The sequence below is a fragment of the Cyclospora cayetanensis genome, unplaced genomic scaffold (genome assembly GCF_002999335.1).
Source record: "Cyclospora cayetanensis isolate NF1_C8 unplaced genomic scaffold, CcayRef3 CcayRef3_contig_23, whole genome shotgun sequence".
Lineage (NCBI taxonomy): Eukaryota > Apicomplexa > Conoidasida > Eucoccidiorida > Eimeriidae > Cyclospora > Cyclospora cayetanensis.
In genome coordinates this window covers 181,533-309,011 of record NW_020312181.1, presented here as the reverse complement: position 1 = coordinate 309,011, position 127,479 = coordinate 181,533, and the positions used below count along the sequence as shown (strand labels likewise).

Here is a 127,479-nt window from a genome sequence, read left to right as displayed (position 1 = left end):
GTTGGTGATCGTTGATATAGGCATTTGTGCAGTAGCAGCTAGTGGAAGGACGGATTGTGGTGGGGCTGCTGCTGTTGCTGCCAGTGCTGCTGCGGTTGTTTGTGTTGTTGCTGCTGCTGTTGTTGTTGGTGCTGTTGTTGTTGCTGCTGTTGCTGCCGCTGCTGTTGCTGTTGTTGCTGCTGCTGCTGTTGCTGCTGGTGCTGCTGCTGTTGGTGCTGCTGTTGCTGTTGGTGCTGCTGTTGGTGCTGCTGTTGCTGTTGCTGTTGGTGCTGCTGTTGCTGTTGCTGTTGGTGCTACTGCTGTTGCTGTTGGTGCTGCTGTTGCTGTTGGTGATGCTGCTGCTGTTGGTGTTGGTGCTGCTGCTGTTGGTGCTGCTGTCGCTGCTGCTGTTGGTGCTGCTGTTGGTGCTGCTGCTGTTGCTGTTGGTGCTGCTGCTGTTGGTGCTGTTGGTGCTGCTGCCGTTGGTGTTGCTGTCGCTGTTGCTGTTGCTGCTGTTACTGTTGGTGCTGTTGCTGTTGCTGTTGGTGCTGCTGCTGTTGCTGTTGGTGCTGTTGCTGTTGGTGCTGCTGTTGCTGTTGCTGTTGGTGCCGCTGCTGTTGCTGTTGGTGCTGCTGCTGTTGCTGTTGGTGCTGCTTCTGACGAAGATCGGTGTAAGGCGTGCGGTGGCCTACGGCTTTGCAGGGTTGGTGTTCGTCTTCTACTGAGACGCACGATGCAGAGGCAGCCACAGCAGCAGCCATTGCTACTGCGGAAACAGCAGATAAGAGTCTATCGTGCTTGGCGCTGCAACTGAGGGACGCTTACCCCAGCCACTTGGTGTGCAGCACCTGCTGCTCCTCAGCAAGGTGCTGCAGCTGCACTTCTGCGTCTTCTGGTTCTCTTGAAGGACGCGCTTCTTCAGCCGCATCTACTCCAGGGGACGCGCTTTCTGCTACTGCAGCAGCCGTAGCCAGTGAGGCACCTGCTGCTGCAGTCCCTGCTTGTGCAACAATTTGTGCCCCCCCCCTTGCGGGCAGCGAAGCACCTGAGCCAGCGACTGCGCAGGAAGATGCGCAGTCCGCTCACGCTGCTGTTTCCTCGGTGATTGACACTGTAAGAGACTCTGCAGCCGGCGTTGCATCGGCGTCAGCTGCAGAGGGCCCCCCTTCAGGTTGGGGGCCCTTCTCCCCTGCCTTGCCGGCCCCTCGCAACTTCACGGATGGCCTCCTCGGGGCGCCTGAGAATGTTGGAGCTCGCATGGGTGCAGCGCACGCAGACGAGCAGCAGCAGCAAAAGTCAGAGGGACTCCTTCAGAAGCTGTGGAAGAAGATGCAGCACCATGAGGGCGCCGTCTTAGCGGCGGAAAGATCAGCCGCCTCGCCGTCTGTGAGTGCTGAGCATCAAGTGGAGGCATCGCCAGCAAACGCAGCGTCATTCGAGGCTCCAGCGGCGGCAGCTCATGCAGAGGCACGGGTGGCACCCTCGGGGCCATGGGCTTCAGAAGCATCCGACGCAGGAGCAGCACCGGCGGAAACTGTAGCTGTAGCGACACCGAGTGAGGCTGCTGCTGGTGCTGCTGCAGATTCGTTGGCGCAGCGGTATTCTAAGGATGATACGATGGCTCCCGTGTCTGCTTGCGTGGAAAGCCCCCTGGGGAAGCCGCTGGCGAACTCTTTGGTGCAAGCGCAGGCCCTTACGGTCCAAGACTTAGTCTGCCGCTTCGTGCACGCTGCGTTCGCCGCCTTGCCACCCCCCCATTTGCTGCTGTGGCACTCCACTTGGGTGGCGCAGCGGACTCAGGCGGAGGTTCTGCTGCAGGCGCACTTGCAGCAGCAGGGACGGCAGCAGCAGATACAGCGCACGGCGGCAAGAGAGGAGCTCGCGGGGGGGGCCCCCCACGTTCCCGCTGCCCTGGCGGCACAAATAGCCTACGAGGAGTCCAGACGCAAGAAGCACGTGGCAACAGGGGCAGCGGCATCGTCGGCGGGAGTTCAGGTGGCAGCGAGTGAACTGCAGCAGCAGGGGGCCCCCGCAGGACAGAGCCCGCGAAGAGGGGCAAATCCGCCGGGGCCCCCTGAGTCTCCCGGGGGCCCATCCGCTGTGCGGAGTGCGCTGCCGAGGGCGTGGACTGTTGTAGCGGCAGCATCTCGCAGCGCCATCTTTGGGGCCCCCCAAGCTCCCAATAGGGGGCCCTTCGTGAGACAAACAGCCAGCCGTCAAGGGGAGGCGGCACAGCGGCAGCCCCCGGCAGAGCAGCAAGCCGCAGATGCACCAGGGCTTCTCGGGCTGCAGCGCAGAGACTCGCTGGCGTCTGCCAAACAGGCTGCGCAACAGCAGCAGCTCGCGTCTTCCCCGACTTGCAGTACGGGAACTGCGGAAAGATCCACGGACGCTGCCTTCGATTCTGGGTGAGGGCCCTCCAGGGCACGAGTTGCTGCTTATTCCCCGCTTTTTCTGGAGGAAAAATCCTGTCTTGTGTCTCTCTGGGTTCGCAGTGGCGCTCTCTCTCTCTGCTGATTTTAACCGTATCCTTGTTCTTCTTCTGGTTCGTGGGGAAGGAGGGGGGGGCAAGGGGGTAACCTGTTGCTGGGTGGTCCAAACAGTGTATCCGCGAGAAATCGCCGGCGTTGTACCCTCTCCCTCCCTCGCGCGCCTGCTTCTGCCTGCTCTCGTCTGCCACCCTCGGGCCAGGGCTGTTTGACGAGAGTCTTTGGGTTGTGCATCAGCCTTTGCGCTGGGGAACGATCCTGCCGTAGGCAGACGTTGGGGGTGCTGCTCCATGAGCCTGTGCTGCAGCAGAAGCGCCGAGGGACATACGCACCGGAATCTCCGAGTATTAGATTCCGGATGGCTTCAGCGCGTACCTCTCCAGGAAATGTTTTCCCCAGCCTCTGTGTCACCGGGGCGAGCAGCTGCAGGTCCAGCGAATTGCGCTGCCTTCGGAAATGTGGCCGAATCAGGGGAGCGCGTGAAGCGCCTGCGGGCATCCGAAGGCATCCATGTCATCCAAGGCCGACCGTAGGAGCTCCCCACTCGAATCTCTGAACCCTATTTGCAGTCTCTGTCGGCGAATCTGAGTACTCTCTAGTTATTCGAGAACGGCACAATGAGGCTGTATACAATAGGTAGCGCCAAGAGGACCGTGCTGCTTCAAGCACGACCAGCACCACAAGCGAGCTTTTGGCCAGCAGAGAGGAAGTTGCCTCTCGCCGTCGTGCACCCCTGCAGCTTTTGTGCTGGGTCGCTTAATGCGAGGCTTTGCTATTTGAAATTCCGCGTATGATGTGATTCAGAAGCCGGAGTCGCTGGTCGTCTGAGGAGACAGCGGCGTTCGTCGAGGCGGTCAATCTGATGGGTGCAGGCAACTGGAGGGCGATTGAGAAGGCCTTTGGGCAAAAGCTAGGGGGTCGTACAAATGCACAGCTTAAGGATAAGTGGCAAAATCTGGTGCTGCACGGTCATGTGACTCGGGGCGCCTTTGACGGTCCTTGGGCCCTTACGTAGTCCTAGCGAGTATGTGGTTACTGACAGGTTAGAAGCGGCCTAATTGAGAGGTACTCGGCATGGAGGGTGCTGTTCTCAAGGGATTCAAAGCCATAGAAGTAGAGGTTGCGCTGCCGAGTCATGCGATTCACACAGATAAGCAGAGTGTGAAGGTTTTGTTGTATAATTTTTGGGAGACTGCTGGTGCTGCGCGAGGCGCTTGGCCAAGAGCCCCCATGCCCAAACCTCCTCAAGGGCACTCAACCCTAGCGAGTGGCCCTCCCCTTCTCCTACCCTTCCATTCCCCTGCCCTCCCCGCTGCTGGCAGGCTGTTAGCTTCAGGACGCAAGGCGCTTGGGGGTTGCTCATGAATTGCCATGCGCCCGCTGGTTCACACCTTCCTGTGCGCGCTCCGAAGGATCTGATCCGTCAAAGGGCTGCCAGTCTTTCACTGCAGGTACCAGCCCCCCGTGTATATCTTAACAGAGGTAGTGGGTTGCGCGCGCCCGCGACAATTGAAAGCGAAGCAGTATACGCAACTATATGGGGAAGCTTGTGGGTTGCGGAGCCTTTGTCGTAAATTTCTTGAGCTATCTAAATGGCCCATGCGCACTGTGCGTGCCAACGGACTTCCAGTTTGTCAGGCTATTCAACAGTTGGGGTTACTAGGCGCCATCCAAAGAATTTGGCAGTTTGGCAGAGTATTTAGTGCTGCACACGTGACGTCAAGCTCTAGAGTGGCCGGGTGGTTTAGTTGCTGACGGCATGGAGTAGAGGGAAGATGCTTTGCAAAGCGAAGACTATGATTACACGCTCCCTTTATGGTCGCTGCAGGCAGACATCTAAGTCCACACTTCTAATAGAAACCTACCAGAAAGCCAAGTGACTCAGAAGGCACCCCTACCCTTTTCCCTGGCCGACCCTCAAGGTTCCGCAATCATGAAAGAGGGAGACGTTGGGTGTGCCGTTACTACACTCTCGAAGACATGCAGTCATTCCCAGCCAGCATCACATAACACCCACCTAGCGCACACGTACACAATATTGAATCATTATGCATTGAGCACATTATTCACTCCATTACTAGTTTTCAGAGCAAGATACCTAGTGCAATAGAAAGTGAAGAAGCGCAACTTCGCCAGTACGTATTCTCTCACTTCAGAGCACAGGGCCATGGGTTCCGTACCAGTGGATGAACCGATTGCTTGCTGGACAGCGGAAGAGCTACAGCCTCTTTGCCATTCCACAGGCAAGAATCAACTCAAAACACTAAAAATGTAAAGGTGAATTGTTTGCACAAAGCGTTAAAGCGAAATAAACAGGAAGAATAATAGCCATAGCAGCCAGCAACTAACGAGGGACTAAGCAGACTCGACCGCGGCGGCGCGATGGCTCGCAGTCGACTGAACGCTGAAGTGTATGAGCGTCATCCATGTGTGGAAACGGAAAGCAATTAAAATTTGTGAAGGGGTTCAACATATGCAATACTTCAGCATTGTCCCTGTGCCTCAGAGGGCAATGGTTGCGTGCAAATGCAGACAGTGCATGCAGCATAGTCAACTTCAAATTCCCAAAAGAGGCAGGGAAAAGAATGTGAAGGCAACATACTAGAGTGTACCGCCACATAACGAGTAGAGTACACATGAGCAATAATAAACGGGAGCGTTCCACCAATACTCATTCATGAAGATTTGGATTTCAGCCAGAGAACGCTCCGTGGAGACAGTTACCATGAAACACGAGAAGTTTCGTCCATAGCAACTACCATAGTGAACTCAACGAAGCCGCAGATCTCCTCGCAGGTGAAACCCGCTGGGAACTGATTCTATGTCAACTACTGACGTTGCTGTTCTCCACACTAATTCACTAGGAAATCCCGTTTGGGGTTGTTGATGCGCACGAATCTGAGATTCCAACACCTGTACAGCTCCCTGTGAATCGTCCGCCTGCATATAGGTAATTTGCCTGAGCCAGAAAATTTGCGAAAAATTCAGGTGCTTTGATTATTATGTATGATGCCTAGAACTATTTGCCACCTTCAACGTTTAAGGGAATACATGTAGAAAGCAAGAGTGGTAAAATGGTTAGAGGATGGCAGATGAACTTAGCCGCCCCGCAACTCTGTACGTTGGTCACCTTTAATATACCTCGCAGAGCATTCTGATATACCAGGACTCACTGTGCTCCCTCGAAATACACAGAGCCAACCGCCGGTTACCATGGTTCCATGCTTGTCTATTTGAGCTGTGCACACGCATTCGCGTGCACTGGTCAACTGTCCTCTAGATACCCTGCTGCGAAGGGTGGCCAAATGCAAACTTTGAAACAGCATGTCGAGGCTCCGATAGAAGAGGAGCTCCTCGGTGCTGACCAAAGGTGCGGAAGAGCACCGCATGGATGAGTGTGCTGGTCAACCGTAGCCCCACTCAGCACCAGCAAGACAACGAAGCCAAACAACTAAATTTCTGTGAGCACTGAGTTGGGCATACTGCAGAATAGTGCGGTTGGTTGGTTTTGTGTGTTCATCCGCTCTTGGTGCTTCAGAAGGCTTGTTTTGTGGCAAATTTGTAGCCGTGCCACGAATACACGCCAGAATGCAACGAAAAGTTTCGGATTCCTAGCCTTAATGATACTTTTGGTACCTCTATAATGCTTCTGGGCATGAGCAACGGAAGTTCCTAAGCCGTAACAAAGCTGGAGCAAGGATCGGAAAGGGCATTTTCGCTGTGTCTGTAGGAGATTTCTTCACCCTGGGCCTCCGGCAGTTCGACAACAAAGCCCATAGTCAGCCCTGTACAGAGCCTCTCAAGAAGCTTAAGGTTTTGCAGGTACTAGAAATAAGGAGAGCTGTGGCTTTGGTTGCTGAATATCTGGACGTGCCAGTGCAATCCTCGGCCTTATGAAGCATATCAGACCACCAAAACGATTATGAAAGTTCTTCAGCTGTAGTTTGGCTCACCACGGCCCAAGACAACATATTCATTTGCTTTGCAGAAAGCAGACCTGCAGGATAGAGTCAGGGTGTACAACGACGTATTCCTGCTTTGTTTTGAACCTTAGTATATCATTCTCAGCGTGGTAGCGCTCCACCCTTTCACCATTACGGTTTTTGGCAATTGCAGCTTAGGAAGAGGTGGTTAAAGAGCTAGGACCCTCACAATATCCGTATAGACCTTTGATCACCACCGATCATATCGGTCGTGTTCCCAATGTTGAATCGCTTGGACGTCCCTAGAGCACGTTGGTCACCACTTGAATGATGCCTAGCATGCTCCAATGGAAAGTCGTACTGAGGGAAGTGCCGAAGTCAGTGAACAACTCCAGGATTATCAAAGTCCTGAAAATTCTCTGCGAGACATGTTTAAAATATCGGTCGATCTTAACGGTCAGTTGGCCCCCCAATAAATTATTCAGGCACTTTTGTTGCCCTACCAAACCGCATAGCTTTCCGTTTCCCGTACACCACACCACTAAATGCCGATACTCGTTTTCGGTAAGAATACGATAACAACAAGCAATGCTTTGCTTTTTCGAAGTCACGTTGTCTGTTTGAAGAGCGTAGCAGCCACCACTGCGTCACTAGCATTAGTAGTTAGGATGAAATGACGCTTGAAATCGATGCAAGTACCGGAGCTGTTGTGAGGAGGCTGGTAGCGTCCTTGCTGCAGCATCCTGTTCCTCTGTGCTGCTTGTTCAAAAGTAGGTCGATGGAAGGACTAGCAATCCAAGCAAGGCTTGGAATGGAAAGCCCAGAGACCATTGCTGGTACTGAGGGGTAAAGGCTGCAACTGGATTGCTTCAATGTTATGCCTGATTTGGCTCAATTCTTGCACTCAGAAAACGGACTCCATAAAAAATGGTTGTTCACACTAAAACAAAATCGCCGCTTGCCTTTACACAGCACTGAGTGTTTTCAGTAAAACGGAGGTGCACGCTAAAGGCGCACTTGTTCTTTTTGGAATAGCTGGATACGAAGACTTCCTCCGTGCAGGCAGCCGTTCGCCCATCCTTGATTGGCTCATCGAATTTGCGATTACCTTGCCGGTTCAGTTTAACTGGAGCAAAAGCACGTTTAAACAGCCAGCAGTTTTAATCAAGTTTGCCAGACTGAGTGTAGGACGCCATTTTGTTCTTAGCAAAACAGTAAATGGTGCTTTTCAAGCGGGCGTAAATATGAAGTGATATGCCCGTTAGACTCTTGCTCCTGGAACACTGACCTCCACAACGCGCAACTGTGGCAGCATGCGCGTTTTTCCTTGGGTCACTCATGGCAAGCCCAGGATTGCATTACGTGCAGGAGTCCAACAAAGACGTATTTGACAGAGCTGACAATGCCCAATCCCGACTTGAACCAACATTTAAAGGTCGTAGTCCTGCCAATCTTCGAGGGCTTTTGTCCTCAACCAAGCCTGGGCCTTGGGAACTCCGTTACCTAGAAGCCTATCTCCTATGTCAACGCACGCCAGCAACTCTTGAACACTATTATGAGCCGATGTCAGGACAAAAGTAGCCCGTAGTGGATCCCCAGCTGCGGCTCAGTCCACCAGGACCCTCTGTATTCCGCCACAATCTATATGTCGAATTTTCTATCTCCTCGACGCATCTTCTTTGTTCAGCAAGCAGCCTGCTCGCGCCAGGCCCAGTCCCACTGTTCAAGCATTTTTTCCGTGCATGCGATTGGACTTCCAAAATATAAGTACCTTTTAATTACGACAGGACCAGGTCGGTTGTTGGGGGGCTGTCTGGACTTGATGAAGAGCCGGGCCGGTTTTCCTCCATCGTTTATCATGGATTGCAGGCTAGGGCCGATGGACACAGCCCGGACGTCCCCCGGCCCTAAAGTCAATTTGCCTCTTTCCCTTTGGCCAGAGTTGCATGACACGCACTCAGTTGTCACTGGAACCTTGAGTAGTCCATAATTTGTGGAAGCTTTAATGGTTGGGTTTGTTACGGTGAGCCACTGCCCATCCTGTGACCTCCTGACGTGACACTTCGGGTAGACCCTAAATAAACCGCCACTTATGCAGCTGATCGTCTAAGTTGCGCCTTTTGCAGAGCAAAGCTTCATGCTTCTCGATATATCGATGTATGGCTAGATCCCTTTGCTCGAGAGTTCCCATTTGCCCCAACGCTGGATGTCGGGCTGATCCTGGCATATGCCGATGAGTCAGGGCTTACTTGTAAAGCCGCCCACGGTACATATTCTTTTATGCATTATTCGGCACGATAACAGCCACCATTAATTTTGTTCTCTACAAAACTCTCATTCCGCATGGAGCACTTGTCTCTCTTCATCATGGAGGTACAGAGCGAAGGACACCTCCAAACTGCCTATACGATCGTTGCGCTCTTGCCTATCCCCACAGATGCTATACTCTTGTGGTCGGCATATCCTCATTGACACATTCATTGACATTTCATGAGCTGGCAGATCATGCCCATCTTTCGCGTTACTGCAGTCAGGTCAGCTTACAAGCCGGCCTCTTGCCCCCATACAGGCGCTGTGCCACTGTCAAATCTTGCATCGCCGGCGGGCTTTCTCCAGTCTGTCGCCAAAAATGCAAAATTTCGAGCTATCGAATAGCTTGCTCAAAACAAAAAAATGTAGTCAAGCGGAACATCCCTCCGTATCCACAGCCAGTAGATTAGCAAGGAACAAGTGCTTCGAAGTGTGCAATGCTACCAACTGGAGAGCTCCATCGATGGTGTCCGTAAAAGAGATTCTAATCCATACAGAAAACCAGCTTTGCAGGAAGCTACGAAGTGTATGGAAGGACTCTATTCTTCCCCTTTTTTGCTTTCCTTGAAGTTTCCAGCATTAGGGGAGAAGGGTAGCTAGGGTGCGCATAGCTGCCTCAAAATATTCCGGGCACCCGCCTGGTGCACACAGTAGCTAGTGCGCATGAATAGTGCATTGTGCCTTCTTCAACCGCTTTAACAGTACTCTGGATACACTTCGACATGCGAACAGAAAACCAACTAGTGATTGCTTATTGTTTCTATGCAGAACAAAACTAGTGCACTACAGTGTGTTTGAGGAGTCTAGGGTAGTCCCCGTCAGTGTGCATGCCTCACGTCACCGCAGGCTGCTGCTAATCTCAGTCCTGATGCGCTTTCTTCCTGTGTGCAAAAACCCTCTAAGATGAGAACACGGAAGAAGACCTTGAAGGAACAATTAGGAACTTTTTCTTGTGCTTGCATGGGTTTCCAGGCAGAGAAGCCCGTAGTGGGTATTCCATTAACCACATTTAAATCGCAGCTGCACGGCGTTTGTTGGGTTGCGTAAGTAAGACTGAACTGAGCATCGGCTAATTACAAAACGCAAATAGCATGTATACCAATTATATGTATCACACCTATTTTGGTGTTTTGATTGAAGTGGTGTTACTTTCTGTCAAGGAGGCCTTTTACTTCGGTTGTCTGGCAGAAAGGACATGGAATAGACCGGCGTCTCACGGAGGTATTCAGGCGTGTAATGGAACTGAAGAGAATAAGCAAGCAGCGCCTTCTCTTATCATTTTTGTGAGGCAGCGCGCCGATGGAAAAGATAGCGGAGCACACAGCGGCAGCCCCTGCAGTAATGCGGAGATATCCGCTTCCAGACTCAGCCGAAATGCTCGTATCTCCATTCCTGCTAGAGTCTCCAAAAAGTACTATACCGTTTGAGGGAGTAAGATACGCCTGAGCCACTGCCGGTGTTAGCCCGGTTCTTGGCTATTCTCAATGCACCAATCTAGATCGGCGGAAAATTGCAGGGTCTCCATGCGCTTGCTAAACGAATTAAACTAGAAGTAACTGCAAATAAAGAAATAAGTACGCCAGACTAAAAACAATTAGCTTTACTTCTCTTTTACTTTGCAGGCATACTTTGACGGTGCACTACTATTATTGGCAGAAATTAGTGCATCTTTACGCCTGAATAATTTTTCCTTTCAACTGTTATGCAGCCCCTGTACTGCTGAATAATGAATTTGGCACTTCAGGGCAAGTCTCCTCCTGAATTTCCAGAGTTTTTAAGTGCCGCGTCAACAGCTTCGAAGCCTGAAGTGTCAGTCTGGTGGTTCTCCTATCTCTCCTTTTTACAGAGTTGGCCACAAAAGCCGTCAAGTGAGAATGGCGACGTCGGAGAGTACCTATCTAACGAAATGGCGCACGCAGTGAGCGGAGAAAATTCAAAGTGAATGATAGAAAGAACAGCACAATAGGAACAAAGAAGGGAGAAGAACACGGAAACATCAAAGCAAACAAAATACACAATTTGAGCTACTAGGCTAGCTCCCAGAAAAACAAGGCATGAAGAAAAGTGTTAAAAGTTGCAATTATGCGGTTTGAATTCAAAGCCTGCAAGAATATGAAGCACTTTTAGATACTGAGAACGATTTAGGCTTTGTTGCTCACAGGGTTCCAGTCCAATAAAAAGGCAGCAAAATTCAAAGCCATATGAACATAACACTGCACGTCGGTTGCAGCTGGGCCGCGTTTGGGTGCAAGTCGAAATCAAGAAATCTGCCTTTACCTTTGCATCTGTTTCCCTAAGTTTTTCCTGTGTAGCTTCCCAGTCTGCCGAGAGGAGTTCAGAGTTGATGACATCCGTTTGGCACTTAATGCGGTCATTCTGCATCCTGTACTCGGCTCTTTCCCTCTTAAGCTGTGCAGACAGTTCTCGTTGTTTCGCAAGCTGAGTGTCCAACTCTGCAAGCTCGGCAGCAGCGGCCGCATTTCGCTTCTCCTGAAACGCTAACTTTTCTCGCCAGTGTGTCAGGAGCTGCAGAGAGTATAAAAAGGAGACATGCAGGACTTTCTTTAGATTCATACATACAACTGCTTCCCTTGTGCAGCTGAAGTTAGTCTGAAAACCCTGGCAATGCTCGAATACCAGGAACCTAGTGTCCTCGTTGCAATTTCTCTGGTTCGACCTGCCGCCGTGTTTCCGCGTCTATTAAGCTGTGTCACAGCTATAAAGCTGTACTTCCAAAGCTGCAATCTCTATTGGTTTCCTCTTCTGTGCAATACTACTCCCCCTCGATGTTGATTCTTTCTCCTTGCCGTTCCACCCCCACCGCTTCGTAGGTGCCTACTTGTGTGAATGCGTGAGTATGTGTGCATCCTATTTCCTGTGGTGTCTAAGTTTCTAACTTGCGAGGCGGTTTTAGCTGCGGTCATTAGCTTCTTTGCTTCCTCCTGTTTTTCCACTAGTCTCTCATTGAGGGTTTGGTTTTCCACTTTTAGTTGTTCAAAGTCCATCATGTGAAAAGATTTGCCGTCCTCTTCTTGCCAGCTGCAGTTGTGGGAGCGCTGAGCAGCCTGCATCCATTGCTTGCTTTCGATCTCCAGCAACTGCTGCCGCAAAGAGGTAACCCGCTGCATCCCTTCCTGCTCCTCCTGTAACAACTTCGCAACCTGATTGACAGAGACACTCTTTCCGCCCTTTGGCATGAAAGAGTTTTTTGCTACTTGCTGCACAAACTCCCTACACACATTAATGCCGCAAAGACAAATGGCAACAAACCCCAAACCATAAAGCACAATTTACAGACGGTATGCCTTGCGAAGGCAGGGGCAGCCGTTCTACGGCCCTTCGATGTTGAAGCCGCTATCGTATGAGGAAGCAGCGTTCATTCAGCTTTCGACAACGTGAAGAACCACAAACTGTTCGTTGGATGACTCGGACCACTAAGAATTTTAATGCTGGCTGAGGCTACTCTGCATGTACACGTGGGAAGTACCCGAATGCGCGCTTGCACTCGATCACTTTGTGCTGACAGGCGTTTTCTTGTTCAGCCTTTCTTTGCATTATCTGCTGCAGATCTTTTTGTAGGATATCAAGCTGTTCCTCAAGCTTGGCTGCTTGCAATAGCGCCGCCTCGTATCCTTCCTGGGTGATCTGTGTTTCAATGTCACAGTCTTGTTGCAGATACATTGGGACCTGGAACTGGCCGTACTCCCTCCCACTGATTGGCTTTACTGATGCCGTTAGTAGGCTTGCTACTCTAGTCAACACCTTGGAATTTGCAGCTTCCGCCTCCTCCAGGGCTGTAGACGCCTCATCAGCTGCGTGCTCTAGCTCAACAGCTAACTGCTCTTCTTGTCTTAACTCGTTAAGCAGCAAGCGAGCAGTGCTTAGCTCCTCTCGCTGTGAACAACTTCACCCGCATCAACTCATTGCATTTCCTCAAGCTTTTCTACCAAGCATAATGCTGACTCAATACTAAGAAAAGGCAATATGAGGGGGCCCGACATTGAAGCTGTTCTTCTGTGTAATGAGCAAATGACCACGAGAGGAAGCCCGATGGCTATCTGGCTCAAGGTTAGACGGCCTTTTATTGCCTTATTTACTGTATAGCAGATAAGGCAGCATGGGTAGTGCCTGAGGGCTGCTGGCTACGCTGTACGACAAACTTAAGCAACCATGACGCCCAGTGTCACGCTTTGTGGCTAGAATTTCAAGTCTTTAGACTGCTTCTGCCATCTTACTGATGAATTGCTTGCCGAGCTGTTCACATTGTCTCGTTGCGTATTAATAGCCGAACCTATCTCTCCCATGTTAGGTGGGGAAGTGGTCTCTAGAAGATCTGTGTCGTCCCCTGTTGCCTCTTGCAGGCCCCGAGATTGCTCCATCCCATGTCCTTCCATCAGGAAGCCTTCTCCTGACTTGCATGAGCTATTGTGGACTAGGGAGGGAGGGGTAACGAAGTCGAGCCCCGCCTCAGAGCATCGCGGTTCACTATAGAGAGATGTGCTGAGGTATGCCTTGTTCTCATCCTGCGTATGCGCACTAGTTGGTTCCACTTCGCTGCAGGCCACTGCGTCGTCGGCTTCTCCATTTGATGGGCATACATCTGCCTTTGCCTGTTCCTCTTCCCCCTCTGCCGTAATTGCTTTCCCAGCCTCCTGCTCCTCTTCTGCAGCAGCTGCGGGCAGCTGTTCCTCCATCAAGCGGCTGTCCTCTGCAGACATGCTTTCTTTTCTTTCTTCCATTTCCTCATAGCCCTGCAAATTCCCCGAGACATCCTGGATCGGGAAATCACTTCCTTCTTCTGGCACTGTCTCGGCCTCATGTGGGCCTATTTCCATCGTTGCCCCTTCCATGTCATCCATTTGAACTGCTTGACTCTGTCTCTTCGTACCTTCGTCCTTTATCCAAAAAGCCTTTTGGTTGGACTGCTGCACCCAATGTGTGGCTCGATTCTTGCAGCAGGAGTCAGCTCATTTATAACCTAAAACTCACGGCGCATCAGACTTGAACCCCCGCCTGACCCCTTTGGAAGACCGTAAGCATGCATATGTTCTGGAGGTTTACCCTATCCGTTTTCTTCCGCGCTCTGCGTTTTTCCTGACAGTATATCACATAGCTATTCCTATTCGGCACCAAATCCCCCAATCTCTCCTTCCTCTCCCTCCTCAACTATTGCTTGCTCCAGTAGTTACGCCTACTCGTTCTGCCCAGTAGCCTTTTGCAATTTTTGTGCACTTTGATCATCCCCTGAATATTCGGGTTTTGGATAACCTCTTTATATGCCACTTGATATGATGGGCAGAGGATCTCCGAAAACGCCGCAGATGGAATGATGCCACTATTGCCCTTTCTTTTTTCCAGAGCGTTAGACAAGAGCGTACAGCTCTGCTCCCTTACGTCGAAAAGTATCCGAGGCTCAACGGCGCCAAGCAGCACCCCGTCAGCTGAGTAAAGGTGTACACAGAACAGCAAAGATGCTACTCAGAGGGACAAGCCAGCAGCCCAATCGACAAAAGGAGGGAGTTTAAGGAAGTTAGATGTGTTACAGGGCACGGAAGATGATTTTTCTTTATGTAGCAAGTCAGGGACCTGAATGAAGCTTAAAACCCTCAGTTCTAACCCCTTTTTCGTACTTCGGCAAGCGCCGAGGTGCAGCCCAGACGCCGTAGAACTGACTTGCTCAATCCTTTTGTTCCAAAGTGTGACAGTGAGAGCCAACTTTCCTTTCTCATCAAGAGCGGTCAGATCAGCTCCGCTATTAAGCAGTAGCGCCAGCAAGTTTCATGTGATAGAGGACAGCAGCTCCCGCTCCCTGCGTGCTGCAAGAGCGCACCTGCAGATCCAGGAGAGATGATTGCGCGACGCCTTCGCTTGTAAGGATAGATCCAGCATATAAACATTATTCTGGGCGAGCCCGCTACACAACGGCTTAAAGACAGGGCAAGTTGGCCGTTTCATGAATTATGTACTCTGTTCGAGTCAGTGGTTCATGCTTCTGAAAAACTGAGAAGGATCGGAGATTTGGGTCAGAACCGAGTCCCTCCAGAAGCACGCAAATAACTAAAACGGCAATGACAAGCTATGTAGCTTGCAAATGACATGTAATCGTCAAGGTCCACCTCTACGCCTCCGGTCTCATGAGCCAGTCACCACAACAGCTGTAGACAACCATGAAATTGCATGTAGCAGAAAGGCAGAAATGCAGGATGACGCAAAGAAAGAACAGAAAGGACAGAAGATAAAACCAATTGAAGGTGGTCAATCATCCAAACTGTACTTTTGCTGTACGAGTACCCTTTGTGCGAGATACCATTCCACTACGAGAACCCGCAGCCACAGCAGGCCGGAATATTTTTATTAACAGCTTCCTTCCAATGAGCAAGTCTATTCTGTCTTGATGATAAGTGGGTTTGTTGCATCGTACGGCAAAGGAAAGAAAAGACAACAGGCGAGCGGTATTGCTGTCTTTACCTCTTCTTCCTGCTGTTCTGGTGGGTAGGCAATATCTCGCCAGTACAAGCACAGCGGTTGGGCGGATCGAAGCACAGTTACAGACCGAGGGTATTCGTAAGTCCCTCCAGCCTCAGTCCTCTCATTTGTAGCTATGTATACGCTCGTTCTCCAGCGCTGGCTGGGTGCACCCTAACAGGACAAACCCAAGCGTCGTCGCTGGAAAGGAAGACTTTGCCCAGCGGTGTACGGGGAAGGGAAGCAAAGGGAATAATTTGAGGGCAGATTGCACCGTGCAGAACTGCAGTTCGCCTCAACAATGTCAGGAAAAGAGTGCAGCCTTGAGAGCATATGGCCTGGTGTTTGGCGTTAGCTCTTCGTCAGTCGTTCGCTTCGTGTAGCCGCTCCTTGCCTCCCTTTGTGGTGAAAGCGAAATGGGTTTTCGAAGTCTAGGGCTTAGTTTTTAGTAGAAGCCCAGACGAAGGGCTCCTTATCTGCGCATGAAGTGCGACATGTGAAACTGTTCAGTTTCTTAAGATTGCTTTAAGATATACGTATTGTAATCACAATTCGTGGGCATGCATGTACGCCGTTTTGTTTGCTGTTGTTTGCATGCATGAACTGGCACAGCATTAGGCTGAATCCAGCGCTCTACTGGAAAGTATTCTGGGGATGGTGCAAGCAGGTGTGTCTTTCTCGAGTTTACCTTAGTATCCTAATGCATATACGCAGTTAGTGCGTAAAACTCATAGCTGGTTTGAGACACGAGCTGCTAGTCCTGATTGCACGGAGGTAGGTCTGCTGCACCGCTGCCGACAGCTGCTCTAGAGCGCATGCAGGTGAGGGAGAGAGATGACGATCTCTTGTGTTTTCGCAGCCGTCTTCCATCTTTCTATAATTTTTGTGACTCTAATTCATACAAAGTCCTCATGATTTTACCCTTGTCTTCCTGGAGCTTCTTTATAGTGAGAGTCTTGACCCATGACCTGCCAAAAATGCAACGCCGTTACTGCGAATAGCCATGGCTGTTTACTCACTTCCTTTTATGGCAGAAAGCAGAAATCACAAGTTCAGCTTGATTTGAGTCGCCCGGACGCTTTTTTTCCTGTCTATTGAGCTGTGACTTCCCGGCAGATCCCTCTACCGCGCACGAGCTGTTCCTCCTTCCCGTGCAAACTCCGAAGCAAAAAACTTCCTGACCAGATAATAGGACGACACTACCAGAGAATTCAAGAGGGCAGCCTCCCTCAAAAGGCACAAAGAAGATGACACATATCCTCAGAGCCACCAAACTGTCGGCGCCCGGTTTGGCCTTCACAAACCTGGTAAGAAGGGCGTGCTCCAAGCATTTGCGCCTTCCGGACCCCCTACAGCACTGTTAATTGAAGTGGTGCTCAATTTTATTCCGGTTTGTCGTATCTGAGGCCCTTCTGGGGGACTGCCTCCGTCAGATGGGCAAAGCTCACACAAAAGCCAGGGGCGCCCCCTCTGGCCTTTAGTTCTCCTCCACTGGTGCTCCACTGCTTTCTCAAACGCCTCTTACTGCTTCAGGCCTACGTGCATCCTGAGGTGTATGAGGAGCTTTTGACGCATAGTGGGCATGGGAGCCGGCGTTCGCCAGGGCAAGCGCTGCGTCCCGTGCAGTGCCATGTCGGTTCAATCGTCCTTGGAGTAATGTGCGCACAAACAATTACCTTTAAAGCGGCAAAGCAGCGGCAAACGAACTGCACATGCATCAGTATAGCGCGAGCAAGGAAGCTCCTGAGGGGGAGGGGCGGTGGCTGCAGCTCTCTTTGCTGCCCGCTGGGCAGCCACCTGGTGCTGCGCTGCGTGTCTACGCGGCCGGCAGCTGATAGTTCTGTGGGATGGCCTCTAAACACAACGCACATTTTGTGTGTACTTTTCGCTCAGGCCGGAGCCCTTGCTGCAGAAGGGGGATATAGGGCTCAGCACTTGTCATCGGGACAGTACGCGCCTGCAGTTGGGAGATGCCGTTCACGTTCGCGTTTTCATCCCGCCGACCCCCAAACCGATCATAGGCCTCATGCAGATCGAGGTGTCCACATACCTCAAACCCGGTAAGTTGGCCTTTCTAGTCTCTCCCCCTCTGCTTCTCTACGCGCTTTCCTGCAGCCTAGCGCTTTCTTGCGCCTGTGCCTTCCGTCTGTGCCTCCTGCGTGCATAGTGCTCGCGCGGCACAGAAGTTGTAGCCTCCTTCTCAACGGGGGTTCGTCGAGCCCTCCACGTAATGCAGAGGCTGCTTGCTGCTTGCTTGCCTCTCGGTGCGACAGCTGCGAGCGTTCTAGCCGCTTTTTGCGTGTATTTGTGCTGCGAGTGCTGCCAGCCGAGCGGATTTGCGTCAAGGATGATGTCATCGAGGAAGATTTCCGCACGTCTTTTTGCGGCCAAAATTTTACCGTGGGTCAGTCGATGGCGAGACGGCTTGGGAAGGAGACGCTTAAGCTGACGTGAGTTATGGTAGATGCCTGGAAGCCAGGCGCAGAGGCCCAAGCGCACGCATCGCATCAAGAAAGAAACGCGAGCAAGAGGGGAGACGATGTGCGGGGAAGGGCGTGGGAGCAACTTGAACTAAGAAGGCTTTGCACTACCAAGGATGCGGGCACGTGGCAGGCTTTTCGTAACTCTTCTGAGACGAGGGCCCTTGCCACTGCACCTGTAGGGTATCCTCTGCAGGTCCACGAGGCTCCCTCCTGCCTGGCATAGGATACAGCCGATCTAGGGCAGTAGTGGCGGTGATGGCGTGTCTCATAGGCGCTTTGGGGAGAGGACGCCCCATGCTGGGCCCCCATGCCCTGTTGTTGCAGCGGTTCTCTTTGCGTCTTGCTGCTGTGGCTGCGTTTCTCTTTCCAGCGTTCTGCAGATGATTCCAGTAGAGACAACAGGCGACAAGAGGATGGGTGGGTAGTAGAGCTAGTGAAGAGACCCACACCTTGGCCAGCTGAAGACTGCCAGGTTGATGCGTGTTTTGTCACGGGGAGCACCAGCCTTGTGGGGGTCCTCTGAGACGGAGGCTAGGACAGAGGCTAACGCACTGGGAGACTCTAGAACTCTAGATATATTGTTTTCCGAATGCTCCATGCCTAAGGCTGTCCTGCGCCCATGGCCGTTCTCAAGGGGTTGTACTCTCTATGTGCCGCACGCAATTCTCAGACCCCTGCAAAGGAGCCCCTTACAAAGCATGCGTGCCATTTAAGTGCGGGCCTCACGTAGGTGTGTGTGTGTGCAGTCGTGGGTATATATGTGCATGCATATGTAAGCATCTCTTTGTGTACCTATTAAGCTGTCTGTCTCGGTTCCACTGGCGTCTCTCTTGCGCATCCTCCTCTTGCTGCAGCGCCAGTGAGCTCCTTTGCCGAATTGTCGGAGAACAGTGAGCTGGTATTCGCTGGTGATTCGGAGGGTCGGGTGTACGTCCAGTCGAAAAAGGTCCTCCCATCTCCTCTCGTCGCCCCAGACTTCTCATTTCAGAAATTAGGAATCGGTGGCCTGGACCGGCAATTCTCGGAGATCTTCCGGCGAGCCTTTTCAAGCCGAGTGTTTCCCCCTCACTTGGTGGAGGAGTTGGGTCTTAAGCACGTCAAGGGCCTCATGCTGTACGGGCCTCCGGGTACTGGTAAGACCTTGATTGCTCGCCAGATTGGGAGGGCCCTCAAGGCTCGAGAGCCGAAGGTTGTGAACGGCCCCGAGATCCTGAACAAGTTTGTTGGGCAGTCCGAAGAGAATGTGAGGGCGCTGTTCAAGGAGGCTGAGGAGGAAGAGAAGAAGAAGGGCGCCGAATCTGGACTGCATATCCTCATCTTTGATGAGTTGGATGCCATCTGCAAGCAGAGGGGAGCCAACCCCGGAGGCGCAGGGGTCACGGACTCCGTTGTGAACCAGCTGCTCTCCAAGATTGACGGAGTGAACGCCTTGAACAACATTTTGCTGATTGGCATGACCAATCGAATCGACTTGATCGATGAGGCACTGCTGCGGCCAGGGCGTTTCGAGGTGCTCATCGAAATCGGCCTTCCCGACGAGAAGGGGCGACAACAGATTTTAATGATCCACACGCAGGCCATGCAGGAGGCCAAGAGACTGGATCCTTCAGTCGATTTAGCGGTCTTGGCGGAGATTACGAGAAACTTCTCTGGCGCAGAGTTGGAGGGCCTCGTCCGATCCGCGGCCTCCTTCGCCTTCCAGCGGGCCGTTGATCTGAAGGATCTCTCCAAGCCCGCAGACGCCTCAGCTATCAAGATCACGATGCAGGACTTCGAGAACGCGCTAGAAGAAGTGAAGCCTGCTTTCGGATCGCACAACGAAAGCCTTTCGAGGTGCACGCGAAACGGGATCATCTGCTTCAGCGAAGACTGCAAACGACTGCAGCAAACATGCCTTACATTGGGGGCTCAGGCGAGGGACAGCCCGCACACTCCAGTTCTTTCCTTGCTCCTGCATGGCCCTCCCGGCAGCGGAAAAACAGCGCTTGCCGCGTCGGTTGCAAAGCTGTTGGGGTTCCCATTCACGAAGCTCGTGACAGCCGAGTCTTGGGTGGGCCTGCCCGAGTCGGCAAGAGTCAACTTGTTGAACAAGGCCTTCCAGGACGCCTACAAGTCAGACATGTCCTTGGTCCTTCTAGACGATCTGGAGAGACTTGTGGACTACACGCCAATTGGACCCAGGTAGGGAAAACCAGGAGCGCTGCCGGCGGGGAGGGGGAAGGGGGCTGGGAAAGACAAGGAAGTGTGGTTGGAAAATGGGGGAAAAGCGCATGTATAAATTCAAACACTCACGCATATACATACGTACATCAGATTAACTGGGTCCATTATGCACATCGGAACCACTGCACGCTCGTACAGCAGCCCTTGTAATTCCCCTGACAATGGCTGGGTGTTGTGGACCAGCATCCTACTTTTACAGCAGCAGCAGCAGCATTGCCACCTTGACACCTCCACCCCCTGCGTACCCCTAGCAGAGTACTGCACACCTCAAGAAGCTGCCCCTTTCTCTCTCAAACCCCAATAAAGAACCTAAAGGCACAGAGGGGCAGAGGTGGTTTTGTTGGGGGGCAGGGATGGCACGCACCATGCCGACACACGAAATTAAATGTACTAGTGTTTCTGTCCCATGCTGCGTCCGCCTCGCTCTCGTTATATTTGCAGGTTCTCTAATGCGGCACTGCAGGCTCTGGTTGTCCTTGTCAAAAAGCAGCCTCCCCGGGAAGACGGCAAGCTGATGATCATTGGAACCACCTCAGAGCCAGAATTCATCAAAGTCTGCTGCACGGGGTCTTCTTTTACTGCTGCTGCTGTTTAGAATACGATTGTTACCGGCCCTGGTGCTGCAGCGCCCCCTTACGGCAGCAGTTCGGCTGAGCTGGAATTGATGCCTTCGGGACACTGCACCGCCCTGTCTGCCACCACTCTATCTGATTCATTTTTTCGGGTTTTCCAGGCTGCCTTGTATCGGATTTGTCATCCTCTTTTGGCTCTGCTCCAGTCTATTTACCTATTATTCAATTGCTGGGGCTCGTTACTGATAAGGGTGATGGTTATGGACTACCGGTCGTGCAGCCTCGCCGTGCCTATGTGGTGCTGGCCCTACCCCTGGGTGTCTGCCTGTTTGTTTCTTACCTCAGGAGTCTGGGATAGCAAAGGCCTTCAACGTTTGCCTGGAGGTACCACCCGTACGGGGGCCCAAGCAAATTGGAGCGGCTTTAAGAGACCACAGCGCAGACCGCTATTGTTTTCCAGAGGCAGAGATCGAGCAGGTGGGGAGGGAAGGGGAGGGAAGGAAATTTTGGAACTGGTACACAGTTTCATGTCAACACGTCCAAAGAAAATGTTTTAAAGTTTGTAAACGCCTCCAAGTTTGTTCGTGGATCTCTTGAACCCCTTGTATTCGTGCACCGCCTCGCTAAATGATCTCTCGTTCTTATCGACCCAGCAAGGTGCCCAGTGCATAAGCAAAACCCTCATGGGCATGTGAGGCACAGAAAGTTGCTTGACAAACCATTTTAGTACGTATTGTTCAGTGGATATTCGGTTTGGGGGTGACGTAAGAGCGTAACCAGGTGGAATTGCACGGCAGCACATCCACCGGCAAGGTGCAATGCCGCTCAATGTGGCACTGTCCGTTATTGAGTTAATGGGTGACCTGCATTCAATGCGCCAAGTTACCCTAGAAGTGCGATCAGGTGCACTCATACGCATTGTTTACGCTTTTGCCTGCGTTCATCTGCAGGTTTGCATGTCAGGGGATTTAGAGACGATTCCCATCAAGCAGCTTCTGATGGTCACTGAAATGGCCGCGGAGAAGTGCAAACCAGGCAAGACGCGTGCACGGCTTGGGCAGTTCGTGAAGCCCGGTGCCGTTCGAGCGAGCAGGGAGGGGCAGAGGAAGTGGTTGTTGTCTCCTGTATGATGAAATACTTTTCCCAAAACCTCACGGTTGCGTCTCGGGTGGCAGAAAGGCGCACGATGTTCACGCGCAGACTCTGCAGTGCGGACACTCCTGGTAGTGGCAGCTACAGAGAGGCAGAGGATATGTTGGCTGGCAACTAGGCAAGGGAATCAAAGCACATGGCCACAGATGCAGAGGGGCAGGGATCCATGGTTGGGTCATTCATGGGAAAACCGTATCACTGTGTGTAGAAACTTGTGTCATTTCTTGCTTGTGGCACTGCAGGTCCGATTCAGGCCGAGACATTCATCAGTTGTTTAAAGGACTGTGGCCTAGACAACTTCTGTGGGATGTATTAACAGCTGGACTTCTTGCTTCAGCAGCATACAAAGCATCGGGGGGGCCTAGCTGCTTCTTAGTGCGCTTATTCCGTACGATATAGCAAAAAGCGAAGGCAGCAACGAAATGAAACATCAAAGTGCACTGAGGCGTATAAACCCCAACGGTCGTGGCCACTGTTTGCAGGTAGCCAGAGAGGCTATTCATTGAAATTTTCTTATGTGGCGGAGGCGTTCCCGCATTGGGAATGAATGAGCATAAGGACGTGCTGCTTGATAAGACCCGTGTTTTTGAGGGGAATTTCACCATGAATATGCATAGGCATGTTTAAAAGGGGGAACTTTCCCACCATGCTTCCTGCATACACCCACACCACGTCCCCTCGCTTTACTCTGGCATGCACTAAGGCAACAGAAGGGCAAAAAGCAACTCATTTGTTTGCTTTGGATGAAAACGTACGAATAGTATGAAATAATATATCCAAGGAGGAGTGAAGGTATACATAATGCCGACGCGGGTGCCCGGACAGCATAGCCCTAGATTGGTGGCTGCTAAATAGAAACGAACGGATCATTCTGCATAATCGAATCATGAGGATTTCTACAGTATTGGTACCTATTTTGCAGCCCAGCAGCATAGATCTCTTGTGAGTTTGAACAGAGGCGATACCAAGCTTGTGCTTAGAGAAATCAGATAGTCGGCTGCCCAGGGAGGATCTACGCGATCCTTGAAGCCGCTAGTAGGGGGTAGAAACCTAAAATTTGCAGCAATAAATATTTACACATTGTAAAAGCGACTCTAGGTGATATTTGTGACTTGTTGATTCAGAAACTTGCACATGTCCTAGGTTGAGGTCATGCATTGCAGTGGTGGGCAAAGCGCACGCACAAAAGGAGCGTCACGCAGACTAGAAAATCACGTCTTGGCCTTAAAAGCCACTTATATACAGCTCAATGAAGCAATATTTGATGTACGTTTTGCCTCAGATTCACAAAAGATGGAACCAGGGCAGGCCCGAAGAGGAGTGACCCTGTGTGATTGTCGCGACGACCACATGCACACACAATGTCATGCGAATTTTTCTATCGAAAAGCTGCAGCAAAAGAGGTCTTTCTTGCAATGACAGCTTGAATTTGTGGGCGCTGCATTGTGGGGAGGGTTCTGAAGTGGCTTTAAATAGATGAGAAAGCCGAGCATGTATAGAGAACGAATACTGGGTTGGTGGGTGTCTGCCTGCCTGTCTCCGGGTCAACATTCTTTTGTTTCATCCTTTCTCTTCCAAAATTTATCGGTTATATGCCGTAGTCATTGATCCTCTGGATTACATAGAAAAGAAGAGCGGTCGCAGAGCATCCTCCTCCTCCAGTATGCACGTCTGCTGGGTCTTTTGGAGCGGCAACCACAACAAACAGCTGTAGTTAGAGCCCTAAATCGGCCAGGTAGAGCCAGCACTATTGTAAGTTTTGTATTTTATTCTTCAAATTCTAGCGATAGTCATGTATTTTCTCCTGTTCTCTTTATTCCTCTTGCTAGTGCCTCTCCGTACTGTACAGCGACCCTGAGAGCGCTTAATTCTGTCGCCCACCCCTTTGGCCGTCCCAAGAAGTATAGCTCCATGCCGTTCGTAATGATCCTTCTCCTTCTTGGAGTATAATGAAAAGCTTCACAGCGTCCGAGCCCTCTCGGTATGCCGCCAGCGTTTTGGTCTCCCTAAACGGGTTTTTAGTACAGGGTAATATGCTTCAGGCGAACTCTAGACCCACATGCGTATTTCTACTCGGTTACCATTATTGACGCATGAAATTCCTGTGATTGCTGCTGCCGCTGATGCCAGGATTCCTCCAGCACCGGGTGCCCATAGGCTCCGCAGGTTGGCCTGGATTCCACGTTTGCCTAGCCACATTCGGCCTCGGTGGACCCTCTAGGGACTCACACGAAGCAGCCACATTAAGAAAAGAGGCACATTTAGGGGTAGACAGTACAATTACATAGAGAAACACTGACAATGCATGCGTATGAGGTGCCCCTCCACCTTCAGCCCCTCTGCCGTATCCAAGCTGAGAGCGCTGACGAGTTCCCAGACAGGCTAGTCTCTCGAAACACTAAAACAGTGACCCCATGCCTCTCTAAGGACTAAGCAGATTCCTCTGAGGTTCTTCTTGTTTCTGATGTATCTCAAAAAACCATGCGAGAGCTGGCGGCGTGCGCCATCGTTGAATAGCAAATGAGACACTCACAGGCAGAAGCACGGATGATTTGCAAGCCATAGCCCAGGAAGGAGCTCGCGAAAGTAGATGCCGAATGTGGAGCGAGGGGCAGTGAGGTGTTGGTGCTGCAGAGTGTCTCCGACAGTTGGAAGTCATCGACAGGGAGCAGCGCGAAGCACGAAGAAAATTGCAGGTGCAGATCTTTGGGCACACAGGGCACCTGCTCAGTATTCTGCTTAATGAAGAATGCTAAAAAACTATTTAAAAAACACTTGATGCTCGGCAGCTAACAGGAAAAACAATTAGACGATATTGGGAGGCTTGCGCCAGTTCTTAGACGCGATGAGCAGCCCCCAAAAGAAACCTTGCCATGAAGGTTTATGCTTATTCTCTATCGCTGGCCATTCCTATTTGTCATCACGACTTGGCACACTTCCACATAGCGTAATATTTATGCCTTAGCTCACGATGCTGATGCTTCATCATACACAAACGCAGACTGCCAAGGCACAGCGATACGGGACGTTCTAGATTTGCGGGCAAAAGGGAAGCTATTCGGTGGTAGGGGCATTGAAGAGTGTTTTCATGCTTGTTTTGGCTTTGAAGGTTGAGTTCCGCCGTTTACTGAGCTCGTATCTTCGAGAAAACAGGAAATGCGTGGAATACTTCTTGGACACGTGAGACTTGTCACAAGCTGGTGCCCTGGTGAACGACACCGCAGGTGTAGAAGCAGTAGCAGAGGCCGCCAGGCCACAGAGAGAGGGAGAAAGCAAACTATTGGTGCATACGACTCCTCCTCAGCAGTTCAGTTGTCTTTAGTTTTTACATTCCTGTCTCGACTAGCCAGGTGATGGGGCATGGCTAGCCAGAGGTCCTTCCTTCTGTTACCACCAGTTCAGCATCTCTGTCTGGTAATACAAAATTAATGAAGAGACAAACTTGTTCTATAGTGACACTTTGACATATTGATTTGACGTGGTTGTTGGCTTACCTCTCTTAAACATGGAACTGCAGGGATTCTTCTACTGATGCAGGCCACCCGGGAAGCGCGTGTTTTATGAGCACACAAATAACTACCTGCAGCTCAACCCTGGTCAGTCACCGCTAGCACATTTCTTGCCCCATTTCGCCTGTGTATATTGAAGTGCTGCCCTGCTCCTGCTCTCCCCTTCCTTTCCTTGGCAGCTGGCCCCCGTTTTCTTCTAGAGTCTCTGTCGGATATTCTCGTTCCCGTGCCTCCTCCCTTGCTTCTTTGTGCCCCCTTCGGGCTGTAAGCCAATTTTAGCATCGTTCTCCGCTTTTTAACAGCAACTTAGAAGATAGGCGGCAGCAGAGCTCGTGGCGTCGCTCTTTGCACACTGAAAACCTCAGAATAAGACAAAAAAACTCAAAGCCCACGCTGCTGAATCCAATGAGGCCTGATGATAGAATGCATGGACATGCAGAGGGGCACCCAGTAGTAGCTGCATTTGCTAGCGCCCTTTAAGTATCACTTAGTTTGATGTTTTTTTGGTGCCGTTTCTCGCCGCCGAAGGGTTGGACGTTGAGCGGGCAGAGGAAGAGGCGCGCCACGATTTTGCTCGCACGAACGAGGAGCTCCTCAGGAAAAAGCTGCACAAAGTATTCAATGAGCTCAGCGGAGCCCATCAGCTCAAATTTACTGTGAATCAACACCTTTGATCCCTTAACCATCTACGTGCAGGGCATAACATTTGGCTGTATGAATTCTGGGCACACCCGTTCCTGAACTCCCCGTGCTTTGACATGAAAGAGGTGGCACTATGTGTTCATAATGTTCGTTTCATACAAGCAAAGAGATCCTGCACAGCTGCTGTCTATACACAAACACTGCAAATGGGCTTTTCATACACTTGCAGGGGCAGCACATCTTGCCATCTGTGTATGCCATGACCAGTGTACTGAGCTAAGGATTACGGCTTCCTGTTCCTGTTGCCACTTCTCTTTCTGCAGCTGCAGCGCCTTAATGTTCTTCACGAACTCTGCAGGTAATGAAGAAATATACCAGGCGAATGTACTTAGTGCCAGTGTTACCGTGACTGCGGTGATTTCCTACTAGTACGATTGATGTTGCGATGCTTGTGTATCTTTCCAGCTACTTTCTGACAGTTTTCTGGCTGCGCATACCCCCTGCCGCCGCTCTAGCGCCTGTAAACACTCCTTTAACAGCCAATTATCCGCGTTTTCTGTAGTAAAATACTGGCTGAGACGGGGGAGGCCTCTTTCTTCTGTTGTGCATGCGTTGCTTTCCTTTTTTGTAGGCTAGAAGCGAAGTTCCGAGCAATTGAGAAAGACGTGCCGACGGTACACCAGAGGGGCACAGCAAAGATCGGTACCCTGAAAGAGACAGCTACTAAATAGCTGTTAAGCACGAAGGAAACCAGGCGCTTGCAGCCACACCGCCAAACAACGTGCAGGGAGGCAGGCAGAGAGAGAGAGAGCGCGTGCGATGTGGGATACTTGGTCTGACTCTTTTTCAGGAAAATAAAGGCGATTTTGAGATAGGTTGCTGGAAAAGGCTCAAGCAGAGTGATTGGTCTGCGGCACTCTGCATTTGCCTACACCGCGTAGCGCCTCCCTATATTCCCCTGCCTCCTTCTGTAGCCAACTACCATGGGATAAAAGGAGACGCAAGCAGAACGGGGGGGGCTGCAGCTCCATATGATGATTTTGGTTTAGGGTCATGCAAATGCGGGAATGCATCGATGATCATCTTCAAACTGCCGTGGGGTGTATGTGTATATATATATGTATGTGGTTGTGTGTATGTATGCGTGTGCATTGCGCATGTACGTACACCTCAGGTACGCGTCACTGGAATCCTTGCTTCCTTCTTGTGATTTGGGGCTTGGTAGATCTTCTCCCTCTCACGCGTCTGCAGGCCCTCCCCACGACGGATGGGTAGAGAACAAGGGAGGCCCCCAGAGCAGCAGCGGGGGGCCTGAAGAGGAGGGTTCCTGCAATCTCGCCTTTGGTGCTGAAGATGCGAGCAGCGTCAGCCCCCGCCCTACTTCGCAGGCATCAAAAGAGCTCTTTAGGTTTTGGGCTTGCTGTCCTGACAATTCCTTCACTACGCAACGTCGAGAAAAGGAACCTGCAGGGTTTGCGCATGCGCCACTCGCTACCCTCCCATCAAGGAAGCAGAACCCCTCAGCTACACCGGCAGCGGAGGTCCGCAGGGATCTGCCGCTGACTTTGGAAGGTAGAGAGGCCAAGCCAAAGGGAGAGTTACGGTCTGCAGTCCAGTCAAGCAAGGGAAAGGCTCTGAAGAGCAGCACCACCCGTAGAGGAGAAGTAGAGGCGAGGCCTCGAGGAGACAGAAAAGGGGGCCCTTCAGCCCCACAGAGAGCGTTAAAGGCTCGCGGAGTTGTCAGTGGACGTGCCACCACCCCAAGGACCCCGCAACAACTACTCGGGGGCCACAAGAAAGCAACGTGGTCCTTGGAAGAGCCTTACAAGAATTTAGGTGAGGCAGGCAATAGTGACGAAAGGGGTAGACGGAGAGTTTGCCATTGTACGGTCCTAAATTACATTCGAGAGAATTAAAAGGGAACGGGGCAGCACACAAAGAATGTAGGTGCAGCTCAACCGTACAATTACACTTCTGCATTCATTTGCTGCACACCCTCTCGCAGCAGCTTCAGACGGGGCGAAGGTGGAGCAGCAGGAAGACCCTTTGCGGCAGGAAACCGCGGAGGATTCCTCCGACTGCGGGCTTGCACAAGGGAGCCCTGTTGTTCACGAGGGACTCTGCTCTCCCCAACCTGATTGCCTCTCCGTTCCTACTCCCAAGGTGGCGCACGAGCCGTTGGGCAACCGTCTACAGGAGCAACACTCGTTGAGCTCACCCAACCAGCAACAGCAGCAGATGCAGCAGATTCAGCGGCAGGCAGAGTGGTTGTCTCCTTCGAAAGAGCAGCAGAGCCAAGTACTCACGTCCTTGCCATCCGTCACCCTTTGCAAGCCTCCGCTTTATCCCACTCAACTGCTTCGATGGCAGCAAGTGCAGCAGCAAGCACAGCAGCAGCAGCCAGGCCCATCAGCATATTGCGTTCAGCAAAAGGGTCCAACTATGATTCAGCCACCGTGCATGCCACCGACCTTTCCAGGGACACACCAGGAGCAGCACCAGCACCAGCAACTCCTTTGTGCCTCAGGGGAGCTGCAGGAAGCACTGGAGCAGCAGATGCAAATGCAAGTGCAGCAAGTACCACCAGCTCATGCGCGTGTGCTGCTACCCAGTCCGCGTACCCCTTTGCTTGTATTGCCTCAGTATTCAGCCACCTCACACTGCCATCAACCGCAACTGCAGCAGCAAGCGGCACTGCTGTTGCACCAACAGCATGAGCCAACCCTCATATTGGCTTCTCCGCAGTCACAGCAGGACCAGCAGCAACCGCATCACGTAGAAAGCCACCAGCAGATAATGCAACCGCATCAGCCGCATGGAAAGCAGCAGGTAGTGGCACGCCTCGGACAGGTGGAGGAGCAAACCCTGAAACAAGTAAACCCCCAGCAGCAGCAGCTACATCGGCTTCCAATGAGTGTACAGCCTCTTCCCTTACCACTCATACAGGGACGAATAGGCTCCAGTTGCTTCGACAGCCAGCAGGCCAAGCTTCCCCTCCATTGTGGCTCATCGCCGGATCGTTTGAAGGAAGGACCGGCAGAATACACAAAGGGAAACCAAACGGCGAGATTTTGCACCAAGACGGAGAAAACTGCCAATTCCGAGCCCCGAATAGAGCATCTTGGAACAAGAACAACAGTGCAGAGGCCAATGCCCGTGCCCACTCCACTACATGCAGATGAGGAGCACGCACACCTCCCTCAAGCCCAAGAAAACACCCACGTCACAACAAGCAAGCAGCAGCAACAACCGCCGAGCAGCCCAGAAGAGATTCCGCTGGAAACGCAGTCAGCAGAGACGCCGCAGCAGCAACAACAGCAGGCGTCAGCTCCTTCAAGAGAGCTGCAGCAGAGAGGGCAGCTGCTAATGCTGAAACAGCTGCAGGAAGAGGAGCAACAGCACAGTAGCACCGCTAACAGAGTTTTTGTCCAGTGGCCCGCCACTCAGGCATTGGGCCCCAGGGTGCCGGGGTGGCCAGTGCTTGAAAGGGGGTCTCCCGCGCAGCTGCCACTTCAGAGGCTGAGGGAGAGCCTTCCCGCTGCTGCTCCAGCAAGTGCGCAGCAGACCCTTACAGCAGCCCCAGGGGCTCTCCAAGGGGGCCCCTCTCCTGTTTTTCTTGCTACTAGCAGAGCGACGCCAAGAAATACTTTCCCTGCTGCTGCTGATGCAAGGGGGATACAGCACCACCAGCAAATACCGGGCATGTGGGTCGCCCAGCCGACCCCGCTCCAGCTGCAGCAGCAGTTGGTGCTGCACCGGTATACGATATCCCCGTTGCCTCAACCACCAGGAGCCCCAATTGTACTAACGCAGAACAAAGAAGGGGGACGCCCTGATTTTTTTTGATCGATGTTGATTACCTCCGTACACTCTCCCAGTCTACTCGACGCTTCGCAGGCCCCCAACAAGCCGTACGATAAGGCGCATAACGAACTCTTTCTAGTTAAACGTCTTGGAAAAGTAAAGCAGTAGCCTAAAGCATTCTGCGCTTGGCTGCCGCTCTAATGCTGCATCTCTACATGCATATGGAAAGCCTTGCAGCGCTTTGTGGGGCGCAAAGTGAATAAGACTCGAGCAGGAAACTCAAGAATGCACATCCTACAGGCTCCCGTCAGTCTCCACTAGCAGACAGAAACAAATATCCAGTTGACACTATACACAAGGTTTACGCTATTGCACTGTGTTCGCGCCAGCCGCGAACGGCGGACTGCTATAGCGCCGACGGATTCCGTATACGGCAACACCATCATTTGATGAATCCCCCACAAGTTGTGGGGTTGCAGGCCCCTTAACCCGTGATGGATTCGGTTCGTTCTCGGCTAGAGAAGTACTCCTTCTTCCGTAGACCTCACCCCCACCTCCCTCTCTACCAGAGCAAAGGAGCCCCCTGCCTCCGCTGTACTGAAGTGGCCCTCATACCAAGGAAACCGAGGACATGCAAGCACAGGAAATACCGCAGTGTGCAGGCTCCTTCGCTGCTGCTCTCCCCCGCCTCCAATTCTCTTTGGATAAAAGGGTCAAAAAGCAATTGGAGAACGGCCCTCTTCCTGCAACGCGAGAGAAGCCCATGAGGAGAGCTCCTTGGGGGGAGTTCAATACACAGGAAGTAAAACCCCCCTGGGTGGTAAAGGGCTACGGTTTCGCTGGCGCGAAGGAAGTGGTGGCAACATAGGAGAGGTTAAGTGTTGGATCGAAGAGGACTGGAGATTGAATATACGCGAACGGTTCTGCAGACAAGCAAAGGCACGCCGTTGAAAGAGGAACAATGAAACCAAAGGACTGCCCCACATGCGCAACAAAATAGAGAGGGCCGAGGCACAGGCCGCAGTCTCGCTAGAAACAGAAGGAACTTTTCATACCTATTGGTGCGCAAGCAGGCGCATGCGCAAACAACTGCACTTCTGGATCAATATATACCTATCTGAATGTCAGCATCTAGAGATACGAAAACATATATAGGGCCTAACTCGTACCCTGACTACCGGGCTGGGGGTATACCGCAGAAGTTCCTAGTGGGGCAGTTTGCCTCATGTCACCGCCATTTGCCTGCACGTGATGTTGAGGATTTAAGGGCTGCTGCTGCTGCGTGAAGTGCGGCGACTTGAGGGCGGGACCTTGCGCTTGTGCTGCGGTTAGTTTGGAGGGTCCAAAGACTCTGGCTTGCAGTTGTGTAATGTACTTGGCGAGGTCATTGTTCCTCATCTCCAGCTCAATTATCCGTCTGTCCTTTGACTCGCATCTCTCACAGTAAATGTCGAAGCACTCGAAACAACCCGGCTTCCCGCATACCTGCACAGATAGATGCGCAGACCACAAGCTCCTCACACATGAGCCGATGCTCAGCAGGAAACATCCCTTTGCTGCTTCCTTCACCGTATCGGACAAAGGTGCAGGAGAGTCAAATATCGGCCTCCGAGGGTCGACGCGCCAGGCCGTTACAGACCGTTTCATATCTAGGAATAAATTTGAATCCTGGGGGAGGAATCATCAACATTGAGTCATCGTGGGGCCCAGCCCCCGATTCCCTCCGCCTGGCCATCTTCGTGGATCACATGCGTTGCAACTCCGCTACGCTCTGACGCGCACTACCCTCCTCCCTCCCGTTCTCGCAGCGCCGTCTTCAGTCGCTCTCTGCAGCTTCACCGCCACCCTTTCAACTGCCACCCTGGGCAAACAAAGCCACCAGCACCCCGCGCAAAGCCTCAGCTCTATGTGCAGTGGTTCTCAGGCGCGAAGGCATCTGGTCCGATTCGAGCTTCGGGACTGCATGCGAAACTATGCTGCATTCCGAGGGGACGGACAAGAGAACTTCTCCAAATATGAGAGCACTACGAAGGGCCTTGGGCTCCGGATTCGGCTTAGGTGTGTGTCATTAGTAGGACAGCGCGCGGCTCTGGTCAGTCAACGGTAAAGCGCCCTGCAAGGCTCGCCACTGAAGGCTTTCAGTGTGCGGACTCTTTGGTGGAGGGAAAAGCATAAAATAATAACTAGTTTACTCAAAAAGGAAGGTGGCTACGATAAACTGAAGAAAAGCGGAGAGCTGCCACAGCCACCTCCGAAAGTGATTGAATCGATTGGAAGCCGACAAACAGACCTACTGCCAGCCGCCAACCAGCTTTATCTTCACCTCCTCTTGCTCTGTGCTCTACCCCCTCGCAGCCTCCACTCCCTTCTTTTCATCTATTGGATTTCCTTAAAGTATGTCTTCGTACTTTGACAAATAAAAGCGTACTAAGATGGGCATACACCTGGAGAAACGTCCCGTACACTCGAAAGGTCAGTTGTTGCGCGAGACGCCTTCACCGATGTCCTTTTTCGCTCCCGGACTCAGGACTAGCGGGAATGCTACAAGGTTCAGTCATCCATTTCCCAAAATTACAGGCAGAAAGATGGCCAGTATATTTTCATATCAACCGCAAGAAAACTTGGCGTAGGCTCAGTGAGCAATTGACCGCTACATGGGCCTTCCCGCTGGATCTTTATTGCAGTGTCCTCTGGGTACAAACACCTCAGTGAGGAGAAACTGTTTCTCCTATCAAGCCCAAACTGCCGGCAGAGCGGAGCTTTGATGATGAGGCTGCAAAAAGGCGGCTTACTAGAACATCGTAGAGCCCCTCTGTCCGTAAGGCTAGGCAGAGAGCCATAGGGAGCCCAAAAAATCAAGCCAGCGAACATCCTATAAGGTCATCAAGCAAATAAAATGTTTAGTGTCGTGTCAAACTTTTGTATTTGGCTCTTCGGAGCAGTCAGTGGCTGAAGGCCCAATGTTATGCCCAGCAAAAACATATGCTACGAGCACCCACGGATGGTAGAGCGTCATTGTGCGCCCGCCGTCTCCATGTTGAAATCCAGTGGACCCTTCTGGTGCTCCAAGCATGAATTTATTTGGTCAAACTAATTGCACGGCTCTTCCGCTGGCTGCTTATCTGCGGTGTTTAACGGGTAGGAGTGTGCATTCGTGGATAGGAAACTTTTTTGTGTAAACCTTTGTATGTTGCGAAAGCCTGGCCAGGTATCACTGAGCTGTTTGTGACTTATCGCTCCATTAGGTAACAACAAAAGAGAAATGTGCCTATCGATATGAGTAGCCAGGAAATGATCTAACTAGCTGGGGCAGCTCACCTGGTTGAGGCTCATATCCCTTGCATCCCTTGCCTTCTATGAGTAGGTGCTCATAGCAGATCTTCCTGCCGGGCTTTCTTAGCTGGGCATGACATTGGGCCTTCAGCCACTGCTCCGAAGAGCAAACCACAAAACTGTGACAGTCGCCAGGTAGCCATCAGTGTGGCAGTTCGATGAACGGAACGTTGTCTTTGAGTGAATAAGCTGAGGCCTGCTGCAGTTCCTTCTTGACCGCCCAATATACATACCTCTGAACGTTGGATTTGGTCACTCGGTCTGTCTGCACTATACGCGCACGCGCTTCTCTCCTTGTGCACATGGACTGCACATACATCCTGCCGGCTCGTGGCTGCAACCAGAAACCCCGCTATTAATTTAACATAATCTGTGCTGGGCAAGGGCCAATTTCCTTACTTCAACCGTGGGGCCCTAGGGAATGTCGACACGCTTTCTCAAAAGACTTTGAGCCCCCTCAATTGGTAGATCAGAGGCAAAAGTGGCCAAGTTTTTCAGGGACTGCAGGTACGCACTCCTCAAGTACCTGCTGTTTATTGAATGAAGAGAGCGACCTTGGGAATAAGCACTCGCTACTTTTTTCAGAAACCGGAATCAGAAAGTCACAGAACACAAGGGTGAATATCGTTTTCGGCAAAGTGTGTGCTTCCTCGATGCAGCGATTGCCATTGCACTCTCTTTTCTGGTCATCCTTGGGGTTACATGTTTGCTTGGGCCGTCCCAGGCCTTGCCTGTAGAGACCACTGAGGTAGCCAATTGCATCACCACCCCCTTTTTACCCTTGTTTGGATCGCTGCTTACCTTTACAGCAGTTCTGATAGTACTTAAGGGCCTTGGTGTGCTACAAGAGCACAGGCACACAACATTATTATCTGTTCTTCGTTTGGCCATTTACTCAAGTGTGGGATTGCAGCTGCTTGCCCAACGGCGAAAGCTGTACCCGTGTAGATACACCTGTCCCTGTGTACCGTCACCCTTCTGGCGCGCCCTAATTCCTTGTTCCTCGTGATTATGGGCGAAATTTTTAATTCTCCGCGCGTTTCCTTATAGCTTTCCGGGGTCTATCCTAGGCAATTTCACTACCCAAAATGAGTTGTATAGCGCCCCTCCTAGAGCCTCGTTATCAGGACCCTGAGCACCCAAGCCAGCTAACAACTCCAACTTTCTCAAGTTCCTAAAAGCTCTTCGCAAGATGCACCAAATGCTGTTATTTCCTTTGAAAAGTGTGCTGATGACCATATAAATAGTGCTTTTTCTCGGCCCCCCCAAGACACCCCATTGAGTTTCTTGTCTTCAGTGAATGCCACAAGTCGGTTGTGGTGGCGCAATGAGAATATCGAGCAGCACTTTGATGATTGTTTCGGAGCACCCGAAGCCCGTTGAAAGGGTGTAAGACTTGCCGCCAGTTCTCTAAAATAAGTCGTTAGGTAGTAAGGACGCATGCAATTGGGCAGCGTACGTACCAGAGAAAATGGAAGACGGCCGATAAGCGCCCATGCGGCGGCACCAGCCTTCTCTGTGCGGGGAACAGACTGTATTTTCTTAGGTAGATCAAACAAGGAAGCCGCGAGTCTAGCGACTCCAGGAAAGCAAGCTCGGTAATATGGTGGATGGTCATAGAGCTTTGCAACGTCGTTGCGGGTGCGTGATGGTAAAGGCCACACCTTGAGTGTTCCAATTTTTGCCGGATCTTTCCCGTGCATCTGAAGCATGAAAACCTAAAAAGCAATTCTTTCAATAAGAAGCGAGCTCTTGCGTATCTTCACATACCATTGCTTGTCCTGTAACAGCTGAGGCACACGCCGAAGTTGCTGTGGATCCACTTGAACGTTTCGGTTGAATACTAGGGCATTCCCCGAGTATACAACCATCCAGCCTTCCTCTGCGGGCTGATAAAGTTTTGTTTAGCTTGCCACTGCATTTCATGTGGGGCATTAATAAATGCAAAGGGCATACGGTTGTATGGGAGCTTGTGAGTATGTATGTAGAAGGCCGTTTTGTGCCATTGATCAGGTTGAATGGAGATTTGTTAGTACGATTCTGTGGTGTCAAATGTCGGCCAGGCTGTTGATCCTTGTAATCTGCCAAGTGGAAGCCAAAACGAGTGATCAAGGCTTCTTGCTTTACAATATTCGTGTTAAGGGTCACGAAATTAGCTTGCCCGTGTCACCTCCGGTTTTTCTCGGCACCAGCTTTGGATCATCCCAAGAGCGATGAACGATTCGTGCGTTTCGCTTTATTCCAGCAAATCATCTGCCTACATAACATCATCTTAGTGCAGTGATGGATTTAACTACCGTGGAACAAGCTTGGCTGTGATACGGCGATCAACTTTATAAGGTGCTCTCGACGAACCGCAGGTTGGTCCCGTGCTGGCAGCCCGTTTTTATTTAGGACGTCCGCAAATTCCGAATGGCGCTCGCCCGATTCCTACGCCAAAAGCACGATTGAATTACCTGACTAAGAACTAGTTGCAGTTGCATTAAGGCGAAATGCATGCTCAGAACCGTCTTTTGTCACTGTGCTGCTGAGTTGCCCGCAACAAGGCATCGCCTTGCCTCGTTGAGATACCATCTCTACCCCGCTCCCCAAAGATGACGTGATCCTTGATGAAGAAGCCAGGAGCTGCTGCTTTATAGATTCTCCTGATAGACAAATCTTCACAGCACTCAACTGTGGCCGCTTGAGCGCGTTCCCCCCGCTCACCTTCCTCCCTCCACCATGACATACCTAGAATTACTTCCTGATGCAAGGGTCCACGATGGGTGTCAAGGAACATTCTGATGGATCTGATTTTAATTGTAAGCGGCATTTAACCGCAGTGGCTTTGCCAGTCCCTGTGTTTTGCCGCCCGTCAGCACCCATAAGTGTTGGGGACTGCGCAAACGAGTGAAGTGGCAGATTGCACTTTTGCACTCTCTTCTCAGCTAACAGATCTACTTTAGGTCCAGGGTCCAGCAACGCCAAAAACTTCTCGTCACTACTGAAAACTGTTGCTGGTGCAGAATTGACCAGCGATGAGCTGTCACCGGCCACGGGACCCTCTATAGTTCCCTTGACAGCGCCGCAGCTTGCTGGGGGCTTTTCGTTTTCTAATCGCCTTCTTTGCCCCCCTGCGGCCTGTTTTTGCTAGGACTGGTTGCATTGCCTAAGCTCATTGACTTGCTCCATGCGCCTGCACTTTCGGACTATGTGGCTTATGTTTCCACACTAGACGCAGGTGCATTTTCAGGGGGCTGTCTGCGACCTCCTTCTGAGCTGAACTTCGGTTAGGCGTGCTTTCATTGTGTACCTTAGATCGTAGGCTAAGGCCAGCTGACACGCCTGGATATCCATAGGTTCCAATGCTCGAGCATACTGATCCTCTTCAGCCGAAGACGTAGAAAGCGAGCTCATTTGCTCCTGAACCTTCGACTAGTCCATCGTTAGTTAAAGCCCCATTAATCAGCTGTTTAGTCACTAAATCACTGCTCATGCTGCAGCCATCTGACGTGACACTTTTGTGTCGACCCAAAACAAGTCGCTGATAAAGCAGCTATTCGTCTCCGCTGTGGCTGCTGCGACGCAAAATCTTATGATTTTTGATCTACCACTCAATCGTCCAATATCCATGCTTCTGCTTTCTCAAAACCCGCAGAGCTTGCCGATGAGCTAACTTTGACATAAACAGATGTGTCAACGCTTGTATGGAAGCTTGAAATGCAGTAGTCCCACCGAACCAACTATTTAGTTGACTTTTACAACAGATTGATCGAAACCAGACAGCTGCTACTGGTAAACCTGATACGCCACTACATTCACCACCGTTGGATGAGCAACTACACAGCTGCATCCAACCAGGCAGTGCCATAGACAGTAGTGCTCCATCTAAGTTCTCCTTAGGGAAGCATTCAAGACTCAATACAAGCCTCGCAGAGCGGAAGTGCTCTTCAGAGAATTACCGTCTTCCCCTTCCCCCGCCCAAACCCATTCCGACCTGAGGGGAGAGGGGCCACCGGGTGGCGTGTTGCAGCACCCTCTAAGAAGCACTGCAAGCATTTGCAGGCAGTTCGACATAGCATCCATCGTACGCCCACGCACCATTTCTCCTATTTGTATTGCTCAACTAGTACTCTGAGATAAAAGGATACACGAACAGACGAACCGGCCACTCAATTCTTCACTATTCAATAGCAAAGTATTAAAAGTGTAGCAGACAGTGCTTAGGTGTAGCATAGCCCGTTACAATAGCCTTAGCTCTTCCTTCTGGTCGAGAACTATTAGAAGCGCTGGCAGCGGGAAGGCAGCGGTCTTCCGTTATATACTCAGACGCTCAACAACTTTCCATTAAGGGCGCATTGATGCTGGAGTCAGATGTTTTTCTAGAAAGACCTTCAATGGAGTGTTGGATTAGCCCTGTGCAACCACGGTTTTCCACCTTTGGAGGAAAGGGCTCGTAAGGCACACAGAACACCGCTTAATATGGCATGTATCCGTGGTCAGTCGGGAGTGCCTAGAGCTGGCAATAAGCCTGCTCACAAGAAGATTGAGGCTTGTGTACTGATTGGCGCATGCACGGCAGCTGGTAGTAATACTCCTAAAATTGTACGACCATAGGGCCCCCAAGCCAGAAACAATGCGAAAGCAGCACAGGAGGCCTTTGGGGCCCTTCCAGAGCCTTGTCTCTGTCTCTTTTACCAGTAAGAGGTCCTTGTATGCCTGAGGGTTGCTCGGTAGTTTTCGCGGAAGGTGCGGTGCTGCCCCTGTTGTTGTGCTGACTGTGCTTTGCTTGGGGCATCTCTTTTCACTAGAAGTGGTTTATTATGCTCAGGAAGGCCTGTGGCCCCCACCCTTTGATACGAATTGCTACGCTAGACGGCTTCTGTACGGGGCTGTCTCCGCAGCGCCAACGGCCGCTGCTGCTGCTGCCGCTGCTAGTGTAGCTGCTGCAGTTGTTGCAGTTTGCTTCCCTCCCATTGATAGTATTTGTGTGTTTGTATTCGATTGTTGTTTTGTCCTTTGTTCTGCGCTGCATGGGGCTTCCACCTCCTGCAGGCTGCCATCTCGGTGCCCCATTTCCACCTTTCAGCGGCAGCAGCAGCTGCTGCTGCCGGTGGTGGGTCTCTGTTGCGTGTGGGGCTCTGATGTCTACGGCAGGACTCTCGTAGAAGCAGATACCAAGAGTGGCGTAGAGTTCTCTTTCTGTGGGTGCGGAGGGGCCTGAGGCATCCCCCAGGGCCTCTCCTCAGAGAGGGTGGGCCCCTCCCAGGGGGCCCCTCAGCGTGCAGGAAGCTAAATAGCGGCAAATGAGCAGACGTATCAACAAGGGCGGGGCTCAGGAGAGCCCAGGGGGCCCATGGGACGAGGAATGGCACAGCGGGAGGGATGGGGCCCCAAGGGATGGCGCTAGACGGACTGTACTTGTTATGGGTTCGAGTGCCCGCAGGGGCGGTACACTGGACTCCCCTGGGCCTGGAGGATTTGTTCCTAGACCGGCTGGTAGCTCCCCCATACTCAATCCGCGCAAGGGCCCTCCTCCAGATTCAGAAGTGCACGCGGGTGCAAGCTCGGGGGGTGTACGGAAGCTCCCTTTCATGGCTCTTAGCGACATCATTAGGCAGCAACACCGAAAGGAAAAAGTGAGTTATATCTATGCATATGTGTGTATGGAGGGGCGGCACAGGAGGCTTCAATACGTGGGGTAGCAGGTCTATGTAGTTGGCTACGGTGGGACAGGCATGGAGGTGAGGGAACGGGGTGAAGACGCGGGTGCTCGGCCTCCTGTGGAGAGCATTGGCGGGAGCCTTTCTCGAGGATTATCTCAGGATCTCTGGGATTTTGTCGTTGAAAGACCTCGGGGGGCTTCGGGAAGTGTTTGGTTGTGTGTTTGTTGCGGCGGTTCGAGTTGTTGGACGGAGTTCGAGGCTCCCCCGCAGTGCCACGTTGTTGGGGAATGCGTGACGTCTGCATGAGCAGCGCGTGCTGAAGCGAGTGTGAATTTTTTGTATTGGCTATCCTTTAGAGCATACTATTGGTGCACATCCTGCTTGGGTGTTTTTCACCAGCAGCTTTTTCTGTCGTGAGTGCTGCATTTCCTGGACTTGCGGCGGTTTGCGCCGCTCAAGTAGCGGATGGAGCGGCAGCGGCAGTGATCACAGGCATGTGTGATGCACAGCGGTTGGTTGGGTGCTGTATTTGTTCTTTGAGAGTTTTATTGGGGGGCGGGGGGTGGGGCCCCTGGGCACAGTGCGTGTCCTATCGTGGTGCTCCTGTGTGCAAACGTGTGTGGCCTCAGCTGCTGCAGCCGCAAGACAGTTCCTCCTCGCCAACGAGACAACATCAGCAGCAGAATCAGAATCAGACACAGCAGGGGTTGGCTCGGAATGCTCTCTTCGGGTCCGAGAGGGCCCCCCTCCGGGTAATCCCTTCAGGGGCCCCCGCTGGAGAGCACCGGCGCGTGCGGGAGGTCAGTGGCGGCCCCCAAGACGCTCGCGAAGGCGGCGTGCAAAGAGTCAGTAGAGTGTCTCCCGAGAGTCGTCAGTATCCTGTTCATGTCTCTCGCACGCCGCACCTGAGGGAGAGGCCCTCTCGCTCTCCTGGGGCCCCCAGAGGGCCCTCCCACGAGCACGCAAGTGAGGGGGGCCCCCGGCACCACAGTAGAGGCCCCGATGGTTATGTGGCCACCTCCAGGGGATCCGCGCACCGGTATGGGCCTGAAGAGCTCAGAGAGAGGAGCTCACCGCACAGGAGCTCCTACGTCGAGTGGAGAGATGGGGATAGGGGGGCCCCCCCCCCGCCAGGCCCCCGGTACTCCTCTCCTGCAGAGCAGGGAGACTGGGGCCCTGAGGGCCCCTCAAGGTGGGAGAAATCGGCGGGGAGGAGGAGAGGCCTTTCGCCGGATCAGCGAGTGCTCAGGACCCCCCCTGAGCACCGCCAAAGGCACTATGAGGAGCTGCAGGCTCCCTGCAGGGGGACGCGACCTTCTGAGGATATTCCCAGTGGAGTCGCCTCAAGAGATAGGTGCGTGACTCAGGAAGAGGGTTCCCCCCGCCACTATGGAGGGCCCCATGACAGACGCAGCAGACGCAGGCGGATCGACAGCAGGGATTCCTTCGGAGAAGGGGGCCCCTCAAGACGAAGGGACTCCTTCCCAGAGCCTTGTAGTCCTCCTCGACACCAGCGGGGGGACTGGGGCGGCCCTCATGCGGAGGGCACCCACAGGGCCCCTCCACGCTATAGGTCTCCCTCCCCGCGATCGCCCTCTCCCTTCTATCGCGAGCCTCGCAGAGTGCACCATGGCCCCTCCAGGGAGGCTCCAGGGGGGCCCTCGGGGCCCCCCTGGGGGCCCAGGGATTCCAGCTCTCCCAGGGAAAGGTGGGGGAGGCACCGGGATGCCCACTCTTCCTCGCGGAGGCTCTCGCGCAGCAGCAGCAAGGTCTACAGTAGGAGGCGTCGTCACAGTAGCAGTGGAAGCAGTAGGCGGAGCAGCAGCCAGTGGAAGGAGGAGGGGCCTCTGAGACACACTTCGAGAGGGCGAGAAGGGGGACGCCGCAGCCGCAGCAACCATAGTAGACGCAGTAGCAGCCGAGGCTGTAGAGAGAGGCGAAGCTCCAGCTTGCGGTACGAACGCTCCCGTAGGGACTCTTTTGAATCGAGGCCTTCTGGATCTAGGGGGGGGGGCCCTCCTCGGGAGGGGCTCTCCCCTAAGGAGAGCAGCGGGAGCTCCAAAGAAGTGGGGGGCCCCAACGAGGAGAGAGAGCGCTGGAAACACCGCAGAGAAGAGCTGCAGCGCAGGCTGCGGGGGGCCACCAACGGATCAGCCCCTGCTCCCGCTGCAGCAACTGCAGAGAGGGCCCCAGCAACAGCGGGCGGAGTGGGATCCGCGAGTACGGCGTCAGCGGACTGGCAGCAACAGCAACACCAGCAACAGCACCAGCAGCAGCAGCACGCAGCGGGGTATGGGTGGGGGCCCCCTGGGACGTGCACCCCACAGATGATGCAGCAGCACCCACACCTAATGGCCCCTGAGGGCTTTTACAGCGCCCAAGGGCCCACATTAAGGGGTAAGAGGAGGGGCTGTGACCAGGAGGGGCCCCCTGCAGGCACCTACGCGCTGCAGGGGGCGCATCCCTTCCCGCCTCAGGGAGTGCCTCACTATCCTCCTCCCGGGATGTCGCCTGCTTGCTGGCAGCAAGAGCAGCAGCAGCAGCAGCGACAGTACGGCGGTTGCATGTGGCGGGGCCCCAGGGATGAAGGCTTCATGCCTGCGCCGTGGCCTCAGGTGGGGCCATACGGCGGGCCGAGGGGCCCCCCTGATGAGTACTCGCAGCATCACCCCCAGCAGCAGCTGCAGCAGCAATACCAACAGCAGCAACCGCAGGGAGAGGCCGCTCCCAGCGGTGGGGGAGGCCCTGCCCCCCTGCACAAGACTGTGAGGAGTGGTGTATCTGCAGTGCCTCCTCAGGGGGGAAGCGCAGTTGGAAGCAGTACCTCGGGGGCTTCCTCGGGATCCTCTGGAGGCGGCCCTCCTCCACGAGCGTGCAAAGAGTTCCTTCTGGGAGGCCGTTGCTCCAGAGGCCCCGCATGCGAGGATCTGCACATTCCACCCCAGGAGTACCATAAATTCAACCCCCATACACTCATGCTGCTGGGTTCATTCCTCTCCGAGGCTCCCGAGCTGCGGCGGCGCTTCGCCGCCGATGCACCCCTTAAACAGCAGAATCAGCAGCAGATTCAGCAGCAGCAACAACTGTATGACCAGCAGCAACAGAGGGCCCCACAGAGACAGCAGATGCAGCCAGGACCCCCTCCTCCTCCCACGCGAGCAGGGGCTCCCCCTCTTCCCCATCCTTTGGGAGCCCCAAATCCTCATCAGCCGTTTGGGGGCCCCACATTCCGGGGGCCCCACTGCGCGTCAGGGCCCCCCATGGGGCCCCCGTACGCAAGCCCGCCGCTGGGAGGGGGCCCCGATATGCAAGCGTATCCCCAGGTGTATGGATCTCCTCCGGGAGGGCCCCGAAGTCACCCCTTCGGAGTCCTTGAGGGGGGCTATGGACCTCCTGGAGGCCCCAGGGGAAGGCGGCCAGGAGGTCCAGGGGGCCCCCATCCAGAGGGGCCCCCTCCCTTCATATTGCGCACCCCAAGGCCCATGCAGGGCCCCCCGTTACAGGGGCCCTCAGGAGACGTCCCAAAGCCACCGCCTCCAGAGCCTCCCAGAGGAATTTGTGCACCGTGGTATCCAGGGGGCCCCCCTCCGCCACCCTTCCGGCATCCCGCGATGGGGCTTCCAGGGGTCCCAGGTGCTCTCATGCTAGGCGCTGTACCCCCTAAGAAGCGGAAGTCCTCGGCGAGTAAGGCGAAGGCCAAGAAGCAGAGGAAGCAGCAGCAGCTGTTGCTGCAGCAGCAGCAAGGGATGCAAAGCCTGCAACCTCAGCCGCAGCAGCAAGAGGGTGTACCGCACGGGGACGGAGAGGCTGGGGAGGGGGTCTCATCAGGCCCTAGCAAAGAGGCCTCTGCAGGGGCCGCCGGAGGGGCAGGTCCTCCCCAGCAGCACCAGCATCAAGCACCGGAGGAAGTTGATGCTGAGCAGCAACACCAAGAGGGGGACGAAGACGAGGGTGCTGCTGGTGGGGGATGGGAACGAACAACCGAGCAGGAGACCGTCCTGATGGAATACTTTAATTCAAAGGCCCCGGAGTTCCTTGCCTCCGATGCCTACCTTGAGGGATGGAGCAAGCGGGATCTTATCGAGGTGCGCGGTCTAGAGTTTGGGGTCTGGGGCTAAGGCATCCCTTATTCGGGATTTTTCTGTGCGTGGTATCGAGGGCCGGGGTTTAGTGGAGTATTGTGCGTGTTTTCGCTTCTGCTTCAGTACTTTTACGACCAGTACCTACAGCAGGACATGACGGCTGCTGAGGCCCTTGCTTCCGCTACCTGTGAGAGGCTACGCTGAACCAACACGGCCCTCATTTTGCTGATGTGGCGAGCGCTGCAGTCGCGTCTGTTCGAGCTGCGGCTGCCGTTTCAAAGGGACTGCTTGCTGCCGTTGTCGCTTTTGCTGCCTGCAGCGTACGTCGAAAATCCAGAGGCTTATGGCTTGGTGGGAGGAGCCCCTCCAGAGGACGAAGCGCCAGCAGAAGCAGAAGTGCCAGCAGAGGCAGACGAATCAAAAGCACCGGCAGCGTCTGTCGATGCTAGTGCTGAAGTGCCTACTGGGAATGACAGTGCATAGGATGTTTCCTCTGCAGTGGCAACGCATACCTTCGCGTCTACGAGTGCAGCACGAGCCGAGGCCATGGCATCTGCTGCTTCAGGGGGCTTCTAGCTTGTTGGTGCTGGTTTGGAGGGACCCTTTGGTACGAGACCTTGACGCGCCCGGGGCAGACAGTTTGTGCGTTTCAGCTATTGCGCCTCCCTGTCTGAAAATATTATGGGCTGCTAAGGCCCCCTATTGCCACTCTGGCCTCTACCTATTTCGCTAGAAAAAGGGGTTTCCTCATGGGCAGCAAAGTGACCTAGTGACTCAATGTCCATGCGCGCCTAAACCTCATGGCAATCTAAAGGCCCTCCGAAGAGCAGGGCACATGCGGCGGTGAGACTCCCAGCAAATAAGCCCTATATGGGTAAACTGGCTTGGCAACAACTCTCGCCCTGACGGTCGCAGCCGCTATATCAAAAGCAGCGGCAGGAAGGCCCTGCAGGACTATTGCGCGTAGCACACAACGTGCATTTTCTATGAGTCCTAAGGATGGCCTGCAGCAGCAGCCCTCGCTCCCGGACTGTCCTCTATTTTTGCATCTCGATAGGGGGCGTGTAAACGAAGCGCAAAACAACTATAATCGATGCAGACCCATTCTACAGAGTTGACTTGGCGCCAACGATAAAAACAAAGGCCACTTCAACGTTCGGTGTAGGGGACTGAGCTACGTTTGCACACTTTCTACTACACTAGATTTATTTTGCTTTAGAATTCGTAAGGAACTGACTGAGTGGCTCGTCTGTTCGTCGATCCTACCTATTGCAGAGTACTGCTTGCTCGATACAAGAAGGCAACTGCTGTGTGGGTATGCTGTGGATTTTGTATGCAATAATTTGTGGATGCTAAGAGTGCCTAGAGAATGCAGCCGAGCATCCCCTACGTATTCCCCTTCCCTCGAACCAAAATGCTGAGCGGCGTGGGCAAAGGAACGCAAGAGTGTTTTTGCAAAACACGCAGTAACAATTTAATAAACTTGCAGACAGTGTGGAGTTAAAGTTTTTTTCACAAAGGTGCTAAATGGAGAGTTCCAGGTGTTATCACCACTGGGTTCGATGCAGCTATTGCCTGCTCATCCACTGACTGTGGATGTATTGGTATGTCAAGTCTCCCTATAACAGCTCTCCGCTTCGGGTCAACGTAATGTGGTAGTCAGTAAGTTTATTCTCGTTGGCAGTAGCCTGTGACACAACCCTTCTGCTCTGGAAATAGGCAGTGGTACAACGACCCTTGGGGCGGCAACGGCCAGCCTGCCAGCTGGTGTGAACGCAGTAACTACACAACCAGTAGACAAGCACGATTTTTCAGTCAGTAAACTGTCTATGCCTGTGTCGATGTGCGTCGACCAGAAAAAGGAAAAAGGCCTTAAAACCATGGCTTATTACTCGAAACCTTCATATGGTGATTGGAGACGTGCCTCACTTTGTAATTCCAAAATAAAGAGAAACGGGTATTTTTAGAGGCATGTATATTGAAAGGGAAAACGCCTGAATGGTGGCTCTATTCATAAGGAGGAATTTGCTTGCCCGCTAAGATCACTACACCTCAAGCCCCCACACAAACACTGACTCATTGGTTTATGGCAAGATCAGCTGAACAGCATACTATGGGAGAATTGAACAAGCTGAAGCGGAGACTTGCCTTAGATCAGTACATAGACATATAACACTACGTAGAAGAGCGACCGCTGTACCAGTGGTTTATTTCGCGGTCTACGCACAGCGTAGCTTCAGATGGCCGCAGGATGGGCAGCGGACTAGCATCTCAACAGCTCTGCGGTGGAGCTTTAACAAACGCTGAACTCCCTGAGGGTTCAGGAGCAAATAAACTCACCCCCCTTATCTTTTGGCTGAGAGGATGAGCCGAATCTAGATGTGGAAGGTCTGGCTGTCAGCGTTGTGTCAAACGGCCCTAGCCTGCAATACATGTGCAAGGAAAAGACACGCCAGGGCGAGACGTCGCCCATGCGCAGCCCCGGGAAGCACACCAACACCTCTCTTGCTCCTAGCACAAGAAGATTCACTTGAACAAAGGGACTTAATCAAGAGGAAGCAGGCTGCTTGGCAAGCAAAGAAGGCCCTTGAGATAAATGGAAACCCCACACAAGCTGCGGGGCAGTCATGCGGGCTACAGAGGACCGAGCTGCCAGTGACGATTCACCATGGCTCAATTATGCATTGGTAACAGACCACATTTGTAATGAGGAGTTTCTAGAGTTACTAGACACTGGATTAGAAGAAAGTTGTTAGTTGAGGAGATAATGTAGAAGTGCAGTTGCCACTTAACTCGTTTGCGCAGTCCCCATCGCTCATGTGTGCGGACAGGCGGCGTAACGCAGGGACTTACCAGGCTCCTGCGGTTACATGCTGCACCCCCCAAATCGGGTCCATCATAATGTTGCTTGACAATGCTCAGACCATCATACGTATGCCGTGGGTGACCCACTGGAAGGCGCACAAGCGGCCATAGCTGCGTGCTGTGCCGGTCCGTGTACCAGGAAGAACATTGTGGAAGTAACCCATGGTCTTATTAACGAGGCTTGTCCCATCTACGCGGAAAGAGGTGGTGTTGGTACCTCAACAAGGTGAGGCAGCGCCTCCGTGTGGGCAGCGCAGCAGCGCAGTGAAAGAAGATGGGCTGGAGGATGCATTTCGCCAGAATGGCTTTGCAACTGCTTTCTTTATTATGCAGCTGTTGCGGGACAACTGCTGGTATGGGAAGGTATGCCAAATTCGCCTTTCATGAAAACAATTGCCTTTCGTAATTTAATGCTTCAGATGCATAGGGTAGATCCGGCAAAACTAAACAATCGAAGTGCAGTCTTTACCGTAGCGCACCCGCAACGACGTGCAAAGCTTTATCTATGGGCTTCCATCTTCTTGCCGAGTCCGATTTCCTGACTTCGCTAGAGTCAATGCTTCCTTGGTTGATTCACCTTACAAAATACGGTCTGTTTCCTGCACAGAGAAGGCTGGTGCCGCAGCAAGGGCGATTATCGGCTGTCCTACATTTTTTATTTTCTCCGGTGCTTGCGCTGCACAGTTGTAAGCGTCCTTTCTACCTAATGACCAATCTTAGTAGAGTGGTGATGAGTCTTATACTCTTTCAACAGGCTGCGGGTGCTTCAAAACACCAAATTGCCGCTCGTTATTCGTATTGCATCACCACAACCGAGTTGTGACGTCCCTGCGAGACAAGAAAGTTAATGGGGTGTGGTAGGACCCGAAAATACCACTATTTTTATGGGCATCAGAATACTGTTAAGAGAAAGTAACAGCATTTGGTGCACCTTGCGCAGAGCTTTCATAAGTTTGATAAAGCTGGAGTTGTCTGCTGGCTTGGGTGCCTCCTACAGCGCGACTTTGGGGTGGAGTATACAACGACATTATCAGCTTGGTGCCCAAAGCGCTCTTTCGATGCCCCAGCGATTCGCCATTGTCCTTTTGATCCGCCCTTGTCTGTGGTGATTCAAGTTTCTATCGACAGGGAGTGAGTTTCATGCGTTCGATGCTCATTCGCACGCTCTGTAAAATGGTAAGCAGGTAAAGCACTATCACGTAGAGGATGGCCTACTGTGGCGCGAAACAAAGCAGGGGCTCCGTCACCTGTACACTTCGACTTCGCTCCGCCCTGATGCTTTGTGCAAAGCACATGATCATGTTGGTTTTGACCATGGTGGCAATCATTAGGATGGGCAAACTCTTAATGCCTCTTTAGTGGCCTAGGATGCGCGGCGGTGAACGGTAAAACATGCCCACAGCGTCCGCAGCTGAAGCCGCACAATTCTTTGAACGCGGCCTTTTGCAAAGCTTTCCTGAAGCACTTTTGGTGGATATCATCATAGGCTTTATTGTCGCATCGCCGGAGGCCCAGGGTCAGGATGGCATCTATGTCTCTGCCGACGGACTGAGCAAATTTGCCGCTTCATCCCTTGCTCCAACTGTGTCACTGCTCACAACGTCGTTTAATTACACTTGACTCAGGTCTTGATGCTTCAATGATTCTCCAGAAGTATCGTTTTGGATAGGCATCATAAGTTTACTGGCCTGTTCTGCCGTGCCTTCATAAAAATCTACACACGTACAAGTTGTCGTGGTGAACATTGCCTGTTGCAATGCACGACAGAGAAAGCCTTTGAAGGCAATGGTTGATTAACTGGTTTCTAGACGGTAGTCATATGACTGCAAATATTAGGCTGAGCTCGGTAAAAAAGTTATTCCTTCTGTAAGGGTGTTTCTTCATCACCGTAGAGTAGTATCACAGTCTCCTTTGAAACCATTATTCGATTTGCCGTTTTCCACTACTTCTGACCCATTAACATGCTCTCCTGTGTGTTTAACTAGACCACAGCAGGACCATGCAACACATTGTGCTACACTACACAAACAGACGGTGTTCGCGTGATAAACTCTGTCTTTTAGCCATCTGAGGTTTCATGCTCAGCACTTGTGGAGTGCACAGAATTGCCGGAGTACTATGATGAAAAGGTGAGCACCTATACCTGGAGATCTGGCCACTACATCTTTAGATGTAAGATTTTCAAGTTCAGATCATACTCAAGCTTAAGTTACGGAGATCAGGATGTTGAACTTTCATTTTGCGGTGCAGAATCTCTGTGGCCATCGGTCCCCTTCTGCCGGTACGCCTCAAAGAAGACAATGTAGATAAAACGTCCACAACGGTTACCTGTCTCATATTTATTTGGGGTCGATTGTTTCATGTCATCCAGCCAGGGTTTAGTGCGCAGACGGAAGTAGTGGTACAAATTCGACGGGCCTATGTGCTGTACCACCAGGAAACGAGTTTTGCAATGCATGAATGCACGAAATACAAACACGCTGACAAGTCCTCAAACATATTAAGTTTCGCGTAAAATTCTATGTCAAAGTGCATCTCAGTCACTTCTCGGTGGACTGATTTGCATGAGGGTGAAATCCGCATCAACGAACCACCGCTTGAACAGTGGAAGCTTTTTTGTCTTCTTCTGCATCACGAACCCAGTTGAGGCTAGAACCTCAATTGAGCTATTGGTTTACATTGAAAATTCCCGAGACCTATGAAGAGAAGTGCCCAGTGTAGCTTTCGAGTCTGCAAAATGCAACCGGTGCCGACCTGCGAGCCTAAGGCCCCGAGCATAAAGCTTCCGTTCATTTCCCTCTCCTAAGTTTACGCCGTATTAAAGCATATTCTGGGCCGTTTTTTACTTTATTGTCATAGGACCAATGATTCTGACCCCTAGGGCATCATTTTACGGCTGAGACCTCAGCTGTAGACCCTCGGGGGAAGCAGAATGGGTGGCGGCGGAGAGGGCGGCGCGCTATGGAGGCGCTCGGCTCCAGCAGTTTTTGCTTGCATTTTCACCTTGATGAGTAAGATGGATGCACCCAGGAAGGTAGCAGCTCGAGGCGTAGAACGCAACAGCCATGAAGGCTGCGCCTGCTGTCTTTGTCTCGTTATGCCCGTTGCATTTTCTGGCTTTAGAAGGGTAACAGAAGTGTTGTATTTTCTCCTTTATTCCATTATATATTCTTATTGAAATGCTCGTAAGGTAACAGAGAGAGGTGCATCTCGTTGAGGGGCTGGATAAACTGTTCATTGATGCCAACAAGGTTCCTCACCACCCACTAAGACCAGAGATATGCGTACGCGGGAGAAAAATGCGACGCAGCGCCCATTGAATGCATGATCATCAGAGTGTCCTCTTAGTCGGTTCCTGCTGTCCGCAATGTCGCCTCTCTGGGGCATGGGTCCTTGCATCTTCACGGACCGCATAGTGAATCTTGCTTATATGTCCTTGCAGAATGGGGGAAATCCGTCCTGCTGCAGTATCAGTAAATTATAACGAAGCGACATTTGCTGGCTCCCTTTTCCTTCGAGGTAATCCATTTGCCTTTCTAGTCATCTTGTCCGGCTTGTGCGTGCTTGTGTTGTCTCCGTTGCTGCAGCGAAGGGAGCGAGTTCTGTCCTTCCGAGTGAGCAATCACTGTCTCTTCCACGAAATTTGCTCTCCTTGCATCCTTCATCCGGCTTTTCTTCTTCCATCAGTCCGGCAGCCGGCCGACCACCGTCCTCTAGCCCTTATTCCTTAATAGACGAAGGTGCTTGGGCTTCAGACTACGAGGACTCGGATGAGACTTTGGCAGAGAATCATCTGAGATTAAACGGATCAAATAGAGCTCTTTTTGATGAGGAAATAAACGGGAGTGCGGTGAGAAGGGCAGACAGACGGCTGTTTTCTCGCGGAGAGGAGAAAGCACCGTTGCTGGAGAGGCTTAGCCTTCATGGATATCATGGGGCTTCGGCCCTGCAGGTAGGTGGCTCTTCTGAGAAAGAGGATAAGCAGAGCAGTGAGGCGGAAAGCGAAGCCGAGGAAGAAAAACCCGACGAGGATGATAAAGCCAGTGAAGCGGGAAAATCTACTGAGGAGAGTGATGAATCGTCGGCAGGAGAAGACCAGAAAGAGGGAGCGTCACAAGAAAGCGAGCAGGGGCAGGCCGGAGAGCAATCAGAAGCAGCAGCGGAGAATAGCAGTAGAGATGACAGCAGCAGCCCTCAGGCGAAAACAGAGGGGGGCTCGCCGACGAACGAATCTTACACCGAAAATCAGGATAATGAGGAGGAAAGTAGTGAAACCAAGGCCAGCAAGTCAAACAATGAAGAAGCCGAACAGGGCACTCAAGCTGAAGCAGAAGATTCTTCCTCTGAGGCATCGGCCAGCAGCTCTGAGCGGCCACATGCTAGGGCTACTGCAGGCGTTCAGGAGGTTACTGCCGCTGTGCCGTCTGATGATAAGGACGAGGCAGAGCCTTCCTCCTCGCAGCAAGCAAACACTGTAACAGGGGCTGCTGAAGACGCCAAGGACGAGGAGTCACCAACAAATAAAACTGCAGCCACAACGGAAGAGCCAGAAGATCAAAGCTCACCAGTGGCAGATTCTGGAACAGGGGCTTCCGAAGGGCAGGCACAAGCAGTGAAAAGGAGCGACATTGAGCAGGTAGATTTGGCTGCGGAGGCTCCGGACTCTAGAGGGGCAACCCCCTCTGCTGGAAAATCACAAGTGCAAGAGTTGCATGCAGGGGAGGCTGCGATAAAAGCGCATGACGGGGGAACACCCGATAGCACATCTTCGCAGGGAAAAAACGAGACAGCAGCCTCAACAAAAGGCACTGAAGAGCGAGAGCAGTCTTCGTCCCCAGCGCAAATAGGTGCAACTGAGAGCCATGACCAAGGTGACTCTACGCGGGGTTCTACGACGCCTGTCGAGGAGAGTCACCTCGAAGGCACCGAGGGTATTGCAGCCAGCACCGGACAGACTGCAGAGGCCAAGGTCGACATGCAACAGGGAAAGTGTTACACGGAGATTGCACTGGAGGCCCTAAAGGAGGAGAACGAGCTCATCAAGAAAGCAGCAGAAAATGGTGCGACCTGCTTTGTCGGTTTACTTAGTTTCCTACACTCTCCCTGCGTCCGCAGTGCGGTCATCAGTCATCAGCGAATACTCAAATAGAGAGTTGACTGTAAGGGGAGGGAGTATAGGGTGTCGGCTGCTGCGGGGGGACACATCGAAACCTTAAATAAGAGCCATAGAGTAAAATAATCAGAAACTAAATTTTGGAGTCCTAGGGGAACCATCCTGGCCCGTCATGCTAAACGCAATGTGTCCGCTTATCTGGCTGCTAGCTGCTTCGTGTGTGGAAGCCGCTTTATGATGCGTTGTAATGGTGCCTCTGCTGCAGTCCATTTTCAGGATGCAGATCAGGGGTTCTGTGATGAAGTTTTTCGGCGGATCGATGGGCCTTACTCTCTTGCCGAACTCACTGCGCTGCTGAGGGCTGCGGACGTCGCAAATTCACGTAGCCGAAATTTCAGATATTGTCGAGCTACAGCGGTACGATTGGATCTTAGAGCTCTTTGGCCTGAAACTTTTGATCGGGTAGTTCCCCCGTAGAGAGGTGTCCACAATAAAAGATGTAGGAGCGCCATTAGTGGAAGGCAATATCTTTTATCTTTCCTTGCCCGCGAAGGAGCCAGGAACGGCGCCTTGAAAAATAAGCTAGCCATGCGTGCGTATTGTTTGCCTCTAGACGAGCAGCCCCCCCAGAGTGCGAGATGGCGACTCGATCCTGCATGCGGCTATTGCTGCCAGAAAACCACATGTGACGGAAGTGCTGCTGCAGTTCGGCGCTTTCCCCGATATACCCTCCATCCCCCAAAATCAGAGGACAACTGACGCCACTTTATCGCCACTGAGCGCTCTCAACACTTACGAGGTGCGCTGGACACGGCTGAGGGAGGCATAGCTACCAGCAAAGACACGAACTCAGCCCACTGAGTACCTTGAGTGCATGTGGGCATTTGAAATTCCAACACGTTGCAGACATGCGAGTGAAAGGCGCTGCGAGCTGTCTTCGTATGCTGCCGCAGGCTACAAATGGCAGGCCGCTGCATGCAGCGGCGTCGATTCAGTCTTTGGACAGCATTGAATCGGTGGAGCTGCTGATGCAGTACGGCGCTAAAGTTGACACCAGAGACACCTTGGAGAGGACACCCCTTATGCTTGCTGCTTACCATCCAAAGGCTCTATCAAGCGGGTTCGTCAAGCGCCTACTCCTCGCAGGCGCAGATGCCAAGGCCACTGATAAGGTATGCAATGCGCTGGTGCCCTCTGTCGTTCGCCCTCCGTTTACCACTTTCTTCTACGTGTTGCTGTGTAGGTTGCACATCAAGCGCATTGTGAAAACCCGTCATCCGCATTGTACGGCCAACGGACTGCATAGCACAATGCGTGCAGGCCGGTATGACTGCTCTGCATTATGCGGCGGCTGGTGACAACTGGCCCGTCGTGCGGATCCTGTTGGACCACGGGGCTGATCCCTCAGCCCCCGATGTGCAAGGCAACACCCCGCTGCACTACGCGGCCATATTTAACGCCTACACTTCCACCACAAGGCTTCTGGAGACGGCAGAGATCGGCGTGCATATCAATGCGCCGAACGCCAGAGGAAAGGCCCCAATTCATCTAGCAGCTGCACCAGTTTTGTATCAGGCGGTGCCAAGGTCTATAGTGCCAGCTCTAGCCCTTGAGGCGCTTCTGCTGCACCACGCGAACCCCATGGCAAGAGACAAGGAGGGGAACACGCCGCTTCATCTTGCAGCCACGGGCGGATATGTAGAAATCATGCGTAGGCTCGTGGACATGGCCAGTGTCCCTGCTGAAGAGAAGAACGCGGTGCGTCCATATTGAGTGCAGTAGGAAATATGATAAGGGTGTAGCAGTTCAAAAGCGCTCTTTATGACAAGCGATCATTGAAGAATGACACATGCACGCAGTGCATTTGTAAACAAAAATCTTTACCCATAATAGAGCAAGCAGCAATATGAACAGCTCTATCAATCATTGTAAACAATGCTTTCGCCTTTTCAGGAAGGGCTAACTCCGCTGGCTGCGGTGCAGAAGTCAGGGAAGGGCCCGAGTACGGATGAGATCGTTCATTTCCTGAAGGTTTACAGCGAAAATAAGAGTGAGACAACATGGCTGCGCCAAATTACTAAGAGGTTTGCACTTGTGTGCTTGCAAACATATCGACACAGGCAGATGTATCGGTTGCTTTCTTTGTTGCTACCTCAGAGTTTTTCTGTAGCTTCATGGCCCGTCTTGTCTTTGCTACTTCAGGCTGCATTGAGCCGCCCCTCGTGCTACACTCAACTCGCATATTTTCTGATACGGTTCTAGGTCCTTACATGCGCGTGGTGCGTAGGTTCTCCTCTAATGTTGACATACTCCCAGCCCTTCCCCTTAATGGTCCATTTCTAGTTCTAAATAAGTACTGGGCTACCTCCAGGGCCTCAGCGTTAGTGACATACATGAGGAGTCTTTGCTGATGCGGTCTTGTTGTACAGGGCGACACAGTTACTTATGCATGCAATCCCGGCTTTTCAATGTATGGGCACCATACAGTAATGTGCCAGGAGCGTGATGGGAAGATGGAGTTTGTGCCAACCCCGCCATTATGTGTAACGAGCAAAGAGCCATCTGCTGCCTCCCTCTGGTCCTTTTGCCCGGGTGTTTCGGTCGCCTTGACTCTGGCAGTGGCACTGCTGCTTCAGTAGTGGCAGTAAAGCTTTTGCAGGACGGCAGAACAGCACTAGAGACCTGAGCATAGGCGCTGTCTGCTACGAACAGGCACGCATTTATTTTGTCGCTGCTCCCCCGATGTACAGCTACAGGGGAGGGGCTAAGAAACTCACTTTTGCTCGAGTGAATTTGGTTTGTTTCTGATCTTCTGGGGCAGGTCATCGGGCCAGCCCTTTGTGAGCGACGTCGTGCTAAGGCCAGGATTCACAGCATTGTCTTTGAGTTCATGTCAGTACTCACGTTTTTATAATACAAAAAGGAAACAAAAGGATGTTGCCTCTGTCGCCAGACCACCGTGTTTTTTGGCCCTGCACACGTGGTCTCGCACGTGAAGCAAATGGAATGCCAGGTCCGTTTGGCCTTCGACCTGCGTATGTAAGGCATATCACACCATAAATCGAGGAGATCAGCAATGTATTCTTCAGTGCCCCATCCCAAGACGAATTGTCAACAAAGGAGTGCTAAAAGAAGCGGAGCATGCCAAAATACCGTCTGTAACAACAACGGACTGCAAAGTGCTGAAGGGCGCCGGCCCGGAGCAGTCTACTCGAAAAATTCTCACTTCGCAGTGCTATCTCCTCATTATACTGCCACTCTTCTGTAAGCCTTCCCCAAGGCGTGCTGCAAACAACTAGAGGAATCTAGGATATGCCGGGCATCCTCGCCTTTAATGGCATCACCGGGGCTCCTAACGGCGTGGGCGGTTTAAGGTGTTGCATTATCGTCGTCACGTATAGGGGGCCCAGTCGCACTTTTCGGCCCTTACGGAGTAGAACATCGCCAGAGAGACTGGAAAGAAGCAGTTTGTGTTGGACGAGGACGAGATGAAGCCAGGGAGCGCAGGGACCGCCCATGAAATGCACTAGCTTTTGCATAAGTTCACCCACATAGGACGAGAAGCTGCTGACTTAAGGTGTTCAGTATTAGGAATAAGGTGTAGAGTGTAGTTGTGAAGGCGAATGAAAGTTTGAAGTGTGGCACCTTGCCGTTTTTGACTACTGGAACATCCCGCTGTGCTGCACAATTTCTACCTTTGGTGCCACTAAAAAGGTTTACGAACGTTCTAGGGTAGCACATGCTTGCTGACTGGGTTCCCGGCCGCTGATAATTTGCAGCGAACATATGGAGCTGCTGACTTCCTTGTAATTGTTACCTGCATTTGGCGAAGTGTGCAGTCGATGACGAGTAAAAGTTTGCTTCAATGTAGTCTCTGCTAAAACGGGCTGATCAGATTCCACATCATAGAATAAATTTATTTTGCATCACCGGCGTGGATACTTCAGGGGATTAAGTTATACCAGAGCACATTCTACCAGATCAGTTCATTTAACTGAGCATAGGTCAAGAATTAACTATCTGGCGCGTCTATTCGTGTACCTGCCTTAGTGTGGTGGACTGTTAGCTCGGTACAAGAAGATGTTCTGTTGCCTGCGTGTGCGATGCTATATGAAACTGGATTTAAATGCTCGGGGTGCTTCGAGGGTACAGCTCCGCACATCCTATGTGTCCCTCGCCCCTCGCACTGGTAGCCCTGAGGGTCGGGGCCTGGAGAAGGCGTGAGTCCTTTTATGAAACACCTAATGCCTTTCTCCTGATTTTCGTTGAGACTTAAGTGAAGTGCCGCCCTACTTAGACCTCAGATAGAGCGTTATATTTCACGGCATTTCCTAGTACTGTTTCGGTCATCTGAATTTGCTCCTCTTCCACAGAGTTCTTGCTCTGCATGATCTCTCCAAGCTAGAGGCGGACAAAAGCATTATATGGGGTCACTATAATAGAAGTCAAAGTTTAAAAAACGTGAGCGCCACGGCAAATTCCATCGGAGGATCTCCTAACAGGAGTAGACCATGAAAATGCTGGTGGACGTGTACGCGCGCGCAGATAGAATTCGCGGCATATTAAAACGCGTCCATGATGCGGGATGAGCCTTTGATATTTTAGATCGGAATATTATTCTCTATTAGGATGTTGTGGCGAATTCACCCTCCGTAGTAAGCGAACGGCGGAGCAGCAGCTGAGAAAGACAACCATAAGAAGTGATCGGGTAGGGTTGAATTCTACACTGTCCTTAGACAGTTAGCATCAATTGGCTATTGTAGTCAGTAGAACATGCAACATATACTGATGTATTTTCTATTTTTGTCCCAGGGACTTTCTACTGGCCAAAATACATGCACGGACAACGTTGGGCCTGGCGGCTGTCTTGTGCACTGCGGCTTCTGGACCTTGGAATAAACACTCGCGCTGTTGCTTCTTTTGGTTGATTTCGTGTCTCTGTTGCATTAGGAGAGCGTGATGGGGCTGGAACAGTGTCTGGAATTCCCTTAATTACAGGCATTGAGGTACCATCACAGCATCCCCCATGACTCAGCCCCTGAACTTTGCCCTTCTGTCGCCGCCCAGAGCGCCAACTGATCAATACCAGGCTCTCTTTCAGCAGAAGCCAATTAATATTTAATTTCCGCCCTGCTGGGAAGCCAGCGGGCGACAAGCGCTTGCGAAAATGTCGCAGTTTCGGGATACGTTCACCAAAGACGAGCAGAGGGAGAACTTGCTCGACTACGATGACAATGCGTTTATGTTCTTCTTATGTAGCGTAACTGTTTGTATCCTGATACCGTGGACCTTCTTTTTCTTGCGGAAATGTCTAGCTGTGTCGAACGCGTACCGACGAAAATACCCAGAAAAGTCGTCATCGGGTTCCAAGTTCAGATACTGCCAGTGCAGTGCATGCGTCGCACAGCGGGCAGAACTCCACAAGGAGCTTTCTCTTCTACGCAGCCGTTTCCTCACAAAAGGGCGGCTCATAGAGGTAACGGCCCTGTTGTTGTGCTGGCTTGGCTTCATCCTCATTTGCCGCAACTTGCAAGATGTTCACAGCATAAAGACGTTCGACCCATTTGAGATTCTAGATGTCAGCCCATCAGCTACTCAGAGAGAAATCAAAAAGGCCTACCGTCTGATGTCTCTCAAGTACCACCCCGACAAGAATGTGAATGACCCAACGCAAGGCGCCCGGTTTATAATGATAGCGAAGGCCTACCAGGCACTTACTGACGAGGTAATTATACAAACTTCCCCAATCACTATAGAATGAATGTTATTGTCAGCGGCGCATGTTTCTCAAAAGGGCTAGGCTGTGTGTTATGTCTTACGACGGGGGTGGTGCCTCTGCTTCCACTTTCATGCAATCTCCCGCTGTCACGGTGACCCACGTGTACGTCTGTTTCTCCTGCCTGCGGCGTAGGTTGCGAAGAAGAACTATGAAAAGTACGGAAACCCTGATGGACCCGGCGGTATGAAAATTGGCGTCGGGCTTCCTCGTTTTCTGGTTGAAGAAGGCAATCAGCTCTTCGTCCTCTGCTTTTTTTTCCTCTTTCTGTTGGTTGTCTTGCCCATGATCTTTCTTTGCTATTACCAGCGACAGAAGAAATATGCACGTGAGTCTGCTGTCTGTCAGTGAATTCAGTTGTGTAGGTGAGAGCTAGCGGGCGCGAGTATCTTCCTTGTCGGCCTCATACTTGCACTTTATACTTTCAGAAGTCCTAGACGAGCACTAAAAAGACAAATTTACTCTCGATCGCCCTGCGTGTGACTGGCTTTTCTAATGGGCTTGCACAGCATGCCGCAGTGAAACACCTTCAAGGCCCGCCGAATGTGTTTTGGGCCGGATTTTCCATTTCAGGTGTTCATGAAAATCGTTCTTTCCTTGATACATGTGGACTGTGCAGCTAACGGAGTTATGGTTGAATCTGTACAATTCCTTACACACGTTATGACGGAAGGTACTCGCCTCAAGAACCTGCCTGAGCTTCTCGCCGCCAGCGGAGAGAGCCGCGCAATGAAGATTGAACGCGAAGACGATAACGATATGAAACAGATATGCGATAGCGTTGTGGAAACAAAGAAACGCGTTTTCACAATGCCCGTAATTGTTAGGTACATCTTCATATCTGCAGTATTCCTGTGCTTGCCAGGAGATACACGTGCTGCGTTCGTCTAGGTCATTCACCTAACGCTCACGGCGACCCATTTGTGGAGTGCACAAGCATCTAAAAGGATTCACGGATTCTGTTTTGCACGATTTGCGCCTTTTTGTTCAGGAACTGCTACCTTGTTAACGCTCACATGCAGCGACTGCATGGCTTGATGAGTCAACGGCTTCGGGAGCAGCTGAACCAGCTTTTGAAGTAGGTAACGTGCCGGTAGCTTAAGCGTTTCAGTAGATTGTATCGGAATTGTGTCAGCTGGTGAATATCTGGTCTCTCTTGTGCACCACCATTTTGTGCTTATGCGTGGTGTCGGGATGCAGGGATTCGCTGCCAATAACCCAGTGCATGATGGAGGTCTCTGTCTTGAGTGACTGGTATCTGACTGCGGATTCGGTTCTAGAATTCCGTCGCTGCCTGGTTCAAGCTATTAGCGGAAGGTCCCAGTCACTTTTGCAAATCCCGCACTTTGATGAGGATGTCATCCGCCACTGCCACCGGTACGAACCTGAAGGGTCCCTGAAGTGGGATCGATATTGCGGCCTTGTATCCCGTACTAAACCATGTTGTGACGGTGGTAGATGCTTCACACTTTCGCCGCTTTCTATGCGTATCTGGTCAGAGGAAAGAATGTTATTCGTGAGTTGGGAGATTTCTTGCGTCAAGAGAGCGATGAACGGCGAGGCACCATCGATATGACGCCTGAGCAGCTGGCGGACATTCAGGCTTTCAGCAGCCATGTTCCAAACATCGATATTCAAGCAGAAATCGTTGTGGATGACGAAGCTGACATTGTTGTTGGCGACATCGCGACTTGTCGCATCATTCTCACCCGAAAGAACTTAAAGGTGGGAGCCACAGAGGATGCGGCAGCAGCGGAAGTTCTGTTGGGTCGTAGAGTGGACCGTGGGTTTCATTTCCAAGGATACGACCATTAGCGTGTTTTCTCAAAGTACGCAGTGATTGACCAATTTTATGTGCCGCTTGCTTTAGGAAGGAGAGGCTGCTGGAGCAGTACATGCGCCATTCTTTTCCGAGCCTAAATACGAGGAATGGTGGATTTTTTTGAAAGAAAAGGGAGACGGCCCCGCGGGAGGTATGTTTCCTGTCTTACAGATAAGTTGAATGTGCATCCAGTCCTCAAAATGGGACACTTCACTTCCACTGCATTTTCGAGGTGGTTGATTTTTTGCAGGCCGCCTCATCAACTTCGTGAAGTCTAGAAATTTGGAGCGAGTAGTCCGCGAAAACTTGCAATTCAGGGTGGGAAGGCCAGGAAAGAACACAATGACGGTCGTTGCCTTATGCGATTCTTATGCTGGTGTGGACGCATCAATCGACGTGGACTTCAGAGGTATGGCAATACCGAGCATGACATACCACCGAAAATTAAAGAGCTCTTGCTAGAATAGCAGCTGACCGCTTTGCTTCTTGTGGCTTGAATGGTTGCGCAGCCTATACGCCTGAGGAGAAGCCGCGTGAGGTTTTTGTGCATCCGGAAGATGTCAAACTGGATGAAGAGCCAACTCTATTTCAGCAGATGCTTGGTGTGTCCATCCGCCATACCCCACGGAGTAGCACATTTATGCATATTTTGCAGCTGAGGCATGTAACGTAACACTAATGCTTAGTACCAGTCATTAGTGCTCATTGACTATCTAGGAATATGGACTGGCATTCTGCAGGGGACGTCTGCATCAATTCCAGTGATGAAGAAGAGGAGATCGACATGGACGAAGCCCCGAAGGTAGTGCGAAAGAAGCCCACTCCGGATGCCGATGGACAAGCGTCTTCGAAGGAACCGGCCTCAGAGAAGCCCGGACAAGGCAGTGAACAAGCAGCTCCAACTGCTGATCTACAGCAGAGTCAAGAAGTACGTATGAATACACCAAAGTTCCAGCCACACGGCCATTACATCGTGCCAGCTCTGTTACAGGATCCAACCCCCAGCATCTCTAAGTGGTTGTGCTCTATTTATGAAGTTATTTAGGTTGTTGTTCACGGTGCTTTTTTGCCTTTCAGGGAGCACAGAAGGAAGGACAATCTGCCTAGCAGGTGAAGCCGATTTGCCTTTCGCCACCTCCCGTCCTGGGCCGAAGAGTGCTTTTGCCTCTGCCGAGAGACAAAACTCGCTACGGTTCTCTTCGAAAGGGGCTGTACGGAACGTATTTTGCGTAGCGAAATTTCCCTGGTGCGTACTGGCGCGGAATCAGGACGGGTATAATGCTAATACACTTTAGTTGAGGAGTAGGTTTTGCTTTGGTACCAAGGCGATAAACCTACAATAACTTGACTCTGTGAGCTGGTGGCTTATGCCGACCCCACGCCCCCTATAGGCATGCTGAAACCGTGAAAAAGTGTTGCGCTTCTAGGCTATTGGCGCTTTCAGACAGCCCAGGCATAGTAGAAATTTTAATTAGATACCTACATCCGCTATTTCTACGACATAAAGTAACTAGCTGTGTACTTTTCTGCACTGAGTAGAAATTTAAAGGTAATTGGGAATCTCCGCTAGGAAGAGGAGCAAGATTTAGCTTTTGAGTGGCAGTCTTCCAACTAGTGCCCGCCAAAAGTTAGTTTGTTTAGCCTTGTGAGCTCAGATATCTATGGCATTTCCCTTCCTGCATGGTTTTAGCAGTGGATCATGTGTCATCTCTAAATCGAGGATGCTCCACATCTTTGACGGATCACATGCTGCCCGTGCAGCAACATATGCCTCGCAATCCCTAGCTGCTCGAAGTATGAATGAAGCTGCATTTATAGCGAACGTTCGGAACTTACCAAGTTGAGTAATCTTCGATCCTGTGCACTGTTGCAACATCTTCCGAACCACAATGATTTCGTCGAATGATACGTTGCCTTGGGTAAGGAGGCGACGAAGATGACAAATACAGTAATCCACCTTCGAATGCAAGACATCAAAATTTTCTGAAGTTGCTCGGATGAACCGTGGCTGGGCTTACTAGCGTGTGGACTTGAAACTTATCTGCAGCCATCAGCACTCGCATGCATTTGCTCCAGTTGAGACCTGATGTTTCGGGAAGCCTGCAAATGAAGTTGCATTTTTCAGACTAGAGGTATCTAAGCGCGCAAGTTTCGCAAACCTGTCTTCCTGTATCCAGTCAATGAGGATAGCGGCAACGTCAGTGTCCATGTCCTTTAAGGCAATGAAGCTCGAATTAGCTTCTTTGAAGCTGCCTAGTGGATTGTCGATAACAAGTACTTTAGTCGAAAAATCGTTTCACCGTACCAGAAAACATGCTTTCAAACACTGGCGAGCGGCAAGAAAGAAGAGCCTTGCTGCATAGCATCTCTGTTTTGGCAATACGTACACACAACTTTTGTGGATCGGATTAAGTGGCAACGTACTTCGAGAGCCGACTTGGACCAGCACGCGATCTGATTGCAGATGGATCGGTTAATCGTACGTTACCCGTCCGTATTGTGCACTACGGTAGACTTGCACCGTACCATTCGCCATCTTGAAGTATCTGAAGGCACCAAATGACGCCGGCATCTGGCTTTTCCTAATGTAACTTTCTTACTTTTCAGATAAATAATCGAATACATCGCATTGGAGTGAGCCAGTCGTCGCGCCCCGATTTGGTTCTGCGTCTATGTGTAGAAGTCGACGAAGAAACCGCATTTCGACTTTGAGCACCAAACGGCTTCCAACCTGAGGCGAACTGAGACTGCGTGCCAGAAGACGTGGAATAATAGAACTGACTCGAAGGATGTTGTGATCCGTCCAGTTAAAAAAGAATCGCACGTATCCTCGCTTGGCCCTGCATATTCCTACTGTTTCGCAGGAAGATATTTCCTTGTATTCGTCCCGAGCGTCAAGTAGTGTCAGTTTTGTAACATCTGGTAAATCTGTCAGTCCTTGCTTTTAGGCGCTTAGATTTCACAGGATGTGCATGTAGCTCCACTACCTTCGCTGCCTGAACGAACCCAGAAGATGAAGATGTACGATTGTTGGCTTTCATAGTAAGTACCTTCATTCGATATTGTGATTGTGAGGGCATCCCAGTCCTCTCTATCGCCTAAGACAGATTTTCTTCAAGCTCAAAAGCCATTTGGGAATGTTGTTACCATTTGGGCACAGCCTGCTCAAAAATTGGTTCCGAATGTAAGGGTTGACACGCAATGTTGGAAAGTTCGACTCACCAAAGTTGGAGTTCAAGTCCCGCTGCCTGACCAAAGGAGCCCAGAAATAACACAGTTCCATGCTCAAAAAACTCTGTTAAGGTATGCTTAGGGCCTCAAATGCGAATGTTCTCTCCAGCCTTCTCATTTACCTTCCGAGTCCTCGGCGCAGTCTGGGAGTGCTTTCTTCTTTGCTGGTGTCAGTCTATGTTTATCCAGGTATTAGCGAACGTAGGAAACGGAGCCATACCCAGATCCCGAAGTAAGTCGAATTTCTCAATGGTCACCTTATGCACCAGTAGCTGAAAAAGAGGCTCCACAACTCCTTCCGACGTCAAGACGGCTTTGCAGTCCATGATTCACGATTACTTATATGGCTGTATTAGACGCATAAAAATGCATCTTCTACTGAGTATAAAATCATGCCGCGCATTCGTTTGCTGATAAGAATTCGCGGCCTTTGCACTTTGCACCTCTCCCTGTATGACGCAAAAATGAGCGTTGCGTTTCACTGATATGTATTGGACACCTGAGGTGGCGACACACCACTCTGCTCCAATGGGCAGTACATACACCAGAGCGGCAAAGTCCCTTTCATAAGTGCTTGCTTACATCATTTCTAATATTGCGATGATTGATTTAGGTGAAAGAAAGTTGCTTTCCCCTGCCTGCTCTTTTAAATGGCGGCATCGTCCGCTTAGATGGAAAGGTTCGGTAAACCGTGCATTTCAGTTGTTTACACCAAGGCTCTAGTAGGCACGATTCACTTCTTTGTGCTCCATGGAGAGTTAAATTCTTCCTCGCTACTTTTCGGTACGATTCTAGAGTTCGCTCTCTATTGGAAAGCTACTAGATATTTCACATACACTGGCCATGAAGGATCTTGTTGCTTTCTACATTTACAAGTAGACGAATGCGCTTATTGAAAAGCATTTCGTTGTAATCAGCAATTCTGGCGTATATGATACCATCATAATCTTAGTACAGCCCCCTTTCCACTTCTCTAAGATAATGAACATCCTAAAAGGTCGCTGCAAAATACAGCTACTATCTAGCCACGCGAGCTTGCTTAAAAATTCTGGTTCATTTAGCAAAAGGATGCCGATCATCTGCACCTTATCGCAAGGGTGGGTTGCTTGTGCATATTTTGTGTGAGTAAACAGGCCTGTCCTTTCCTGTAGAGTAGACCACGGCATTGGACAAAAGTGCCCCAGGCCGTATTCACAGTCCGGGCAGTTCGTTAAAAAGCCATGTAATGGACAGTGAAAAGCAAATGCCTCCTTGTACATAATGGGAATGAGAAACAAGGCTTCCACTGGGACTTCCTGATAGGCAGACGGCAGAGTGTTTCTGTGATTTGTCACTTAAGCTCTTTGTGGAGTGTATGCCGTCTCAAGAACTTATTATACTTACGAAGTTGTAGAGGTTCTGGAGTGTTCTTGCGATTCTTCGTCGTTGTATATCGTGATGGAGGCTTGCCCTCTGCTCGCGCTTCCGTGCATTCCAAAACCACAAGGTTTCGCCGATCCTTTTTCTTCATAAGAAGCGATGCTGTGCCTCCCATACAGATCTGATTACGGGCCTGGATTTCCAGCTGTTCAACAGTTCCTCTTTGAAGAAGAGGAACGGGGACGCCAGTGCATGTCCTCCATGCGCAAACGCGGTATATGGCGAAGCAGTTTGCAAGCGGACACCACAGCAGGGAAAGCATGGGTAAAATAGCGAGCCACCTTAGGCGACGCCCCATCTCAGCGTCTCCTTCCCAGCTGTCCAACCATGCGTTAGACCCAACGAGAACCCCGTTTGTCGACGTGTCTGCGTCATTGAAGAGCCACTGAGGCCCAGAAAATAAACTTTGAGTTCACCATAGACAAAACATGTTAAACCGCTCTAGGGTTTGAGACAACAGGAGTAGCCGTATGGTCCTTTCAATCACCCAAGTTTGTACAACAGGATGGCGGTTTGCCCCACATAAAAAAAAATGCTCGTCTTTTGCTCACAGGAGGAGCAATTTGCAAAATCCCTGCCTACTACACAATGCCAATTCGGGGAATATTTGGAATCAAAGAAATTCTTCATGTGCCTTGATATGTCTTCCTCTTTCTGGAACCTTGCGCTGGCTATGGCACCCTGTGCGAGTGCGTCCTGGTACAAATCTGAATCAGGATCAATGTCTGTAACTGGGGCCCTCGAGGCTGCCATTTTGCTTAAAGCGCTCTATTTTGTCAGATCCGCTGTTTTCATTCATGAAGAGTAGCTTGTCAACAATTAATTGGGGGGTTGACCGGCGTGTCGTAAGGCCGATGTGTGACCCGTTGTTGCATTCCGTAGCGAATGGTACTGTTTAGAAGAAACTTTTGCAAACAGTCGGAAGAGCATTGCCGAACTCATGATTATGTAGAAAGTGGCATTTCTGTTATGCGAATTCGCTATATTTGGTGCAGGGAACGGCTTGGTAAAAGCTGCGCACCTATAAGGGCAGACTGGCGGAAGAGACACTCACCGCAGAATAGGGACTGCAAACATGCGCAGCCCCAGCATTCTCAGCTCATTAACTCAGCTTCCCCGAATCCATTGCATCGATTGGATCTCCTTGTACGAAATTGGCGCTCAATTTAGCTCTCATAAACGCCAGGCACTCCAATAAAGGCTGAAGACGGCCCCGGCTGCTGCTGTTTTGCCTCGGTGTGCTTGGCTGCGTAAAGAGGACTTTCCTTGCCTTCCTCTGGTGCCTTCGTTTTGCCATGGCTTTTTCTGCCTTGCTCCGATGCAGGGCAGTCGGGCATCGACAGGCTGGGCGCTGAGGGCTGGCAGCAGCGCCCTGCGGCATTCCTTCATTTTTCAAAAAGCAGCGACTGCCCTTTCTCCCTCGACACTGGGTCTGCGAAACGCTAGTATTAGCTGCCAGGTCTGCAGTCGCAATGATGAGGATCTGTCGGTGTGTCGTCCGCTTCATTGGTCTTCCCGTGTCCCTGCCGCTCGTCCGCATAACACGTGGTTCCACCAGGAGGCCCCCCTTTCGCATCTAACGCCCGCCTCTTCTGCTGTGGGCCGTTGGCACCCATTTTCTGCATCGTTGCTCAGTGGAGCCTTGCCGGGTGGCTCCCTGGTGGTGTTCCCTCCTGCCTTCCCCGCCCCTCCCCCTTACAGCTATCAGGCTGTACGGCACAAGATGGTTAAGTCCTCAGCCTACCATCGGCGAGGCAGAGCCTCCCCCACAGGTCAGTCGCAGAAGGCTCACATAGGCCCGCGTCGCCTCTCTGCAGAGTATGTGACTCCAGGAGCCCTGCTGGTGAAGCAGCGGCGGTACATCGCATGGGGTTTCGAGAGTAAGCGGCGGGGTAGGCACCGGAAGATGTATCCGGGAGAGAACGTGGGGGTTGCCAAGGATTCCTCCCTAGTTGCGCTAGTGCATGGACGGGTCAAGTACACCCACGACGTAGAGCAGGACCATTTGCTCTGCAATGTGCTGCCTGAGCCGCGAGAGGAGCTCCTGAGGGAAGACCTTTGGAGGTACAGGACGGAGCACGTGGCAAGCAAGGAGGAAAACCGGCATCTGTGCCACCTCAGGATGAAAGCTACCCGCGTATTTTCTAAACAGCTCGTCAACCCACCTACGAAACCTCTTCCCAGGCCCAAGAAGATCAGCCGATTTGACATCTGGCAAAATCCGACACTCCCGGACGCGCCGCCGCTCTGTGAGGACAGATAACCCGATACACGATGCGCACGCGGTTGCGCTTCCAGAGGGCGTCTCACTTAGGGGTGTGGACTCTGAGCCGTGGCATTTTAGGGCTTTAAGTGTACTAGAGACCACTAAAGGAGGCTGGTTTGCACAGTGAACAACGGGGGGTCTGGCCGAAGGCGGCGTGACACAAAGTAGCCCTTGTGGTGGCAGCCGTGTGGGTCCGCCTTCTGTCGGTAGGGGCTCCTGATTGAGGGACAAGAAGGCACTTGTTCTGGGGTTATTCAAAAGAGGCAGTATTTGCGCTGTGCCTCAAGAAGCTCGACGCAGCAAAGGCCTACTGATACGAAACAACTGCGAGCGGAGGATGGGACCCTCCATCGTTTGCAGGTTGCACGTCTCTCCTTCTGCTGGACTTGTGCAGCAGCTGCTTCTGTTCCTTACTTGCGTAGCCTGTGATGCAGGGGTAGAAGGCAGCGTGCAAGGCCCCGGATGGCGAGTGGTCGGGCGCCGTCCGCGTTACTGGGTGTTTTTGTCTAACCGTGTGCTAAATCGTTTCGTTTTATTTTCTCTCCGGGTGGCCCCCCTTAGAGGCCTGCCTGTGTGTAACGACTCGCGACAATTGCTCCTTAAGGAGGACCCCGAGCAGCTTTAAAACGCTTGCGTTTCAGCGAAGCTCACCACAGAGGCGCCTTGGGGGCGGCACTAAGGGGCTAGGCCGCCTCCAACGTACTGCCCACGATTACCTGCAGGTAGTCAGGGGCGGGAGGGGGGGAGGGGCTATTAGCAGAACATTTCGAGTGCCACGGTGGATGTGTAGGGCATAGCGCTATTGGGAGGGGCCGGCGTCAGCCTTGAACGTTGCTGCCTACTGCGGGAGCAAAGCAAACCAGCATTTCTGTTCTGGGCTTGCTGGCGCATCCTACAAGAACGCACTGTTGAGACGGCGTATCTACACAGGCGGCAGGCGACACCCCAAGAAAGAGTACCTGAAAAAGGCCCTTATTCCACATCCCTTATAGAGGGGGGAGGGGGGCCTCTTAGGAGGACAGGGCGAGGGTGGCTACCGACCTTCTGGGGCAACTGGCCTTGCAGATGCCTGGGGTATTGTTGCAGAGATCGGACTGCAGGGCGTTACAGTGCTTGCCCAGGCTTTTTGCGCTTCTCTCTGTGTGGCGAGGCTCTCGCGACAATGCGTGACAGCCCGCTGGGGTGAAAGCACCTGCCGTCTTCCCCATGTACAAACGCCTGTTTCAAAATGCTGGCGGTATCGTCTGGCGTCGGCAGTGTCAGAATAGGCGGGTCGGCCTGCACATCCGCCCCTCGCTGGTTCTGGCGGGAAAGCCCCTGCGACTCAACAGCCGACGGTGTTTGTGCGCCTACCTGCACCGTCTTCTCCTGTGTTCTGGTGACTATAGTGTTCATAAAAAGAATTCCAGCTCGGCTGCTGGCAGCAGTCGGCGATCAATAGGTGCACGCTGCGATTCGGCGAGGGCCCCTGGCTGGAGCCGATTCTGCCATAGTCCCACAGCGCTTGGCTTTGGGCAGTGCGCGGTCCTGAACTTTGTTACCCCGCAATTCGCGGCTTACTTCTATTGTTAATTTTCTGTGTCATGGAGCTCTGTGCCCCTTAACGCCTTCCTGGGCTAAGGTGAAGGCACCCGCCTCTATCCCGATTCGCTCGCTGCAGAGGCAACCCCTGTCGCCTTCGGCGAGTTTCCCGAGTCTCCCACCCGTGCGGTCCTGTGAACACGGTTCCTGCCATAGGTGCTCCTCCTCCGCGTTTTGCTAGGGGCTCCAGAGGCAAAAGAAACTGGACGGGGCCTATGCTGAAGCGTGTCCACAGCAAGAGCTGCACCCGTTCAAATCCATAGAGCGAGCGAGAGAGAGAGAGAGGAAGGAAGGCGTCATCTGCACCGCGTCAGTGCACGACCACGTGACCAGCGAGATGCCGCACCTCTGTTTTCTCCACCCTTCGCCCTAAGGGTGAGCCTCTGCTGGTGCTCCTCGCAGCTACGGCAGTCACGGCAGCAGCATGCAGCTGGAGCAGCAGGGTGCACAATGTTTCGACGGGTGGTGTCGCTCTTACTCAAGCGACTGCTGAGTCTCTTGGGCATAGAGGTGCAGAGCCTCATTGTAGGAGGATCTCGGGACGGCCTCGTGTTGCAAGGGCTAGTGGCACAATGCCGCCACCTCTCCTTAGACTTGCTGCTGCACTCCCTTTTCATTGGGGAAGTGCGCGTCAAAGCATCCTGGCGGCAGCTGCTGCAGCAGCTCGTACTGCACCGGGACGGCAGCCGTATTGAGGTGCACGTGCACCAAGTCTACGCGTTGGTGTCTACCCAAAGCGAGTTTGCCAATGAAGAATTCAAGTTGCAACAGCAGCTACAGCTGCAGCACGAGGATCATCAGCAGCGCCGATTCTGGTCACGTCTCTCCGCAATAGGGGCTTCTTTTGTGCAGCGCGCTGTCAGCGGTTTCGTATCCACGGCCCAGCGTTCATCCCCCAGCAGCAAGAGGGGAAACGGCAGGGGAGGAGCTAATGCAATCCAGCCTCTGCTGCTGCGGCGCTTGCTGACATTCTTCTCCCGAAGCGTCTTTTTTTCCATACGTGACGTGCACTTCCGACTGGAGGATCCGACTGGCAGGGCATGCGCCGCTGCCGCTAATGCACGCTACCCGCAACATCGCTCTGACCAAAAGCGGCAGCAGCAGCAGCGGCTGTGCTGGAGGGAGAGACGGGAGGCTGCCAAGGGGCCTCCTGACTGCGCAGACGTCGTTCGTCCTCTCCAGTGCGGCTTTGTGATTGCCTCTTTCTCTGCGAATCCCAGTGCAACACCTCCACCACTGCCGGACGCGTCAGATGCAGGCACAGCCTCGGCAGCAGGGGATGGCAGCGTAGAGTCTCTGAGTGTCGCTGTTGGCTCTGGGAGCTGCAGGCGAAGGAGACTCTCAGCAACCTGTTCAACTGCGAACCGCGCAAAAGCGAGAACGCCAGTCGAAGCGAGCAGCAGTGGCCTGCACCGCACGTCAAAAGGCACAGAAGATGCGTCCCCTCTGGGGGATCCCATCAGGAGGCAGCACTCATTCCCCCCTTCCTTCCCGAGACACCCCGAAAAGCACCCCCTGAAACTGCCTCAAGCCGCAGAAACGCTTGTTGAAGACGCTGCCGCCGCAGCAGCACGCACACTTGAGGCAGCTGCCGAGATGATGCGGACCGAGAGACAGCAGCTTCCCAAGTCGGAGGCTGAGGAGCTGTCGAGTTGCCTTTCGGATTCGGACGTGGAGAGAGCGGCAGAGGCCGTAAAAGCGGCAGCAAGAAGGACAAGCGGATACATCTTGGAAGAAGAAGACAGGATTGCTAGGGAGTTCGGCGGAGGGGTGTCTCTAGGCGGGGAATCTCTTGAGTACTTAGGCAGTAGCGCTTGCAGCACCGACGAAGCTTTGGGGAGTGCGCTTTTTTCGCAATCACGCCAATCCTCGCGAACCCTACAGAGCGAGGCGGCTTTAGGCCTCGTGGGGTTGCACGAGGTTGAACTTTGCGGGCTGTCTGCCTACTGGAGAAGCGACGAGTGGCGGCTGACAACGCGGCAGCAGCTTCACCCCAATTCGGCAGCGTTTGCTGCCGAGTTCAAGCAGCAGCATGAAGAGCATCCGGATGCCAGGTACGTAGTGGTGAGGAGGGGCCCCTTTAGCAGACGTCACTTTGTGCGACGCTGGCTGCAGCAAAAGGCGCAGATCAAGACGACACAGGAAAAAGGGGAGGAGGGAGCAGGCAGCACGTAGCGATCGCATTACACTGTGTAGTAACGAACGTAGTACACCACCTTTAAGGGGGAAAAATTTCCTGTTTACGCCTCGTCTCTTTGTGCATGGCGCGTTTGCCTCCTGCTCTCCTGCTTCTGCAGCCTTCTGCTTGCGTCTCTGGAGCTCAGTGCCTCCATACATTGGACTCTAAGGCTTCCCCAAGATGCCGCGGCAGCCCTTCCGCCTGCTGCTGCCGTCGATACTCCCGCTGCTGGAAGCGGCGGTGTGCTGCGAGGCATTTGTTCCTCCTTTGACCTGAGGCAGCCACAGCAAGAGTACCAGCTCTCTGTGACTTTTGAGGCTTCCCTCTCGCCGTTGCACTTGCTGCTGCGGGAGACGGACATCTTGGATGCGGCGGCCCTTGTCGGCTGGCTAAGGGAAGTGCAGCAACACTCTAGCGTGCCGCTTCCAGCCTCGTCAGCGAGAGAGCCTCTTCGAGCAGCCGCTGCCGTCGCAGCTGCAGCGTCACCAGCAGCAGATGGGGGTCTGGTGCTGCTGCCGCCTCGTCCTCCGTGGCTGCCACCTCCTCTGTGCTCTCAGACAGCATTGCCGCAAGGCAGCAACGTTTCCTGCAGCAGCAGCAATAGCAGCAATACCAGCAGCAGCAGCAGCGGCGATAGCAGCGAGCGGCAGGTCATGCATGCAGAAGGGGCCTACAAGCTTCAGCCTCCAGCCCTCGTCGAGCTCCGCCAGCGGGAGACTTCAGAGGCCCTTGGGATTGGTGATTCTCGGGAGTTCAGCATCTCGTTGGCTGCCTTGGGGGGACGCCTCTCGGGATCTGAGCTTCGGGTGTCTCTGCAGACCGTGGCAGCGGACGCAGCAGCAGAAGACTTCGCGATGCGTCTTGGAGGGATGGATTTGGTGATGAGGCTAGAGCGAACAGCAGCGTTAGCAGCAGGGCTAGCAGAGGCCGTGGCGTCATCGGGGATGTCTCAGACTTCTGCGGTAGCCGGTTCTGTAGAGACACCCGATCGCGCTGAAGCCCATAGTTTGTGCAAAAGTGAGGTGCCCATGGAAGGAGGGCGATCCTTGGTGCTCTCGTACCTGAGTTTTGCTGTGTGCTCTCTCAACATGCAGAGCAGCGGCACTCCAGGAGCTCTGTCTCTATGGTTCGGCCCTAAGGCTTCTTTGCGGAGCAGAAGAAGAAGCATCAGCAGCAGCAGATCCGTGGCAACAGCGGCTGTTAGCCGGTCCGCTTCTGTGCATTCTGTTAGCCTCCCACGCGAGCTCTTTAAGGACGCAGCGTCTAGCGGTGCCTCATCGCCTCCCTCGCTGTCGCCCTCTACGCCTCCGACGAGCTCTCGTGCTTCCCCCCGTGCGCATGCTTTCCTAGACTTCCTGTCCGAGGAGAGAGGAGGTACATTGACGCCATCGCTGCACCTTCGGCTGCACAGGGGTAGCCACGCAGATCTTTATGATGAACAAAAGGCATCCGCTACCCTGCCGTCTTCACGCCACGAAGCAGCGACAAGCCCTGGTCCTAAAAGGGCAGCTGGCGAGGGGTCGAAGCCAAGACAGCGGCGCGACATCGGGGGGCAGCGAACGCAGCAGCAGTCCGAGGATTTTTCTTCGCGTGTTTCTCTGCGCATTGCGCCTGCCACATTGTGTGGGGATGTGTGTCTTCTGTCTGCCTCGGTGCGCCGCATGCAACCGTTTTTGAAGGCGTTGCAGTATGCCAAAGGGCCGCCTGCTGGGGAGGGGCCCCTTGGAGGCTCCCCGCGCTTGGGGTCTAAGGGGCCTCTGTGGCTGCGGCAAGGGCAGCAGCCACCGAGAGTGTGTGTGGAGGTTGTTTTTGAGGCTTTTTCTGCGTGCCTGTACGCTGCAAAGCCAGCGTTGGGCTCAGGGCAGCAGTCTGCTGCTGCCGCTGTCGAGGGCGCCTTCGGCTCTGGCAGGTGTTCGAGGAGCTTCAGAGCCAGACAGCGCAGCAGTTTCTCTAGGATGGCTGCGTTTTCGCGTGCCTCTCCATCGCTAAGTGGCGGCGCCCTAAGGATTAGCTGCGGCCGAACGCAGTTTCGGTTCACTCCGCGCCAGCCACCGAGGATCTGCTGCAGAGATGCGTGGAGACACCCCCGCGAAGGCAGCAGCAACTGCTGTTGCAGCGGCTGCAGCGACTGCGTTGCTGCCACCCCCGTAACAGGCCCTGCAAAAAGTAGCGGACTTCCAGACTTTGTGCATCCCTCAGGTTCGTTCAGCTGGGGGGGACCAGACAGGTGCAGCCCTGTTGGCGATGGCGGACAGGGTGGGCTGCCTTCATCTAGCGGCTGGGAGGAGTCTTTATCTTCAAAATTCAGCTGCAGGCTTCAAGAGCGGCCGCTTCGGAGGAACGCCCCGCCGTCTTTTAGTACAGCCTTACAGCGGCAGCCTCTCCGCGCAGCGACGTGCAGAGAAGCGGCTCGCTGCAGCAGCTGCAGCTGCTGCAGCTGCCGCGGGGGTCGAGGAGGGGGTTCGCTTGAGGCTGCTTTGGACAGTCAAGTTCTTGCTCTGTTAAGCCTCACGCTAACGCATTTGAGGCTCGACACGCGCGCAGGCGGCTGCAGCAGCTGCCCTACTAGCAATGGTAGCAGCAGCCCTGACACGGAAGACATTTTCTTGAGCCTCACGCGTGGTAGCCTTGGCAGCAATGGGGAGGCCCCCGACGGCAGCAGCGGGTGGATTCCAGTGCTCATGCCAGTGTCTGGAGAAGCTGCAGTTGCGCTGCTCCGCAGGAGCGACGCTGTGGCGGCGGATTTCTTAGCGCGAAGGCTATCAGCGGGGGCCCCCTCTTCTGCCCCTTCGGTCCAGCAGGGGCCCCTCTGCGCTTCTGTCTCCGTGGCTGTGAAGCCGATGGCACTTCTCTTGGGGCCTCTTCGGGTGTCGGCCTGTGCAGCCTTTGCAGCGGCCTGCCACCTGCTGCTTCTGCAGGAGCAGGAGAGGCAGAAAAGTGGTGCGTTGCGGCGCAAGGCAACGCGGGGAGGGAACAGCCTTACGGCAGACGACTCCTCGCTTCTTAAGAAGCAATCTTACAGCGGCCTCGGGTGTCCTGAGGGCTCCCTGTATCCAGAAGGGTCAAAGAGAGGTTTGCCGCAGGCAGCCGAGCAGCCGTCTCCCCCTTCCTCCGATGACGCTATGAGCTCCTCCAGCGGGAGGACGCTCAGTTGCGATTGCAGCAGCAGCCGCAGCAGCAGGGAGTGCTTCTTCGACGCCTTCGACCCCATCGAATATGGTGTGCAGGCGGGGGGGAAGGGCCCACATCCTCTCGCGCGTGCGCTTGCAGGGGCCTGTCCTCCGATGGCGTACGACTTCGAGAAGGAGACCGACTCACCGGAAGAAAAGCAGTTTGCAGCACCGCTGGAAAGCTACAGAAGACGGCTGCTGCCACCGCTGCTTGGGGGGCTGGAGGCCTGGCTGCAGGAGGTGTCTGTATCGCTGCGGCTATCGCAGCTGTGCTGCCTGGTGAGCTGCCCCCCGCAAAAGAGCACTGCCTGGGGGGCACTTGGAGGGCCGCGATCTCTTCTTTTGCGAGCCGAAAGCGTTGCGCTGTGTAGGCCTCTGGGGAGAGAGGCTGTGGGATTCACGCACACCCTTGATCTGCGGCAGCTTGAAGGGAATTTTCGTCTATCCCTGCCGCAGCAGCACGACGAGCAGCAGGAGGAACCCCCTGCGGTCTGCCTGCAGACGGGCCGTTTGGCGCTTCTGTCGGCTTCTGTTTGGGAATCTGGAGGAGGCCCTCGCTGCAACGAATTTGTAGTTCCTTTGCGGAAGGAGTGCGCTGCTGTTGAGGCCGCTAAGGGGGCAGTGGGCGTCTCCCCAGAGAGAGCCGCCGCAAGCGATGGACTGCGAGAACGGGGTGGAGCAGCGTTTCAAGGCGGCAGCAACTGCAGCAACTGCAGCTGCTCTTCTGCATATTGGTGCCATCCGAGTGGCGGAGGCTCCCGGTGTTCCCTCGTGGATCTGGTAGGGGCGGTGCCTCAGCAGCTGGATGCAAACGTTTGTGGGGAGGCCTCTGAACTTCTTCGCGAGCCTGGATTTGCTGCAGGAAGGCAGCAGCAGGACAGCTGTGGTAGCAACACCTTTGCAGCAAGCCCCATGGAAGCACCAGTCATGGCGTGCAGCAGCGACAGCTGTAGTTGCAGCAGCTGTAGCTGTAGCTGCATGCCACACCAAAAAGACGCAAGGGGTACTCCTGCTGTTGTTGTCTCTTTGGAGCTGGCGCGGACAAACGTCTCGGAGAGCACGGTAGCCACCAGTGCGCAGTGGTATGACAACGGGCAAGCGGATTGTGCTGCAGCAGTTGTTCCTTCTGCTGAGGTGGTTGCCAGCAGCAGCAGCAGCAGCAGCAGCAGCAGCAGCAGCAACAGGGCCCGCTCAGCTGAGCGACGCCACCTTAGTGTGCGAGTGCAGACGATCGATGTGGAACTCGGCGATGTTTCTCTCTCGCGGTTGCAGCTGCAGCTGGTCCGCCTGCATGCGGCAGCGGCAGAAGCACTAGAATCCCCTGCAGCATTTTGGAGAGGGAGAACTCACGCCGCTTTCGCTGCTGCAGAACCCCAACAGGAGTCAGAAGCAGAGTCAGAGGCACTGCTGCAAAAAAATACCTTCAGCAACAAGGCGGTCCAGCGGAAACGCAGGCTGCTGCAGTGGGAAATGGATGCATCTATTGGACAGCTCCGCTGTGTGGTGCTACTGCAGCCGCCTCCTACAGCTTACCGCAGCAGCGAACTGACAGCACAAGCAGCAGCAACAGCAGCAGCAGCTGCGGCTGCTGCTTGTGCTGCTGCTGTCAATTCCACGCTACAGGGGACCGCCCTCTCTTGCGCCGCTGCCACACAACGGCCTCCTTCTTCTTATCCAAACAGCTCCTATCCCTTTGCATCATCCCGCGCTGCTTTCTCGCCAGTCTCTTCTGCACAGCTACAGCAGCAAGTGCCAGCTCGGCATATTGCCGTTGCCACGGTAGAGGGCATCAGCTTGCAGTTTGCAGCAGTCACCACGTGCGCTGTCTATGCTGGTCCCCCCCTTCCATCCAGCAGCGCGCCAGCAGCCGCAGCACAACTGCAACATCTTTCGCTCGGCATTAAAGAGATGCATGTCGAGGACTGTCTGCCCCTAGAGCCGCCTTCGGATCCATCCCCAGAAAGGCGGATGCCTTCGCCCCTGCGCCAGGAGCAGCAGCATGGGTATGCCTCCGCATGCAGCAGGAAATGCCCGCCGCATGCCTGCAGCTGTGCGAATTTAGCGCCTTTAACCAGCGCAACAGCCCCCCCCCTCCCCCGCAGAGAGGTGTTGGCGGTGTCCTCTCCCTGCCTCCCCGCTGGACGCTTCGCGCTGCTGCTGCGTCTGCGATCCAAGCAGGAGCAAGGCCTTCAGGAGCAGCATGGCCAGGCCCCCTCCGCGGAAGCCTTCCCCGAGAAGGGCTTACTCGCAACGCCCTCCTCTGCTGACGAGCAGCTCTGTGACAGCGGGGGAGCGTTTTGCGCTTATGGCGTGGATCTTTCCCCAGAGCCGGTGGAGCTGGCACTGTCTGTGGGATCGCTTCGCGGGCACTTGTGTGCTGCATTCATTGCCCACGCAGGTAGGCATACGGAGGACTTTCCTGAAAGAAAATCCTCGCAATAGAGCCGTATATGTATATATATATACGACAACGCCCCTCCCCCCTGTGTAGAGCGCAAGCAAGCCTGCGGTGCTTCAACACATGCATGCAAGGCAGATGCGGTCTTCAGACGGCAAGGCCTTGCGGGTTAAGGCAACGTTAGAAGGGGACTCTGTGGAGCTGCCTTTCGTGAGGTTATCTTGTCTTCATGCAGACAATTGGCATGTTCCACTGCTGTGCGCGCAGCTGCTTGGTTCTTCAAGGCAGCAGGGGATTTGGCGGAGATCCGGCGCTGTTGCCTCTCGCCGACGCAGGCCTCTCGACGGCGTGGCAGTGTGGAGTTTGGAAAGCGTCTTGGCAGCAGAAGCTGCAAGGCAGCAGCAGCTGCTGCTGCTGCAGGAGCTGCAGCTGCCAACGCAGCTGCTGCTCCCCACGTTCTGCACACACGGGGCGGCGCTGTCTCGACTAAGGCTGCTACCAAAGCTGCAGCAGCTTTGGCAAGAGGGGGAGGAGGAGGAGACTCGTCCGTCGCTTTTTCTGCGGCTGTTGCGGGAGGACACCGAGGGGCCTTGCGTAGCGCAGCTGCCTCGGCATCCCCCGGATGGCATGCAGGTGCTTTCGCAGCGGCAGGGGATGCTGGCAATGCTGATGCTGCTGCATCGCGCTCCAGCAGGCCCTTAGGATTTTTAGAGTCTATCCTGGAAATTCCCCTGGTATTGCGGGAGGTCCGTGCGACGAATACCACAATTGCAGCGTCTGCAGATGGAGTCCTCTGCTTGTCTCTGCATCTACCTTGCGTATCTATTCAACTAGATGCTGCAGTGCAGCAGCAACAGCCACAGCCACAGATACAACAGCAGCAACAACAACAACAGAGGGGCTCAGCAAGTCACGGCTGGGTAACGGTAGTAGCCGAGGGCTTCGAGCTGCACATTGGCAGTCTGCCAGTGTCGGATAAAGGCTCTTTCTTTGTTGGATCTCCGCCGCCTCTAGCGGCTGGAGGCATTGCGCGGCTCTATGTGCCTCTGACGCATCAGAATGCAGAGTCTCAGGCCTCGGTACGACTCGAGTTCACACCCCACCAGCAGCAACAACACCACCAGCAGCAGCAGCAGCTGCGCTCACCGGATCCTTGTGAGCAATGCGGAGATGCCGAGACGGAGCTGTCGGGTCTGCGTCTTTCCGTAGATGCCGCGCGTGTGTCTCTCCTCGGTGCCTGGAGCTGCGGCTTCTGCTTAGCCCTCATGGAAGCCTCCAAGTCTCTTCACGGAAGTGCGCGCATGGCAAGAGACGCTGGTGCTGCCCTTGCGACACGAGGCCCCCGTCGCGTCCTTACGTCGATTCGCCGTCTTTTACGCTCAGCGCATCTCGGTGCCTTTCAAGTCCAGATATACCGCCTGGTGCTGCTTGCTGCTCCAGGGGATACCGTCAGCAGGGGCAGCAGCAGCCTGCAGAACTGTCGCTGCTGCTGTTCCTGCTGCTGCGGCAGCAGCAGCAGCAGCTGCACCACGGAGGCGGGAGAAGAAGGTGGCGGCTGGGTAATCGTAGCAGCCGCTGCGGCCTCCTGCAGCGTGAAACTGACGCGGGAGGGGCAGCTTCTTGCCATGCGGTCGTCTGTAGAGGATCTGCGCGTCTTAGCAGCGGCAGCAGCGGCGGCTCATGCTCCTTTGGAGCAGCCCAATCAATGGCCTCGGAGGCAAGCGAAGACGGCGGCAGATGCATGCAGCAACGGCGAGTTGACGATTTATCAGATCCTCTGTGGAGCCTCAGGGCCTCCTAAAGTCTCCGAGATGCCGCGGTTTCTTCCCCGAAACGCTTTGGGCTTTGGAGGTTCTTGGAAAAAAGCCTTCTTCTTCCCTTTGCCCTCCGTAGGTGCCCCTGGGAGACCGTTCGGAGACGCGTTTCTGCCCGTTTGCCATCCGGATCGGCAGAACGGCGGCGCTGGACTCCAGAGGCGTCAGCCCTCCGTGCAAGCAGCAGCTGCAGGCCCTTCCAGCCAGCGGGCTGCTCTGTCTGCTGCTGCTGCTGCTTCCGAGAGTGGAGGCGTTATTACGGGGTACCTCTCCAAAAAGGAGAAGAGGAAGAAAGCGCAGCAGCGCGAGCAGCAGCCGCAGCAGCAGCGACGGCTGGACCCTGCGTCTGTTGCTGAAGAAAGAGTTACGGGAGAGGGGCTCGACGAGGTGAAAGAGAGAAGCGCGCTGCATAATGCATGGCAGTTTGAGCTGCTGCAACAGCAGCAGCCACCATTGCCGCCGTCGGGGACGGCCTCGGAGTCTGCAACAGCAGCGGCTGTGGGAAGCGGAGGATCTGCGGACTGTCTTCCACGGCAGCAGCAGCAGCAGCAGCAGCAGCAGCAGCCCCCCGTGCGTCAGTCTCTGCAGTGTCTGGTGGTGATACCCGAAGTGCATGTGCTGCTGCTTCCAGCAGGAGCAGCGGCGAAGCTGAAGCGTCTTCTTGCCGACTTTGCGGCTGCGTTTCGGGAGGTGGAGGCCTCCGTGGCTGCAGCCAGTAGCTGCCTGATAGAGACTCCCCCAGGCTCGCTCTCCTCTTGCGCATCCGCGTCGATTTTGTCGCTTGGTACGTCTTTTGCCGAGGGCCCCCTAGAGCTGTCCGAGGCTGGCACCGGTGTAGACGGAGGCGCTGCAAATGCTGCTGCAAACGGTGCGATTGCGCAGTACAGCCAGGGGGCCTCGCTGGAGGAGTTCAGCAGCAGCGGTCGAGATGAAGGGAGTTTCCTTTGGGGGGGCGAGGGGGGGATTTCCGAGATACCCGTGGACTTGATAGGAGAGGCGCAGCGGCAAGCTGCTGAGCCGTTGGAGGCCAAGCGGCAGTCCTCACAGCACGAAGAAATCACTGGACAGGAACGCCTTCTTGACGAGGAGGACGATACTCTTGGCGGAGCTCCATCGCTCTCCAGTGCAGCAGGAGCGTTGCATGCAACAAGGCAGCAACAACAGCGCCAACAGCAACAACAGCACCAACAACAACAACACCCATCCTGCAGCTTGTGGCTCTCTACAATGAGCCCTACTGGAGCGCTTGGAACGGAGGGCTGTCCCCCGGAGCAGAGAACCTTGCAGCTGCTTGCGCTAGGGGGGCACATCAAGATTCATGTCGCCTCCGTGTGGTGTGTAGGCCCTCTGCCTGCTGAGTGTTTTGGGGGTTCGTCAGGTGTACAGTGCGGTGGTATTCGACGCGCTCCTGCCTGTGGTTGTGGCTACACACACGCTTACAACAGAGTTCTTACCACGAGTACCTTCTCGGGGAACCACCCGCTGGCCTCGCCAGCAGCAGCAACAGCAGCACCAGGCGGAGCTGTTGCTGCTGCTAATGGCACGTCCTTAAAAGCCGATCTCCTCCTCAAACGGGAAGGCCTCGGCAGGAAGCCCCAGCCAGCGCCTCTTGCCCCTGCGTGGGTGTGTCCCCACACGCTGCAATGCAGTGCGGCTGCGCTTTCCTGCGAGGTCGATGCGCGTCTTGTTGCCGATGATATCCTCCTCTCCCCTGCTGCTGCTGCTGCCCCTGCAGCAGCAGGACAGGGAATAGCAGCAGCAGCAGCGGGTAAAAGGAGGCTATCGTACAGTGGCTTTACCGCGTTTTCAGGAAACGGGGGTGTCAGGGATGCGGGAGGGGGCCGCACGGCTGCAGCAGGCTTGAGCAGCAGCGACAGAGATAGTTCGGATGCCTCTTCAGTGAGCAGCGATGATCATGGAGAGGCCTTCTCGGAGAGCAGCATCAAGAGCAGTGGAAGCCAGAGGACGGCTTTACGGAAGCTGGAGCTGTGGCTAGGCAGGCTCTTACCTGCGCTGCGCTTAGACGCGGAGGTTCGCAAGTGCGTCGCTTTAGGAGGCGCATTGGCTATTCCCCCGAGTCCTCTTGCCCTCGTAGCGGCAGGTACACCAGCAGCGAGAAGCGACTTGGAGACGGGAGCTCATAAGCACGGAAGGAGGAATGCCTACCTGGTGTGTCTCCCCGCCTTCACTGCGCTGCGGCTCTCGCGGCTAGCTCAAAGCTTCCCGAGCCAGAGATATTGTTTAGTACGCCTTGCGCAAGCGCAAGAACAAGTGCAAGAACATGCGCAAGAACAAGTGCCGGAGCTTCACGGAGCAAGATTTGTTGAGAAGGGGCCTTTTGTTGGCGATTCAAAGGAGCACCCCGACTGTTTGAGGCCCACGTGCATCGCCCCTTCAGGGGCGTCCTACACAAGAGAAGGAGGAGGAGAAGAAGTAACAGAAACTGGCTATCCGTGGATGCTGCAGCAGCAACAGGAGGAGGAACGGCAGAGGGGGGGACAGGTCCAGGTGTGCGTGTTGGTGTCACTCGCCGACTTATCTGTACATCCTGTTGTTGAGTCACCCATTACCTTCTCCTTCATCTTGACGTCGAGGCGGAAGGGGGGCCTTGCAGGGCAGGAGCAGCAGATGCTGCCGCAGCATCAGACGCTGCAGGAGCAGCAGCAGCAGAAGCACTGTGAATGCCGCCTCGAGGCCTTTCTCTCCCCCGTTTTGCTCTTGCTGACAGCCGCAGACGTCTTCACACTCCGCGCTGTAGCCCGCAGCTATCTTGCTGCCTCGGCAATTAGCCGTGAAGCAGCGGCATCTCGGCTCTGCTGTAGGTGCAAGCGAAGAACGGCGGTGCAGATGCCTTCAAAGAAAGCTTCTTTTGAAGTCCTAGGGGCAGCGGGATCAGCTGCAGCAGGAGCAGCAGGAGGAGCACTGTCAGCCGAAACGGGGGCATGTGCTGCTTCAGAGAGTCTACGCTCAGGTTCACCATGGAGCTATGGCCCTCCCGAGGAAGGTGGGGAAGGTGATGATGATGCTCTCCAGCTTGCTGCTCCTGAGGCATGCATTACGTGGAAGGTCTCTTTAGAGGGCGATGCGCTGCAGCTGACAGCAGCGGCCTCTCCAGCTCTGGATGCGCTCATCAGATTAAGCTGCACGGAGGCTTCGGGGCAGGCTGTCAGATCCTCCGCAGAGCCTCAAGACACCGTCGTGTCGCTACAGCTAAAAAGGGTAGGTGCCTTGCTGCCGGCGTGTTTGGTGCCGCTTTTTCGAGGTCGCCTCTTGGCCTCTGCCGATATGGTGGGGAGAGATGTCTGCTGTTGCCGGAAGACTCGTCATGATGCGACGCTTGTCACCTGTGGCTGTAAAAATGCCGCTGGTTGCTCTGAAGGCGGCTTCCATCACAGTGGCTTGCTTGCACTCGTGGAAGGCTATATATATGCCCTTCACAGCGGCTAATAGAAGCTTTGCGCTGTCAAGGGCATATATATAGCGCTCTCCTGCAGAGGCAGCTCCGCTGTGAAGCCCCTTGTCGTCCTTAGGAGTCTCCCCGCATCCCTCTGTTAGGGACAACACCTCGCATGAGGCCTCTCCAAGAAGGGTGCTTTTTTTGCCCCCTTCTGTAGAGCCATGCGAAGACGGAGGCGCTCCGCTTTTTGTCTCCGGAGGGATCGCGCAATCCATGCGTATGATGAACTGCTGCACTGAAGGCTGCGGTTGCATCATTTGCGTCTTTTTGTGCTGCTTTTTGTCGCAGGTGTCCATACAGGTGGCAGAGATGCGCGGGGCTTCGCTTGTGGGCAGTTGCGTGTTGCACCACCAGCAACAGCAACCAGCTCGGCCTTGGCAGCAGCAGCAGTGGCATCATCATCAGCAGCAGCAGACTGTGTTGCTGCCCTTGCTTCTCCCCGTCTCTGTAGCTGCAGCGCTGCAGCCTTGCAAGGAGCCGGCACCCTCTGTGAGCGTCCGCATCGATGGCGATGTCGACTTGAAAGCGAATCCAAAGCACTTTCCCGCTTTCAAGAGACTCGCTACCCAGTTTGCGGATCTGTCTGCGAGCACCAGCAGCTGCGAGGCCCTGTACATCCACCCCCATCTTTCTGCAGAAGCGCTGCGCCTCGTCTTTGCGATGTCTCCATACACCCCGCATCTGCCTGCCCATGCAACGCAACACCGTGCATTTGGCATTCCCTATCACATGTCCAGCTGGAGCGGTGCTTACAGAGGAGCCTTCGCTCCTGCAGGCACCGCAGCAGCAGAACTACGGCAGCCACAGCAGCAGGTGCTATGGCGGCATCAACAGCCCTTGACGGAAGAGCAGCGTACCGACACCTCGGACAGCGAGCAGGAGGCCTCACTGGGCAGCTTCGCGGGGGATGCAACAGGCGCAGCTGATGCTGATGCTGCAGGCTGCTGCGGTGCTTCAGTTTCCTCACTTTCGGAAACAGAGGCAGCGCAAGACGAAACAAACGGCCTGAGCCAAACAAGCTATGGAGTGCTGTACGACCGCCGGCAGCTGCCCAGCTATTCGCTTCCGGTGTATAGACAGGTGCGTTGCACGTCCTGTATGTGCAGCACAGAGGGAGAATTCACCGACATTTTCGCGTGGCGGGCATAGTGGGAGGTGCCTGAGACGGCAGCCGGCGGGGACTCACAGGCTCTTCAGCACACTCGCCACGACTACCGTTGTGGAACTGCCGTTTTCTGATGCTCTTGGCTCTTGGATTCGTCTTGAGTGGTCAAAGACGGACAAGTTTGCTTTTCATATAGGTTGCGCGTTTCGTGTATTCTTAGCATACCTTTCGAGTAATTTTTAACGCTGCTTTTGTCTATTGCTAACTTATGTGTTTTTCTTATTATCTTTTTGAACAATGTTTTGCCTAAGTGGTTGCTGGAGTGCGTTGAGCGTGAATATTTTGCCTGAGTGGATGATTGTCTCCGCCCTCATGTGTGCGCTGATTGCGGGTGTGCGTAGGACTGCCTATGGCTGCGAAACAGCAGCTGTCACTCCTTAGCCTTCCGAGTCGTTGGCAGTCGGGGAGGGGGAAGCCGCAAGTGGCAGACTGGGATACTGCCTCCGGGTTGTGAGGCGTTGCTGAAACAGCATCAGCAGCAGCTCTCAATCCACCTTGCAGTGCTCGATGCTGTCCACCCTGTTGGGAGAGTCGTGTATCTTCCTGCTCTTAACCAGGGAGCACCTCTTTTTGTAGATTTATGCCCACCCGCTCAGCAGCAGCAGCAGCCGCTGCGGGGAGGCGGCGTTGTTGGTGCATGCGCCTCTAGGCACGCAAGCGCAAGCGCATGCGCTCACAGTTTAGGTGGCATTTCGAGAGAGAGCACGGAGTATGATGGGGGCCCCTCACTGGCAGCCGCCCCTTCAGGATCTTTGTCGCTTGGGGGTCCCCTTTCCGAGGGTTTAAGAGCAAAAGAGTTCGGCGATCTGACGGTTCTGGCCTTGCAGGAAGGAGGCCAGCGCATAGTGGACGTGGGGTGCCCCCTCCGCGTGCGGAGTCTCCTTAAATTGCCTGTAGAACTTATCTTCCTTGCAGAGACGGATTCTACAGCTGTAAGGCTACTCCTCACGGCAGCGTGGGAAGCTTCCAAGGGCAACACAAATGCATGCATGGACACAGAGGCCCTTGCATTGCCTGCTGCTCTCTCTCATAACGCGTCTCGCCGCTCACCTCTCAGTCTCTCCTTGTGGCTTCTTCTTTCACGCCGTCTTCGTGCATGGCAGACAGCACGCACAAGCTTGAAAAGTGCTGCTAGGATTGCTTGGCTTAGTGCCTCGCATGCACGCCTCGGTGTGACTGAGCGCATGCACGTGGGTCTGGTGGCATCCTAGGTCTCTCAATTTTCAATGCTCCTCCTGTGTATATGTGTATGTATATGTATGTATGTGTATGTATACGTGTGTATATGTGTACATATGTGTGTCTATATGTGTGTCTATATGTGTATGTATGTGTGCATACGTGTGTATATGTGCATATATGTATGTATATGTGTGTACATATGTATGTGTGTGTGTATATGTGTATGTGTATACGTTTATATATATGTGCGTGTATATACATGTATGTATATGTGTATATCTGTATATAGATGTATGTATTTGCGTGTATTTGTGTGTATACGTGTATATGTGTATATATATGTATGTGTGTATATGTGTATGTATGTGTATATAGATGTATGTGTGTGTGTATGTGCGTGTACATACGCGTGTATATGTGTATGTATGTGTATATGTGTATGTATGTGTGTGTGTACGTGTGTATGTACGTGTATATATAAATGTATGTATATACATATGTATGTGTGTACATATTTATATGTATGTGTATATGTCTCTATATATATGTATACACGTATACATATATGTATATGTACGTACATCTATACATATATATGTTTGTGCGCTTCTTTACGCGCTTCGTTTTTTTCAGGACTGGCGTTGCGAGCTGCGTCCAGGGGAGTCTCAGGCGGTGCCTCTATGGCCTGGTGCAGCCTCCGTGTCGGTTATTGTCAAGCTGCGCAGCGAGGCTGGACCTGTTTGGACAGCATCTTCTCCTTTTAGAGCTCCAGGCCGTACATTTCTTCTGTCTGCCACTGTTTCCCCCCAAAGAACCTTTGTGTGCTCGCTCAAGGCGGAAGCTGCCCTTGGAGGCGCTGGTTTGCTTCTCACGCTTTCAGAGCCATTGACTCTGGCCAATGCTCTTCCCATGTATGTCACCTACCCGGTGTAGTAGAGCGTCTCGCATCTCGTATTTTGGCAGCAGACGTGGCATCCAGAAAAAGCTCACCGCCTACAACGCATCAGCCTGTGCTCTGGCCATTCGATCTCTCGCAACCCTCGTGCATGCGTCTTCCCGGCACATCCGTCCACTTCCACAGACAGGCTGTCCCTTTTCGCATCAGACGGGGCGAAGCGTGTGCGCCGTGCCTCTCTCTATGTTAAGCATTGATGTATCTATATGTATATCTATGTATGTATGTGTACGTGTAGACATATATACAATATATATATATATATATATCTGTATATATTTATTCATATACATATCTACACATATACATGTGCATATACATATACATGTGCATATACATATACATATACATGTGCATATACATATACATGTGCATATACATATACATATACATGTGCATATACATATACATATACATGTGCATATACATATATATGTTCATATACATACACATACACATATACGTACATATATACATACATATGTGCATATACATACACATACGCATATACATATACATGTTCACATACATACACATATACATATACGTACACATATACATACATATACATAAACATATAAATACACACATACATACACCTATACATACACATGTACATATACATACACATGTACATATACATACACATATATATACAGATACACCTACATATACACATACACATATACGTATCCATATTCATACACATACATATGTCTAGGCGCCTGCTTCCTTCTGTGTATTCTTTGCCGTTTTCATCTTCTCGCCACGTGTGCACTTCTCTCTTCTCCCTGTGTGTGACTACTGTCCTCCTTAGGACGCTGCACGTAGACGTCGCTCAAGAGCTGCCGCGGCGAAGCGCGAGGCTAACTCTGAGCCCAGGCACGTCTCAGGGCCTCACCTTGTTTGACTGGAATCGTCCCCTGACCTTGCGTCTTTGCTTGCCGGGATCAGATACGTGGTCAGCTCCCGTGACTGTGCTCCCTCCTCCGCAAGACGGCCTTCACGCTGCTGCTGCTGCCGCCGTGGAGAAAGGCAGCGGAGGGCTTCTTTCTAGAGAGGCTGAGCAGAGGGCTCAGGACGTCGAGATTCCTACCAGCAGCGAGACGAGACGCGGCAGCAAGAGTGAAGAGGAACTCCAACGGCCCGCTGCTGCTGCTGCTGCTGCGGGTGCAACACGAGGCATTGCAGGCACCTCGCTCGGGCTGCAGCAGCAGCAGCGTGCAGCAGCAGCTGCTGCTGCTGTTGCATGCAGCAGCAGCAGCACGCTTGGAGCCGCACTGCCAACGTCATGGGAGTGGGAACGTGCCTCGCGAGAAACGGAGAGGGAGGATGAGGGGAACGTTGCTGGTGCTGGAAGGGGCGAGGACGTGGCCACGCAAGCGGTGTGGTCTGCTTCCTTCGTTGTCACCTGCATGCAGCCGCAACAGAAGAAGGAAGACAAGGAAGACAAGGAGCAGCAGGAGCAGGAGCAGCAGAGGCAGCAGCAGCAGAAACAGCAGGAAATCCAACTGGATGCCTCATTCGATGGAACTTGTCTCAGCATTTCTTGCTGTTGCCCCTTTTGGCTGCTAAATCTTACAAGTCACGCTCTCGAGTATCAGCCGAGGCTACCCCCTCCGTCCGCAGGTGACACGCTGCACGTGCTGCCCGTACACTTGCCTCCTTGCAACAGCAGCAGTGGTGGGAGCAGGAAGAGACGCGCAGGAGGGCTGCATGCAGGCGACATCTCAAAAAAGCCATGGGGGCCCTTCACACCCCGCGGTGTGTGGGGGGCCTCCCCAGCGCTGACATGCACACCACACACGGCATTTGCACTCCGGCTGAAGGGATCTCGCCGCTTTTCACCCGAAGTGCTCTTGCGAACCTCAGGCACTGCTGCTGCTGCTGCTGCTGCGCCGTTTGTTGCTGCCGCTGCTGCTCCCTTCGCTGCAGCAGCAGCGGCAGGAGGAGCTACAGGGGCACCTGCTCCTGATGTGGTGCAAGTTTCACAAGGGCTACACCTTATTGTGCAGTCTGTACGCCTCCCACAGAGCTTTGGGGGGGCCACGCTGGTGGTGCTAAGGCCTAAACTCGTAAGCGTCTTCTCATTTTGTGCCGTAGCCGCTGCCGCCGCTTATTACGCCCACCACCCCCCCACCCCCCGCACATGCCCCCCTACTACTGTTCAGGCCTCTTCGCGGTGACACTTGAGAATCCGCTTCTGATTTTGCCGCTGGGAGCTGCAGCTGCTGCACATCTTTCTGTTTTCTCCCCGCCTCTGCTTGCCTGCTTATACCTGCTCAGGTGGTGCTGAACGCGTGCCCCTTCCCGCTGCAGCTGAAGTACATCGGGAGCCCTGACAGCGCAGCACTGTCTCTCTATCCAACAGAAACGGTGGAGGTGAGCCGAGCAGTGGGGACGCAGCATCTGCAGCTACGCCGCTTCTTCTCGCTTGGGGGACATCATCTGAACTTCTGCGAGGCGGCGCGCTGCTCATCGTTGCCTTGGAGCCTGCGCGCAGCAGTCCCGTGCAGCGTTCACCCTCTCTTTGCTCCTCCTAAAGCGTTTGGCAATAGCAGCAGCAGCGGCAGCGGCAGCCGTGGCAACGACAACAGCAGAAGCAGCTGCTGCTATTGCGGGCTGCGTCTGGCAGGCCTGCAGTGCGAGTGGACAGTCCCCTTCAACCCTCTCAAGTGCCTAAACGAACAAATTGCGCTTCACTGCTCCGACGCTCGAAGCACCCGTGGCAGCAAGGGGGGCGGGAACGTGGCACGCAACTCTCGGGTAGATATTCTGCAACTGCGAGCCATGGAGGTTCAAGGCGTCCGTTTCCTTGTTTTTTCTGCTCCGTTTGCTCTGACAAGCTGCCTATATGGCAGCAGCGCGTTCGGTGGGAGCTGCTGCTGCCGCTGCAGCGTGCAAGGACAGAAGGGCATCCCTGCTGCACTCGCTGAGGCTCCTCGACTGGTAGTGAGAAACGAACTTCGAGTTTCTCTCTTCTTCAAGCAAAAAGGGTATTGCCTTTTCACTCAAGTGCCTCCATGCTCGCAGCAGCCCATCGCGCTGGACGCGCCGTGGGGGGAGCGTATTCTCCGCGTCGCTGCACGCCGCTGGCTTCAACAGCAACAGGAGCAACAGCAGCAACAAGGGCACCTGCAGGAGGCTGACATTGAGCCTTTGCAGCTGCTGGATGTCTCGTTGACAACAGCAGGAGACATCTCCTTCTTTTTCCTTGTGGCGATTCTGCCGCCGGCAAAAATGCAAAAGCAGCAAAAGCAGCAGCAGCAGCAAGATACAGAGCAACGACATCAGCAAGAGAACCAAGAACAGGAGCCGCAGCAGTACGAAGAGGAAGAAGAGCAACAGCCGCAGCATGAAGAGGAAGAAGAGCAGCACCAGCACCAGCAGCAGCAAGGAACAGAGCAGCAGCAACATGGACAGGAAGAAGAGCAGCACCAGCATCACGAAAGAGAGCAACAGCAGCAGCAGACGGAGGAGCAGCAGCAGGACCAAGAGAAAGAGCTGCAGCAGGACCAAGAGAAAGAGCTGCAGCAGGTTGCAGAGATTACAGGCAGCACGGGGTGGCCTGTGCGTGGTGTGTCTGCAAGGAAGGCTCCTTGTTCACACGATTTGACAGCCAGTGTGGTGGTGCAACGAACTGCTGCTTCTGCCACAACTGCGGCTTTAGAGGAGAGCAGCACCCTTTCTGACTGTCGTCACGGGGAATCTGTCCAGGCAGCAGCATCATTGGGAGCTCCTGCTTCCGATGTTGATGCTGCTACAGATGCGCGCTTTTACACCGCGTATGGCGGCAGCTCAGTCTGGTCGTTAGTTCAGACCGTAGGAACTGCAGGGGCAGCCTCCTTGCTGCACCGAACGCGCTGGCTTCGTCTGTGCCGCTACTCGTGCAGCCTTTCGATTCGCATGTACGGCCCGACAGTGTCTCTCCACTTCAGGGGGGAGCTGCAGCAGCTTCGTCCGCCCAGTGTACGCCCTAGTCGAGCAGCAGCAGCAGAAGCAGCGGCTGCAGCAGCAGCAGGCTCTGCTGTTGTTGAGGGAGCTTCAACTGCTGCTGCGGAGGGGCGGCGTTCCGAGGAGATCTCAGCAGCAGAGGATTTTATAGGAGACGCTGATGAGGATTTCGTTAAAGGATGGGATAAGCGAGGACGCTGTTGCCTTTCGACCGTATGGAATTCCTCTTCTCGGCATACAGGGACTCAGGGCACCCCCAGAAGGGGGCTTGTGGGGGCTTCCTTTTCTGTGTACATCCACCGCATAGTGTTTTCTGTGGTTCCCGCCTCGAGCAGCTCGGGCAGCAACAGCAGAAGTGTGGCAGAAGCTGCAGCACTGGCAGCAGCAACAGCAGCGGCGACGCGCAGGGACTCCCTACGCAATAGCCGGCGACGAAGCAGCAGCACAGCCGTCGAAGATTTGCAGCAGCAGCAACAGCCGCTGCGTCTGTTCCTTACAGGAGCCACCTGCAATGTCTACTTCGTTGAGAACAGCATCGGTAAGGCCCCTGGGAGCGCGGGGAAAGAGCCAACCAAACGTTCGGGGAAGTAGGCAGCAAGGCAGAGCGACACAGAGGCAGACAGGGGCCTAGTTTGTCAGCCTGATAGGCGCAAGTGCACAGCGCGAACGAACAACATCGGGTAGCCGCTAGAGTGACGCGCATTAGAGAGCAGAGAGACGTGGAGTGGAGTAAGAGCACACTGGAAGGGGCCCTGCTAGAGGCGCTGTGACAGGGTGGCGATGGCGTGTTTGCGGGAACGTAGGGGGCCTACAGGGTGGGGGGCAGCAGCATTTGCAGCAGGGGCAGACAGATGCATGCGCACATGGTACTGGAATGGTTAAAGGAGGAACGGACAGTGTGAGACGAGGGAAGGGGTAGTGGTGTTTCGGGGGACGCCTGGAGGGCGTGTGCACCATTTTTTCTTGCGCGGTGTTGCAGAAGGCGGGACACTTATGAGTCATCGACAGGGGGCAGCTGCTGCTTCTGGCACTGCTGCTCTCCTTGCTAACACCAGCGCAGCAGCAGTGGACGGCAGTAGCCTGGGGGGCCCTTTAGGTGCTCTTTTTGGGGGGTTGGCGGTACTGCGAGGGCCACTTAGGCCTCGCGCTGCTCCTTCCCACAGACTGCTCTTTACCCTAGACAGAATAGATCTGTTTGCATATGACGCGGCTGGCGGCAAGGCCTATCACGTCTTCAAGTCGTCTGCAGCGGCGGCTGTCGGGGTTGCGGGAAGGACGCCTGCTGCCAGTGCGGCAGATGACACGCCGCTGTCCCTCCGTTATGCTGGAGCGTCTTCGAGCATTTCTCAAGACGACCCCATTGACTTTCCTCCCGCTGCAGTGTACGTACTCATTGATCTTGCGGCATCTGAAAGGCGGCAGTGGCTCAGCAGCCTCAGGAAACGCGGCGCGTCCTGCAGCAGCAGCTGCAGCTGCAGCTGCTGCTGTGAGACGGGCAGCATATGTACTAGAAGCAGAAAAAGGGCGATCAGTACGGCCTTTTGCGAAGAACGGAAACAGTGGCATGCGTTGGGGTCTCGTGTTTACCGCGTGCGCCAGGCGGTTCTCTCAGTGAGCCCCCTGGTGGCCTCCATAGACTTTTCCTTTTTGTCTCTTTTGCTGCCCCCCGTCATCTCCTCCTTCTCTCTGGCATGCTGCACGCCGCTCGCCTGTCCGCCTTCTCTGGCGGCAGCAGCGGCAGCACAACAACACGCAACATTTAGCGCTGATGGAGGAGTCAGAGAGGCAACAGAAGCGGCAGCAGGGCAGGTGCTGGCGCGTTTGCTGCGCTTAAGCGTCCCTTGGAGCACCTCCGACGAGGGTGGTGGCGGCTTCCAGGAGAGCATGCAGGTGTATGTGGAGCTGCTATGGGTGCAGGAAGCATCAGCGCATTTGTCTGTTAGTCGCCTCTTTAGAGTTCTTTCTCTTGAGGGAGCGGCCTTTTCATTCCCATCCTTCAGCATTCAGGAGCGGCAGATGCCGCTGCGCGTCGTTGGGCTAATGCTGCTGCAGCACTTCCAGCAGCAGCTGCAGCAGCAGTGGCTGCAGATGCTCCTTTCAGTAGACATTGTAGGCCGTCCCATTTCAAGACTACGGAAGCTGTGGAATGCCGTGAGGCCTGCATGCTGAGTGTGCCGCTGTCTCGCAGTGTTTTTTCGCCTCCCTGTTGCCCCAACCAATGATGGCTCCGCCCTCTCCCTGTCCGTACACCTAGGGAGGGAGGGAGAGGGCTTGTTTTTCCTTTCCTCTTGAGCTTGCGCCTTCAGTTTCCGATGTCTTGTGCTGCCGATTGGCAGTCATTTGTCTGCATCTCATCGCTTTGGGGGGCCTTTTTGCGGGCTGTGGGGGGAGGGGGGGGGAAGGACACCGGTGTCTTCTCTGCTGGCGTGTCTTTTGCTGGCCGTGCTTGCTGTCGCTCTGGATGTCAGTGCACTTTCAGGTTCATGCTTTGTGAATGTGTCTGTTTGTCTGCCTTTGTATCTGCTTGTTTATAGGGCTTCCGCTGGCTGCTGCGTTCCGCGCCGCTGGATCCTGCAGCCTCCTTAGCCGCATTGGATCTCCTCGTGCTGCCGTGGAGTGCAGTGTCTCTGCAGCGACTCTTTGTTCTTCTCTACCAAACTGCAGCCTTCCATGTGACCCGCCTGCGGGGCCCCCCAGCCCAACAAGTTGCGCACCTCGTCCCTAGACTCCTCCCTCCCCCCCCTCCACCTCCGCCAGCTGATCTCGTAGGGAGTCTCGAAATTGCCACCCTGCAATCCACCGAGGAGCAGCAGCGGCAGCTGCTGCACATTCAGCAGCAGAGGCGGGGGCACAGAGACGGCGGGGGCCTGAGACAGAGGACGGCTGCTGCAGACCTTTCCCCTGATCAGCAGCAGCAGTTCTGCAGAGCGCTTTCGGAGAGACAGCCGTACGCGGGCTATTCTGCGCATGCGCCGTCTCCGGCGCTGCCAGCTGTTTACGGAAGCCCCCACTATCTGTCTGTAGAAAGGGCTCCCCGTCTGCCTCAGCGCAGCCTCAGGGGGAGTAACAGACCGCCTTTGGGAGCTCCTGGTATAGAGGATCAGGAGGAACACAGAAGAAGAGAGGTCCTCCCTTTTTCACTCCTTCAGGCGTCCGGTGGAGGATCAGGAAGCCTGCCATTGCCACCCTCGCCGGCTGTCTCCGAAATTTCATCTGCTGCTTTCTCGTCGGGCTTCTCGCTTCCCCGAGCCATGCTGCCGCATACTCCGCTCGAGCTTAGTCGGGAGTCCTCCTCCAAGGACGCAGGGCCAGCAGCACCAACAACAGGCGACACTTCTGGGTTGGCAAAGCAGGAGAACCTGCCAGGTTACCTACAAGAAGACCACCCTTCTTTGGGTGGCCCCTCCCATCCAGAGGCATACTTCGTATCCGGGGGCCTCTATCCTGTTGTTGCGCAGCTTCCGGAGGACCTTTTTTCTTGAGCAGCTACTCTGAGCAGTTCACACGAGGAGAGGGCGGGAAAGCCTCTTAGGTTGAAGTCCCTTCGAAGTTTTTGTACGTATATGTAGGAGCCTTTCAGGCGCTGCCTGGAAGGCCCGCCTGGAGGAATTCTGTAGTCGAGTTTTCTCGGTAGTTGCAACAGAGGAAGTACCGGCACGTACTACAGTTTCTTTCGAGAAGGGAAGCAGGCGACCTTACGTCGATTTTTTGCTGTGTACCCCATTTGTACCTCTGGGGCAAGAGACGCTGCATTTCGCATGCAGCGTCGCTTGCATCATTTTGTCGAAGATTGTCTTTTCCCTTAAACGCGCATCGTCCAGGTGTGTGTCTGATTTGCCTTGCCTCCCCCTCTTAGTGCGTCCTTACAAGAGGACCCCTTGAGTTCTCTGCATTTGCCCCTCTGGCCTGCACCAGTGTGCCCTTGCAGGAGTTAGTGCTGGGCGGCAGTGCCACTATGCTAGCCTAGTTGTCCGAATTAGGAAAATTTTGTAAAACATGTCATATGCATACTTTTGACCAGCACCAGGTTTACTCTGCCGCCCCCGTTCAGTGACAGTTCCACAGCTACACCTTCGTGCAGCTCGCCGCAGGATGGCAAAGCTAGGGCTCAACGCTTCCCGCAGGACTCCTTGTCGGCGATTCCTACAAGGCAGTTCTGGCTACGGCGCTTTATAGGGAGGCCAGTGTAGCACCGAACATTCCTTTGAGAGGCACTCTGCACTCCATCCTGGACCGTGAAGCCTCAACAAACACTCAGTGTAACCCAATACGCCACGTTAGGCACTTCCAACTATACAACTAAGCAACGAGAATCAGCAAACACTTTACTTGTTGGATTGAATGCTGGTACATCTCGTTAATTTAAGAGTACTGCTAGCTGGATACGTTAAGACGCAGTGTTATCTGTGCTGGCTATGCGCTGCATGCGACGACCTCTGAGTGCTCAGAGGGTGTAACTACGCGCACCCTTTGTGCCGCTGTCTCCTCGCACAGGAAATCCTGCGAGGCACAGGCATGCGAGGAAGCGAGCTTTTTTCGACTTGAGAGACACACAACAAATCGCCATCAAGCCTGTTTTGAGTTTGGCGTTATCAAGTGTATCCCTCCAGAGATCCCTAGATGGAGATTAACACTCAGGATCGAAAATCAGCCTTAAAGCGCTGATCGGGTGGAGGGAATGAGAGGAATCTGGGGAACAGTTGTAGCTGTGTGATCGGATTAATGCTGTGAAGCGTTATAGGTCTAAGGCCTCCTGAAGTAGGCAGCAGGGCGACTAGTGATTTGTACGCTCAGCATGCGACACTACGGTCGTACGGAAGCAAGTAAATGCCTTCTAGTTGCTTCTTATGCACAGCAATGAAGATAGCCCCCGACACTGGAGATCACTCGAGATGCTGAAATCTCATAGGGTGGCCTGTGGCTGTGTGCCAAGCCCCGTATTCCTAAGATCTTGTCCTGGTGCTCTGCCATTCATGAAACCGTTGGTCAGATGAGGCACCAGGGCTGCCCCTAAGGCCAAAGAAGAGAAGCTGAAATCTACGGTGCATCTCGAGTAAAGGGCACTGCAGTCTTATTTCATGTAGTAATGCCTTTTGCAGCCCATTAGCCAGTGGCTTCAGATGACTGAGGGCCCTCCGCCGTGCACACCGCAACGGAACGGCCATTAGAGCGGTGGCTTCTACTTTAAAAGCTCCAGAAGGAGCCTCCTAAGCCAGAGATGTGATTATGTGGTGCTGGAGAGGTACTGAGGAGAGCATATCGTATTTTGACCACCGCTCATGGAAAATGGCAAAAGAAAGAGTACATGATTGATCTCAGACACTGAAGCCCAATCGTTACGAGCCCTGAACCATTAGCTTTGGTATAATGAGAGGCAACTAAAAGCAGGTTTACGAAGGCGTCACTGCGAGACACCTGAAAATCCCTCAGAACAACCACCAGCCCCCACCGATCCGTCCGACGGTCACCACCATCGAAGACGAGCCCAGCCCTATGGCTTGAGCCTGGATCTCTTCTTTAATAAGATTCCGTAATAAGATAATGCGCCCTCCTACTGAGCCTATGATGTATAGTTTGACCCGTTCTCTAACTGTGGAGCCGTATATACACACCACACCCCTTCCAGTGTCGGGCATAGGGTATAGGGTTCGAGTGCAGGGCTTTTGGCTCGTATCTATGTTCTTTCGGCTTGTAAGGCAGTTATTCAGTTCCTCTTAAGCAATATATCGGCCTCTGCGAAAGGTGCCCGTTCCCCGCCTTCCCTCCACCCCTTCCTTGCCCCCTCCCTCCTTCAGGAAGGTTTATGGGGTATTTATGTGGTTCTGGCGATGGAGGCCTTTGAGGAGGCCGCCTTTGAGGACCTTCTTGCTGAGGCAGAGCAGTTCGCAGGAGATTCCGCCTCTCTAGATGCTCCTTCTACATGGAAGAATTCCCCTGCCCCGAATCGCGGGGGGCCCCAGGAAGACACAAGCCCAATCGACTTGGGGGCCCCTGCGAAAGCCTGGGATCAAGATAGCTTGTTGGACGCGTCTCAAGGAGGCCCCCTCTCCCTGGAGGAGCAGCTACGAGCGCTGCAATCTCAGCGATTCTCCCAGGGGCAGCCGGAGGAAGCCTCCGAGGATCAGGCCTTAGAGTTACTTGAGGGTGAGACCGGTGTGCAGTGGGGCACCGGTAAGAGAAGGCACAGCTCAGCCAAGCGAGTAGACGCACTGAGTGCTCCCGACTGTGCTGCAGGGAGTAGTCCTCTTACATCGGCCTCCATACGCAAGCGGAGAAGGCAGCAACAGCAACAAGAGCAGCAGCAACAGCAGCAGGAAGCTGCAGTGGCAGATGACATCAATCCTACTGACGATGAAAGAGAGCTGGCAGCCGCTGCCGCCGCTCTGCGTCCCCCCGAGGAATTCTTCGATATCAGTCATCTGCCATCGCTTTCCCTGTTAGGCGAAGGCAGCAGCGGCAGCAGCAAAGGAAAACCTTGTGAGACGGGAGACGAAGCAGCGAGGAAAGCCGCTGCACTTCCACAGCAGACGAACAATGGGAAAGGCGGTCCTTGCACAGCCTATATGCGGCGTTGCTTGTACGGCTCGAACGTGATGCGCAAGTTCCCCGCTGCGCTGCTCGCCAAGGCAGCTGCAAAAGCAGCAGAAGCAGGTGAGCAGCAGCAACAGCAGGCCTCTGCTTCCAGTGCAGTAGCATGTGGTGCTGTAAGGGTGCTGCCTCCACACTCGGCTGGGGGCGGCAGTGTGGGGCCCCCGGTGTACATTCAGCTCTTGTCTAGGAGGGAGCAGCAGCAGCAGCTGGCTGCTGCTGCTGCTGCAGCAAGGAGTAGTGCCAGCGACAAGGCTCGGAGGCCTATGGAGGAGCTCCTGAGGTAAGCTTCGTCTTCTTGGAGCGTTGAGAGAGAGATGCAGACACGCCCCCAACTGCGGCTCTGTGTAGATGATGGTGGCTTTTTTGATAGCACCCGGGTGCTGCTGCGCGTCGGGTGCCCCTCAGGGAAATCATGGAGAGTCAGGCCGCAAGGCGGGAGGAACGTGAGCTGCAGCAGCAGCAAAAAGAGCAGCAACAGCAGATTCAAGAGCAGCAGCAGCAGAAACGGCATCAACAGCACCAACAGCAACAGCGCAAGGCTGCGCGGCAGTGGGTTGACCTCTATAGACCAAAAACGTAAGGAGCCTTGCAGAACTTCTTGCCCTTCCTCTCTGGGCTTTCTTGCGTGTAACTCGCGTTTCTGTTTGACTGCTTGCGTCATGAATGAGTATACCTACGTACATGCGTTTCGACGCCTCTCCCTTCCAAGGAGAACCCTATGTATGGACTGCTACCGCTTCGTGAAAAAAAAGACGTGACTGAGCTTCCGAGGTGCTGCACTAAGCGCCCCTCGACCCTGCTCGCTTCATGCATCGCTTCATGCATCGCTTGTGTGCAGCAGGCAGCAGCCCCTTCCCGGCGATTGCATGCATGCGCATTCGTGCCTGCTCGCTCCATTTTGTGTATACACCACCGACATACAAGGCCGCTCACCGGGATGTGCCCAGTTGCCCATGGCTGGACTTGCGTCTTGTCTATATATATATATATATGTATATATATGTATATGTATATATATGTATATGTATATATATGTATATGTATATATATGTATATGTATATATATGTATATGTATATATATGTATATGTATATATATGTATATGTATATATATGTATATGTATATATATGTATATGTATATATATGTATGTGTATATATATGTATATGTATATATATGTATATATATATATGTATATATATATATATATGTATATATATATGTATATATGTATATGTATATATATATATGTATATATATATGTATATATATACGTGTACATGTGTGTGTCTTTGTGTGGGGACCCCACTAGGCCTCTCGACTTGCTGAGCGGAGATTCGGAAAATCGCGCTGTTTTCCGGTGGCTACTCACCTGGCGTGAGCGCATCCTGGGTGCTGGACGGAAGGTAGCGTCGAGACAGAACGAGAAGGAAACGCCGCAAGGTCTTCTTTCTGAAGAACCCCAGCAGAAGGTAGGTTTTTTGATGTAAAATAAAACGCTGCGGGAGCTCAAGGCGCCATGGGCAGCAGCGCTCCAGGCTCGAAGGTTAGGGGGAAAGGCAGTCTCTAGCCGAGCGAGGCATGCACGGACTGAAGCATGCGGTTACGGTGGCAGCGAAAAAGTCGCAGGATCAGGTTTGCTGGGAAGTGGAGCGGTGCATGCCCAGAGGCAGACAGCTCTGAAGGGGGAGAGGAGACAGGGAGAGGGGATGGGGGTACTTTGCAGGAAACAAGTTTAGAGCATGAGCGCAGCGCTAGGTTGGCAGCATGCTTCGACGAAGTGAAGCACGGGGGAAGCGCGTTGGCAGCCAGACACGTCATGCATGCATGCATCCGCATGCATCTATCCGCTTGCATGACGATGATGCGGAGGCGTGAGAGAAGCAGGAAAGAAGGCGCCTCTCCAGGTGCCTCTGCAAGTGCTCTGCAGGTGCTGCTCTTGGGGGGCCCCCCTGGCGTGGGAAAGACGACCCTGATAGAAGTCGCTGCACGGCATTTCGGCTTTGAGCTGTTCGAAGTGAATGGTTCGGAGGCGCGCAGTGCCTCGACCCTCCTGCCGCTCATCAAGGGTGTGGCCTCTAGCGGAGACTGCCACTTTAGGCCTAGCGGAACCAGCAGCAGCAGCAGCAGAAAGAAGCCCGTGTTGCTCCTGATAGACGAGGTGGACGGCCTTGCGCATCAGGCAGCGGCTCCCGTGGAGGGGGAGGGGACTGCAGGGAACAAGGAGACTGTGGTCCAAGCCCTTGTGCGTCTTAGCCAGCAGCGTGACACCAACGATAAGCCCCTTCTCAAACGGTGAGTGCACACCCCGACATTCCCGAGGAAGAGAGGCCGCTGGGCAAAGCGAGCGTTCAGTGGCTCGGCGAGAGACAGTGCCTTTTTAAAGGGTCGATCGCAAACAGGCCAAGACAGAAACAGGCTAAGAAAGCTTGCACTGTTGCCGCAAAAATTTCCGCACCACGCGGTAGACGCAGCGGGCTGCATGCCGATTCGCGGCGCATCCCCTCCTCCCCTCCTTGATAGACCGCTTCGGAGGCCTCTGTTCAAGAGGCTCCCTCCAGTTGGCAGTCTGTCCCCTGCCGTCCTTCCGTCTCGTATAGAAGGAGTTCTGTCTGTGTCTGCCTGTGCCCCTCCTGTCTATTCTGATGATTTCGCAGTCCGATTGTCTGCATCTGTAACGACCTCTATGCCCGAGTGCTGCGGCCGCTGCGCCCCTTCTGCAAAGTCATTACTTTGGGGCCCCCTCCGCGCCAGGGGGCCCTCGCTCGTCTTAAACAAATCCTCAGAAATAACGGCTGTACAGCGGAGCAGGGGGTACTCGACAATTTGATGGACACCGTAGAAGGCGACATCCGGGCAGCGGTAAATGCTCTGCAGCTCCTCACGCGGTATGCGCCTCTGCCGTCCTTTGAAACACGCCACTTTTCTGCACTCAGCAGCGCTTCTCTCTCTCTCTCTGTCTCTGTGTGTCTCTGTGTCTGTGGCTGTCCGTTTGGCCGTCTCCTCCTCGACCTTGTTGCTTGCTTCGTTCGCAGTCTGGCCTTTTGTCAAATGGTATGTGTGTGACTGGCGGGTTCGGGGAGAGGGATGTAGGCTGCGAACAATTACTTAGCTGCTCTCGCCCTGTACACGGCCGAAAACTAGCGCTGTGCGGGGTCACTCTCTACTTTTCTCTGTGTAAAAGCCGATGTTTTTCTCCCAGAGGTTTTTGTCTCATAGGCGCTATCTAGAACCCTCTTTGCTGTATCGTGTCGGTGCCTACCTAGGGCTGCCTGCTCCGAAGGAAGGCGAGCTATCTCCCTCGACGACTTGGAAGCCTCCAGCCTCCGCAAGGACACTGAAGTAGCTCCTCAGCGCTTCATTGATTCCGTCATTTCCCACCCGTGCGCGCAACTGGTGGCAAACCCTAAGCTCCATATAAATATATAAATATATATATAGACACATATCCAGGCGTCCCCATGGTCTCTGTTGTTACCTTGACCTCGCTGCATCTGCCGGCATCTTTTTTTGTTTCCTGCATCCAACCCAGCAGCAGCAGCCACTGAGACCGATAGTGCAGACTCCGTCTCCTGCGAGCGTGCTTGTGCTTCTGTCTTTGTGGTGAACTCGCATGCTGAGTGCTTTGCTGCTTGCAGGGAGGAAGGCAGTCCTGCCGCTTCGTTGGTCGCCTCGTACTCAGCACGAGCCGCTTCTCTTGATTTGCCAGTCTCTGCAGCGCTCCTCTCTGAAGCTTCAGCAAACGTGAGCCACACTCTGAACGCCTAGCTAGTGCTCGCATGCAGCCCTAGAGGCAGCAACGCAGTAGTCTCGCAGCGTGTCAGGCACGGGGAAGCGCGTAGGAAGAACGGAAACAGACAGGCATAGTAGAGCCGTAAGACGCAGAGTATTAGCTGGAGGCTGGATAAACCTCTCGAGGCAGCTTCAGGGAGAGCCAGAGCGTTGTTGGCTGTTCAATGGCAGAAAGACGCACAAGGCGGGAACGACAAGGGGATATCTTTAGGGCATGCCTGTTGAGTGGGGAGGCCTTCGATTAGGCGAGTCGATCGTCTTGCTATTTGTACAAATTCAGACGGAGACAAAGTACTCTCCTTCTGCTCCCCGTTCGTTTTCCCGTGCCTTTGCAATCCCTGCAGTTCATGTTCGGAGATACGCGAATGCACAAGATAGGCCACCTTACGCGTAAGCAGCCTCCCTGGATGCAGGAGCTTCTCGCCCTATTGTTGAGCAGTCAGGCAGGCATGCGGGAGGGTGGTATCTCCTGCCCCACTGCTTTGCACCTCTCAGCCCCCTGCCAAGGCTGACGTTATCCGTTTTCTTCTGCATTTCCTGCTGTTTACGATTTCTTTTGTTGCTGCAGGTCTGTTGGCGCAGACTGACCAGCAAGCGGCTACAGCCGCTGCCACGCAGGACCAGGCGTTGCTGTTGTCTTCTCTGCTACCCCCGTGTTTGTTTGCCCGCTGCTTCTGCCTGTCCCCCCCACCTTCCCAGTGCCTCTACAGCTGCCCCCCTCCAGCCCTCTTGATGTATCGCCTCGCAGCAGCGACTGAGCACCAACGTAGAGCATGCCTCTCGGCTGCTGCCGCTGCGGCAGCGGCAGCAGCAGCCTCAGCACCTGCAGCCACCCTCTTCTTGCGCAGTGCCTTTCCTGTGGAAGCTGTGCCCTACTTGGTCCGCCTAGCGCTTCCCTCCTCGGAGGCAGGGATCCTCTTTAGGAATGCTCCCCCGCATGCCAACACCAGCAACCAGCAACTGTACGGACAGCACACGCGCTTGGCAGGACCAGATCTCCTCCAGCAGCTGTCCAGACTCCTCACAGGCAAGTCTAAGCCCCTGAACTCCGCAGGTGTACTACTACTACTCACGAAGCATTGCTGCTGGACGTACCCAGGGCGGGAATATACCTCCCCTGATATAAGGTGGCCTGCTGCTGCAGCGACTACTGTATCGCCACGTGCTTCTACTGCTGCTGCTACTGCTGCCGCTGCTTTTACTGCTGCACTGCATGCGCGCGCATAGGGGAGAAGAGACAGCGCCTGCGTGACATTGCTGTGGGACGTCTGTACACCAAGGCTTCCGAGCCGCTGGTTCTCCGCCTTGCTGCCCAGAGGGCTGCGCTCCTGACGGCCTATGGCTTGCAGCTGACGCAGCACAAGCAGGAGACAGACACTCAGACTGTGAGCAAAATGGATAATTGCGTCGGAGACGACTCCTAGGGTCGCTCTCTCTTTGTGTGTGTGTGTGTGTTTATTTTCCCTGAGGACATCTCATCCTCGCTCAACCTGCCAAAAAGGGGCTTTCTTGCTTCTCAGTTTTTCGCCATGGCCGTATCTTCTTTCCACATGCCCGCCAAACTGCACCCCTTCCAGCTCTGCGTGTGTTGTTGCAGGGCCTTCACGGAGTTTCTTTGCAGAGCCTCACCGGCGTCAACACTTCCTACCGGCTCGAGCCGCCGCTGCATCTGCTGGTGTGCCTTTGCGACTGTCGCATCCAGCACCAGCAGCAGCGGCAGCAGAAGCTTCAGCGCCGCTACGGCAACAACAGCAGCAGCAGTAGATGGTACGTTGGCTATGCCACCAGCCGCCAGCTGACTGCAACGGGGGCAGCGCGAGGCCTCAGAGATGGTCTCTCCACCTTTCGTCGATGCGACACCAGCAGCACAGGTAGCAGCGATCCGCTGCAACAGCAACAGCACGCAGTGCTGCAACATCCCCTGTACGGCGTCTCGGATGCTGCATGTCGCCTCCTCTCGGAAACACAGAGACTCCTCAGCCTCAAGGGCAGCGGGCCTTCACTCCCTGCTGCCGTGGCATCCCTCTGGGGCTTCACACGCAAGCAGGAAAAAAGCATGCCGCTGCATGCATCAGAGGCGGCTGCTGCTAACAGCAGCATCACCAACGCTCAGCAGCAACAAGAGCAGTCAGTCAAGGAAACCGCAGTACACGACCCCGTGGCGGCTGCACTCGCTGCCCTCAGCAGAGAGGACTTCTGCAAAGCTCAACAAACTGCTGCCCTCGCCATCGCAAAGTGAGTGACCATCTAGCATTAGGCTCTCAAGCGCGTTGAGTCGCACACAGTTCACAGAGTCTGCCGGATGCAGGCCTTCGCAGCTGCGGGCTAAGATCTATGAGGCGCAGAGCGTGCGATGCAGCACACAGCGTGTAGAACAAAAACATCGGGAGCGATGCTGACTGCCTGACACCCACGCCTTAGTCTTCAAGGCTCTGTGCTCTCAGGGACGCTGTCATCCGCAAGAACTTTTTCGTCGCTCCACAAATGGATGCTGCCAAGAACTTGCACTTTGGGACCGCCTCCAAAAGTAAAGTAGCCAAGGTTCCCGCAGGAACAGCACCAGAAAGCTCAGTTGTTGCAACGAGAGCTGCAGTCGCAACTGCTGCAGCTGCTTCCGCTCTTGAAGATCCGAAGACCCCCAAGAGAGTATCGCAGAAAAATATTATCAGTAAAGAAGTTCTCGCTGCACCAGCATCGGGCGACACGGATGCGCTCAAAGAAAAAACCGTAGAGAAGAAAGCCCCCTCTCTATGGCATGGCGATGCCTCTCCCCTGAGAAGCCCCTACAAAAAACAAGCGCAAGAAAGGGAGCGCATGCTCCTCGCCACAGCTGTCTTTTCTAAATTTGAAGATCTACTTAGAGCCCCCACAAATGGGTACTTCAGCTTCTTGCACGGGAGGTGCAACGCAGTCAAGCTCCCTCTTATGGACGAATTGTTTCTCAAGCCCTAGGGCCAAGAGTTTATTAGCCGGGCATACAGCTTGCCCGTACTGCTGCATAAGGGCACCGTAGCAGCAGATGCTGTTGGCGCTTGCAGCACTTTTTTCGAGAAGGCAACAGACGTGACTCTTCCTCTGCTGTCGTTCTTGACTGCGTGTAACTAGCGCATGCCATTAGCTGAGGGAGTCTATCTCCTTGAACCATTGAATACGGGAACTCGGAGCCTCACGTTACAGTGTACTTCAGGAAACCCTTAGCTACGTGCTGGTCTTACTTCACCTCCCTCGGGAGTAGCGCTCTGATGCGCGTTTAGGGAGGGCCTAGTGCATGAAGTGTGAGGTTTCGTTTCAGAAAAGTGAGGGTTACTCTGCTATGTGTTGACCGAGCTTCTCGTATAGCGCTGGCATAGTTTGCTGGACGCAGTTGCCATATTCCAGGAGCTCTCGCGCTTCCCTTTCTGGAGACCTCTACCGTTGGGTTAATGTAGGGGCGCACAGGCCGGCGTGTGCGCCTCTACACCTTATACAGAACATTGGCGAACACATCTGATGCTGCTCTTTGGAAGGCAGGCACCATGCATAGTGATGACCATGTGGAGTTGAAAGGGCCGTCTGGCGCTTGTGGCTGCATTCCTCTAAGTTTAGCTCGACTCACATGTGCCAACGCAGCACCCAAAGTGCTGTCAAAAGTGCACTGACAATTTATTTTACGTCCACTTTCTGAGTTAAACGGTATCACAAAAAGGTTAGTCAAAGCTTCTGAATACGGGTTTCTGGACAAGGCTTCAGAAGCGGCACGGCATCGGGCAAGAAATATCAATATGAAATCCCAGGGCTTCGTAGCCCTGAACTAGCCAGCCAAGCCGATATCTGGGCGTTTTTATGGTATACTATTTATGCTTGTGTATCGGTAAACTACTGACCAATCGGTGATAATACCCGTATGCGTTATTCATTGCAAAGTGCTTTTGACTGACTGCTATAAGGCCAGTATTGCATGCTTCTGTGCTAGATACTATCTGTACCTGGGCTTCAAGTGCTCGGATTGATTTGAAGGCGCAGCTACAGGCCTCCTATCTATCGCTTTCTACTCATATCAGAACCCTGCAGGGGGCAGGCAGGTCAGGAAAGGAGCTCTTTTGGAAGATGCACAGTATTTATCTACCAGTTTTGTGTTTGATCTGTTGCGAAGTGTCTTCCTACACAGATTTTAGGTGGAGCCTTATACCTAAAAGGTGTGCTCTCCGTAGATCGGATTGTGGCCCTGGTCACATGGTCGGAGGCGCGTGGGCCAGTAGTAGTTCTATTTGAATTAGTTAGCAATCCAGTGCACAGTGATACACTGGAGGCTCTCTTTGGCGCATGCACAAGCCTTAGTCGTACACCCCGACTCCAGGAGTAGGGCTTCACTCCCTGTGACCCCTGGCCAAGTACAGAATTTATGGAAAGGAATACTGTGGCCGAAAGCCATGCAGAAAAGAGGAAATGAGACTGCAACATTGTATTTGCATTGAGATATAAGTGTATTAGGAGATTCGGAGTGTACTGTATAAAGGTATTTGTATCGATATATGGGTGAACTTGAAGTTTCGGTTTACCATTATATCCCTATGGCACAGAGTTTGTGTGGGGAGGGCATTTGTAGATGTGTTTCCCGCGAGTATGCTTGAGCCAATAAACGAACAAAGCCGTTCGACAGTAGAGTGTCCTCATGAGTTTGAGGCCGCCGAAGATGAAAAGCTGGAATTCCGAAACAGATGGCAGAAGCAACAGAGGACCCCCAAAATTCTCCTATATTGAGAAACGGCTGTTTCATAGCATGCAGTTATCTGTATTTGCCCAAGAAACATGGTATTAGTCTCAATAAATTTGACATACGGGAGACAAAAGCCAAAAAGTGCAGTGAGCAGCTGCAGATGTGTCTCAAGGGGGCATAATAGGAGAAGCCATCAACGACGTCGTCTCGCTAAAACGGGGGTTTTGGCTTAGGGGTGCTCGGAAAATGCCGTAAGCATCTCTCTCTTCAACTCATGAGGTAATCTCGATGAGCAGCTGGTACTGAGCCTCTGAACTTACCTGCTGTCACCTGCCTGCATAGCATGTTAAGCACCGGGTTGCGTACTAGCGTATAACGCTTCCCCCAAGGTGTCTTTACAGTAAACTTGGCCGCGAACTCCTACTGGAAACCTAGGGGAAATGACATTTCTCTTTTCCAGGTGTTCTATCCCCTCGCTGCCCTTTCCCCCGAGGGCTCCACGCTGTGGTGAAGCCGCTCGGCTCAGCTGGTTTGCAAGTTGCCGCACCCTTTGAGCAATACTGCGGCATTCACATACGCCACCACAATATGTGCAGTGCGTGTTGTAGCGAAATAAGTTATAGTTGAACACTCTCAACTACACTCGTCATATTTAACAAAAAGCTAAGAATTGACTAATTGTTTTGTTTGCTCGAAAATCGTATTATTGCACAGGCTATTCAAATGTAATACGGGGCACTGTTGTATGCGCATGCGCTGGACGCATCTAAAACAAGCTATGAATACTTGGAATGCTTAGGGGCAGAAGCTACGCGTACCCCGCTGCTGCTCTCCCCTCATGTCGGGAACTATTAGGGGAACGGGCAGGAGACGAAGGAAGCCATTTGTAAGGCTCAACAGCTTTCTATCAGAAGCTCTGGAATGTGGAGTCACGTACCTTCCTACTGAAACCTTGGATGGAGCGTGACTATTGGTAGCACTGCATCGTCCCAGGCAGCTCTTTACGGCTCGTCCACTGTCTGTTGATGCGATAGGATGTCAGGTTTCTTGGAACCTGCTATCCGCCTTTGATTAAGTAACTTGTTTCAGTAATCTGACCATCTGTGGCAACAGTTTGAAAATTCGCGACGAAAGTAGATGGTGGCACAACGCCTGGTGTGGTGGTTCAGGCCGGCTTGCCAGCTGAGCTTGACGCAGCAGTTCCACAGCAGTTGAAAAGAACTTATCTGTGAGTAGATAAAATATTGTGCATCGACGGGGTTATGCTCTGCTTATCAGAAAAGTACAAAGGCTCTCACGATGGCCAAGTCCCCGAAGATCTAGGCAGGCGGTGTAAAATATACGGAAACGCGTTTTACTTGTGGCATGGTTTATAGCAGAGAGAAGCGAATCAATGGCGAAAGCCGTCCGCCTGCAGGCAATTACATAGCTCAATCCTTCAATCATGTCCGGACTCGCTGAGTATTGCCAGTGTCAGCTCAATAGCAAGTTTTCGGTTTATTGCAAACGCTGAAATGGATTCTATCCCAAGATCAGGATATCGAGAAATATGGAACCTTGATTTCAAAAACTACAATGTATCCGAATAGCTGCTGTAAAGTGCTTTATCTGAGAATCTCTCAGATATTCAAACCAGCTGGTTGCACGGGCAGTGAGCCGGCGGTACAATCAATCGGCAACGCTGTGTTAAATGAGGGACTACTAGAGATTTCAGGCGCATGTGAGAGCATCCACTGCGTGTTTAGTTTGAAATTAACATCCTAAGCTAGATTTAGAAGCTGTGGAGGGCTGCCGGTGTTAACCGTTTCACGCCTACAATCTAAGGTGAACGCCTTACGCGTTACACACAGCTCCAGAGAGCTCCACACCAGCGTACCTGCTTCTTTCGTGGGAAATCAGGTCATATAAACCGGAACTGCAAATGCATACATATATATAAACCAAAGAAATTTGACATAGGACCTGGGACCAGCAGAATCAGACTGGGTGGCGAGCAAACAAAGTGCAAGAGGAAACAGAAAAGCCCCGACGCAGGGATGCAGCACAACGAGGAGCATAGAGATGCAGTTGAGGCCCACTACAGAGCACTACTCCTATAATACAACTTTATACACATGGTCGAGAACTGCTTGCCCTCCTAGACATTAGATATATCGTGCATCTATTTTTTGACGCTGGTGCACAAGGCAAACTGTCTAGGCAATCGTCCGTACAGTCCCCGAGAATAACGTCTACTGCTGGACAATAAGGCACACGGCTTGGTTGGGCTCAGGCATTGGAAGCCATTTCAAATTGGAAATGGCTCTTATCAGCACCGTCCATGATGTTTATGTTGGAACTGTGCACCAAGACGCAATCCTATATGCACCATGCGTGACCCAACAAAAGGCGCGCACGAGCATGCACGTGCGCGCTGTGCAGGTTAGTGTGCGAAGAAGTGCTAGGAACAAGCAGCACGTAATGCTCCCAGAAATCATTATTTCACTTATGGGGAGCAGAGTAGAGTTGGTGCCTCACCAAACTTAGAGACGGGCAGCTCAGCAACCCACGAAGAGAATAGGTGTCTGAGCATGCATTCCGTTTTTGTGGCTCTGCAACTGGTTTTGTATTAGAAAATTCAACTGAACGCTCAGCCAACGAATAGGAGGAGTGGGCAAAATTTAAGCAATTTTGCAGACGTGAAGAATAATGACGAGCTACCAGCAGGCTGGGCATGTGGTGGTCGTCCAGCGCGCCGTATTGAGCTATCCTTTGGGTTTGGACCAAGCCAGATTTTGCTGCAACGGATGACCTCACAGTATAAATAGGAGCTTGACTGATACTTTATACTGGCGTATCACTTCACAAAATGCGTGAATCGACTATTCTCGATATCTGACTTCACGAATGTCTTCTTGAAAGTCCCGATTCACCGTCACAATCATCACAGAACGCCTCCAAACCATAATATACCTCAATGCCGTTTGGGCTAGTTGTTGCGGAAGCCGAATCGCAGCGACAGGTTAATTGGGCTTTGTGTGAGTATGCCAAGGAAGGGTGGAGCGCTTATTACATGGACCACGGCTTGGTCTGCACCGGAACGCCCAAGAGCACATACAGGACGTATGATATGCGCTTCAGCTGCTGCGGTACAAGTTGTAACATGTGAAAACGAGCAAACGCTCATTTATAATTAATTGGGGCTCGGTGTTTTGGCTGCATAAGTTGGGCCCGACCCGGAAAAGTGAAGCAATTAAGGTGTGGCCTTTACGCACCCGTACGGACGTTGCAACGGTCTATGCGTTTGTATCTTATAAGAAAGTTCTAGTTCTGAATGTGCTCGAAGTGTCGCTCTCTTGACTGCTGCTAAGGAAAACGCAATCTGGTAGACAGAGAAGGCTAATGCCGCAGCCAAAACGTTTATCGGATGCTTCATAACTCCTACGGTACTTCCGCTGGCCAACCATAAGCGTCGTTTCTTCCTGCCAATTAGTGTTAGCGACGTGGTGATTGGTGCTGTACTCTCCCAACAGCCTACTGGTTTGCCAATGCAAGAGTGGATGTTTGTTTTTCTATCAGCCTAAGCGAAATGGAGCGGCTGTATTTACCGCGGGGAAAGAAGCGCTGTGCGGTGTGGTGTGGGGTGTAGAAAACCTAGCTACTATTTATTCGGGCATAACTTTGCTGTCCAGGTCCACTATTTGCCTTCAATGTAGCTAGAGGAGATTTTTTAGGGCCTAAGAATTCTAGAGCTGTTAACTGGCTTGCGCTCCTCCTGCATTATGAATTTACAGGGAAGCATCAAAAGGACATCCCAAATGTGGTCGTAGACACGCGTTTTCGACGACCTAGCGGCTCACCATTGTCCAGCGTAAGCACTCTTGTCTGTGATGATCGCGGTTTCGAACAAAACTGCGTGAGTCATATCACTCTAATACCCAGGTATTTATTACTGTAGGCAAAGTCAAGAATGACAAAATGGTGAAGCATTAACAAGTCGAGGATGGCCTATGCTATGGTTAAAAAAAAGTAATGTTTTCGTCGCTTGTACGTCCCTACTCCGCTCAGAAATAACTTTTGCGCAAAGCACATGCTTGTGTTGTTTTTGGCCAAGTCGGTATTCACTTCATAATAGGAAAGCTCTCGATGTCCTTCTGGCGACTTTATGTGCTTTCTATGGCTGAGGGCTGTGAACCCTCATGCTCAGATTGTCAGCTGAAGCCAGAGAATTTCGCTAAATCCGCTTTTGCAAAGCCTTCAGGTTTCTTAAACTGGTTGAACTGATATGACAACGGACGCTATTGATGGACTTCTGGAGGCCAATAAAGCCCGAAAGGATGTACGGTGTTGCAAACCCGCCCTTTTCATACCTTACTCCAGCTCTCTAACGGCTCCGAAAACTAAGTACTTTCTAATAATGAAGAAATGAATCACGAATTACCCAGATATATCAGTGCGAAGAAGGACCCAAATTTCGTGTGTGCGTTCTGGCGTGCCCTTATGTTCCGCCTACACAATGCCCATCATACAACCACTGCGATTTACTCCAAGGCAGATTGGCAGCTATGGCGCAATAGCGCTCTTTGGCGGAATTTACGACTCTACGCATACACAACTCTCATTTCTTTGCTTGAGTTCCTTCTTTGTGCTCAGTGACTTTATAATACATCCATACACTCGCCAACCTGTTGCTCTCCCGCATTCCTGTTCGACACTGCGGAGCCCATTTTCGTTATATCCTAAACCTGGAGGTCTGGGATCAGCAGGCACTCTTTGCAGCGTAGAGATGTGGAGAACAGCTGGATAGTGCACTCGAGTGTATGGGCAAAACTCGAGAGAGACTAACACGGAAACATGATGGGCCGCGGTCGGCTGTGTATTTCTAGTCTAGAGCTTTGGCCCTAGTGGAGCGGCAGGCTTAAGGAAGTAACTCACAGGCTGACATACATGGGAATTTTGCAATTTGACCTCGTGCCATATATCAATGCTTTCTTGCTCTGTCGATTTCCATGAAAGTAAGAGATGCCACAAAATCATCACACAGCTGTCCAAGCTATTCGCAGACTTCTGCGGCGCAAGGAAGCGACCACTATGGAGGCGCGGGGTCCCCACGGAGCAGTAGATGTCCTGAACTCTAGGACAGTCGAGAGCCGAGGACTCTAGACAGAGCTTTCTAGTAAAATGCGGTGGGGATCGAGGAAGAGTAGTTGCGAGCTTCCTCGCCTACGAGCGAGTATGTGGCTTTTTTTAGTAAACAACCCTGGTCGCCACGGATGATATTTCTCGCGTTCCTTGACACTTGTCCTTCCCTGTGGCATGCTGTGCCTGAAAAAGCTACAATGATCTGCGTCTATATCTTGAATAGTTCCCAGATAGTATTGTTAAGGTGTTCTCTACGCCCACTCTTTATGCAGGCGTTCTCACGTATGTTGTCCCTACATTCTTCCGTATGACTTCCTTAGAAGTAGACTATTCTGCATGAACCGGCTATATTTGCATGTAAAATTGCTCTATCAAGCGTCTAGGCGCTGGTGAACTAGTTCAAATGCTACTTCTCTAGTGAATTCTCCGAGCATGAGGTCCACATATTTTAACCCTCCAATGACATCTAGCCATCGCTCCCCTACTGTAGCGTTTGTTTGCTCCCTGTGTCTTTGTTGGCTAGTGTGTGCAATTGCGCTTTCAGTCAATCTCACTTCAGCGGCTGACGCACACTTTGCTTTCCCCTGTCACGATGTTTGCGCGTTTGCCTGCAAAGGGGGTGGCGATTGGGCGCTAACTCTTCCGGTGTCCTCCATGAAGTTGGGCTCAACGTACAAGTATGGAAAACGATGGTATGCGTTTAGAAACGGGTTGGGGAAGGTTTAGCGGGCAAAGCTACATTTCAGCACTTTCTACGTCACTACTTGTGTTCAACTAGGAAGTAGTACAGAGCTCACTTTTTTGTCTTGGATGTTCGTGCATCTTGTTTATTTCAAGGTACTGAAGGGTGATATGAGAAAATTCATTTAGCTTGCTAAGTGGTATGTTTAACTAAATGTAACCGCTCGGAGTGCTTGGAGGGCACAGGTGTGCGCAACCGGGGTATCGCTCTATCCTCATGTGGGCATATCTAAGCCGCGCAAGCACGGAGATGCGATATATTTTTCCCAAAACACTCAGGAAGTTTATATCACGTTTATACTAACTCAGGAATCCAGTGTATCCCCAAGGACACCTTTGATAGAGCTTTAGTTCGGCAGGCTCAGCTACTCTCACAGCCTTCTCTGGCTTTTCCCCGGCCCCGCAAGAGATTGTATGCAGTGGAGACCCAACTGTGCCTTTATCACTCAAATAAATTTGATCTGGTGCTTGCAGGAGGTGCTGCTTTTGTGTGGCGTCGCGCGGTAGAGCTGCTTTCCCCGTCGCTACCTTGCTCAGGTAAGCCTGATAAGGGCACCTTTACCTGATCCCCGCGTTCAGTCTTAAAGCCATGCAGACACATTTGGCCTATGAGACATGTACTGAAGTAAACACATAGTATACTAATGAGACCCCACGGTGTTGCTCTCGACTCAAGGGCAATGTAGCGACACAGCACTCGCATAGAGCTCTCTAACCACAAACATCAGATCTAATTTATTCAGACGGCGCCACTGAGAGGCGATAATTGGTGTGACATGTGTTAAGAGTTAGGGGTTTCCAAGCCTTTTTGCATGGAGGCGAATCGGACTGCTCTCGACCCACGCGTGGCCGCATGCGCTATCGTTTTGCAATATGGGCTTTACGCTATCAGCATTTAGAGTTTAGCGGCTTTGGTCTTACCGTGTCTTTTTATTGCTATAGAAATTTGTTTTTCTCTCCATTTTTAAATTTGGAGCTCCTCTCCCTTCCCACCCTTCCGCGCATCTCGATCGGGCGCCGCTGGGGGTTAGGACGTAGGCATAGAGACACTGCTGCGCTGAGAGGCATTGTTGGTTGCTCCGGTTCCGCGGGGGAAAGCCTATTATCAGAATTGGGGCTAAGGGTGTGGTGTTTGGAGCCTATGTTATAGGATTGTCCCAAGATGGCTGCCGGCAATGCGAAGCCTGGTTTGCGGGTGTTCGGGGACAGAAGTGGCTTTGGTTCTTTTTGTATTTTGTCTCTCTGCCACTCACTAGGTCTAGATGCTGACTTCTTGGGGACTGCTGCTCATCCTGCGTTGACAGTACATCCCGATCAGCGACCCTGTTTATGTCTTCCTGAAACTGCGATTGGGGGGCTGAGGGCGATCATTCAATACCTCATAACTGCAAATCCGAAGCAGGCGTCCAAAACCTTTCCCCTCTCCATACCGCCAACGCGTAACGAGTCTCCCAACGGCCCGCAGGGGGCCGCCCCAAGCTACTGGAAAGAACAACAGTGGGTTGACTGGGTGCTCTTCACCCTGCAACCCGCCTTAGCCGGCTTGGACAAGAGCCGCATTCTGGATCTGCTGGAAAGCCTTGAAGCTGCATTCGGTGAGCATGAAGCAGCCTAAAGCGCTAGTCGAGTGCAAGTCGGTGTTCACCCCGCGGTGCAATGCGGCGCCCGGCGTCTTCGTGTGTGGGTGAGCCCACCGAAAGCCTTCCTCAGGGATCCTTTAGGGTGTGTTCCATGCTTGATTGTCTCACTGCTACGGAGTATGAATCTTCCCCTGCATGCATGCGTTTCCCATTGCTGCAGCCACAACCGGAGCTAGGTCCCTGTGTGGCGGTCCGGCCTCCCTCAGCGACATGCTGCTGTATGCCACGTTTCGTTTCCACCGTTGGGGAGCCCTAGGAGGTGGCGCCTTGGCTATGCCCGACTTCCCGCTGCTGTCCAAGGCGCTCCTAGAGACAGAAAAGGCCTTCAGTGGAGCCTTTTCAGCCGCAGCAGCGATGAGCCCCCCACCGCCCCCAGGCCCCCAGCTCTTGACTAGGACTCATTTGTGTGTCTCCCCAGGAGGAGCAGCGAACTCTACAGGCACTTTGAAACACGCGGCAGAACGTCCACCATACTACATCACGACAGCGATTGCTTACACGAACGGCACACCGCACATGGGCCACGCTTACGAATACCTGGCCGCGGATGCTTTGGCTCGCTATCACCGTTTAGCCGGGTTTAATGTAAAGTATGTTACAGGGACGGACGAACATGGAATGAAGATAGCTGATGCGGCTGCAAATGCCGGGGTGCCTACCCAGCAATTCGTGGATGCGCATGCCGCGGAGTTTGTGGAGCTGCTGAGGAAGCTGAATAGTAGCCACGATCAGTTTGTCAGAACCTCGAGCGACGAGCACAAGGCCGTCTCCCAGTGGCTCTGGAAGGCCTGCAGGGACAAGGGAGACATCTACTTAGGCACCTACTCGGGGTGGTACAACCGGAGGGAAGAGGCGTTCGTTTCGGAAAGAGACGCTAAAGCAACAGACTTTAAGGATCCCGTTACCAACAAGCCCCTAGAACGAATGCAAGAAGAGAGCTACTTTTTCAAAATGGGCAGGTAGGTTTACGGTTTTTGGCCCTTTATCCGACGCTCTTGATGGACAATTCCAAACCGCAGCCTTAGAGGAACATGCGCAGCTCGATCGCTAGAGACGAAAGCTCTCGTGAACGCCTTTTGCGGCTCGTGTTGTGACTTCTCCCGTAGGCGGTAGCCGCTTGCCCTACTTTATACGTCTTAGACAGCGGTCAGCAGGGAGTGTCTCGCTGGTCTGTGCCCCTGTGTCTTCTTTAGGTACCAGGAGCGGCTCATTGAACACATCAAGAGCCACCCTGGATTCGTCGCCCCTGTTGAGAAGGAAAACGAGATCCTTCGGCGGTTACAGGAGCCTCTCCACGATTTGAGCTGCTCCCGTGCATCCTTTACCTGGGGTGTCCCCGTTCCAGACGATGAGAGACATGTGATGTACGTGTGGTTCGACGCCCTCACAAATTACCTCACCGGTCAGTCCGCGTCCACTAACACTTCACACCTCGTTGAAACTTGCAGCGAAGAAGCACACACAGCTACTCTTCTGATGGTGGCTGGCTGCCTCTTCTCGAGTGCCTCGTTGTTGTTGATCGTAATAACTGTTGCTTTTTTCCCCCATTGCACTTCTCCTAGTCCCCTTTCATCGAGGACGCACTGTCTAGTCGTGCATGTGTACGTGCACCACTCTGTCTCCCCGTCTCCCTCCCTCTTGTCGTTCCTGAGGAATGCAGCATGGCGAAACAGGCTGTTCTGCGCGTCGGTGTCTCTTGCAGGCTTGAACCCGCTGGTATCGGGGAGCCCCGAATTCCGTTCCTTGTGGCCAGCGTCTCTTCACTTGATCGGCAAAGACATTATTTGGTTTCACTGTGTGATTTGGCCGTGCATGCTCATGTCTGCGGGCCTGCCGCTCCCAAAGCGCGTCTTCGCCCATGGGTTTGTGCTGGGACCTGAGGGGGAGAAGATGAGCAAGAGTTTGGGAAACGTTGTGCTTCCAGAAGACGCTTTGGCCGTCTGTCCTGCCGACAGCTTCCGGTTTTTCCTGCTTCGAGACGCCCGCTACGGCTGCGACATGCGCTTCGACATGAGTGCCATGCGAGCGACACACAACAACGAACTGGCGAATACTATAGGCAACCTCCTGCAGCGGCTAGTTGGCCTCACTGCCAAATTCTGTGGAGGAAAGGTGCCCCCGAGAAACTCCGCAGTGCCTCCCAGACATCCCCCGTTCGACTTGGCGTTGCTCACCGCAGAGGTGGCCGACGCCTTTAGAGAAACGGCACTTAGGGAGGCCCTAGAGCTGCCTCTTCAGGCCGTGAGGGATCTTAACAAATTCCTCACAGACACAGCACCCTGGGCGTGCAAAGATGAAGAAAGAAGACAGGAGGACATCCGACTGTGCCTCGAGTGCCTGTACACCCTAGCCCACTTCTTGGAACCTTTCCTTCCAGAGGCTATGTCCACTGTTTTCAAGCAATTCAACACAAAACCAAAACTCATACACGAGCTCTCCCCTTGGATGGAAAATCTAGCCCCCGGGACTCCCATTGACCCCCCAGAGAAAGTCCTTTTCGAACCAATACCCGAAGAGCCAGCAACAGACGAGCAGCAGCAGCAACAATCCAAAAAGCAGCATCAGAAGCAACAGCAGCAGAAGCAACGGAAGTAGAGGTAAAACTAGAAAGGAAGTGGGCGTCTCCAAGGGAGTAATACAGATAAGCATTATGACAGGCATCCCCAGTCCTCTTTACGACTGCGTACGCGGCACGACCGGCCGCATTAATGTAATGTGGCTTCCAGCAGAGTAGTAATGAGTGAGCTAGCTGTTTGAATTTGTAGCAGCTCACGCTGCAGCAGCAGCACTTGATGTTATTGCTTATTTACAAACGGCATCTATTTGCTGCAGTTTCAAGATTTCAATCTCGTCCTGCACACCTTGGGATTAAACAACCAAACAGTTTAGACCTTGAAAGGCATTATGCCTTGTTTGGGGCCGTATGGGCGGTTACACTAGCTAAAGCCCAAGTGGGCGGCACAGGTGGTATGTTGACCATCGAGTGCACCCTGCAGGTTTGGCGTTACGGGTTAAGGGTTCTCCTGAGAGGAGTCAGTTTCGAATACATGGCGATCAGCTTTGTAGTCGAGCCTCCGTAATCGATGCTGGAAGAGCCATAAGGGACAGCCAAGGGGAAGTCTTTCCGAAACGTAATGGTCGTGTAAACTGCGCATATGCCCCCTAGGAAGTCGTAGCACCATGCTAGGACTGCAGCCATTTTTTCAAGTGGAGAGCTCTCTTTTTTCGGGCCAAGGGTATAAATCTTATCATGTCCTCCAGAAAAGCCTTTAGGTGGCCTTTCCAGGGTCATCACTCATGCGAGACTGTTCAGATGTGCATTGCTACATGAGCTACGGAAGGCAAAGAGATGTTGATGGCGAGACAGCAGGCATGAAAAGGCAGAAAAGTCCAGAAGAGGGGCAGTAGAGGGGCGCAGAGCCATGGAGCAGGCGCACGGCCAAGGGGGACTACGTGACCACAGACACAGCCGACACACGGCACGAACCCGTATACCAAAAACCAGAAATTCACGCTCAGGACCTTCTGAACGAGAGAGAAACCTCGAAAAGAATAGGAAACAATGATGGCAGGAAGCTAGACCACTCACAAATTAATACGAGGCGGCAGCGGGAGCCTGGCCCGGTTCCAATAGGAGGGAGGAAGAAGGTATAATACGGCATGGCAAACACATATGAAGGGCTAAAACACACAGTCTGCTTGTATTGAGAACAGAAATGAGAAATGCCTATGGAGAGAAGGTCATTAGGCACAGGACAGCGTCTGCAGCCGATCCTGTAGGCCAGGCAGAAGGACTCGACGTTCTCGCATAGCTCCATATCTATACGTTGGCTCTGCCTATGTCCGTACACAGAAATTTCCTGACATTTTACCTTTATCTCACTAACTACTGGCCGTTTTCTTGCCGCAGTAGGGCGGGTGACCTCATCAGGGCACTCAACCTGGTGCCTCCACAGGGTCACCTGTCTGTTGTCGCCGACAGGGAAATACGCAAGGGCACCCAAAACGCGACTCTGAGGCTGCGCTGCCGTAGTATCCGCAAACCAGCACCATATGATGGAAGCTCACCTCAACGGCTAAGCTTAAGATAATGGTGGAAACTAACCTCAGCAGCCACCTAAAGGATACTGCAGCAGCAGCAACCCCGAATCTAGAAGCACACCCAGCGGAAGTAGCCGCTACGCCAAAGGATCCAAACGCAGTATTTTCTGCTGCTGAATACGTTGCAACAACTGAAGATGCAGAGAACTTCCTTGAGAGGGCCGAAGAAGTGGCAGAACGGGTATTGTGCTGCAGATCTTGCAATTGCCGCCACCCCTAGTATAATATGCATCCCGCCGGCACTTCTTCTGATCGCTTCCATGCTTTCTTAGACGATCGCACGGCTGCACACACGCAGGCGCTCGTGTTGGGGTTGCTGCTGCATGAGCACCCGCCCAGCGGTAAAGTGGTGTCATGAGCTGCCCTTGTTTCAGGTGAAGGCCATTCTTAAGGGCGACTTAACCCCTGAGCAGCTGCAGCAGGAAGATCTTCGAACGCAGCAAGAGGAACGGCGACGGCAGCTGCAGAGGCGAGCCAGAGAGATAGCTGCAGAAGTACGTTGGAGACCTATATTATCTGAATGCCGCAGCACCCATGCACTTTCCAGCATTTCCATTTCGATCCCTACTGTGCTGTTTTTGTGGCAAGAAAGAAAGCTGCAATACTCTTTGCATATTTTTTGTCGCCGCTCTTGCGGATGCTGTTGGTGCAGGAGAGGGTGATACAGCAGCAGGAGCAACAACGCCGCGGGAAGGAGGGATGGGGTCTCCCTTCTTCCAACTTTGACTGGTACTGTCCCCGCTGTAGAGTTGAGTACAAGGCAACAAAAGAGCATCAAGAGGGTCAGTCGTGCCGGCAAGAGCAGCAGCAGATGCACAAAGACCAGCAACAGCAGACGCACAAAGACCAGCAACAGCAGACACACAAAGACCAGCAACAGCAGCGGCTGCTGCGGTGCTATCGCTGCGGTGGCGAGCTTCAGGAGCGCAAGAACAGGCTAGAGGTGCTGCAGCGTCTTCTGGCTGAGGCACAACAGGAGAAGCAGCGGGTGCTGTGGCGACGGCAAAAGCACCATCAACTCCAGCGCACAAAGGCAATTGTACGCCGCCACTCAACGCCAGCTTCAGCAAAAGTGGCAGCAATCAAGCCAACCGACTATGAGAAGTGGCGGTATTATGAGCCTGAGAGCGACGAAGAGGAGAAGCAGCAGCAACAGCAGCAATTACTGCAGCACACGGCACCTCCAGACACACCTGAGCTGCATCAGTTGGAGGAAGACATAAAGCGGAGGGAAAAGGCCCGCGGAGGACAGCGACACCGTGCCGCAGCTCTCCTTGCCGCTGGACGGGTGCATGCTGCAGCTGGTCGGTGGCTTTTAGCGGAGGAAGCCTTCGCTGCGGCAGTAGAAGTAAAGCCGGACTCCCTACCAGCGCTCAACAATCGTTGCCTGGCGGAGCTAAAGAGGGAAAAATGGAAAGAAGCAGAAGTTACGGCATCAAAAATCCTTGAAATCTGCGAGCTATTTGAAAACGGGTTTGTTCCTTCACTCTTTCATTCAAGAGCGCTGTGTCTCCTCGCGGCCCTGGCGACTCATGTGCTGCCTGCTTCTGCTTGCTTCCTGCTGTTTCCCCTTTCGCTCGCAATATCCACGTGGATGCCGCCCTCACTGCGACTGCTGCTACTTCTGCTGATACAGGTACACCAAATCCAGAGGCTTGTGTTACAAGGCCTTGATACGTCGTGCGTTTGTGAGGCGTCAACTTTTGAAGATATCAGCAGCAGCAGAAGATGCAGAAGTGGCGCGGCAGCTAGTGCCCAACCCAACGGAAGCAAATGCTTTAGCCAGTGAACTCAAGGTTCTCTTGGAAGCAGAGGCCGAAAAGCAAAAGCGGCAGCATAAGAATATGGAATTGATAGAAAATGAGCAACAGTCAAAACAGCAGCAGCCGGAGCAGCACAGGCAGCAGCAGGAAACCGTGGATCCTCAATGTGCAAGTTGGCAGGATCACGAAGGCTCTGCGTCTGCTGTTGTAGCCGCTACCTCAACAAGCGAAACAGCAGTAGCTTCGAAAGCAAGCACGCTAGCAGAAAACTCACAAACGACGACAGAACAATCGGGAACAAAAGCAGGCAATGCAGAAGGCACAGCAGGGGCAGCAGCAGCGCAACCAGCCGGAGGCTCGGTCCAAGCGACAGCATTAGAGAAAGCGTTTGCTGCTGTGTTTCAGGAGCTGCAGCAATGCGGCTGTATGTTACGTCAACTGTCACCTTCTACTCTCTCCACCCTATTGCATCGCATCAAAACGCTTCCCGAGGCACGCGTTTTGTTGTGTACGCTGGAGCCCTGTGCAACCACTGGTGCTGGAGCATCAGCGGCAGCACCGCTGCAGCTGCAAATGCCCAGGGGGCCAGCACGGTGCCTTCTCGACTTTGCGCTGCAAGACATTAGGCTGTATGCAATGGGCTTGAAGAAAAGGCTGCAGCAGCACGACCAGCAGCAAAGACCGCACCAGCAAAGGAAGGATCTGAATCGTGGGCTTGAGGCAACATCCGATGCTACAGAAGAAGCTAAGCAGCTGGAAACATGTGAAAGCACGAGCAACAGCACGACATGCTGCAAAGATGCCCTAAAGCTGCTCTGGCTGCTGTGCAGCAGCAACAGCCCCCCGGCACTTTATGAATCCCTCATGCTGCCTGTGACACACAACCTCTTGCTGCTACTTCAAGATCCACAGTTTACTTGCACGACTGCGTCATTGCTCGCTGAACTGTCCGTACACTCCAAGATCAGGAAGGAAATGGCGCGTGTTGCCGCGGCAGATGACACAATGGCGGGATTGATAATTCACTGGGGAGCAGCAGCCACGCCGGTAACAACAGGCGGCTCTGTTTGCAGCCAAGGGTCGCGGTGCGCTTTGGCTTTGCATCCTCAAATCTGCTGCCGCGCTAACTCTGTGCTGTACCAGCAAAACGAGAAGCAGAAACAGCGATTGCTGGTAGCGGCCCGCAGGTGTCTCTGCAACTTTTCCCTAGAGGCTGCGATGAGGGGGGTCTTGCACCAACACCTGGTGCAACAGGACCAACAGTGCAACGCCGTTCTACTGCTTGCGCTGCTTCCTACGGCAGAAGAAGCTGAACTAGCCTTAAGAATAGCAGACAAGTCAGTAGCAGCAATGCACGCAGTGAGCAGTAAGCTGGATGTGCTGCTGAACCTTACCAAACACCCCAAGATACGGCAAGAGATATGCAGTAGCAAGCCAGCGACAGATCAGCTTACGCTGCTACTGCGCGTGCTCACCAGCCCGTTAAGCAGCAGCTTTGTTAGTGACAGCAGTCGTACTAAGAAGGGCGGCGAGGATTCGCAGCAGGAAACTGTGCTTGCTGACACCGAACTACCTGCTTCGAGGCTCCTGCTGCAGTTAATGACCCCTGGCCACTACCGGCTGCTGCTGTTAAACCAATTTTTTGGACTCCTTCTCAATGTCACGACTGACGCTACTGCAGCAACCTCAGCAGCTGCAGCATCACAAGCGTCCCTTGCTGCCAATAGTGCGGCCTCTGCTAGGGCACTCCTGAAAGCCTTCTCCCTCTTGGAGGTCGCATCGACCACTGCTGTAGCCGTCTCAGCAACAGCAGCACTATCACTCACAGCAGAAACGAGCTTGGAGTGCGATGCAGATGCTGCGACAGCAGCTGAACAGCTGCTGGCACGTTCCCTCTCTATCGCTGCGCGTATTCTGCAGCAGCAACCACAAACATCAGCTCCAGCCGCGACGGCAGTTGACACCCCTACAGCCATTCTTCAAATAGAATCAGCTGCAGTACTGACTTTGAAGGACGCTGTTGGCCGCGGCTGCTGGAATGCTGCAGCGGCCGCTGCAGTTCGGGCACTTTCGGTGTCTGCTCAGCACCAGCAGCTGCTACAGCGGGCAGCAGCAGAAAGCAAAACAACAACAGTAGCAGCACCCTTCAAACAGGACTCTGCGCTGTTTGCACAGCAGGTGCTTCTCAAAGACTTAGTATCACTCTTGCAGCGGCTGCTGGAGCTGTTAATCTCGGAAGGGTGGCGGTCAGTAAAGCCAGCGCCAACGGTACAAGATGCAGTCGAACAACCAGTACCAGGAGATGTATTTAGCGCCCTTGGTAATGCCATGGTGCTTAGCACAAGCCTTTTGCGCATGCAGCTCAACTCAGATCAGAAGCAGTACGACCAACAATCGAGTGACATGCTGCTGCCGCTACTTCAAGCAGCAGCACAGGCACTGGACTTCGAGCAACAGCCGCAGGTTCAACGAAACGCAGCCATCTGTATCGCAACAGCAGTGCAAAACTCCGAAATTTATAAAAACCTTTTGTGGCGGCAACCCCTCATTAGTAAGGTCATGAACAGCGCGCAACGTAGCAATAGATTCTCTAGGTGAACAAACGGACTTGTCAAAGCAAAAAGTGTGGGCCACATATATCAGCGAGGTGGCTCAGTCTGTCATCACGTATCAAAGTCTAAGCTTATTTGCTATGATGCCAGCGACTATACTTATCAGATAGCTAGCGTAGCTGCTAGATAATATATAGCTTGCTGATTGCCATCCGTCTCACTGCATTTGATTTTGCGGGAGCTGGCGCTTTCCTCATGGCTGCAATGGACCTTCTCCTCTGATCTCCGCTCTTGACTGGATCAAACGCTGCAGCTACTGCTGCCAGGAACATGCCGGCATAGGGAAGACAGTGGAGGATCCATCGCTTCTCAGTGGGCCAAAGGTTGTGAATGACACGTATGCTGGTGGACTGCATGGACTAGGCATGCTGATACTCCATGAGAGAGATCAGGCGGAAATACGTTGGATTCGATACACCACGGTCGTCAATGGATCTCTTTGAGTAACATGCAGAAGCAGCAGATACATAAGCGTTTTCTAACAGAAAGGTCCAGAAGCCCCTAGAACATAGCAAGCAGTTTCGGGCCTTCTATATTCGGACTACCACGGCACACGCAAGCTTTGTAAAGGGAATTGCGGCGAGAGCTAGCCTCTGAAGGCGGGGCTAGTGCTGTCACCAAGAAGTACATGTGGATTGCAAACACACCTAAGGGCCATCAGCTGATTAAGTGATCTGGAAGTCGTAAAACCCTAGCTAGCCAGGAATCTCGCCAATCATACTTCCAGAATGCCAGCTACGCTGCAACCTTTGTTATGGGTTAGTGGCGAAACACAGAATTCGCGGTGCTCACACAAAGTCTAGTGCCTTTGCTGCATCTGAAATTCTTGTGTGCAAGAGTAACCGGCAGCAAAGGCATACTGTGTGTTGCCCTGGGTACACCGATAATGGAACCGCAGTGCAGCAAACTGGACTAAGGTTTTGCCTTTGCTATTTGTAGCTTGATTTCTGTCAGGACTGGTAGCTGTACGCAGAGGCCTGCTTGACTGGAAACACAATTGGGTTTTTCTTCAAAAGTATCGGTCTCCTTGTGCTGGCATCAAAAGCCGTTGGGGTAAAGCAGGCGAGCTAGATAAGTTTAGTCCTCAGTAGCGAACACGTTAAACATGACTCTGGCTACCTCTTCGGCGGCATGTTGGTCATCCCTCCAAAGTATTAAGCCCGTTTATTTTACCTAATGTCCCCAGTGGTTACAAGTGACCTTGAGATCCTCCCCTTTACCCCGTTTGCACTAGAGGACCTTTGCAGGAGCTATGCATTGGTCGGTGTGAGTCTATTAAGTAGGTGGGAAGCATCGGTGGTGCCCAGTTGGTTGCGCAGCTTGCATAACTGAAGACACCCCAGAGACGTAAGAACACAGGAGCACTGCAGCTTAAAGTAAATAGTGGCATCCGCACATCGCTCCACTACTCAGTATTTAAAGAGCTGTGAAAGTTCTTACAGAACAAATAAGAAGCCGTTTCGAGCTCCCTTTTTCCTTACAAAAAGCCACGAACCCTGTAGCATGCAGCCCCCAACGCCTTTAAGGGTGGCCTCGCTCCGGATGGGACTTCCGTCACTAAATTGTTATTTCATTGAAACTTCATTTCTCTATATTCGAGAGTCAACCATAGGGGATCATAGTCGTCTGCTGGTCGCGGCTACGGTGGCACAGGACCTTGAGCTGCAGGCGCACGTGTTCCACCAGGCCGTCGCGCTGTTGACGCACAACCTAGGTCGTGAGCACAAAATACTGGGTCGAAGTTTGCTTTGCGCCTGAGCGTGCTAGCAGTAATTGCTGTGTTCTTCATGGAGTGTGGAGAGAGCGCCTTGCTTTCTTTTCCCTAGCATGTGTGTTGCCGCCCGTATACACATGCAGTTTTTGACTTGCCACTTCAGTCTTTTCCCTCGCGTTTCCCTCCCCTCAGCAGTGTCTTGGCGCACTCTCTTTAGTTAGGTCGTTTCTGCCTCCACTCTGCCACAATGCCCTCCCCACCACGGTGCTGGGATTTCACTGTCTCAGGCCCTACCTTGGGGTCTTCCGACGGAGTTGATTCTCCCCCAGGGTTTGAGTTTCTCGCAGATGGGATAGAGAAGGAGATAGAGTACCTCTCATCCCTTCGAGAGCAACAGCAGCAAGCAGCAGCAGATCCAGCATTAATAAAAGAACAAAGCGGTCCCCCCCCCACCCCCGAGACGGTCGCACTGCTGCAGCGGAAGCTGTGGGACAGTGCGATCGCCCCAGGAAAGGCTTTTGCAATGAACTTGCTTATGCTATACATGGGCGGGGGCAGCGGGATCTTCGGGGTGCTCATTTTGGTGTATGCGTTCCATTCGTGCATCAGGACACTTCTTGGGGTGTCGGCGCAGTTCAGGCCCTTCTCTGATATAAAGGAACTGAAGTATGTCTGGGCATACAAGTGCCTGTATTCCGCAATCTGCATTGCGTTTGGCTTGTACATCCTCCATCAAGCAAAACTGATGGGGGCCCTGCCCCTCAGTTCTGGGGATTATTTGGGCCTGATACCGCAAACCGTTGTAACTTCCAGGGCATTCCCAGCGTCAAACCCTAGAACCTCGAGCGCCTAGCTCAAATATGTCCGCTTCTATACACTGGTATGGCAAAGCTGGCGAATGCTAAGGACTTGTGGTTTTTGGAGATTTGGCGACCTTCACCCAAATCGCATGCTTTTGACGGTTTGAAAGCTGGGGTGACTCAACTTAGGCTGCTGCTGTGCAAAAACAGTTCAGCAAGCAAAGTATTACTTGGTTGGAGTAGGCTATAAAACTGAACCGTAGATTTGCTGTGCTACACGCAAAAACAGCACATAGTCGCCGCTGTACTAAACCTCTCAGCACTCTAGCCTACGTCCTTCTAAACAACTTCGGGCCCCGTGCCATGCCTCTGCTCGGGGGTTACAAGAGCAGTAAATCAGTGCTGCACTATCATGCAAATCCAAGACCCTAATGCAGCACAAAATCCAGCAATTGTGTTTTCCCCCACGTCCAAGTCCACTGAAAGTCTAGGTTCTGCTCAGCAGTCTCTATCTGCCGTCTGAAGCCACTCTTTGCGGGCCTCTGAGCTCGGAAAACTTTCCCGACAGGAGCATTCGGTGGTCCTGGAAAAAGACGGTTATTTCGCTTATAGCTTCAGTGAGCTGGCCACCTGCCGGCCGGCATGGCCCCCCTAGTGATGATGCCTTGTTGGTGAGGCCACAATTACTGGTGATCCATCTCTCTTGATCAGATTGCATCTAAAAGCAGATGAATGGGTCTCTTAGAACGCGCGTATAGTGCGCGATTGGCCCTCTCCTGAGGGAATCCTCCAGTCCATGAGATCTTTGTTTACCCGAAGGGGCACATGCAAGATGCAGCTACCTATTAAAACCACCAAATAGAAACTGCTCATGCGATTCCGGTTGATCATGTCGCTGCTGTTGCGTAGTGGTGGGCCCAAATCCACGATAATAATTCCCGTGTCTTACCACCCAGGACAACCGCCTTGCATCACCTATGCCCTGTCTGCCATTACTTTGTGAACGGGGTGGCGTCATAGATTACCCCATATCCTGCAAGAGGCACCGTATTGATAAAGAGACACTGGGCCTGGTTCTACTTCCCCTACGGTGCCCGAAGTCTCCTAGGCCTACAGGGTTCTGCTGTAAATGGGCAAGCTGCCTTGTGGCCAAGAGCTGCTTCTGCTGCTGCTCCTGCTGGTGTGACCATGCTTTCCTGCTGACCCTCCTCTGAGGTCGACAGATGTCCCCATGAACACTAGACACAGCTGGTGCACCTGTACCTGAAGCAGTAGCAGCAAGCAGCTGGGTGTACTTGGAGCAGCTGCTGCGAAGATAACGAAGTGATCTGTTGAAGGGACTTATTACAATGCAGCAGCAGATGCTGTCGTCGCAAGTGCTCCTGCTGGTGCAGTTGCTGCTTCATCTGCAGGCGATGTCGCTGCTGTATTTGCTGCTGCTGCAGAGCGAGCTCCGGTGCTGGTCCTAGCAGGTGATGCGTTGACGGGAGGTTGCTTCCATTGAACAGGTGTATACCACCAAACAAACTGCGAGGCGTAAGAGCCCCACCAAGCGACGAGATGGGGAAAAACTCGGGACTGTAGTGCAAACTCGGCTTGTTATACCCCACCACTGGAGAGGCCACACCCATAGGGGCCACTGAAGGGGCGGCCACTCCTACTGAAGGCCTACGACACATGCAACTTCGGCTGCAGAACACACCACCGGAAAATGCTGGTGGCCACTCAAGGAAAAGCTCAACTAAAGGCTCCTCCCTCGGTTGCTGCAACACCAAGGCAGCCACATCACGCGGTTTCGTGAGGCTTTTACATGGAGCGGGGGGCCTCAGCGGGGCTCCCCCTGAGGACAGGGGCGTAGGGATATCCCATGAGAATGAGGATGTAGTATACGCAGCAGCAGCGACAGCTGTCGCTGCCGCCACCGTTGCTGTTGCTTGGGATGCCCGCAACTGCGATGAGTGATACGAAGATGGCCCAGTTGATGGGGCCCAAGGTCCATATGAGGGTTCCCCCCATGTTGGTGCACTCAGTAAACGAGGAGGCTCATGCAATGCAGAATGTGGGGAGCTCGTCACTCTTGCATTCGGTAGGTCCTTTTCCTTCCCTTGCTGTTGCTGAATTAGAAGCAACAGCTCCTCTTTTTGCGCTTCCATGTCAGCCAGGACCCGCTGCAATGCGCGGTCCTGCCAGGCACTTCGAGTCTTCTTGAGAATTTCGGCGGCCTCCGTTCCCCGCAGTCCTCCATGAGCGGTGATAAAAGGATGCTGTGTTGCTTCCTGTGGTGTCATGCGGCGAAGTGGATCTATCACAAGAGACCGCTACGACACAATCGGCCGCACACACAGCACAACATTTTCCTGCATTTAGTGCTCAATCTAACTTGCTGTTGGTAGCACAATAGTCCCCTGAACGAGCACAACAGGGGGTCCGTGGAGCCATGTACTATTAAGTGTTTTCCGTGGGGCCTTAGGTGTTTGTACAAATCAAAACGCACTTTCAAGAAATCTAAAAAGTCCTCGGCGAGGCGTTCATTCGTGTTTCTGTGTGCACGGCAGCTCCTGCATTCCTTAGTGCTGCTGCTCCTGCTGCTATCAGAAGCGGTTGGTGAGCTATCTGTATCTGCTGCATCGATAGTTCATTAGAATCACCATCCGTAGAAAGTTGCCGCTGGTCACAAACGTCGCAAAAACCTCTTGAGGTATATACGCTGTCTATTCGCATACGGACCAGATCTTGTAGGTCTTCGATAATTAAAAAATCCGCTTGAGCTGGCTCGGTTTATACTACCACAAGAAGCAGCAAAACGAGCGAGGAGAGCAACTGAAGGAGCAGAGAGAGAGATAGGACGACACCCACGCAAACAGAGGGTGCAACCGAACGCGAGCTACAAAACCACAACACAACACGCCAACAGTTTTAAACCGAGACGGCCCACCACACAAATGAGCAGATTGAAATGGCTGCGCGCTTAGTTGCACCGGCACACAGAAACAGCACAAGGCCGAGACTTCCTCCACACGCCCGTTGAATCTTGGGCTTACTTCTTGTGCTTCGCTTCGTATTCACAGACCGTGAGCATCCGCCATCCCTTCTCCGTCTCCTCGTGTTCTGCATCACGGACTCTCTCTGTCTTGAAGCCTTCCCCACCCACAGTGGCCCTTCCTCCGCTGCGAGCCCCATTAGTGCGGTCGTTCGCTGCAGAGAAGAGGCTATTTGTGTTTCCAGCTCAAGCTGCCGTAGACAGAGCGTACCGGACACAGTCACCCTCAGAGGCTCTGCCAAAGCAGCGCACCAGCTGCTGGGCTGCAGCCGCCCGAGATCCATGGTCAGTACCTCTTGCCACCTATCCTTCTCCAACTCCTTCTGATGCGGCGCGACTGCACAAACCACGGCAGTGCGTAGCAGGAACAAAGTGTGCTAATGCTCCAGTCGGGCCTGCTTGACGAGGCCCCTCCCTGATAAGCCGGGAGCCCCAGAGTCTTTTGCCCCCTCCAAATGCTTCAGACGTAAGAGATGCAAGAGAGGAACTACTATTAAGGCCTCCAACATACCGCGATCCCCCTTCGGAACAACTCGAAGGCTCTTAGGAAGGGGAATCCATATCCTCATCTCCATCTCTCCCTTTGTGCTCGTATTTCTGCTGGCCAGGCATTGAATGATCCATTGGAATCTGCGAAGGCAAGCGTCGCGCACGAAGAATTTTCAAACGCAGCTCCCGTGGTCCAACATCCACAAGAGAACGGACCCGCAGAAGCGCGTAATGCGGCGGAGGAGGTCAAAGTGGGAGGCCCCTGTGAACACAAACATTAACGAGTAATAGCGGAGGTGGGGAACACACAAAAAGAATGTCATAATAACACCAGTTGAAGAAAGGAGAAACCGCACTCGCGCCAGCTACGCTTGCCGAACCCTGGTTTGAAAAGGTGGCGACCACCAGCCTCCCTTAATGGCAGCCCCTCGTTCAAGGCGGTCCTATACCTGAAGGGACGCTGTCGTTAATCTGTTACCTGGGAAGAGCGGGACACCAAGAAAGAGCCCCGCAAGAATGCAACCGAGGCTCCAAACGTCCATCACTTTGTAGTAAGGGATGCCCAGCAACAACTAAGACAAAGGTGACACCACAGCGACCAATGCACGCCAGCGCAGATAAAGAACCGCCCCCGACAACCAAACAGCACATATAGGGATCACATGACAAAAGCAAGCGACACAATTAAGTGGCACTGTGCAGCAAAGACAGATTGCAGCACATACATTTTGGCACATGGGAACGCTAGCCACAGACAGGCGTCCAGAGATGGCGCGAGACTTCTGTGAAACACGCGCGAACAAGAGGAAACATACCGAAGGGTACAGCGAAGGGACGATTCACATGGACAGATCAGTATACTGAACTCAAGAAATTTAGAGACCAGGGAAGAGCCCATCAGAGAAGCATTTCGAGAAGCAGTGACACACAATGTCCTATGTAAGCAGAGAAAGAGTGGACAACAGGCTTATCGCGTAAGCTAGAAAGAGCGGGAAATCCATACAGTACATGTACACGAGGGTACCCTACGGAATACAGTGCATCACTGGACCTCTAAACGCATGTAAGGAGCAGATTTCCGTAAGCTACTCCCTGTTACGCAGAAAATCAAACAAAAACGGGCTCATGTGCTAAAATCTTCTGCTGCAAGAGCAAGCAGCAACTTCGGCAGGCAACATGCTCTACACCCAATACCCAGCCGTCCTGAGCGCGCAGCAGGTTGCATCTAGGAGTTTACGCGGGGCCTTCCAAGCCCTTTTTGGTTTAAATGCAGCTGCCCACCTCTGGCGCTCCGTAGTATCTTGTCTGTATGCGGTAGCACGGGGTGATTCTAGCTGCACCCATGATGTCCTTCACAAAGTGCTGGTGCTCAATCTCCCCCTGAGCTCTGGAAAAGCTCCTGTGCGTCCAAAGCCGGGAGGCAGAGAAATCAGTTACCTTTACCCACGCGGTGCGGAGGCCCCGAGAGGTACAAACTGGGCCCCGCTGGGAGGCCAGAGAGGTATTGAAGCCATGAGAAACTGTGACAGATCTCCCGCCTTCTCTCGCAGGGAAGCGCACAGAGCTTCCCGAGACCGCATTTACCCCCATAGGGATGACGCCTCCTGGACAGGTATTCGCTTCGCTTGATCCTTCGCTCAATGCCCGCTCTGGTTCGCCGTCACTCGCGTCCTCTGGTGTGAACAAAATCAGCACATTTTCTGGTTTCAGGTCGAAAGCGTGATGCGCGCCTCACACGCAACAAAGAGCGTCTGAACAATTTGCTCCGCAGTGCGCTGTACACCAGATATGGGAACGCCCCTAAATCTGCCTGCCTCGAGGACCTTGTATAGGCCTGTTTATAGGAGCTGCAGAATCAAGCAAATGTGCCTTTAATCGACAAAGAAATCTAACAGATCTATTCCATGGGGCCCCCTCCGGGCCTTGGCCAGCATCTTGTACACAAACAACTCATTTAGCCCATTACAGATATGCACTGGGGTGTTTCTAACGACCTTGGCGGCAACATCCCGGACCAGCTGCAAGCCCCTTTCCACATCTCGCTGCACTGTCTCATATACCTGGCCTGATGCCCCCACCCCAAGGCACCTGGCCAGCTCGTAACAGCAGCGAACGCGAGGCTTCTTTGCCAGCGAGTCCGACAGAGGGGAGGCTGCACGGGAGACACCGCTAGGGGGAAGACAAATTGGAGAAACCCCCTCGAAAGGTGCAAGAGAAACCCCATGAGAAGCACTAGGGGGCCCCGCGGGAAATACCATATGTGGCTCCCCTACAGACCCGTACAAAGGGCCCCCCATATAAGGCTCCACCAGCTCAGAAGCGCTGCCTGCGATTCTGCCTTCGATGGCAGGCGCTCCTTCGGACAACTCCCTCTGTGCGTCGATGCTCAACAAGGAGAGAGAAGCACTAGGGGTCCCCATCCGGGGAGGAGAACACGGGCCATGCACACCAGCACCAGGAGCATCACTAGGCAGAGCCGCTCCTGGAGCTGCTTTTGTGGGTGCCGCTGCGTTACCCGCACACGGTCTTGGCGGAGGCCCAGCTGTGCTTGCGTTCTTGCTCATGTGGGGGGCTTGTTGTCTTTGAAAAGGGTCGTAGTGTCTAAAGCCCTCTCTAAGGACGCCACAAGGTAGCTGGTATGGGGTTCCTCCGGATAAAGAAGTTCGAACTGCCTACAAATATAGTCGCCATGTTGGCTGTGGTGCGCTTCGTCTACTGAACACACTCCCTTAGTTAATACTGGCCACAGCAGCCTCCTGCAAACGCAGAAGCCAACGTCTGGAATCGAGCATGGCCGATTTCCTTGGCCCAAACAGCGAGTGCGCTGCCCCGGAGGCTTTGGACCCATTCGGAGGGAGGAGAGAGCGTTAGGGAATTAGACCCATCAGGAATGCATGCAGGACCGCCATTTTCACGTGCGCCACTGCTAAAACTGCTCCCGCTACGTTCTGCCGCTGGTGATGGGGAAACTGTCGGCACGGAGATAACTCATACAATTACATCGGCAGGGCATTGTGAATGTACGACGAGTAAAAGAATGATCGTCGTGGGTTCGACACGAGCTCCTTGTAAAGCACAGTTGAATACAAGTACAATGCGGAGTCGTAGCCTTTTCAAACATATAAAGCGAGGCAGCGATTAACATACAGGAACGCTCTCTGACAAACTCGGACTCCGGCCTTAGGATCATGAAGTCCCAGGTGGTGAGGGTGGTACACCAAACCCCACGGAGTACAGACTCTGCTGCCAATAATGCACCTCGTATACACGTATATGGCAAGGGTTATTGAAATGAAAGGCCTAGGCTTACAGAGTGAAGCTCGCTCTGCATCCGCACGAGCGCTCTGGGGGTGCCCGGGAAGGGTTATTGAAATGAAAGGCCTAGGCTTACAGAGTGAAGCTCGCTCTGCATCCGCACGAG

The 127,479-nt window shown here is 53.2% G+C and overlaps 19 protein-coding genes across 19 annotated transcripts; 14 read left to right on the top strand and 5 right to left on the bottom strand.

Annotated features, from left to right (window-relative positions):
* Positions 1-69: 69 nt before the first annotated feature.
* On the bottom strand, positions 70-1,238 carry LOC113147458 (alpha-protein kinase 1-like; the record flags this gene model as incomplete). The annotated part of the gene is given in 4 exon segments (XM_026338128.1): positions 70-354; positions 356-523; positions 525-632; positions 1,066-1,238. Coding segments are annotated over 4 exon segments (734 nt in total), but the record flags the coding sequence as incomplete, so codon positions are not given.
* Positions 1,239-1,308: 70 nt separating this feature from the next.
* LOC34621569 (angiomotin) lies at positions 1,309-3,483 on the top strand. Its single transcript, XM_026338127.1, has 3 exons — positions 1,309-1,809; positions 2,852-2,952; positions 3,276-3,483. The coding sequence occupies exons 1-3, from the start codon at positions 1,309-1,311 to the stop codon at positions 3,481-3,483; spliced, it is 810 nt and encodes a 269-aa protein (XP_026193912.1).
* Positions 3,484-10,401: 6,918 nt separating this feature from the next.
* Positions 10,402-13,560, bottom strand: LOC34621567 (coiled-coil domain-containing protein 96). The gene is made up of 5 exons (XM_026338126.1): positions 12,937-13,560; positions 12,189-12,595; positions 11,599-11,932; positions 10,979-11,227; positions 10,402-10,599 (listed from the first exon to the last, which is right to left on the bottom strand). Exons 1-5 carry the CDS (start codon positions 13,558-13,560, stop codon positions 10,402-10,404), a joined length of 1,812 nt encoding a protein of 603 aa, XP_026193911.1.
* Positions 13,561-16,413: 2,853 nt separating this feature from the next.
* Positions 16,414-21,912, top strand: LOC34621566 (vesicle-fusing ATPase). Its single transcript, XM_026338131.1, has 10 exons — positions 16,414-16,473; positions 16,700-16,824; positions 17,060-17,226; positions 17,493-17,616; positions 18,020-18,066; positions 18,504-19,777; positions 20,336-20,425; positions 20,790-20,921; positions 21,395-21,479; positions 21,839-21,912. Exons 1-10 carry the CDS (start codon positions 16,414-16,416, stop codon positions 21,910-21,912), a joined length of 2,178 nt encoding a protein of 725 aa, XP_026193916.1.
* Positions 21,913-24,441: 2,529 nt separating this feature from the next.
* On the top strand, positions 24,442-29,583 carry LOC34621564. The gene is made up of 9 exons (XM_026338125.1): positions 24,442-24,475; positions 24,562-24,705; positions 24,782-24,879; positions 26,598-26,797; positions 26,922-27,610; positions 27,911-28,288; positions 28,493-28,758; positions 28,829-29,209; positions 29,419-29,583. Exons 1-9 carry the CDS (start codon positions 24,442-24,444, stop codon positions 29,581-29,583), a joined length of 2,355 nt encoding a protein of 784 aa, XP_026193910.1.
* Positions 29,584-30,379: 796 nt separating this feature from the next.
* On the bottom strand, positions 30,380-31,286 carry LOC34621563. Its single transcript, XM_026338124.1, has 3 exons — positions 31,191-31,286; positions 30,721-31,036; positions 30,380-30,474 (listed from the first exon to the last, which is right to left on the bottom strand). Exons 1-3 carry the CDS (start codon positions 31,284-31,286, stop codon positions 30,380-30,382), a joined length of 507 nt encoding a protein of 168 aa, XP_026193909.1.
* A 6,883-nt stretch (positions 31,287-38,169) lies between these two features.
* On the top strand, positions 38,170-43,784 carry LOC34621560 (collagen alpha-1(III) chain). The gene is made up of 9 exons (XM_026338123.1): positions 38,170-38,564; positions 38,888-39,568; positions 39,897-40,353; positions 40,575-41,648; positions 41,739-42,275; positions 42,336-42,614; positions 42,735-42,798; positions 42,931-43,001; positions 43,686-43,784. The coding sequence occupies exons 1-9, from the start codon at positions 38,170-38,172 to the stop codon at positions 43,782-43,784; spliced, it is 3,657 nt and encodes a 1,218-aa protein (XP_026193908.1).
* A 5,135-nt stretch (positions 43,785-48,919) lies between these two features.
* LOC34621559 (ankyrin repeat and KH domain-containing protein mask) lies at positions 48,920-53,275 on the top strand. The gene is made up of 10 exons (XM_026338122.1): positions 48,920-48,995; positions 49,064-50,536; positions 50,855-51,006; positions 51,203-51,388; positions 51,543-51,761; positions 51,910-52,347; positions 52,543-52,639; positions 52,792-52,868; positions 53,019-53,167; positions 53,209-53,275. Exons 1-10 carry the CDS (start codon positions 48,920-48,922, stop codon positions 53,273-53,275), a joined length of 2,934 nt encoding a protein of 977 aa, XP_026193907.1.
* A 2,481-nt stretch (positions 53,276-55,756) lies between these two features.
* LOC34621558 (dnaJ protein ERDJ2A) lies at positions 55,757-59,232 on the top strand. Its single transcript, XM_026338121.1, has 9 exons — positions 55,757-56,314; positions 56,501-56,693; positions 56,985-57,192; positions 57,566-57,742; positions 57,865-58,090; positions 58,236-58,338; positions 58,438-58,596; positions 58,697-58,789; positions 58,928-59,232. Exons 1-9 carry the CDS (start codon positions 55,757-55,759, stop codon positions 59,230-59,232), a joined length of 2,022 nt encoding a protein of 673 aa, XP_026193906.1.
* A 606-nt stretch (positions 59,233-59,838) lies between these two features.
* Positions 59,839-61,744, bottom strand: LOC113147457. The gene is made up of 13 exons (XM_026338120.1): positions 61,639-61,744; positions 61,541-61,582; positions 61,410-61,482; positions 61,335-61,348; positions 61,238-61,285; positions 60,970-61,124; positions 60,788-60,918; positions 60,714-60,733; positions 60,612-60,641; positions 60,493-60,555; positions 60,347-60,440; positions 60,206-60,287; positions 59,839-60,144 (listed from the first exon to the last, which is right to left on the bottom strand). The coding sequence occupies exons 1-13, from the start codon at positions 61,742-61,744 to the stop codon at positions 59,839-59,841; spliced, it is 1,164 nt and encodes a 387-aa protein (XP_026193905.1).
* A 1,004-nt stretch (positions 61,745-62,748) lies between these two features.
* On the bottom strand, positions 62,749-63,590 carry LOC113147456. The gene is made up of 2 exons (XM_026338118.1): positions 63,499-63,590; positions 62,749-63,034 (listed from the first exon to the last, which is right to left on the bottom strand). The coding sequence occupies exons 1-2, from the start codon at positions 63,588-63,590 to the stop codon at positions 62,749-62,751; spliced, it is 378 nt and encodes a 125-aa protein (XP_026193903.1).
* A 958-nt stretch (positions 63,591-64,548) lies between these two features.
* On the top strand, positions 64,549-65,100 carry LOC34621557 (50S ribosomal protein L27, chloroplastic). The gene has a single exon (XM_022734765.2). The coding sequence runs from the start codon at positions 64,561-64,563 to the stop codon at positions 65,098-65,100; it is 540 nt and encodes a 179-aa protein (XP_022590376.2). The 5' UTR covers positions 64,549-64,560.
* A 2,034-nt stretch (positions 65,101-67,134) lies between these two features.
* On the top strand, positions 67,135-70,676 carry LOC34621555. Its single transcript, XM_026338117.1, has 5 exons — positions 67,135-67,445; positions 67,668-67,778; positions 67,905-68,738; positions 69,621-69,868; positions 70,615-70,676. Exons 1-5 carry the CDS (start codon positions 67,135-67,137, stop codon positions 70,674-70,676), a joined length of 1,566 nt encoding a protein of 521 aa, XP_026193902.1.
* Positions 70,677-71,985: 1,309 nt separating this feature from the next.
* LOC34624648 lies at positions 71,986-82,078 on the top strand. Its single transcript, XM_026338116.1, is given in 15 exon segments — positions 71,986-72,214; positions 72,419-72,963; positions 73,180-73,307; positions 73,970-74,036; positions 74,140-74,198; positions 74,272-74,341; positions 74,525-74,641; positions 74,923-75,165; positions 75,328-76,495; positions 76,783-76,816; positions 76,818-77,182; positions 78,056-79,464; positions 79,991-80,782; positions 81,209-81,822; positions 81,985-82,078. Coding segments are annotated over 15 exon segments (5,934 nt in total).
* Positions 82,079-83,717: 1,639 nt separating this feature from the next.
* Positions 83,718-90,440, top strand: LOC34619187. Its single transcript, XM_026338115.1, has 9 exons — positions 83,718-83,727; positions 83,959-84,208; positions 85,611-86,286; positions 86,542-86,680; positions 86,771-87,003; positions 87,208-87,535; positions 88,055-89,109; positions 89,493-89,773; positions 90,011-90,440. The coding sequence occupies exons 1-9, from the start codon at positions 83,718-83,720 to the stop codon at positions 90,438-90,440; spliced, it is 3,402 nt and encodes a 1,133-aa protein (XP_026193900.1).
* A 2,346-nt stretch (positions 90,441-92,786) lies between these two features.
* Positions 92,787-95,848, top strand: LOC113147455 (replication factor C subunit 1-like). The gene is made up of 5 exons (XM_026338114.1): positions 92,787-93,829; positions 93,955-94,125; positions 94,862-95,035; positions 95,179-95,370; positions 95,422-95,848. The coding sequence occupies exons 1-5, from the start codon at positions 92,787-92,789 to the stop codon at positions 95,846-95,848; spliced, it is 2,007 nt and encodes a 668-aa protein (XP_026193899.1).
* A 1,858-nt stretch (positions 95,849-97,706) lies between these two features.
* LOC34619188 lies at positions 97,707-100,979 on the top strand. The gene is made up of 5 exons (XM_026338113.1): positions 97,707-97,731; positions 98,569-98,726; positions 98,939-99,576; positions 99,786-100,217; positions 100,811-100,979. The coding sequence occupies exons 1-5, from the start codon at positions 97,707-97,709 to the stop codon at positions 100,977-100,979; spliced, it is 1,422 nt and encodes a 473-aa protein (XP_026193898.1).
* Positions 100,980-109,749: 8,770 nt separating this feature from the next.
* LOC34619189 (methionine--tRNA ligase) lies at positions 109,750-112,134 on the top strand. The gene is made up of 3 exons (XM_026338112.1): positions 109,750-110,498; positions 110,733-110,941; positions 111,242-112,134. Exons 1-3 carry the CDS (start codon positions 109,750-109,752, stop codon positions 112,132-112,134), a joined length of 1,851 nt encoding a protein of 616 aa, XP_026193897.1.
* Positions 112,135-113,629: 1,495 nt separating this feature from the next.
* LOC34619190 lies at positions 113,630-120,961 on the top strand. Its single transcript, XM_026338111.1, has 7 exons — positions 113,630-113,821; positions 114,015-114,134; positions 114,293-115,113; positions 115,277-117,940; positions 119,988-120,426; positions 120,621-120,704; positions 120,773-120,961. The coding sequence occupies exons 1-7, from the start codon at positions 113,630-113,632 to the stop codon at positions 120,959-120,961; spliced, it is 4,509 nt and encodes a 1,502-aa protein (XP_026193896.1).
* Positions 120,962-127,479: the final 6,518 nt, after the last annotated feature.

Coding starts and splice junctions, on each gene's coding strand:
- LOC34621567 (XM_026338126.1), bottom strand. CDS start 13,560: ATGGATGACATGGAAGGGGCAACGATGGAAATAGGCCCACATGAGGCC. Junction 12,596..12,936: donor GCTCGGCAAGCAATTCATCA/GTAAGATGGCAG, acceptor AGTTGTTCACAG/CGAGAGGAGCTAAGCACTGC. Junction 11,933..12,188: donor GAGTGCAAGCGCGCATTCGG/GTACTTCCCACG, acceptor TAATGTGTGTAG/GGAGTTTGTGCAGCAAGTAG.
- LOC34621566 (XM_026338131.1), top strand. CDS start 16,414: ATGACACATATCCTCAGAGCCACCAAACTGTCGGCGCCCGGTTTGGCC. Junction 19,778..20,335: donor ACAAGTCAGACATGTCCTTG/GTCCTTCTAGAC, acceptor GCGGCACTGCAG/GCTCTGGTTGTCCTTGTCAA. Junction 21,480..21,838: donor CGCGGAGAAGTGCAAACCAG/GCAAGACGCGTG, acceptor GTGGCACTGCAG/GTCCGATTCAGGCCGAGACA.
- LOC34621555 (XM_026338117.1), top strand. CDS start 67,135: ATGTTTCGACGGGTGGTGTCGCTCTTACTCAAGCGACTGCTGAGTCTC. Junction 68,739..69,620: donor GAAGAGCATCCGGATGCCAG/GTACGTAGTGGT, acceptor TCGGGAGTTCAG/CATCTCGTTGGCTGCCTTGG. Junction 69,869..70,614: donor CGATCGCGCTGAAGCCCATA/GTTTGTGCAAAA, acceptor TTGGGGTCTAAG/GGGCCTCTGTGGCTGCGGCA.
- LOC113147455 (XM_026338114.1), top strand. CDS start 92,787: ATGGAGGCCTTTGAGGAGGCCGCCTTTGAGGACCTTCTTGCTGAGGCA. Junction 94,126..94,861: donor GACCTCTATAGACCAAAAAC/GTAAGGAGCCTT, acceptor GGACCCCACTAG/GCCTCTCGACTTGCTGAGCG. Junction 95,036..95,178: donor CAGAAGGTAGGTTTTTTGAT/GTAAAATAAAAC, acceptor AAAAAGTCGCAG/GATCAGGTTTGCTGGGAAGT.
- LOC113147456 (XM_026338118.1), bottom strand. CDS start 63,590: ATGGCAGCCTCGAGGGCCCCAGTTACAGACATTGATCCTGATTCAGAT. Junction 63,035..63,498: donor GGTGCCATAGCCAGCGCAAG/GTTCCAGAAAGA, acceptor TTGCGCATGGAG/GACATGCACTGGCGTCCCCG.
- LOC34621564 (XM_026338125.1), top strand. CDS start 24,442: ATGAGCAGCCCCCAAAAGAAACCTTGCCATGAAG. Junction 24,706..24,781: donor TGCTTGTTTTGGCTTTGAAG/GTTGAGTTCCGC, acceptor TGGACACGTGAG/ACTTGTCACAAGCTGGTGCC. Junction 26,798..26,921: donor TATGATGATTTTGGTTTAGG/GTCATGCAAATG, acceptor CGTACACCTCAG/GTACGCGTCACTGGAATCCT.
- LOC34621569 (XM_026338127.1), top strand. CDS start 1,309: ATGCAGCACCATGAGGGCGCCGTCTTAGCGGCGGAAAGATCAGCCGCC. Junction 1,810..2,851: donor TGCTGCAGGCGCACTTGCAG/CAGCAGGGACGG, acceptor GTACCTCTCCAG/GAAATGTTTTCCCCAGCCTC. Junction 2,953..3,275: donor GAATCAGGGGAGCGCGTGAA/GCGCCTGCGGGC, acceptor GTGATTCAGAAG/CCGGAGTCGCTGGTCGTCTG.
- LOC34621559 (XM_026338122.1), top strand. CDS start 48,920: ATGGGGGAAATCCGTCCTGCTGCAGTATCAGTAAATTATAACGAAGCG. Junction 51,007..51,202: donor GATATTGTCGAGCTACAGCG/GTACGATTGGAT, acceptor GTTTGCCTCTAG/ACGAGCAGCCCCCCCAGAGT. Junction 53,168..53,208: donor CCATCTGCTGCCTCCCTCTG/GTCCTTTTGCCC, acceptor TGACTCTGGCAG/TGGCACTGCTGCTTCAGTAG.
- LOC34621563 (XM_026338124.1), bottom strand. CDS start 31,286: ATGGCCAGGCGGAGGGAATCGGGGGCTGGGCCCCACGATGACTCAATG. Junction 31,037..31,190: donor TTATTCCTAGATATGAAACG/GTCTGTAACGGC, acceptor CTATCTGTGCAG/GTATGCGGGAAGCCGGGTTG. Junction 30,475..30,720: donor CCCCCAGCCCGGTAGTCAGG/GTACGAGTTAGG, acceptor GCTTGTCTGCAG/AACCGTTCGCGTATATTCAA.
- LOC34621560 (XM_026338123.1), top strand. CDS start 38,170: ATGAGCAGACGTATCAACAAGGGCGGGGCTCAGGAGAGCCCAGGGGGC. Junction 41,649..41,738: donor AACAGAGGGCCCCACAGAGA/CAGCAGATGCAG, acceptor AATCCTCATCAG/CCGTTTGGGGGCCCCACATT. Junction 42,276..42,335: donor TGCTGCAGCAGCAGCAAGGG/ATGCAAAGCCTG, acceptor GGGGACGGAGAG/GCTGGGGAGGGGGTCTCATC.
- LOC34621558 (XM_026338121.1), top strand. CDS start 55,757: ATGTCGCAGTTTCGGGATACGTTCACCAAAGACGAGCAGAGGGAGAAC. Junction 58,091..58,235: donor TCACCCGAAAGAACTTAAAG/GTGGGAGCCACA, acceptor CGCTTGCTTTAG/GAAGGAGAGGCTGCTGGAGC. Junction 58,790..58,927: donor TCTATTTCAGCAGATGCTTG/GTGTGTCCATCC, acceptor GGCATTCTGCAG/GGGACGTCTGCATCAATTCC.
- LOC34619190 (XM_026338111.1), top strand. CDS start 113,630: ATGGTGGAAACTAACCTCAGCAGCCACCTAAAGGATACTGCAGCAGCA. Junction 113,822..114,014: donor CCGAAGAAGTGGCAGAACGG/GTATTGTGCTGC, acceptor CCCTTGTTTCAG/GTGAAGGCCATTCTTAAGGG. Junction 114,135..114,292: donor CCAGAGAGATAGCTGCAGAA/GTACGTTGGAGA, acceptor CTGTTGGTGCAG/GAGAGGGTGATACAGCAGCA.
- LOC34619189 (XM_026338112.1), top strand. CDS start 109,750: ATGCTGCTGTATGCCACGTTTCGTTTCCACCGTTGGGGAGCCCTAGGA. Junction 110,499..110,732: donor TACTTTTTCAAAATGGGCAG/GTAGGTTTACGG, acceptor TGTCTTCTTTAG/GTACCAGGAGCGGCTCATTG. Junction 110,942..111,241: donor CCTCACAAATTACCTCACCG/GTCAGTCCGCGT, acceptor TGTCTCTTGCAG/GCTTGAACCCGCTGGTATCG.
- LOC34619188 (XM_026338113.1), top strand. CDS start 97,707: ATGCACAAGATAGGCCACCTTACGC. Junction 98,727..98,938: donor AGGAGACAGACACTCAGACT/GTGAGCAAAATG, acceptor GTGTTGTTGCAG/GGCCTTCACGGAGTTTCTTT. Junction 99,577..99,785: donor GCTGCCCTCGCCATCGCAAA/GTGAGTGACCAT, acceptor CTGTGCTCTCAG/GGACGCTGTCATCCGCAAGA.
- LOC34619187 (XM_026338115.1), top strand. Junction 84,209..85,610: donor ATTGCAGGCACCTCGCTCGG/GCTGCAGCAGCA, acceptor CAGCAGAAGCAG/CTGCTGCTATTGCGGGCTGC. Junction 89,774..90,010: donor TCCACCGAGGAGCAGCAGCG/GCAGCTGCTGCA, acceptor GCCTCAGCGCAG/CCTCAGGGGGAGTAACAGAC.
- LOC113147457 (XM_026338120.1), bottom strand. CDS start 61,744: ATGGACTGCAAAGCCGTCTTGACGTCGGAAGGAGTTGTGGAGCCTCTT. Junction 60,288..60,346: donor GACTGGATACAGGAAGACAG/GTTTGCGAAACT, acceptor CTTCATTTGCAG/GCTTCCCGAAACATCAGGTC. Junction 60,145..60,205: donor AGTTTCAAGTCCACACGCTA/GTAAGCCCAGCC, acceptor TTGCATTCGAAG/GTGGATTACTGTATTTGTCA.
- LOC34621557 (XM_022734765.2), top strand. CDS start 64,561: ATGGTTAAGTCCTCAGCCTACCATCGGCGAGGCAGAGCCTCCCCCACA.